At 34.6% G+C, this 102,368-nt stretch overlaps 2 protein-coding genes across 2 annotated transcripts; both read left to right on the top strand.

Moving 5' to 3' along the window:
• Positions 1-36,774: 36,774 nt before the first annotated feature.
• On the top strand, positions 36,775-76,633 carry LOC145322031 (uncharacterized). The gene is made up of 3 exons (XM_080163778.1): positions 36,775-36,894; positions 73,917-74,021; positions 76,232-76,633. The coding sequence occupies exons 1-3, from the start codon at positions 36,859-36,861 to the stop codon at positions 76,631-76,633; spliced, it is 543 nt and encodes a 180-aa protein (XP_080019904.1). The 5' UTR covers positions 36,775-36,858.
• A 6,844-nt stretch (positions 76,634-83,477) lies between these two features.
• LOC145322021 (uncharacterized) lies at positions 83,478-101,815 on the top strand. The gene is made up of 8 exons (XM_080163753.1): positions 83,478-83,600; positions 85,129-85,481; positions 85,952-86,332; positions 86,678-87,723; positions 89,315-89,404; positions 90,695-90,782; positions 95,403-95,454; positions 101,697-101,815. Exons 1-8 carry the CDS (start codon positions 83,478-83,480, stop codon positions 101,781-101,783), a joined length of 2,220 nt encoding a protein of 739 aa, XP_080019879.1. The 3' UTR covers positions 101,784-101,815.
• Positions 101,816-102,368: the final 553 nt, after the last annotated feature.

Raw genomic sequence — 102,368 nt, 5'->3', positions numbered from 1 at the left:
AAATATGTAATCTAACCAATAAATTTCTTTAAAAAGTCAATAGCCTTCTATCTTTCACACACAGTAAATGAGATGAAAAACCTCACAATCAAAGGATCCTTTTTCATCTGTGTGTTTAATTTTAAAATTACGCGAAAAATGCAAGATCACAAAATTTGGCTTTTTCTTAAAAGTTGTGATTGAGAGTTTGTCTTTGCTAGTGACCTTGGCAATGAGAAAAAAAATCAATAATGATCAAATCTTCTTGATTTTTTGGCGATGCAGCTCTACGTTTTATGCCAAACGATAAACACTAAAGATTTTGTGAAGTTTTGAGAAGATCGAGCTGATCTTCCATAACGTAGATAAATAACAAATATAAAGATTCCCTAAAAAAGAGAGCCTAATCTGTCAAGAAGTAATATTTTTAAAAGCGAAGATTTTCTATAATTAGGGTCGGTCCGTCCGTACGTCCGTCCGTACGTCCGTCCGTAGCTTTTTTCGCTAATTTAGGCATGTTAGAATTGTCCTATTGATTTCAAACTTTGCATGGTGATTCCTGTAGTAGTTAGGTACGATTTAGAAAGCGTAGCAACTCTATAATCATTACCAAAATGTCCGTACGTTCATTTTAAACATGTTGATTTTTTAAATTTTTTAACAACAAATTTTTATGTGATCAAATAATCCGATTGATCTGAATTTTGGTATACTGATTCCTGGGACAACAATATTATTAGCGAAGCAACTCTATAATCAAATCCTAAAAATGTAAGTATGTCCATAAACATTATTCTGTATCAAGCAGTTTTTTTAACAATTTTACTTCGACATTTATACATTTATATTCTGATTATTCAGTTCTGACACTATACAAGTGTTAGTGTCCGTTTGTCCTACAGTTCAGTGCTTCGCTTTTATGGATGTTATCATCCTTGTTATATACACACTTTTCATTTAAGTATTTTCTTTAGATCTTTATACTTGGCTCATAAACCTTAGTTTTCTCTGACCGCAAAATGCATATTTTAATTCCTTTAACAATTAGGTATAATAAGTAATAATTTTCTTATGTTCATTTGTAATTATTTTGATTGTTAATTCTTAAGCTTCGGCCAAGTATTTATGTTTTTGTATACACACTTTTCTGTGAAGTGTTTTACTGCGCTATTCTACTTTTGGTTTGTGGCTGTCCGCATAATTTAGGCATATTTAAATTCCTCTAACAATTAGGTATAATCTGGAAAACGCTATAACTTCCATACAGTAACTTTTAAACTTATTCATCGTTAAAATTCAAGCTTTGCTTTCATGAATATTAATCAAATGAAATTTAAGAAAATTTTCACTTTTCCATTCTTGTTTGAAGAAAAACAATATATTGCAGATTTTTTTTTATAAATCTGCATTAAAAAATGTTTAAAACATGCTTACATAATCAAATTACTACTTATTATGTAGTAAAACTGTAATTGAATGGGTATAGTTATTTCTCACATCGTATTTTAAACAGCTTTCCGCGGATATAAAATGTACAATTATAAGATTACACGGGCTTAAAAACTGGTTTTAATCCTATGATAGTACATTTTATATTCGTAGAAAACTGGATATAATACGATGCTAGCCATAGTTTTTTTTCGTATTTATGAGAACCGGTTCTAATCCACCGGTTTCGAATGAATACGAAAAATTTTTTTATTAACTAAAATTTATTAACTTAAAAGGTAGGGGAAGAAAGTCAGTCTCGCGACATAATAAAAATGAGGGAGATGAGAGGAGAAGTGGGAAAGAAAACCCCCAAAAAAGGGATGGATAATACCTCACTTTTGTGACGTCACATGGCTGAAGGGGTAGTTTTTTCCCTGTTCCTACCCACTGCATAGGGCCATAATCCTGCGGGCATATGCATTAGGTGCCCTAACTCTGGGGGGCTACTATGTGCACAATATAACCTACCCTAATAAAAACTACACTCGTACCTTATTTTCATTTTTTTAGAAATGGGTGGGGGTGGGGGGGGGGGGGGGGTTAGGGAAAATGCCTCAAAATCATTTTTGAAAATTTAAGACTTTCAAAAGTTTTCATCTGAAAGTTATTGCGTTAGATTATCTGAAATTTGATTATTATGAAAATTTAAGACTTCTCGTAAGTTTTCAACTGATGGTTACTGCGTTTGATTTACTGAAATTTAATTTAGATACGTGTCTTAATTTATTTTTCAATAAATGTATTTAATAAACACTCAATAGACCGATGAATAGACGAAATTAAAATGAATAAAAAGTATAAAAATAGATTTATAGAAATTGAATATGAAAGGTTTATTACATTTTTTTGTGTTATACAAAACACGCAAATATTGTTTTACTAGAGACGGCGTTTTAAAATTATCTTACAGATATTTTAGTAAAGAACACTGTACTGATTAGACCCATGGAGGGAGGGTGGGCTGTTTATTTAACTAGTCCCTAAAGTTTTATAATCGTTTTTCTCGTATTCATTCGAATCCGGTGGATAGGAACCGGTTCTCATCCAGACTTTTTATTGAATTTTGATTGGTTGGTTTAATAAGTTGAGTGTTCAAACGTTTCAACCACTAATTGCAATCTAAAGAATGTGTACATTTCATAATTGGGGATGTACATCAATTTATCGGGCATTGTCTTTTTTATTTACTTTATATTTTTGGATTAGAACTTTAACAGATTATACAAATTTGTATCTTGTAATGTTGGGTAGGGTAGAGTGCGAGTGTGCATGTGTGTATGTGTGCGTAATATGATAATAACTTTCACCCGCCCCCCCCCCCTTCCCTCCACCTTGCGTATCCTTCTTATTTCTCTTGACCTGACCTTCCAAGACGCAAAAATACCACTGACGCATTCCATAGACTAAAATCTACAGATCTAAAATTAGAAAAATAATATTTTAGTGTAAAAACGGCGGAATCTTTTTCCACAAAAATACTTTAAAAATCAACACCAGTATTACTTCTGTAAAAAGCCTAGTTTCAACAAAGGACATACATACAACTTTAAGACTTGATTATAGAGATTCTTCGCATAAAATAGTTTACCTTGTTGTCTTGGCAATCATTGTTTAAAAACTAAGATCAATTCTAACGTGCCTAGATTAACTAATATAGCTAGCTAAACGTAACAATTAGAAGGACGTGCGATCAGTCTCAAATTATAGAAAGCTTTGTTTAAAAAAATATACCATAAAAACAAGTAAATAACAAGAATGACAACATCCATAAAAGCAAAGCTGAAACTGAATATACAAAATAAAAATACATAACTTTTGTCAAAATTATGCGTAAATTTGTCGCAAAACTTCTCAAATATTGAATACTGTTCAAGGACATACTGATATTTTTAGGACTTTATTATAGAAATGCTTCGCTTATAACATTGTACCTTATTGTAATAGGAATCAGATCAGTACACCAAAAATCAAATCAATCCGATGATTATATCACATAAAAAAGTGTTGTTTAAACAGTTAATAAACTAACATGTTAAAATGGATCGATTATAGAGTTGCTAGAGTTATAGAGTTGCTACGCTTTTTAAATCGTACCTAACTACTACAAAGAATCATCATGCAAAGTTTTAAAACGATAAGACAATTCTAACATGCCTAAATTAACGAAAAAAGCTAACCGTTACGTAAGCATCGCTTTTTAAAACATTGTGAAGAAGATCCCCGATCTATGTTTTAATTAGTTAACTGGGTGGGTAAACTGTAAAATATAAACTGGTCAGAACTTCCATTTTCCAGGGAGGTAGGAGATTGGGCAGTTTATTACAATAGTCCCCAAAGTTTATATTAACGTTTTCTTATTCGTTGGCTTAACAATTTTGTTGAGTTTGATGAATTTTTATTGGTTAAATTAAGGTCCAAACGTTTCAACCACTAATTGTAATCTACAAAAGGGAAAATTTGTGTTTTATTATTGGGGATATATAATAAATTTATCAGCAAGTGTCTTATCCCTTTAAATCCCTGGCTAGTTTCCCTCAAGGATGGTATTTTTTAAGCATTTATCATGCATGTTAATTTAATGGATATAGAATATATGTGGATATTATGACAGGGGATAAATTGTCATCAATTAAGGTTGCTAACTTGCTAATATGGAACTCATTAATTAGTCTGTTTATCCAGTAGGAGGGTAGGGGAGTGGATATAGGCCGCGAATGGGGGAATTGTTATTCTAGCCCGCTGCGAGTTCACTTTATCAGAGACATGAATATCTGTTGTATCCTAATATAGGTTTTTCAATTTTCTAATTTTAGTGTCGTTTATCTATGAATGCAATTTGTAGGTTAATTTTTTAGTATTGTAACTCTTTTAAAACATCTATCAAGTAATATGATTCAAAATTTATAATTTGGCTTTAAAAATGCGGTTATAGCATTTTCTTCGCCCTTGCATAATGGCGGAAAATGTAGCCAATTTATCTAACCATTTTTAACTACGCATGGGGCATTGTTTAGCTCAAATTATCTCAGCCAAAATTTTAGTATAAGAGTAATTGTGGTATCCGCCGAGGATAAATGGCAGACACCGGAGTTCAATTAGATTACGGCAGTGTGACAGACGTGGACACCTTACTATAGAGAAGCTACGCTTCTCTAGCTTTCACTAGATAATGATCAACATCTATTTTCAGTTGTCACTTTATTGAAGGGTTAAGATATACTAAAGCTATATACAACAAACAATAATTACATGGATAGGAATAAATAATCATAACATGAAAGCATCAATAATACATATACAATGGTCAGTTTGGGCAATAATGATTCCCCCATCCCTGGAAAGGGTGGGGGAGAATTAAGAATACAGTTAACCATAATAAACATGACAGATTCAAATCATTAATTCTAAGCGTAGGGAGGGGGTCACTAGACCCCTTCCCCAGGACTCGGGGGAGGGCCATTGACCCTCCACCGAACCCCAGATCAGGGGTGCCATAGACATGGCTCACGGTTGCCGAATACCACAACTCTCCCCTCGGAAGGCTGGGAGGTGGTTTCCCTATCAGACTTCCGACAGTGGTTGAGGCCTTCGGCCCGCTCCTTAGGGCTAAAATATATACAAACGATAATGATTCAATGGAATCCTAGTGGTGAGTATCTTCTTAGGGTTGATGGGCTCCCAATGTGGGATAGAAGGCAGAGGCTGACTTGGGTTGGATACGTTGGTCAGCGCCGGCAGGTATCAGGTTTGCTGGTGGCACAGTTGTTGCTGGAACGGTCAGCAGTGGGGCCTGCGGGTTGTTGTTGGCAGCGGCTGGGGCACTGGCTGCCAGGTTGATTGTCTGAGCAGCGGCCTGTCCTCCTGAGGGGCCGCGGGGTCTGCCGGAGGGCGGTCCTGGCCTACCTGGGCGGTCATGCCCGCTGTCAGTTGATTTCATAGACACCATTTCCTCGGCTGCTTCCCTGCCGATGGGAATGGCATCCCAGTCCACTGAAAAGTCCCGGGACTTGGCATGGTTGAGCCTGGCTCTAGCCAACGCCTTCCTATACAAAGCTGGATGGTACAGGAACACTTGTGATATCGCATTCAGGGCTGCCCGGACTCCTCCTTGTGCTGCTGCCAGAGAAATGATGGTTAGGTCCCCCAGCAGTTTGAGGATCAGCAACAGCAAGCACAGTATGGCGGCGCCATCTCCCCACTCGTGGATGGCTTGTCTAAATCCTGCCCAGACATCCAGGGCTGCCTCTCCTTCCTCCGCCAGTCGGTCAATGTTGTAGGACACTATCCCATGGTCTCCTGTGGCCGAACAGCTGCCTTGCTGAACGCAGGAGCCATAGGATAGGCCGGTCAGCATGGCACTCTTGTATGCTGGGAACGCCAGCAGTTGTTGCCAGTCGTTCAACTCAGCCTGCGAATACAAACCACCTGAACTGAAGTCATCTAAGGGTTCTGTCAACAACTGCTTAGGCGTATCCAGCGGGGGTGGCCTCTTCTTGGGAGCAGGGGTTAACTCTATCCAGCCTTCCTCCGCGTGCACAGTCAGGGGGTAGGTGGAGGAACAGGGAATCTTGGTGGCGTGCTCACTGTATACCCGTGTCACAGCGTCTACAAAACCTCTGGGCTCCACTGGCACTTTGTCCCAACACTCCTTGTGTTCGCGGACAACATACTTGTGCCTTTGGCAGGTCAGCTGCAGCAGGATGTCTCCCCTCAGTACCGAGAACGTGCTCCCCTGGACACGCACCGGGTGGGCCGGATCTAGTTGCTGGAGCTTCCAGCAGTTGGCCGCTACTTCTTCTGCTGCAGTGCTTCTCATGCGCGTTTCCAGGGTAAACCCAATATAACCTGCATGGATCTGTGCTTGAAGGGGAACGTCAACATCCCTGGCCGACACTCTGGGCAGCGCAGCCGCGGCTGGGTCAGCTGCCACGAACAACGCTGGATGGTTGGTGGCATGGGCCTCGAAGTCGCAGTTCACAATTGAGGTGGGGTTGGTCATGTTGATGAAAAACTGGGCCTGATGGTCAACCAGGTATGCATCCCTCACCAGGCTGGGCTGGAGGCTGCGGATCAGCCTCAAGGGGCAATCTCTTCCCAGGTGGTCCCACACGTAGGTTGCTTCCCCAGTGATACAGGACAGCTCAGAATGGGGACACTCGAGGGTCAGGTGGTCAGACTGGGACTCCACCCGTCCATCCTCCACCACATAGGTCTCCTCCTTGACCAGCAGTCGCCGCTCCTGGAGCACTAATTCATTGCGGTAGAGCTGGCCCTCAAAGTGGACGTCCTCCCCCTCGCAACCCACCCCCTCGGGGCTGTTGACGAGGGCGCCCACCATGTCGATGGTGAAGAACAGGGGGTGGTTCAGCTGGAACGTCAGTGGCTGGGTCTTGCCTGGCAACGTGTATACTCGGTTCCTGGCCAGGTCTCGGCACGCTTCTGGGTCTATCTTGGTTGGCCTCATGAGGGTGGGGACCGAGGTCACCTTGAGGTGACCCCATACCCCACACCTGAATGTCCACTGGGACACGGTGAGCTGACAGCTGAACCCAGTGGTTTCCCTCACCTTGACTTGCTGCAGGACGTGTATGTCATGGCCCAGGGGCACCTCCTGGTGTAGGGGCTCCGTGTCACACATCTTCTCTTTATTGTAAGACGTGACATGGGTGGGGTTGGCACAGTCCCACCCCACCAGGACGTAGCTGGTTGTAGGCCACACGGCTGCCAGCAGGAGGCCCCACAGGACCATCCACCAATGGGAGAGGCTTCCAGGTAACCATCTTCCTCGTACACGCGGCTGGGGATCTCCGGCTCTGGTCACGGCTGCTTCTTGGGACTGGACACGGCTGGGCTGCTCCTGGCTAGATACAAATTTCCATTGAGCGTTATCTGTATGCGGCCGAGGCACCCCGATACCCTCCCCAATGACAGACTGGCAAGCGACTGGCACTTGCCTGGGTGTCGGCTCCCCTAGCCCTAAGTGCTCCCTTCCCTGGTCCAAGGCATGCCCAGTGGCATGGGGCTGAAGTGCATGTGGCACAGGCTCGCCCTTACTCAATGCCCTCCCCTGCCCTAGGAACTCAGGTGCATGTGGCACAGGCAAGTCCTTATTTTCCCAAATTTCAATCTCCCCAGCCTCAGGTGCGGGGGGCACAGACAAGGCTGGGTGTTTACAATGTTTTGGATACAACACATTTAACAAATTCAACTTATCCTGATGGTGAGCAGCTGGGTTCCCTTGGCTGGTGGAGGGCTCTGGATGGCATGTAGCTGGACTCTCCCTGCAGGCTGGTGGCGCTGGCTGGCATGTAGCTGGGCTCTCCCTGCAGGCTGGTGGCGCTGGCTGGCTGGGGGTGACGGGTGTCACCCCTTCCTCTGGGACCGCTGGCTCGTTCCAGGACTCAGGTCTCTCGGTGGCGGCGACGGTTGTCGCCCCAGACATCAGGTTGGAGGCTGGCTCGTTCCAGGATCCAGGTATCTCGGTGGCGGCGACGGTTGTCGCCCCAGGCACCAGGTGGGAGGCGCTGGATAGCACCCCCCCATCATCCCAGGTGGCGACGCCGGGTGGCGTCCCATACATCGATGCAGAGGTGCTGGCTAGCACCTCCTGCCTCTCTCGTTCAGCGGCTGCCAGGGCCTCCCCATACACCGTCTCAGGGACGCTGGGCAGCGCCCCTCCACTCTTGCTGGGTAGGCTCAGTCGGGCAGGTTCCATCATGTTGAGGCTGAAAGGCTGGGGCCTCAGCACCTCTGGCTCGGCTATGTTGTTGGGCTGTACCAGCTCTGGCCCCAGATGGTTAAGACTGAAGCCTAGGCCAACCCGGTTGGGTTCAGCCGCGCCGCCCAGTACGTTGATCCTAGCTGGGACAGTCCCGAACTGCGGCATCCCATCGGCTCGGTCCGCAGCTCTGGGGGCGGCTGCTTGCGGTGGTGGTGCTGGGGGCGCGCTCCCTTCCATATGGGCCACTCTGCTGGACTTCCCTGGAGGGGCACCCTTGTCGGCGGTGCGCCTGCGGCTGGCTACCTGGGCCCAGTCAGCTCTACAATCGGCCGCCGTGTGACCGTCATAGTGGCAACGCTCACACTTGGCAGAACGGTCACGGCGTGGCTGGGTGCGCCTCTCCTCTAGGCTAACTTCCACAGGCGTTGGACAGTCTCGAGCTCGGTGGCCTCTCCCCTGGCAGCGGTAGCAGCGGCCTGGAACCTTGTCATCTGGAGCGACCTTCCCCATCTGGTGGAGACCCGGAGCCAAGGAGCCAATCTCCATTGGCTCCGACTCGTCATATTGGGGCAACTGGATGCAGGCAGATCCAATTCACACTCGGTCTTGACCTGTTCGTAGGTCAAGGCTTGGCCTGCCTCGCCAAACAGATGGGACGCCATTTCCGCCGCTTGCCCTACCAATGACAGTAGTAGGGCGTTGCGGCGGTTGAGGGAATCATGAGGTGGCACGCGATAAGCCGCCCATGACATCTCCAGTCGGCGGATATGTGCCGACCAGGATTGCTTGGGCGGCCCTCTAAACTCCGGCAGATTGCTCAGCATCAGCTTGCGGTACTCGGCTGGGGCCGGCTGAGGGTCATCCTGGAGCCATCCTGGGGCTTGGTCACCTCCTGGGACTTGATGCTGGTCCATTGGGTCAACGGTGAAACGGCGGGCACAAAGTTATACAGTACTACAATGAAGGGGTTGTCACTTGAGGCTTCCTAGCCTAACAGCCAACACTGTTTGTATCACTAGGTTGGGAGTGTTAGTTGCAAAGATATAACTTGGCTGTACTTATCAATAGTTAGGTGTTGAGGTAGATAGATGTTGAGGGTCTGAACTGCTGTCAGGAACTGATTGGGTTTTCCCTTATCACACTAGAGCTAGGAGGAAAGAAACTTGCAATTCTTTATTTGCTAAAAATACCCCTGTTAAATGCTATGGAGTAGCTCCGCTCTGGTGTGAGAGTGGGTGTGTGTGTGTGTGTGTGTGCGTGGAATCTTCTGTCCTTGTAACGCGCGTTCGCGCCGTCAAATCCGCGCACACGGGGAAAACGCGCTCTCACCCCTCAGCTCGCTCTCTCATTGGTCCGTTTCGTCCGTTGGATTTATGATATTTTTCCGCACTCTGTTGCGCTACCCGTGAATGGCGCTCTGTGTATCCGATCGCTAGCTCCACACCACAGACGGACTCAGTCTAGTGTGGGTAGGAAGGGGGAAGCGCGTGAGGGGACGGGGGTAACTCCGTCCGTTCCCCCTGTGAGGGAGGGGGGTAACTGTGTGCTGGTGTAATAGGCCTTTTCTTCTTAATCTTAGGCTTATCTGTTATATCACCCTGATTGTATTTGCCTTCAATGGAGAAGGGGCCCCTCCCCTTCCCTTGGAATAAGGGGTGTATTGTTGTTGTGCTGTGGGCTTGAGATTGTTTTGATTATATTACATCTAGCTTTTATTTTTGTCCTTATCACAATTGCATAACAGATTTGTTGACCAACTCTGTTCTATTTTTAGCTGTTATCACAATACACAGTAATCCAAGCCTGTTCTATTCTTAGATTTATCACAACACAACAATTTGTTTGCCAAGCTTTGCTCATAAATCTATTGTTTGGCCATCACACTAGGGTGGTAATCCCTGCAAATGTGATATAATATCTGTTTTCTAGATGGGTGGCTGCGTTGTAGCTTCTCCGGATACTCGGGGTTGACGTAGTTTTTCTCTGTTCTGGTGCACTACACCCGTATGTTAGCTCGCAGCTTGCAGCTATGTGGCATGTTTCAGCCTATCGGCGGCAGGGAATGTCCCGTCCTGCTAGCGCCGCTGATCCAAATCCGGCTGATGGCGGCAGGGAATGTCCCGTCCTGCTAGCGCCGCTGGTTCGGATCCTGCTATTTCTTGCAGTAAAATTGGCCTATTTTCAGCCGTCTACACGTATTTGGCTTGTTTCAGCCGGTCCGCAGGCCTGTTTCAGCCCTTTTGGCGCTCAATTCTCCGTTAGATATCAGCGCTGCTCGCGGTTATTCGTCAGATTTCGCTGTTTCGCTTCCACAACTGCCGGATGCAGAGTTAAACTTTGCTGTCCAGGGTGGGTAATTCAGGTTGCTTGCGTCAGTTTTGCCAGATTCACTGCTGGGAGTACCTTAGCCTCAGATGCGCGTCTGCTCTACACTTGTGGTTCGCCGTAATCTCACACAGCTGTCACCAAAGTTGTGGTATCCGCCGAGGATAAATGGCAGACACCGGAGTTCAATTAGATTACGGCAGTGTGACAGACGTGGACACCTTACTATAGAGAAGCTACGCTTCTCTAGCTTTCACTAGATAATGATCAACATCTATTTTCAGTTGTCACTTTATTGAAGGGTTAAGATATACTAAAGCTATATACAACAAACAATAATTACATGGATAGGAATAAATAATCATAACATGAAAGCATCAATAATACATATACAATGGTCAGTTTGGGCAATAATGATTCCCCCATCCCTGGAAAGGGTGGGGGAGAATTAAGAATACAGTTAACCATAATAAACATGACAGATTCAAATCATTAATTCTAAGCGTAGGGAGGGGGTCACTAGACCCCTTCCCCAGGACTCGGGGGAGGGCCATTGACCCTCCACCGAACCCCAGATCAGGGGTGCCATAGACATGGCTCACGGTTGCCGAATACCACATAATCTTTTGTAATTGTAACAATTTATATCATATTTAAAAGCGAAGCTTTTCTATAATTAGGGTCGGTCCGTCCGTCCGTCCGTCCGTCCGTACGTCCGTCCGTCCGTCCGTAACGGATAGCTTTTTTCGTTAATTTAGGCATGTTAAAATTGTCCTATCGATTTCAAATTTTGCATGGTGATTCCTTTAGTAATTAGGTACGATTTAGAAAGCGTAGCAACTCTATAATCATTACCATAATGTCCGTACGTCCATTTTAAACATGTTGATTTTTTTACTTTTTTATCAACAAATTTTTATGTGATCTAATCATCCGATTGATCTGATTTTTGGTAAATTGATTTCTAGGACAACAAAGACTAATGTTAATTCCTGGAATAACAAAGTACAATATTATAAGCAAAGCAACTCTATAATCAAGTCCTAAAAATGTAATTATGTCCATAAACATAATCCTGTATAAAGCAGTTTTTCAACAAATTTACTAACAACTTTGCTTCGACTCTTATACATTTATATTCTGATTATTCAGTTTTGACACTAAATAAGTGTTAATGTCTGTTTGTCCTACTGTTTCAGTGCTTCGCTTTTATGGATGTTGTCATCCTTGTTTGTTAATCTTTTCATAAAGAATTTTTTAAAAACGATCAAATGTGATCATAGCAAAAAAAATCAGGGATCTAAATGGACAATGACCGAAAAATGGATGTACCAATGATGAAACACAAAATAACCCCTTCAATAGATGAAAATTAGGGATTAAAACGTGTGGACTTTAACCTACCTAGTGTCAAACCATTCAAAAATGTGCAAACGAATAAGAAAATGTTATTGTAAAACTTGTGGCCCATTGTCCCCTCTCAAAATGCAAAATATGCTGTATTAATTATTATCATCAAAGTAAATTTTACGATATTTTATTCTACTCCATTCAACTGCAACCGCAGTTACAACCCGTACAGCTGAGCAGCCAATTTAAAAGATTTTTTTGCAAAAAATATTTTTCGTTGTGTGCCCACATTTTTGTTTTTAAAAAGTAAGTGTTCTACATTTTATTTGCCAGCACTAAAACTGATTCTTTTTAGGCAAATTTAAAGCTTCAGGGATCTTCAACTGCTTCAATACCAACCGCAAGTAGTTGTTTAACCGCGTATATTATTGGACGGCTAATTTTTGCAATTATATTATTATTAAGAAGATTACAAATTCACCAAAGAAATCTGATAACCAAGACCAATATGAAGCTTTCCCTAAAGAAAACAACATTATTACATTTGGTATTATAGATAAATTTTCTTTAAATAAAAATAAACGGTTGTCGAATACTTACAAATGGTTTTTATAATATATTTGTTAAAACTTTACAAGCGTAAGAAAGTAATTAAAAATAAATGGTACTACGTCAAACCCTAGATACGTCAAACAGTAGATGCGACAAACGCTAGACAGACAAACAGTAGACAGACAAACCCTAGACACGACATACGCTAGATACGACAAACACTAGAATGCGACAAACGCTAGAATATGACAAACACTAGATTTTTTCTAAAGGCGACAAACAATAGATACGACAAACGCTAGAATTCATTCTATTATATAAAGTAATACCCTTTTTTTGTCTGTAGGAAAGGATCTCACTAACCGCTAAACGGATATGGTTCTTCTTTAAAGTGAAGTTTCATATGTATCCAGGGACAGTTTTTAACTAATTTTGAGGAGGGTATCTCCCCCCACCAAAAAAAAAAATTCTTGTTTTTCTTTTTTTGTCTGTAGCAAAGGATCTCACTAACCGCTAAACTGATATGGTTCTTCTTTAAAGTGAAGCTTTATGTAGGCCCAAAAGGTTTTTAACTAATTTTGTGGAATTATAAGGTGATAATTATTTAAAGTAGTTGAGGGGTGACAACACCTCCATTTAAATTTAAATTATCAAGGCCTGCTTTCCCCTTTTTTCACCCCAAAATGACCCCAGATGAATCGCTGCACTGATTCAAAGACAAGGACAATAATATATGTAAGTAGTGCAGCATTAATAAAGCAAGATTTTTTTCTCTTGTAATAAAAAAGTATTGAGGATGAATCTAAAAAGAAAAATTTCAATATCATTGAAATTATATTATATTATATTTATTTGATTTAACCCACAGCCTAGGTGAAATAGATTTCTGTAAAACATTTCAGTAAAGCAACGGATTGTCAGAATTATAGATATACATACATACACTTACTACTAAATAGCAGCGCTGTTGAAAAAGTGTTGTAAGGCGAAGTCATAAATGGTCAAACAATTAATGCTCATAAAATATTGCTCCTCCTAAGTCTATATTACTCCACCCATTTATATCTCCCTTTGATGTTTAAACAAAGCAACTTTGAAAAAAACTTTATACAAACATGTTATTTAAAAATAATTATATTTAAATTACTAAAATTCTTTGTCTCTTTAATCATATTAGACTTAATTTAACAATCCTTCTTGGATTTATCTTAAAAATTGTTAATGACTATAAATACAAAAATAACACATGCTGGTTTAGTTTTAACTGTATTGCAAAATCACCTTTTTATTGCTATATCACATTTTCTGCAGGGAAGGGACAATGATAGCAAAGGGAGAGGGGACAATGAGCTGTTTAGTACACTAGTCCCCAAAGTTTTACATTTTATAAGAATGTTTTCTTAATCGTTGGCTTGACAACTTTTGTTACTTTACTGAATTATGATTGGTTAGTTTAAACGTTTCAACCACTAATTTTTTGTTATAGGGACTGTATATAGATTTTTACGGCCATTATCTTATACCTTTAGATCTCTGCATTAATAGAAATATAAATTTAGTATTTATGAACGAAAAAATTTATGAATATTTTTTAAGTTTAGATTCTATCGTATGTCGCTTCTAGTGTTTGTCGCACTTTAAAAATTCTACTGTTTGTCGCGAAATTGTAAATTCTACTGTTTGTCGTGGTCTAGTGTTTGACGTATCTATTGTTTGTCTGTCTAGCGTTTGACGCATCTACTGTTTGTATGCTAGCGTTTGTCGCATCTACTGTTTGACGTATCTAGTGTTTGACGTAGTACCAAAATAAATATTTACTAACAATTAATGATAACGTTATATCCTATTATATAAAGTAATTAGGTTTAGTTTTGTCTGAAGGGTACTACGTCAAACCCTAGATACGTCAAACAGTAGATGCGACAAACGCTAGACAGACAAACAGTAGACAGACAAACCCTAGACATGACATACGCTAGATACGACAAACGCTAGAATGCGACAAACGCTAGAATATGACAAACACTAGATTTTTTCTAAAGGCGACAAACAATAGATACGACAAAGGCTAGAATTAATCCTATTATATCTATAATACAAAGTAGAATGATCTCTGTCTGAAGCTTAAGATCTCGGTAACCGCTGAAACTCTTCAGGGAATATACCTAATGGTCCTGTGATGGTTTTAAGCTATTTTATTGGGGGATGAGACCTTCCCCCCCCCCAATAAAAAATTTATCAATCTCTTGGGGCAAATCTGCATGGAAAGGACAATGATAGCAGAGTGAGAGGGGACAATGGGCTGTTTATTACACTAGTCCCCAAAGTTTTATAAGAACGTTTTTTATTATTTGTTGACTAAACAACTTTTGTTACGTAAATGAATTTTGATTGGTTGGTTCAATAAGTGTTCAAACGTTCCAACCACTAATTTTACGCTATGTACATAGATTTTTCGGCAATTATCTTATCCCTTTAGATCCCTGCATTGATAGATTTTTGAATTTAGTATTTATGAACGAAAATAGCAATGAATATTTTATAAGTTTAAATTCTATCGTATGTCGCTTCTAGTGTTTGGCGCACTTTAAAAATTCTATGGTTTGTCGCGAAATTAAAAATTCTACTGTTTGTCGCAGTCTAGTGTTTGACGCATCTATTGTTTGTCTGTCTAGCGTTTGACGCATCTACTGTTTGTCTGTCTAGTGTTTGTCGCATCTACTGTTTGACGTATCTAGTGTTTGACGTAAGCCGTCTGAAGATCTCAATTACTACTTAACTGATTGGGTTCTCTATTTTAGGTAAGTTTCACATGTGTCCTTGGTAGTTTTAAGCAATTTTATTTTCAGATTCAAGTCTTTGGATAGTGTAAAGCTATTTTTCTAGCCTTCTCGGTCCCCTCAATAAAGAGCCCCTAGATGCTAGGGGCGTTGCCACTTGTTTGTTAATAAGATCTCTCAAAATGTCTAAAAACTGTATAGATTATTATCCTATTATTATGAAGTAGTAAGAGTTTTGTCTGTCCCGAAGGATCTTGCTAACCGCTGAACCGATATTGTTCTCCTTTACAGTGAAGCTTCTTATAGGTCCTGAAAAGGTTTTAAACTATTTTTTGAGAGGGTGTCTTTACCCATAAAGCCCCAAAAAATATTTTTTCTCGTATTCATTCGAATCCGGTGGATAGGAACCAGTTCTCATCCATACGAAAAAACTATGTCTAGCATCTTCTTATATCAAGTTTTCTACGAATATAGAAATGTACAATCATAAGATTAAAACCAGTTTTTTTAGCCGGTGCCTTCGGCACCACGGGGTTAAAAAAACTAGTTTTAATCTTATAATTGTACATTCTATATCCGCGGAAAGCCGTTTACAATACGATACGAGAAATAACTATTACTGTTTTGAAACTCAAATTTAAAATGGGATGAGGTTAACTTTACCCCTCCTACCTCAAGTGCCCCTAGAGGCTTCTAGGGGGCGTAGCCGCAAGTTATAGATATACCAGGAAGTTTCTAACCATCCCAAAAGGCCAATACCTACAATTGATATATGATATACGTGGATATATTGGTAGGGGAAAGTTTGTCGTCAATTTAGATTGCTAATATGGATCTCATTTATTGGTCAGTTCGTTCAACCAGTAAGATGGGATGGGATTGGTTAAAGGGGGTGGATGGGGTGTAATGTCATTTCATTCAGCTAGAAGTATAACCTTATCAATACATGAAAATCTGGTGAAACATCCAAGTAATATAATATCGATTAGACCTAACCTAAGTAAAATAAATAGATATAAAACGTCTAGATGATTAATTCTATAAATAAACCAATAGTAACATGTAAGAATAATCCAACCACATTGTTGATTACAAAATGTAGAAATATTGCGAGAAAGGGCATTTTTTACATTTCAACATTTCTCAAGGTAATGCCGTTTTTGGGAACTAAAATTGCGTCATTTGTGACAATATAAAAAAAATTGTCTGCTAGAAATTCTTTTTTAAATTTGACGGATTATTGTGCATGGATAGGACAATGGCCAATTGATTGATGTACTGTACACCCCCAACGATGAAACACAAAATTACCCCTTCAGTAGAATACAATTTATGGTTGATGAACCAAGCAATAAAAAAGTACCCAAAGTTGTTAAGCCAACGAATAAGAAAACGTTATCATAAAACTTTTTGGACTAGTGTAATAAACAGCCAAAGGTCCCCTCCCTTCTGATTATTGTGTCAATTTGATCATCTAATGTAATACATCTATTGTAAAATATAAAAAAGTTTTCATTAAACCACAATTAAATAGTTGGCATGTAATCAACTGTGGACAGATTCAGGGATTAAAGGGATAAGACAATGGCGGATAAATTAATGTACATCCCCAATGATAATATACAAAATTACCCCTTCTGTAGATTAAAAATGGTGTTTGAAACGTTTGAACACTCAAATTAATAAACCAACAAATAAAAATGCAATAAAGTCCCTAAAGTTGTTAACCCAACGAATAAAAAATGTTATTTACTAAGTATATTTGCGATAACTTTTATTTAATGAAATCTTCCAATTTTTAACATGTACAAAACGGCCTGCTTAATTGCTTCAAGATCCATGTCAGATCTATATAGGAAATAAATGTCTATAAACGAGCTCAAGTTTTCCAAGGAATATTTGTTTAAAACTCATAGTGCTCCAATAATCCATAATAAACTCTCATTGCCCAGAACGATAAGACCCATTATTTTACTTTGTTAAAAATAAATTCCTTTTTTTAATTTCATGTTGCTATTTACCTTATATCAATGTATTTAATTTCTAATCATAAAAAAGAAAATTTAAATTTATAATATAATAAATTTAAGAAAACTCTGTTTTAAAAGAATTCGATTGTGGCGACACTTTGTGTGTTCAAATATTAAACTAAAATTGTAATCATCATCATTAACCCTTTGGTGATGGTAATGTAAAAAAAAATATAATTTAAAAAATCTTTTTAAAATCATTTAGATTATTAAATATTTACTTTCTTTTAGATAGTAATGCCGGGTGAGGAAAATAGATTTATTGAGAAATAGATATGCATATAGAAAACTAGCCAATAGGGAGATAATTATATCGAGCCAACTCTAGTTATAAAATATTGGGGACTTATGCATTAAACAGCCCAATGTACCCTCCCCCCTGGGACAGATTTTAACCTTTCAAAGTGATACATTATATCTTAATTATCCCTCTAACCACATATTTATTTTCTCATCAGTAGCGAAGCTGCTCTGTTAATATAAGTATATTCGGATGTCAACATTATTTGGGGGAAAATCATTTCTTACACTGAAGCAATTTATAGTGCCTATAAAAAATGACGTCATACAATACTAATGTCCAATAATAGACCTATACACAGACTAAATTACCAATGGAAGGCCAGTATACATACATTTTAGAACAATATGACGTTATTTTTATAGGCACTATAAAAAGCTTCAAGATTTTTTGACGATCTTACATCTACTGAATTCGTCTACATTTCCAATATTCTTTGTTATTTTTATGAAGACGAAGAAAGTCGCTCAATGTGACGTCATAAAAATGAGGGATTATCCATCACTTTTTTAGGGGTTTTCTTTCCAACTATTTCTCTCCTCATCCCTCATTTTTATGACGTCAGAATTTTTTTATTGACTTTCTTCGTCGTCATTTATATTTGTTGGATTATATACTTACGAATACTTTCATCCTTGTTTTTTTTTTTTATAAAAAGTCATTTTTTCCAAATCTTTTGATTCAAAAACTAATAATTGAATTTTCTGTAATGAAAGACAAGGGAATAACTAAGGACGTAGAAAATTTTCAACTATATTCTTCACCCATAAGCGAATCACTAAAATCAAACGGTATAACAAACGAATAGGAATCCTAGGAATCAAGTACAAAAATCAAATTAATAGGATAAATACTGATCATTTAGCAATGCTTATAGTTGCTTCATTGTAAAGCAATTATTATCCAAAGTTTGAAATAGATAGGACAATTCTAGCATATCTAATTATACGAAAAGATCTAATTGTTACTTACGGACAGACCGTTATTATAGAAAAAAGCTTTGCTTTTAAGAAGGCTGACAACATCGATCAAAGCTAAGCTTACTTTGGTTAGACAAACGAAAATCAAAAACTTTTTAAAACTCTTGCTCCTAAAGATTATGCTTAAACTTCCTAGGAATCAAGTACAAAAATAAAATTAGTAGTATATATACTGATTTTTAGCAATGCCTATAGTTTCTTCAATTCCAAAATTGTAAAGTAATCATCATGACAAGTTTTAACCTGATAGGATAATTCAATCACACCTAAATAAACGGACATCGAACTACAGATGTAGAAATTCTCCCCTTTTATCAATAATTTAAGTTTAACTTTCCAGAGAGAATGAGAGGGGTCAATATGCTGTCAATTACACTAGTCCCCAAAGTTTTATAATAACGTTTTCTTGTTCGTTGGCCTCAAAACTGTTGGGACTTCGAATGAATTTTGATTGGTTTATTTATCAGGTTGAGTGTCCAAATGTTGCAACCACTAATTGTAATCTACAGATGGAATAATTTTGTGTATCGTCATTTGGGCTGTCTATCAATTTATCGGCCATTGTCTTTTCCCTTTAGATCCCTGTTAACTGTTAAAAGTGCATAATTATTTAATTCATTGTGGTGTCAGGTTTTACCATTTCAATCAATCGATATATTATTACCTGGATGTTGCACTAGATATTCATGTATTCTAATAAAGTAAAACTCACAGCTGGCTAAAATAATGCTATGCCTCATTCACCCCCTTTACCCCATCCCCTCCAAATGGATGAACAAACTGACCAATAAATGAGGTATATTTTAGTAAAATAAATTGACAACAAATTTTCCACTTTCAATATATCCATGTATATCTTATATCCAGTTTTCAATCAGACTAGTAGTTATGTAATTTTAATAGACTGTAATAAAACAAGGATAACCAAATTCATAAGTAAAAAGCATAAAAGAACTATAATTACACAAGCGGACAAAGTTAGTTTTAGAGCAGCTGTCTGGTTGTCCGATAGCCTTCCGCAGATAAAAACATTAAAAATCAATTCCAGTTTTTAATCCAGCAATCAGTTTCGTAGCCCTAAGGAGAACGCTTTTAACCCATGCAGTTATTAATGAACATCTGAGAAAAGTATTTTTATGGCTTCCTGACCGATTTTATGACCGATTTTTTTTCGGCTTTTACTATAGATATATATCATAAATATCGTGGCTTCTATTACAGCTAGAGACCTAATTTTTTTTTTTTTTTTTGGGGGGGGGATGATCCTTGAGCAATAAGAAACTTCTGTGATTATGAAGGTCATGGCCGTTTGACCGCTCCTTGACTGATTTTCTATTTCATACCTGAAATTATATATATCATAAATATCGTGGACTCTATTGGCCGATAAAAAGCAGCTAGGAAACAGCCTGACAGCCATCACTAGAAAAAGTAATTTTCTCTAAAAATGCACATGAACCACCAGAAAAAAAACATTCTATGTCTGTATCTGTAACAGGAGCTGATATAGAGGGGGGGGGGGCATAATTCCCCCCCCCCCCACTTCCCCAATCTATTAAGGTGCTAATTGGGGCCCGACCTGTAAGGGTTAATTTTAGTTTATTGTAAAGAATACACATGCAAAAAAAGATAAACATCTTGAATTTCTGGCTAAGATTAGTTTTAAATAATTGGAACCATTTGTAACTTTCTACTTTAACTAGAATTATATGCATTGCACTGTACAGGGTTTCAGGGAAAGGACAGTGGCCAATTTTTTTTCATCATCTCAGATATTACATCTTGGCAGATTAATTTATTAGTTCATTGTACTCCCCCCCCCCTCTTCCCCCAAGTTTCTGTGATTTTATACTTCCATACCAGGAAATGGTTTCTTAAAAAAATAATAGTATAAAAATAAAAATATAAAGAATATAAAACTGGCTTTATATAGTGAAACATTAAATTAAAAGAATGGAGGTGGCACGAACTGTATGTAACTCTACCCACGAGATTAGGACCCTGTGCCGACTTTGAATTTGGTCTTTGAAATCAGCTAAAAGAGTGGGAGATGTAAACACAGCTGAGTCGTTACAAAATAATAGAAAGCCATTTTCTAGCAGACCTAAAAGGTCCTCGCAGCTTGGGGCTTAAAAAAATATAGTGCTTAAAAAAAATATAGTGCATACTCTAGTTTTCATTGTCAGGAAGACAAAGCGTTTAAATCTCAACGTCATAACTAAGATGCTAAAAGAATGTTTTTTGCTGCTTTTGCTGGTCAGTGACATAAACAGTTAGGGGAATGTCTTAAACTAAAAAAGGCATTATCATTAATATACAAGTTAGGACTTCTAAATAAAGATCTTGCAGACAAAGGTTTTGTCATTTGTAGGATGTTTCACTTAATTACCAATATATGGTTCGAACTTCAAAGTGTATCCTGTCCTTTTGAGGTTATCCAGTTTACTAATGCTTACAGATTCTAATATTATATTTTTAAGAATCCATCTGGGGTCTGAAAAAGTTTTTATTTATAGAACAAGGAAACACCAAAAGTACACAAGATTAATACCTTAAAGTACAACAAAACACAATATTTTAGAAAATTACATGTTTTAGCTAAAATCTGGTACAGACTACTTTTAAGCTTTTATATTACATGGGTTATATTTAGTCTAGCAATAGGCAAAAATGGATAGATGTGATTGCAAAAAAGCATGTTAAAATAATCCTATCATTTTCAAACTTGAAATCAGATACTATTAGAAAGCGTAGCAACTCTATGATCATTACCAGAAAGTCTTTAATATCTAGATTTCTTGACAATTTTGGCCGTTGCTCGGCAGCCGCGCAAAATTTATACCCGCTTGTTTACCAATAAATTCGAAAAGAAGAAACAGGTTTAGCCATCCAGATGATCTTCAAAGTTATCACATATCGATTTCACTGAAGCTTACACTCGGCTGACGTGACGAGCCCTGATTTTTCCACTTACTTGTTTTCATGCAATATTTTAACAGAAATAAATCATTTTTTTATACTTCTTAATAATAATAAGTTTCTACAAATGCTGTCATTCTATTATAGACGTTTATATTTATAATTTTGTCAGTTCTACCAGGGAAGGAGGGGACATTGGGCTGTTTATTACACTATTACCCAAAGTTTTTAAATAATGGTTTTATTTTTTTGCCTAATACTTTGTTGACTTTTATTGAATTTTGATTAGTTGTTTCAATAAGTTTAGTGTTCAAACGTTTGAACCACTAATTATGATAATGGAAGGGATAATTTCATTTATCATTAATGGGGATGTACATCAATTTTTCGGTTTTGTCTTATCCCTTTAGATTCCTAAGTACCATCATAGTTTTAAAAGTTTTTCCATTATTCATAAATTTGATTAAAAATGCTTATTTGCATAAAAAAATTATTATGAAAATAATTATTGAAAAAAAAGTCAAATATCGCATAAATATCGGATTTAATGATATCCAGAATTACCAGGGATCTTAAGGGATAAGACAATGGCCGATAAATTGATGTGAATCTTCAATGATGATACACAAAATTACCCTTTCTGGAGATTACAATTAGTGGTTGAAACGTTTGGACAATCAACAGACCAATCAAAATTCAAGAAAAGTCCTCAAAGTTTATAATCTAACAAATAAGAAAACGATAATATGAAACTTAGGGGACTAGTGTAATAAACAGCCCAATGTCCCCTCTCTGAGAATTACACAATACCCAATATCCAAAAAAGAAACCTAACCACTATTGAAAGATGAAAAGATATTTAATAATTGAAAAATTATATCCATTAGTAGCGCAGCAATAATAACATCAAATAATTTCAAATGTTAAGATTTGCCAATTTTTTATTGAGATATATTGTTAGGCCAAATAATCTGGCTCCGCCGCGCATAAGCCTCTAAATTAAAACCGCTATTGTGACAAAACATTATTTTCAAGAAGATGGATTGCCTGTTTAGGAAATATAGATACAGACATCTAGCTTAATTCTAAAATCGCACCTGAAGTTAACCGCCTATCAAAAGGAGGGAGAAAATAGTGAAAGAGAAAACAAGGATGACAACATCCATAAATGCGAAGCACTGAAACGGTAGGACAAACGGACACTAACACTTGTATAGTGTCAGAACTGAATAATCAGAATATAAATGTATAAATGTCGAAGCAAAATTTTAAGTAAAATTGTTAAAAAACTGCTTGATACAGAATAATGTTTATGGACTTACTTACATTTTTAGGACTTGATTATAGAGTTGCTTCGCTTATAATGTTGTACTTTGTTGTCCCAGGAATCAGTATACCAAAAATCAGATCAATCGGATTATTAGATCACATAAAAATTTGTTATTAAAAAAGTAAAAAAATCAACATGTTTAAAATGAACGTACGGACATTCTGGTAATGATTATAGAGTTGCTACGCTTTCTAAATCGTACCTAACTACTGCAGGAATCACCATGCAAAGTTTGAAATCAATAGGACAATTCAAACATGCCTAAATTAGCGAAAAAAGCTATCCGTTACGGACGGATAAAAAAGCCAAGTAAGAAAAAACGATAGAGTGGCATAGACACTATATTGTACAGTTGTTCGTAGTCACTAAAATGTAAAATAGTTATGATTTTGTTAAAATTGATTTAAATTTTAATAAATATTTCATGTTCAATGGATTAAATCAGAGCAAAACAAAAATGATTACATCCATAAAAGCTGAGCTCTGAAACGGTAGGAGAAAATTATATAATTATACACCTGAATAGGCAAAACATAAATATATAAGTATGAACAAAATTGTTTGTAAATTTGTTGTAAAACCGCTTTAAGGACATTATTACAGAGAGTTGTTACTTTTTCTAAGTCGTACCTCACTGTTACAGGAATCATTATGCAAAGTTTGAAATCGATAGGGTAATTATAACATGTCTAAAGTAACAAAAAGATCTAACCGTCACGTACGGACGGATCCTAATTATAGAGCAGCTTTGCTGTAAAAACTATGCAAAATTATTTGTAGGAAAAAATGCATAAAATATAATTTGTATTTTTATTATATGTAATTGTATGTGATTCTTATAATATTTATTTAATAGCGGCTACGCCCCTAGAGGCCTCTAGGGGCACTTGAGGAGATAGTCGATTTTAATAATTAAATTACTTATTTTAGATTTTAAAAGAAAAAGTAAAAAAAAAAAAATATTTAGGGGGGGATTTTTCATTTTTTTTTTTTTTGGGGGGGGGGGGGTTGGGGTGTCCCACCCCCCAAGAAAATAGGTATAAACCTTCCCGGGACTTATTAGAAGCTATCCTGTTAAGGAGAACCTGATCGGTTCAGCGGTTAGCGAGATCCTTCGGTACAAACATACACACAGACAAACACACAAACATCCTGTTACTTTATTATAAGGATTTAAAACAGAGATAGCATCCAAAGAATAGTATTTCTCGCATTGTATTATAAACAACTTTCCGCGGATATGAAATGTTCAATTATAAAATTAATATAAGCCCGGAGATGCCGAAAGCACGGGCAAAAAAACTGGTTTTAATCTTACGATTGTACAAATTTATATTCGTAGAAAACTAGATATAATACGATCATACGATGCAAAACATGATTTTTTTTCGTATGCATGAGAACCGGTTAAAATCCACCGGATATTAATTATTTTCGAATGAATACGAGAAAAGAATATTCTGTCCAGGAAGGGAGGGGAAATAGCGCTGATTATCACACTAGTTCCCCAAGTTTTGTAATAAGATTTTCTTGTTCTTTTGCTTGACAACTTTGGGGACTTTTATTGAATTTTGATTGCTTGGTTATTTAAGTTTAGTTTCAACCCATAATTGTAATAAACAGAAGGGGTAATTTTGTGCATCGTCATTGTGGAGGTACATTGATTAATTAATTTGGCATTGTCTACCTTAGATCCATGTTAATTATTAGAAAAGGGTAAGGATTAATAATTCCACAACATAAATACAGGATTATAACAATAAATATTTGCTCTTATTTAATTTTTTATGAAATCCTATGCATGCTTTGCAGGGTTCTTTAGGGATAGGACAATGCAGAGAGATTGATAAAAATCCAATGATGATAAATAAAATTACCCTCCAGCTAGATTAAAATTATCGAATAAAAACTTGAGCTTAGATTAAATAAGTATTCAAATAAGATTACGTTGGTATATAACTTTGGATACCATTGTAATTTACAGTCCAATATCCCCTCCAATTTTTTATGTGATATAACCATCCTATTCATCTGATTTTTGGAACACTGATTCCTATGACAATGAAGTACAATGTTAAATGAGAAGCTTCTCTATAATAAAGTCCTAAAATGTAAGTATGGCCTTAAACATTATCCTGTATTTATGCAGTTTTTCAACAAATTTACTTAATATTGATTTGACATTACTCTTGGTAACGCGCCTGGCTTAGCAGCAGTAAAAGCTTCCATTATTTAAACAAAGAATAATTTTCAATCAGAACATATTTAATAAATTGATTAACATTTTACAACATCATCACAATGATTCGGCATAAGAATTACCCATTAATTATTTTCTTGATTTAAAAGAGTCAAAATAAATTATACTGTATGTCATTATTGAATACAAGGTATTTTTATCTTAGTAGTAAAGCATTTAAACAAGCTAGAATATTTGCATTTGGTTGGTTGATTAGATTAGATTTTTGAATTGTATTGTATAACGTCATTTTTTATTAAGCAGTAGAAGCTGCTTCAGTTATTCATTTAAAATAAAATGATCTTCTATTTTGAATAATTTAATATAAATTACCCCAATATCCAAATTTTAAAGTTTAAACTAGAGGTTCAATAATTTGTGGTAAATTGATAATTTGATCACGAATTTGTTATAAAATTAGAAAATTATTAAAGTATCCTGGTTTTTAAAAGCGAAGCGCTTCTATAATTAAGTTCAGTCCGTACGCCTGTCCGTCCGTAACGTTAAATTTGACCTGTTCAAATTGTTTTATCGATTTCAAACTTTGTATGTTCATTAAGCTATAAAAATTGGAAAGAATTTTAATGAATATAATAGATTTGAAATCTGCATAAAATTTTAAGGATTTTTTTTATAAAATTCGTTTTTATAATTCATTATTTAAAAGCGCAAATCCAATTTAAGTTAATAAATTTTGACCAATAGGATAGGTGGATTGGAAACTACCTGCGCTCTAATTGGATAAATGATGTACGTCACTTAAGCTTCTCCAATCAGGGTGCAGCAGATAGTTTTCAATCCACCAATCACAGATGTCAAAATTATTTAACTTAATTTCCGCTTATATATAAAGAATTATACAAAAAAAGAATTTTATAAAAATTCCTTAAAATTTTATGCAGATTTCAAATCTATTATATTCAATAAAAATCTTTCCAATTTTTATAGCTTAATGTTCATTCCTATAGTAGTTAGGTGAGATTTAGAAATCATGGAAGTTCTATAATTGTTACCAGAAAGTCTGTAATAGTTATTTCTCACATCGTATTATAAACGGCTTTCCGCGGATATAGAATGTACAATAATAAGATTAAAACCAGTTTTTAGCCCCGAGGTGCCGAAGGCACAGGCTAAAATGTATTATATAACAAACAAGGATGACAACATCAATAAAAGCGAAGCACTGAAACGGTAGTACAAACGGACAAAAATACTTGTATAGTGTAAGAACTGAATAATCAGAATATACATAATTGTATAAGAGACGAAGCAAAATTGTAAGTAAATTTGTTGAAAAACTGCATGATACAGGATAATGTTTATGGACATACTTACATTTTTAGGACTTGATTATAGAGTTGCTTTGCTTATAACATTATACTTTGATGTCCCAGGAAACAATATACCAAAAATCAGGTGAATCGGATGATTAGATCACATAAAAATTTGTGACGGACGGACGGACGGACGTACGGACCGACCTTATTATAGAAAAGCTTCGCTTTAAAAATAATGACACAATGTAATTTTTCATCTTAACCATACCATGCAACAAAATATTTTGACATTTAGAAGTAAGAGCTGACATTATATTTATGCAACTCTTGTCTAAAAATATATTTGTAATTTCCAGAGATCAAAAGGTATAAGACAATGGCCGATAAATTGATGTACATCCCCAATTATGATATACAAAATCACCCCGTCTAATAGCTAATATAATATCTATAATTTAAAGTTATGTTATGTATCATTATTATATCTATGATTTATTATAAACCCCTTATTATTTTATACAAAGGTACATACGGACAAAGATATATTTGTATAGAGTAGCTATGCTACAAAAGAAAACAATTTTTGAAGTTGGTAATAGAAATTTTACACTTTAATTCTCACTGAAAGGAGTTGATATATTGTCAGATGCATCAGGGATCTAAAGGGATAAGACAAATGCCTTTAATTGATGTATATCTCAAATGAAGATACACACAAGTACCTCTTCTAAAGATTACAATTAGTAAAACGTTTGAACACTGAACTTAATGAATCTGCCAATCAAAATTTAATAAAAGTGACCCAGAGGTGAATTCTTAAAAAGATTTGCCCCACTAAAATCAGTGGGGCAAACTGATTTTTTAGAGGGGATAATTTTGCCCCACTAAAATTTTAGTGGGGCAAACTGATTTTAGTGGGGCAAAAGTTTTTTTCAGAATTCACCTCTTAGTTGTTAAGCCAACGAAAAACATAACGTTATAATGAAACTTTGGGGACTAGTGTAATAACAACCCACTGTCCTCTCCCTCTGGATCAACATTTCCCCCTCTTAGTCATTTTACAACAATACAGAAAATTGTAGAGTAGCCTCACGAGGGAGAAAAGTAAATCCGTATTTAACTTCTATATTATTCTTCAAAATATTTAAAGAAACATCTAGAAATATATAATCCAGATAAATCCAGTTATGTTTAAAATTATCAATAATCATAGGCTTATAACTTTTCTACAAGTAACACATGCCTAATATTTTACCTTCCCCTATATATTGAAATTGTATCTGATCAAAATGTTACCCCTTTCTTATGCAAATATCCAGAAAAATCTGGTTAAGTTTAAATTCAATAGGCTGAAGGCCCCAATAAGAAGTTTTCCACGAGTCAACATATGAAAAGTTATGCCCTCCCCTGTGTCTTGGGGAGTTGATCAACAATAATTTTACCCATTTATATGAACAAATTAACATAATACCCTTCCCTTTTTGTCTTTATGCATTTAGTCTTTGAATTAAAACTTAACTCTTTTTATGGTAATTATCACAAAACAACAAAAATTATCAATATAATAGTCAAATATTTAAAATGGTTTCTAGTTCATAGAATAACAATAATATAATTGTAGGATTCCTGGTTTCAAAAAATCTCAGTTTTAAGATCTTATAAAGTTAATGGTTCTTAAAAAACAGATAATGAGAACAAATATTGACTATATTTCTTAAGTAAAGGAATATTTGAAATCACTAATTCTATGTCTTCTCTTTACTGTGTAATTATAATATGTGATCACTTTATTATTTTTAATTTGTTGTTTAGTTACATTGGGATAACACCCGATCACTTTAGTTCAAATATCTCAAAGGAAGGGGAAGTAAAATCTTTTGGTAGCCTTCTGCCTAGATAGCAGAATCTGCCTGGCTAGCAGGATCTGCCTGGCTAGTAGGAAGTCAGGCCTATAAAAGGCAGCCCAATTGGGCTCAGCAGTCAGTAGTGATAATACACGAAACTATCACCGTCAAAAGTCTTAAGGGTTAGGTCGGGTTACAAATTTTTGACAGAATTTAACTTGGCTAAACTTTTCTTTGAGATCTTTGACCAAAACATACCTAAAACAAAATAGATTTTGTTAAATAATTAGAATTTTTCCATTTCCTTAAAAATAAAAATCTGAAATATTAAAAAAAAACTTTGTTTATGTATTAGGTATAGGGGGGAAATAATAGGGTCCGAGCCCTTATGGGCCAATATTTTTAAACAGTCATTAAATTAGTTCACAGGGAATAAAATTCGCTCAAACCAAAGATAACACAACAAGACTCATTCTAAGGGGTCGCATGATGGTCAGCGGGTGCCCACTCTAGTGGAGTATTCTTCGGAATATAGTCACAGCTTACTCTGAGGTTATGACGATTTTATCTATCTAGTAGTATAATTCCTAACCAGAAGATAACACAACAAGACTCATTCTAAGGGGTCGCATGATGGTTAGCGGGTGCCCACTCTAGTGGATTATTCTCCGGAATATAGTCACAGCTTATTCTGAGGTTACAAGGAATTTATTTCTCTATTATTTTATGCTAGACTTTAAGATAACACAACAAGACTCATTCTAAGGGGTCGCATGATGGTTAGCGGGTGCCCACTCTAGTGGAGTATTCTTCGGAATATAGTCACGGCTTACTCTGAGGTTATGACGATTTTATCTAACTAGTAGTATAATTCCTAACCAGAAGATAACACAACAAGACTCATTCTAAGGGGTCGCATGATGGTTAGCGGGTGCCCACTCTAGTGGATTATTCTTAGGAATATAGTCACAGCTTATTCTGAGGTTACAAGGAATTTATTTCTCTATTATTTTATGCTAGACTTTAAGATAACACAACAAGACTCATTCTAAGGGGTCGCATGATGGTTAGCGGGTGCCCACTATAGTGGATTATTCTTCGGAATATAGTCACAGCTTATTCTATAGATCTTAGCATAAAATATTAGGGAATTTCATTTATTTTACGCCAAGACTTTAAGATAACACAACAAGACTCATTCTAAGGGGTCGCATGATGGTTAGCGGGTGCCCACTCTAGTGGATTATTCTTAGGAATATAGTCACAGCTTACTCTATAGATCTTGGCATAAAATATTGATTGAGTTTTTATGTTTAATATTAACTTAATAATTTGGTTACTAATAAACGTATGATCGTTGATGTACAAGCCTAAAATTACCTATAGCACATTATTTTCGGAATAGGGTTTTAGGTAAGTTATATATCTACTGCTTAGTGATCTATTGTCTTGTGATTTGGTTTAAATATAGTTAGTCATTTCATTGGATAGTACGTCTAATCAGCTAGGTATTAGTGTTTCACTGAATCAGACTTGGACGGGAACAGTGGGTGAGAGCACCGTGCCTTAGTCATAGTTGTGTGATTAAAGAGTACGGCTGTTTCGAGAACCAGGTTGTGAAGCACCTCCCTGATTGTCAGTTGTATTTTGCCATACTCAGGGATAAGACAATAGATTTATGTAAAACCCATCTGAAACTTAATTATCCAATCTGTTTAAGTCCCCAAAGTTTTTAACCCTTTACAGTCGTGCCCCTTGCCGCACCTTAATCGGTCGGGTGGGGGGCGTTCAACGCCCCCCCCCCCCTATTATCTCATTCCCATTAGAGCTAGAGGGCTAAATTTTTGTGCAAGTCCCCTGTTTGATAATGAATTTCCGACCTTTTATAAGTCTAAGTCAATTTTCGATTCCTTCGCCCTTTTATTTAACAACCTTTGTTTTTAGGTCTTTTTTTACTTCAAAATTTCAAACGGCTGTAATTTTCATATTTTGAAGCTAGAAGAACAATTTTTTTTCAGAAAATGTTTATCTTTATGTAAATTTTACTTTAGAAATAAAAAAATATAAATTTCAGCGACCGCAGCTGTACTTGGCAGCTGCCAGCCGCCGCAGTCGGCGGTCGGCGGGAAAACAGCAGCGGATCTTTATAAAATTTTAAAACGTTATGTAGACATGTAAGAAAAGTATAAGTTTAAAATTTGAAGTCTGCCAGGTTTGCTGTCATCCAGTGCCCGCCAGGATGGAGATATTTAAAGAATTCCAACTCTCAGTTATGTGTCATACCCATACTTAAAAAATCACGCAGTTTAGGCTCTTTCACACACAGAAAATGAGATAGAAAAAATCAGAGGGGGGGGGGGGTGTTCGACGCCCCCCCCCCCCCCGACCGTTAAGGGTTAATATATTATATGAGATGTCCCCTTTATCCCTGGTCATACTAGATAATTTAATAGATAGACATATTAAAAGATAGATAGTGTATACAGAAATAGATAAATTCAATAGAATTATGAGTACCTTTATTATAAATTCTAATATAAAAGTAACTGGATGTCTGCCTTTTTGTACCGAAGATTCACACTAACCTATGAAACGATATGATTCCTCTTTACAATGTAGCTTCGCATAGGTCCATAGCAAGATTTACAACTGTTTTGGGTTAGGGTACCACCACCCTTCCAGATGAAATTGTTAAAATAAATGAATAATCAAAATATAGTTGTACCCTATATTTGCTAAAAATGAAATATTTTTTCAACTATCATTGCTAATTCTAATTGCCAAAGATCGCTTTTCAAAAATTAGTAAAGATGAATGTTGATCAAGATGGTCCATTTTAAACTGTTTCAATCATTGTTTGTTGTAAAATCTGCTTTAACAATTTTAAATAATATTGGTCTAAATTCCGATTTTCTAAATGACTTTCTTGAGTTTCTATTAAAACAAAAAAATAATATCTCATACTTCAAATGTACATGATTTGTATTCTTTAATGAAAACAGTAAAAGTGTCGAACTATGACGTTAGAAAAAATTAACAATTAACCAATGAGAGGCCGCTATATATTTTACCACAGCGAATACTGGCTTCTTATTGGTTAATTGTAATTTTTTTCTGACGTCATAGTTAGACACTTTTACTGTTTTCCCTTTAATTCGTAATTAATCTATTGTAAACATTTAAAAATACATAAATTCATAGTTTGTTTCATGTTTAACTCGAAATAAATTATATAAAAACAAAACAAAATAACTTAAATTGAAAATTACAAATGTATGGATGAGAGTTTTATTTCACTATCCAAGACTAACCCCCCCCCCCCCCCCCCCAACTCATTCACCTTCCTCCCCATGATAAATCTATGTGCACGCGTCTAGATGACAGAAATAAATAGATAGATAGATATGTGATAATAGATAGATTGACGAAAAACAGATAATAAACACAAAATTAAAGTCAATTAAAACCAAATGGAGACACAACTTGGGGGCCTATAGTTGGTGGGTATTCATTTCCACTAATTTTCATATCTGCATAGTGTTTATATATATTCGCTAAAAGAGAACATGGCAAAAAATGTAAAAATGTGATGTAAATTTAAAAGAAAATGTAGCGGCTACGCCTTTTAGATGCCTTTAATGGCACTTAAAGGAAGGGATGGGGGGGGGGGGATAGGAAGAATCTCAACTTTTAATTTTAAAAAGAAATGAAAAATTACGGGAGTTATTTATCTAGGGGCGATTTCTCTTGGATGGGTGGTGGTACCCTCCCACAAAATTGTTATAAACCTTCTTTGGATCTATGAGAAGCTTCAATGTTAAGGAGTACCATTTCAGTCAGTGGTTAAAGAAGGATCTTAAGAGATAAGACAATGGCCGATTAATTGATGTACATTCCAATGATGATACTCAAAATTAAACCTTTTTTAGATTACAAACAGTGGTTGAATAAATGAACCAACCAATCAAAATTCAATAAAAGTCTCCTAAGTTGTTAACTTAACAAATAAGAAAACGTTTTTATAAGACTTTGTGGACTGTTGTAATAAACAATCCAATGTTCCCTCCCTCCCTGGATACATGTGCGGAGGTGGATACACACCCCTAAAGTTATTATGGCTCAGGGTTATATTAGTATTTCAAAATTTTCTATCCGATTGAAGGTTATTTTTTTAGAGTGAAGTCACTCCTAAATTAGTTTGTTTTTTAAGATAACAAACACTTTTTGGTCATTATTAGAGGATCAAATAGCCTACTAGTTCATGTATGTTTTATTCCAAAAGATGAATAAATCATTTAAACACAAAAAAGTAGAAAGTAGATTTTAATGTAAAAAAAATAACATGTAAGCATGCCATTTTCATAGAGTATCTGCTCTACTATACATCAAAATTCTTTTTATTTTCAAACTCAATTTCCATGGAATTTGTTATCCTTGTTAAACAATTTTCTGATGCCCCTAGTAAAATTTATTTATCTGATAATTTCTTAAATTCAATTTTAGTTTTCCTTATGTAACGAGTAGAATAGTTTTAATAGTTTAATGAATATATTATGCTTTACAAGGAAGCAGGAATTGTGTTTGTTTAAATGAGGATATTTCAATTTAAAATTGTGAACAAAATAGTTCAAGAACTAATAGCATACTTAATTCAGTCAATAATTGTTTATCTAAAATGTAAGATTATACTATTTAAAAGGTTTCTTATTTGTTGAAAAAGTTCAAGAAATAGTTAAAAGCGTTGCTTTTCAATATTAGGTTGCATCCAGAAACTGGTCTGTATGCAAATTTTGCAACGTTTGAATCGTTCTATCGAGCCATTTCACAATTAGATTAAATTTTTATATACTCATAAGACGTACTATAATCATAACTAGAAAGTCTATGCATTAAATTTAAAATGTCCCAATCTTCTCGACCTAAAGAAAGCTCTACGTAGGTGCTGGGATGATTTTAGGCTGTTTTTCTGCTTCACCTCTCCTAATTCGAATAAAGAGGCCCTATAAGATAGTGGCGAAATAGCTTATATTTGTAAAAGCAACCTGAATTTAAATCAATTTAAACATCACATTTCTGTTATGTTGTTTTATTCCAGCAACTACCCCCCATTGTTAACCCCTTTATTTATCTATTGTTAGTTACAAAATGTAAAAAGTAAAAAAAATGGTAGGGTTTTTTTTCTTACAGGGCCAATTTCATTAGTGAAAGTGGTACTAGCTTTTAAGGGTAATGTTATCCTTGTTTTGCTAACATTGTATAAGGTAACTTAATGTGTGTTAATAAAATATTAATATGATATGTCTACAAATTGTTTTTTCTTTCTATAAGGAAACAATTTTTCAAAATATTTTTCATTTTAAATTTTGAAAACAAATATTAACTATTTATGTTATTTTTTAATAAGAATTCAAGGATGAACACATGTATTAAATAGAAGCTCAATCAGATGGTCAGATGGTCAGACATACGAACATTTAATACTCAAAATTATTAAGATGCTTCGTTAAATACATTATACTTAATCCTCCTATGAATCAATATGAATTCAGTGAATTGGAAAATAATAATATCATATTAAAAAAATTCTCAAGAAGCTAAAAAATCTCAATTATCAAAATTGCCACTTTCTGGGTAAGATTATAAAGTTGCTACGTTTTTCAAATTGTTCTTGACTTACAGGCATCAAAATTTAAAGTTTAAAGTCGATAAGCCAATTCAATATACCTAAAAAATCTATAAAATCCACCAGTTATGGATGGGCAGACCGACTAAAGATGAAGAAAAGCTTCGGTTTTAAAAAAAGTTTCTCCCAAAAATGTTTTAAATTTTAAACAAAAACTGAGCACGACATTTGTTCATTTTTAAAAGCGAAGCTTTTCAATAATTAAGGTCGGTCCGTCCGTACGTACGTCCGTACGTCCGTCTGAGATAGTTAGCTTTTATTCGTTAATTTAAGCATGTTAGAATTGTCCTATCGATTTCAAACTTTGCATGGTGATTTCTGTAGTAGTTAGGTACGATTTAGAAAGCGTAGGAACTCTATAATCATTACCTAAATGTCCGTACGTCCATTTTAAACATGTTGATTTTTCTACTTTTTTAACAACAAATTTTTATATGATCTAATTATCTGTTTGATCTGATATTTGGTATATTGATTCCTGGGACAACAAAGAACAATATTTTAAGCGAAGCAACTCTATAATCAAGCCCTAAAGATGTAAGTATGTCCATAAACATTATCCTGTATCAAGCAGTTTTTCAACAAATTTACTTACAATTTTGCTTCGAATCTTATACTTTTATATTTTGATTATTCAGTTCTGACACTTTATAAGTGTTCATGTCCGTTTGTCCTACCGTTTCAGTGCTTCGCTTTATGGATGTTGTCATCCTTGTTAGTTTTAGTAATAGAGGTCAGTTGTGTCTAAACAATAAAACGATTGCTTTTACTTGTTGCGAAGCAATATATATAAGTTTTGAAATTGCCATTGCTATAAGGTACACTACACATGATACAAATATAAAAAATCAAAAACCTTTAAAATTAACTTGTTGTGTAATTTTAATTGACTTTCTAGTAACGCTTATATAGTTACTGCGTTTACTAAAGCCTACCTTATTGCTATATTTTGCAAATTTTAAAATCGATAGGGGAATTCTAACATGATTATATGTCTATGAACTATAAAAAGCTAACCGTTCCTGACGGAATTTAAGGTTTTTCCATTACATGTCAGATGTACAAGAAAGACAATCAAAGTATATAGAATAGTATAAAAAGCTACGCTTTTAAGATCAGTTGTTGATGAAAGACACTGACGCTAAAATAGTATTTGATGAAACCAATCTTCTAGTTAATTTTAGATAAATCAAAGGACCGAAGCATTTGCGTCCAAGTCTCCTTTATACATTAAAGATTTATATCAATCGCAAAATTATTATAGCCAATTTTCCGCAGAAAGTAAAACAGGGGCGTCCAATCTTTTTTATTTTTTTTTTTTTGGGGGGGGGGGTAAAATTTTGAAAATAAAAATTTTGGGGACCCCCAAGCTCCTTTTGGGGGGGGGGGGGTAATCTTTATTTCATAGAGGCATTTTTTTTTATAAAGGAAATATAGGATTAAATCATGTTATGTCGGCCCAAATACATCTAATTCCAGTACTTACGATCCAGCTTAAATTAATCGGATTCTATGCCTTACAGAAATACTTAATTATCGCATCGTAATATAGACAGTTTTCCGAGGGAAGTAAATGAAAAATTGTAAAGTTGTAAAATTAATTCTAATTTAGTTAGCCATGATATATTTGAAAATATAGAATGACTATGTAGCGAGTGGTTAACTTATTGGAATTCAGGAAAAGCCGCATATATATTGCAATCAGAACTGAATAATCAGAATATAAAAGTGTAAGAGTCGAAGCAAAATTGTAAGTAAATTTGTTGAAAAACTGTTTGATACAGGATAATGTTTATGGACGTACTTACATTTTTATGACTTGATTATAGAGTTGCCTCGCTTATAATATTGTACTTTGTTGTTCCAGGAATCAATATACCATAAATCAAACCAATCGGATATTTGTTGTTAAAAAAAATAAAAAATTCAACATGTTTAAATTTTAAAATGGATGTACGGACATTCTGGTAATGATTACAGAGTTGCTACGCTTTCTAAATTGTACCTAATTATTACAGAAATCAATATGGAAAGTTTGAAATCGATAGGTCAATTCTAACATGCTTTAATTAACAAAAAGGTATCCGTTCCGGATTCTAGAAAAGCTTCGCTTTTAAAAAGACTACTAGACTAATATAATTTATAGCTTAAAACAGTATTTCAAACAGTTTCACCATTTTAAGACAACATTTATTTTAAATACATAACTAAATCTTATTTTTACTTAAAAGGCATGTAATTGTATAAGGATATAAATGTTAGTTGGAGCGGAGGAATAGTGTATGTGGAGTGGGAGGGGGGGGGGGGGGGTAGTATGGTAGCGCGACGACGCCGCAACACAACGAAGTTGGGGAAAACGGACGGTGTTAAGATCACGTATTTATATTGCTTTCGGTGTGCAATACCTGTCGCAAAAAGACTTATTGTTTTCGTATTCTGAAACAAGCATTTGAAGAATACGCACACGATTTCATCCCAATGTAAAAAGTCACCCTCAAATCTTTTTTTTAGCAATATATAATAAACAAAATGGTCTCTTTTTTTCTATAAAGAAATAACTTTGAACCTTTTAGTTACTTTGACCAAACGTCCTTCAGATAACTAGACTATTTTATTTCACAACCTTTGCCTAAAAGTAATATTAATCATTAAGTTTATTCGCCTAACATAGCAGCAGTATATACAATTTTAACACATTTATTTTAGTCGTAAATAGGGTCATAATTTGATTCCATCGCCCATTTATTACAACTAACATCCAAATTTAAACTTTGAACAGGTAATACTGTGACACTTGCAAAATCATCAAAGTGCAATTGTGAACTTTACGCGGAAGCCATTGCTTTAAATACATTTACGCGGCAAAAGAAAATACATTTACGCGCGGGAAGACATAAAAGGGTAGGGGGAGCACCAATTCCGATGGTGCATTTTTCAACATCATAAAATATCTTTAAAAAGGGTGAAAGGTTGGACGGGGGGAAAGGGGGGTTTGAGGAATGTATGCAGTGGCGTGCACAGTGATTATGGCTCTTATAACACTCAGTTACATACAGGATGTGGGGAGGCAAAGTCCTCATTACCCTTTATTTGGTGAGAATGATAATAATGTTAATGTTTGCCCCTAGAGGCCGATCTGGAGAATTGAAATTAATTGACCAGAAACGTATAAAATGTGTTTGTTCAGTGCTTCTATTTATTATTATTTGTTTGTTTTATTATAAATTATAGTGACAAAAGGTCAAAAATCGTTCGATTAAAACGATTTTAATTACATATTTTTATAACTATATTTTTACAATTGAATGTTGTTGAAAAAAATATTTCTTTATAAGATCATGTTAAAAAAGGTACTTATATTGGTTTTATTGAAATTTTGTATTTAAAAGTGGGAAATGGGGAGTATATTTCCTTCTGCAAAAAACCCTAAAACATGTCCGATATAAAGATATTTGAAAAGATAGGTCTGGACGAGGTGTTTTAAATGACCTAAAATGTATTCTAATAATCAAAAGATTGAAAGTGTTATCGAAACTCTTAGTGTAGATTACTTGTAATAAAAGTTATTGGTGGATTCGAACTTTGTTGGCCGGATACCGGTTATACGGCTGATTTATAATACCCGAATATCCGGCAGTATATTGAATTAGCAAAATAAATTCTTCATAAAAATCGGTTGCTTTTTAGCCAACGACTGCTGGCTGTAGCGGTTAGCAGCTACCAAGTACAGCGGCCAAAAATAATGTTTTGAGATTTATAATATAAAATTTTCAACAAAAAAATCATTTGCTGAAAAAAAATTTCTTCTACCTTCAAAAAAAAATTACAGCCATTTAAAATTTTTAAAGTAGGGATTTTTGTAGTATAATATAAAAGATTATATTGCCGGATATCCGGCCAAACCCCAAACCAAATACAATATTCTCCTTTATTGTAGATTTTTATTTTTGTCCGTCTTTCCATTCGTCTCTAACGCTATGGGGAAATTGCAATTTTCTCTGCTGCTATTTGAGATGGAATTGTGGCTAATGATTCATTGTACCAATGTGAAACCATTATATAATTTACTTGACCCTTCATTTATGAAAGTCTTGTAATTTAGTTTAATAAATTATTTAAATAAAAAATTGTTCCAATTGACAGGGATCTAAAAGGATAAGACTATGGTGATTAATTGATGTACATCTCCATTAATGATACACAAAATTATACCTTCTGTAGATTACAATTAATGGTTGAAACGTTTGTACAGTCAACTAATAATGAACCTACTGATCAAAATTCAATAAATGTCCCAAAAAATGTTAAGCTAATGAATAAGACTCTGGGGACTAGTGTAATAAAAAGCCCAATGTACCCTCCCTCCCTGAAAAAAAATACATATTATTCAATCAGATGTCAAACCATTTCTTTTTTGATTGCGTGTGACAGATTCAATTTTTTAAATTTCATTAACATGAGAAAATTGATTTGAATAATAAGGTTGCTTGTCTTCTGGGATAAAGGGAGTCAGATTTTAAATATTATTAATGATTTTATTGAAAATGTTAATTTAAAAAATATTTTACCTTTTATCTTATATTATCTTTAGATTATAACCAAAACTATTCTTTTTTTGCAATTGAATAATATTCATTATATTAAGACTGAAACTAATATATTATTATTATTATTAATTATAATTTCCTTATAGGTTTCAGGCTATTTTGCCGACTCCCCTAGAAACTAGGGGCGAAACACCTAATATAATTATACAGCAGATACTAAACTCTAACAAATAATAATACTTTTTACTCCCAAATGAACTATTAATGATGCATTAATTTATAGCTTTAAGCACTTCAAATATATTATGTTGCTATTCACTTTATATACATGTATACTGTATAGAGTACTTGATTTTGATAATTAAAAAGTTAAGTATTATTTTCAAATTTTTAGAAGCATATATGTACAATGTACATTTTTAAGGGTTTTTTTTAATGAAGAGTAAAAAACTGCTAGAATGTCTGTCTGTGTGAACCAATAGATCTCGCTAATCGCTGAGCCAATATGGTACTTTTTTCAATGAAACTTTTTATTGGCCTTTCGATGGTTTGATTTATATGGACATACTCACAATTTCTTACTTTATTATAGAAATGCTTTGCTTATAACATTATACCTAATGGTCTTATGAATCTACATTCCAAAAATTAAATTACAGGATGATTGTAGTATAACATAAAATGTTGTTTTAAAAAACCAAAAATAATCATATTTAAAATTGTTATATACACTTTCTGCACTAAATATACATACCTATGTAGAGTTGCTAAGTTGTAATCGATAGGATAATTCTAACACACCTATATCCATAATATTCTGTTAAGTACAGACGAACGGACGGGTAAAGCCTAAAGTGGAAAAGCATGGCTTTTAATCAAACCAAAATAAAAGCAATGTGTTATTTATCATGTTATAAAGATTTCTACAGTTCCTACTTTAATTCTAAAGATATAAAAGAAGTTAAGCTTCCTAACAACAATTATTTTCAACCTTTTTTTCATAATTTTTTAGGAGAGCGTTATAATAGTCCAAACATTTTTAAAATTAATTCCTAGTGCTGCAATGACATATAAGCACATGATATTATTAGAATGGAAAGAAGGGATATTCAAAATTTATTGTTTAATCAAAGGGTTTGTTGTCTGATGGGTGTAAGTTTCAGTTATTTCCTTAATATTTGAAAAAATTAAATTTTAAGTAATAACAGTTTTAATTGAACATAATATAAATACTCAATAAGTTTCTATGTGCCAGCAGGGAGGGAGGGGACATTAGTATGTTTATTTCACTTGTCCCAAAAGTTTTTTAATGACGTTTTCTGAATCGTTGGCTTAACAACTTTGGGAACTTCTATTGGAATTTGACCGGTTGGTCAATTAAGCCGGGTGTCCAGAAATTTCAACCTACATTCAACCGGAAATTGTAATTTACAGAAGTGGTAATTTTGTGTGTCATCATTGGGGATGGACATCAACTTATCGACCATTACCTTATCCCTTTATATCCCTGATAAACACTCAATAATAGTTGAGTTTCTATGAGCTAGCCAGTGTGGGTAAGGATTAAATAGCCTTAAGACAGACAGGCGAACTCACCTACAGAAGGGACAGACGCACATACGGACATACAACCCTGCATATCAAACTAGCAGGGGCTAAAGAATTATTAGATCATAAAAGAAAATGGTGAAACTTATCTTATAGTTTTAAGGGGCAAATTAGTCGTCAATTTATTAAAATACTGGCGAATGTACCCCAAGCATACAGAAAACAGCCTAAACCTATCACAAAACTTAATAAAAATGGCCTAAAACCATCCCATGGCCTATTTAGAAGTTCCTTAAAAGGAAAATTCAGTTGGTTCAGTGGTTTTGAAGATTTTAACGGACAAACAAAGCATTCTAATGCAAGTGAAAGCGCACCTAGTATTTATGGGCTCTGTCTTAGAAAGGGTAAAAAGGGCGTAGAAAATAGCCTAAAATTGTCTATAGGCTTAAATCTGAAAAAAATATAGAACAGTCTAAAACCATCATAGGACCTTTGTCAAGCTTCCCTCAAAATTCTTAATTAGTTTAGAAGTTATTGAAATTTTAAGCTATTTATAAAAAAGCTTACTACTTTATAAAATAGAAATTCTGCATAGGGTAAATATCATCTTTGTTATATGTACTTCACATGGTTTTTTGAGTTGTCATTCAACGTAATAATAAAAATGTATTTTTGACAAAACTATAAATTCCTGAAGTCCTGAATTTCATTGGGCTACTGGCTAGAAATCAACCTTATTAGACAAATACTCAAAGCCCAAAAATAATGGACTTAAAAGTGTATTAAACTGTATATAAGACATTTGCGGATATATTGATACCATTAATTTGCCTATTAGATAAAAAAAAGTATGTTTTTTTAATATTTTTCTCTTGCTACAAATCAAATTTCAAATTTGAGTCACCAAAAATGCTTAACTAATTTTTGCTCTAGAAGAATCATTTTTTGGAGTTAGAAAGTGCTTAATACCTCATTTTAATCGCCTGGCATTGCTTTATAATATACAGGTAATGACTTGGTTGTTTATAGAACAGCTGACTAAAAAACCGAGGTTTTGTGATAATCCCACTTTTGTTGTTGCTCCATAAATGATATTTTTTTTCTTAATTTTTTTGGCTGTAAAGAAGCTTTATATATTCATATAACATCCACCTAAATTTGACTTTTGATATATTATTTATAACATCACCAGAAGGAATTGAATTTTGGAAAAAAATATCAATTTATATTTTACACTGTTATGCATTGTTCTTGTTCTTGTTTCTAAAAAATATTTATATTATTAAAAAGAGAATTATTTAACGCTTCTATAGGAATGTTTATCATTTTTCTAGGCTTAATATAACTATAATTACACCATTTTAAAGTTAAACATCATAACATATAAACTCACTTATTGAATCGGTCTGTATTATTAAGCTGCCAATCCTTAAAACAGCTGCATTTCATTATTCTATTATATAAAGTAGTAAGCTTTTTTGTCTGTAGCTTAAGATTTTGATAACTAATGTACCTATTGACTTCTCTGTTTTATGGAAGCTTCTTATAGGTCCCGGATAGTTTTAGAATATTGAAAAAAAATATCAATTTATATTTTACACTGCTATGCATTGTTCTTGTTCTTGTTTCTAAAAGATATTTTTAAAATTAAAAAGAGAATTATTTAACGCTTCTATAGGTATGTTTATCATTTTTCTAGTCTAAATATAACTATAATTTCAGCATTTTTTAAACATCATCATATTCAAGTTATTGTAATTTTTAAAAAAATATCAATATCAAGAACTATTTTTACATTTTTACCATGCAAAACAAGGTGTTAGAAAGTGTAGGATCCCTCACAATATCTATATGTCTGTCTATAATGCATTACACATGTAATGCTAATACAGATCATAGACATACAAGCTTTTTTTTGGGGGGGGGGGGTAAAATTTTTGCAAGGGGGGGGTAATTCGGTTTTCGGGGGGGGGGGTAAAATGGCGCGCGAAGCATGTTGCAAATTTCCCCCCCCCCCCCAAATATTTACCCTTGGGGTAAAATTTGCTTTTGGGGGGTAATTCCCCCTCCAGAAATCTGTTGGCAGGAGAAATTTTGTTTACCTCACCCAAAATTTTTGAGGGGGAGAAATTTAAATTTAATTAAATAATTAGTAAATGCGCGAAGCGCGCAAAATTTTTTTTATTTTGGTGGAGGTATTTAACCCCCCTAAATTGTTTGGGGGGGGGGGGGGGGTAAATACACCCTCTTAAATGGTTGGGGGTAAATATTAAATGAGGGGGGGGGGGGGGTAAATGAAAAATTCGTTTGGGGGTAATCGCCACTTTACCCTCCCCCCTTGGACGTCTATGATAGAGTGGATGCTATAAGAGTGCTCTTATAATGTGAACTTCTTATAACTGAATAGGCTTCAAGAGACCATGAAGTTGGCCTAGTCACTACAAGGGAGAGTGCAGAGATATCCAGGGGGGGGGGGGGGGGGGTTCCTGTAAAAGTGTAATTTTTTGGGGGGATAGGGGTAATCACCCCCATTAATATATTATGGGTGGTATAAACCCAGCCTCTTTAAATTTTTTGAATAGGAGTAAAGAAAATCAGGAAAACTTAACAATCTAGGAATCAAACTAGCACCCCAACCAATAATCGGTTCCATGCCAAATGTAGGAGTCCCAAACGTAGGAGTGAAAAAACATTGGAGTGGACAAACGCATGAGTCCCCAACTTCAGAGTGGAACAAATGTAGGAATGGGACAAACGTTGGAGTGGACAAACGCAGGATTTTTGGGACAAATGTTGGAGTGGATATCTCTGCACTCTCCCTTGTAGTGACTAGGCCAACTTCATGGTCTCTGGAAGCCCATTCAGTTATAAGAAGTTCACATTATAAGAGCACTCTTATAGCATCCACTCTATCATAGACGTCCAAGGGGGGAGGGTAAAGTGGTGATTACCCCCAAACGAATTTTTCATTTACCCCCCCCACTCATTTAATATTTACCCGTACCCCCAACCATTTAAGAGGGGGTATTTACCCCCCCCCCCCCAAACAATTTAGGGGGGTTAAATATCTCCCCCAAAATAAAAAATTTTTAGCCCGCTTCGCGCATTTACTAATTATCTAATTAAGTTTAAATTTCTCCCCCTCAAAAATTTTACCCCAAGAGTAAATTTTGGGTGGGGTAAACAAAATTTCTCCTGCCAACAGATTTCTGGAGGGGGAATTACCCCCCAAAAGCAAATTTTATCCCCAGGGTAAAAATTTTTTTTGGGGGGGGGAAATTTGCAACATGCTTCGCGCGCCGTTTTACCCCCCCCCCCCCCCCAAACCGAATTACCCCCCCCTTGCAAAAATTTTACCCCCCCCCCCAAAAAAAAAGCTTGTATGTCTATGATCTCTATTAGCATTACATGTGTAATGCATTATAGACAGACATATAGATATTGTGAGGGATCCTACACTTTCTAACACCTTGTTTTGCATGGTAAAAATGTAAAAATAGTTCTTGATATTGATATTTTTTTTAAAAATTACAATAACTTGAATATGATGATGTTTAAAAAATGCTGAAATTATAGTTATATTTAGACTAGAAAAATGATAAACATACCTATAGAAGCGTTAAATAATTCTCTTTTTAATTATATAAATATCTTTTAGAAACAAGAACAAGAACAATGCATAGCAGTGTAAAATATAAATTGATATTTTTTTTCAATATTCTAAAACTATCCGGGACCTATAAGAAGCTTCCATAAAACAGAGAAGTCAATAGGTACATTAGTTATCAAAATCTTAAGCTACAGACAAAAAAGCTTACTACTTTATATAATAGAATAATGAAATGCAGCTGTTTTAAGGATTGGCAGCTTAATAATACAGACCGATTCAATAAGTGAGTTTATATGTTATGATGTTTAACTTTAAAATGGTGTAATTATAGTTATATTAAGCCTAGAAAAATGATAAACATTCCTATAGAAGCGTTAAATAATTCTCTTTTTAATAATATAAATATTTTTTAGAAACAAGAACAAGAACAATGCATAACAGTGTAAAATATAAATTGATATTTTTTTCCAAAATTCAATTCCTTCTGGTGATGTTATAAATAATATATCAAAAGTCAAATTTAGGTGGATGTTATATGAATATATAAAGCTTCTTTACAGCCAAAAAAATTTAGAAAAAAAATATCATTTATGGAGCAACAACAAAAGTGGGATTATCACAAAACCTCGGTTTTTTAGTCAGCTGTTCTATAAACAACCAAGTCATTACCTGTATATTATAAAGCAATGCCAGGCGATTAAAATGAGGTATTAAGCACTTTCTAACTCCAAAAAATGATTCTTCTAGAGCAAAAATTAGTTAAGCATTTTTGGTGACTCAAATTTGAAATTTGATTTGTAGCAAGAGAAAAATATTAAAAAAACATACTTTTTTTTATCTAATAGGCAAATTAATGGTATCAATATATCCGCAAATGTCTTATATACAGTTTAATACACTTTTAAGTCCATTATTTTTGGGCTTTGAGTAATTGTCTAATAAGGTTGATTTCTAGCCTACTACTCAGTAGTGTATGATTCTAGTTTACAGTCCGGTTCAATAAATGAATCACATGATTAATTTACAGTAATGTCAAAGCTATAATAGTGTAGGAATAGTAATGTGATATATCAGAAAAGTACTGTTCTAGAACCCAGTTTTATAGTAATCTAAATCCAAGGTCAAACATCAGGACTTTAAATTATCTTTATATAGAGTCAGGAGAAACCAATTTCATCCAGGGATCTAAGGATAGGACTTAAGACTAAAACTTTGGGTACCTTTTATCAAACCTTGATTACTTGGTTGTAAACTAGAAGTGTCCAAACTATTTAAGCAATAATTTTACTATACATGAGAGGTAAGTTTGTTGTAGATCTATAGCAAATTATCAGCCATTGTCTTTTCCCCGGGTAATTTTCTTTAATTTTGGTATATTTTGGAGGGAAAGAAGGGTTGATAATTAATTTATCCTGCATTGTCCCTTCTCTCCCGGTAGCATACCAATTTCATCCAGGTATTTAAAGGGATAATACATTGGCCTACCACTTCTGTACATTACAATTAGTGGTTGAAACGTTGGGACACGCAACTTAAAAAAAACAACCATTCAAAATTGATTAATAGTCTCCAAGGTTCTTAAACCAACGACTAAGAAAATGCTATTATAAGACTTTATGGACTAGTGTAATAAACAGACAAATGTCTCTTTCCCCCCTGTGTCAAATGGGAAGCATGTCTATAATTAGTCTATGTACGCACGCTCTTCATAATTGCTCTATCCGTTAAAATTTTGACCATATGATTTATAATCCATATAATAAAGTAAAAGGATATCGTTTGTTTGTGTGTCTGTTTGTACCGAAGGATCTCGCTAACCGCTGAACCGATCGGGTTCTCCTTAACAGGGTAGCTTCTCATAGATCCCGGGAAGTTTTATAATTATTTTCTTTGGAGGGTGGGACACCCCAACCCCCTCAAAAATGAAAAATACCCCCCCCCCCACAAAAAAAATTTGGTTATCAAATTCGACTCCCCCCTCCTCAAGTGCCCCTAGAGGCCTCTGGGGGGCGTAGCCGCTAGTATATTTATAATCAACTAAGCAACATTATAGATAAAAAAAAGTTCCAACAAGCTTCCCTCCACTTAAGCAGTCATCCTTGTTAAAATAAGAACAAATTGCATTATAATTTGATTTCTTGCTATGTTTTGTCTATAAAGGAGTGAAACAATTTCAAATTAACAATGCTTGAAGTAAATAAAAGAACATAATTTTCAATGATTAATATCCGCTGGATTAGAATCGGTTCTAAGCCATACTAAAATGTTATGTATGGCATCGTATTAATACAATTTTCCACGAATATTGAAAAATCATAAAACTACTACCAGCTTTGTTTGTCCGGGACTTTGGCCCCTCGGAATTAACAAAACATAATAACTTCTGAACCGATTTGGTTCTCTCTTTTAGGCAAGCGTTTCATAGGTCCAGTGATGGTTTTAAGGTAATTTATTTTCAGATTTAAGTCTTTGGATGGCTTTAAGCTATTTTTTTCCCTAGATCCTACGAGCATAGCCGATAGTAACTAATAATTTGGTTAAAAGTGCTTCCAAATATTTGACGGCACAGAATTAAGTAAACAAGGATGACAACATCCATAAAAGCGAAGCTCTAATTATAGAAAAGCTTCGCTTTTAAAAACAGAACTTCAGTATTTACCACGAGACCTCTTAAACTACAACATTGATTAGAAATTTAAAAACAATTTTTTAATTAAAGTAGGAAAGCTACTATAAAATATCAAATGTCTGTCCGCATGTTTAAAACGTGATTATATTGGTTGGTATTAAAGATAGACGTCTGTAATGTTTTAAACAAGATTTCTTCGACAAATGAGCATTTACATAGTTGGCCTGTTGGCTTGTATGTAATATTATGGAAATGGATATTATTAATGTGTGGATATTGGGATAGATTCTCGCATACCCTAATAAATGTTTCTCCCAGTTGGCCAATATAATGTTAATCCTCCCCGTCTCCTGATCATGGAGGAACGTATTGACCAATATCTGAGGACTATATTAGCAACCTAAAGGGACGACAAAATTCCCCTGTCACAATATCCACGTGTTCTTTATCCATTGTCATGAGAGACATTAAAGTACAAAGGCGATGACCAATGTGCATCTGCTCCTATTCATTTGAATCCAGTGGATAGGAACCGGTTCTCATCCATACGAAAAAACTATGTCTAGGATCGTATTATATCCAGCTTTCTACAAATATAAGAATATACAATTATAAGATTAAAACCAGTTTTTTTAGCCCGTGTATTCGGCACCTCGTGGCTCGTAGAAAGCTGTTTATAATACGATGCGAGAAATACCTATTATTTTTCTTTTTTTTAATGGATGTAGTCTTTCTTGTTGTTTTTAAGGGTATTATCAAAATATTTTGATCAAATAAAAAGAATAGTTTTTTATTTTAAGTGTTTATAAACCAATTATAATTCTAAGAGGGTATTTTTCTTTAATATGAACATCCGACTCATTAAAAACTTTTCCAGTATGACTTCGAAACCGATTAATATCCGCAGGATTAGAAGTTCACAGCCATACTGGAAATCCATGTATAGCATTGTATTACAGACAATTTTCCATGAATATAAAAATAAAAATCATAAGTTTAAAACCAGTTTTGTTATACCCGATTTTTTATTCTAATATCCGCAAAAGCTGTCCATACGATATAATAAATAAATAATAAGATTTTTGTTTAAATTGCTAATAGTACTTTTAAAATTTTGAAAATTTTATAAATTGTATAGGCTAGGGTAGACTTAATACAGTTGTTTTATATGGTAGATATAGTATATTAGTAGTAATTTTTTTAAGTTTTGGAATAAAGGTTGAAAAATATATCAGATGAAATAGTTTTATTTTTTAAATAAATCTTCCATATGTACTTGAAATAATGCATTGACATTGAAACCTGAAAGTTATTTAACCTATCGTATTATAGACAGCTTTCCGCGGATATTAGAATAAAAAATACTAGATTACAACTAGTTTTGTTAACCCCGAGAGGCTGAAAACGGGCTAACAAAACTCGTGTTAATCTTATGATTTTAATCTTCGTGGAAAGTTGTCTGTAATACTATGCTTTGAATGATTTTTCAGTATGACTGAGGACTAGTGCTAATCCGGTTTCGAAGCCTTACTGGAAAAAAATATCTAGAACTTTTTGCATCCCATTGCCTTACCTAACATAATTAAAAATATATCAAGAACAACATGATAGTACATCTTCTTATTGGAATTGAATAATTATAATTTTTTTAGTTATGATTTCAATTAAAATCTTCATTTTATCTTAAAGGGAGTGTGAACGTAAAAATTTCTCATCTGATTATCAAATCTTAACATTTACTAAGCACATTTCACTACACTGATCAACCAAAAATGTCCTATTCACAAAAATATCCAGAAATAATGCCTTGATTTTATGGTATTTTGAGAGGGAAAAAGGAAAAAACAGGGAAAATCTGAACGTTTTTGTTTCTTATAATGTTTGTAGGGATATTTAACTTGTCATATATAGTTGAAACAATTTACTTACTGTTAAGGATTTATTTTATGCTATAAAATTGCCAATTCGTTTTTTTATAACGTAGTAATTAGGTAATAAAGACATATTTTAAATTCGTATTATTGACAAAAAAATACCTTACTGTCTACAAAGGGTTGAATCTCATAGGTTATATAAAATAATAATATCCTTTTTTATTGTGTTGAACAATAAATAACCCACTTTGGAGAATTAGTTTACACTTTTATCAGACTGTTTATAAAGAAATATTGCGTCTTTATTATTTACAAATTTGTAATTAAAGGTGGGCGAGAGATGGGCCATTTAAAGTTAATTGGATACTAATAAAAAACCTGTTTCTGGCTTTGTTATTGTATTTGGTTTTCAATAAAAAAATATTGCTTATTTTATCAATTTCTAAGTAAATACATTGGATTAAAGCAAGGATTATGTTAAAAGTCAGCTTAACTGTTAGGAAAAATCTAGAACTATGTGAAAAAGTTTAATTTTAGCTATAATGGGAGAAAAAAGCAATTTAATGCACATTTTATTTAATACGGAAAATTTCTTCCTTTCCCCGTACCTTATAAAAATCGTCGGAAAAAGCCGTTTTTTAAGCAAACAAAAGCGCGTTTTGCTCTATCTGTGAGATATTATGAATGAGATGATTTTAATATTTGATATTAAGATGAGAAAAATTTACGTTCACAGTCCCTTTAAAGATTAAGTCTATAGAAATAGATTTTTTTTATTTGAAATGAAAATATCTGTTTGTAAAAATATATTGGTAGAGAATATTAAAAATTTAATTTGAAAACATTTATAAAAAGTTTCCACTTATTAATTGAACAAGGATGACAACATCCATAAGTAGCGAAGCATAAAAATATGTATAAGAATTTAAAGATTAGTTGTCAAAAGCATGTATTGTATATTAGGAAATAAATCACGAAACCTTTTCAAAATTTGTTTTAATTTCATAATATTTATATTTCAGTAATACGACTAACAGACTGACGGCCAAAGTAAATTACATACTGGATGCTCAAAACAACAGGAAATTTAATTTTGATATTTTTAACTACAAAAATTTTAAAAATCGGACCCTAAACACCAAAGATATGAGGAAAAATGTGAAAAATATAAAAATAGCCAAAAACCTGCAAAAAGGCAGTCTGACTACCATTGATGTTTTCTTGAAACGACAGGAAATTTAATTTTGATATCTATAACTGAAAAAATTTTGGAAATCGGACCATAAACACCGAAGATATGGAGAAAAATGTGAAAAGTACAAAAATAGCCTAAAACCTGCTAAAAAGCGGTCCTATCGCTATTGATGTTTTATAGTTAATTGTGCTCCTTAATAATGGGAATGTTGTCAAAAAATTTCAGCCTTTTATCTTTTATAGGAGCCGAGAAAATCACGTTTCCCCCAAACTAAGACATACGGACATACGGACATACAGACAGACGGACAGACGGACATTTCAAATTATAGAGTAGCTTCGCTACTAAAAATATATTGAAATGGATTTCGTTTATCTCGAAGTGGATGTTTTAAAAGCGGTGATATTCTTAAATTATGCATGATTGTGGACATTTATGTCTAAAAATGGATTTGTTATTATTTGGATTTTACACCAGATTATCATGAGCTCTAATAAAAGGAAACTTGAAGCAGTCTAAAATAACGACCTCCTCCATCCCCACCCTGTACCTAATACCCTACTTTTTTACTAGATGAACGAACTAACCAATAAATGACAGGGAAAAAAGCATCCCAAATTGACGTCAATTTTCCCCCCTGTCATAATATCTAGGTACATTCTACATCTATTCAACATAATTTTAAAATAATGATATTGTCTGCTTGCAATGGAAACGATTATTTGTATTTCAAAGATTAGTGGCTTTGCCCTTAAAATCTATGCAGTTTATTAATTTTAATAAAGCGGGACGGGGCAGAAAAAATAAGCCTAAATACCGTAACCCGTAATATAAAAATGAAATAGCCTCAATAACCTGGAACCTAAGTATTGTTTTCTTAAGTTAGATATCTCAAACTAATTATTGGTTAGCGAGATTTTAACGGATAAAGAAAAAAACATACTACGTTAATGTCTTTAATATGAATTTTTTTATATATGGTAAAGATGTTGTCTTTCTTGTTTTTAAAATTGATTTATGTTGAAGAAAATTTAAATATTTTGAAATAATAAATCATTTATATTCATAAATTAAGAAATCAAATCAATATGTTGTTGTTGTAGCCATGATTCTCTGAAGTTAGGACTCAGAGGTACACGGAGACTGGAAGTGAGAATCCTTTGGTCAATCTTAGATTGATAAGCTTCGCGCACAGCTGATTGTATTCTATGTTACATTACAAGCTGACCCGCAATTCTCGTGGAAGCTACTCAATTATTACATCACCCTGGCCTAGAGTTTTGGCAGGTGTTCCATATTGAGCCACCCTAATTAATGGCACTCTCATACGAGGAGCATGGATGAGGGAAAGCATGGTTAGAGCTGCTTGATTTGTAGAATCCTAACTTCCTACAAATCTCCCCCCTTACAACCATAGGGTATCTTAGGGAAGGTTGCGTGATCATAATCTGACAAATTGCGACAGCATTTGTCAACCAAGTGCAAAGTCTATGTGGGGACTTGAACTCGGTTTTTCCCAACCACAGCGTAGTGCGCTAACCACTACACTATATATCAATATAGATTTGTATAATAACTAAAGAGTAAACATGAATAAATCTAACAAGATTAATAATGTCCAAAATAATGTTCACATGCATTATTACTATGTTACATTGGGACACATTTGTTACTGGTTTTAAAGCGAAGTTGTTCTATAATTAGAGCCTGTCCGTACGTAAGGTACGATTTAGAAAGCGTGGCAACTCAATAATCATTACCAGAAAGTCCGAATGTCCATTTAAACATGTGTACTGTACAAGTGTTTATGTTAAAACCGTCTTATTTTAGAGTTTCGCTTTTTATGGATGTAGTCATCCTTGTCATTTGATGAATTCAATGTCAAATTTATATTTGTAGATGCTGAACTAAACAACACAAGCCCTAGTTTAATTTTCTATTCATTATAAGGATAACATACATTCAAGCGAAGCTCCTCCACACGGATATCAAACGTTAATTGATATCTTCTAATACAAAGTAGTAAATTTTTGTCTGAAGCTAAAGATCTAGAAAAATGCCGGTCTGGTTGAGCTTTTCAGGTTAGCTTTATAAATGCCTTGGAGTGGTTTTAGGCTATTTTTAACAAAATTAACAAAATTCTTAATTAGAAAAGCTAAAACAACTCAATTTTAATGAAGACACTTTCTAAATTTGATTTCCTGTTTGGGTTATAACCTTCATTGAAACAGAAATTTCCATGCATAATCAAAATTAAAGTGAAGAATTTTTAAAATACATTTTACAATAATTGCTACACGTTACAGACGTACAACCAAGCATAGCCTAATTATAGAGTAGCTTGTCAACTAATAATTATAATAATAGAAATTGTCCAACAATAGAACAGAGAGAGGAACAATGTAATTATAAGCCATTTCACATATATTCCATACAAGTTTTACATGTTTTTAAATAGTGTAGATTTTTTTTTAAAAAGTGGCTTGATACCATTTTGAGGTAAAATTCACATTAATTTATATAGATTTTTCCTTTATAAAAAAACTAAGATTTAAAAGTATCTTGTTATTTTGATTTTTTTAAAAGCAAAACTGTTCATTTTTTAGATTCAGTCAGTCAGAGATGCTAGGGTAAAATGTCTTTTATTTGGTTACTATTTGAGAAAGACTTCTGAAATATCATATATTTCTAAAATCAATCAGTATAAATTCTTAATTTGTCTATATTTCCATTTATTTAGGCAGTTTTTTTTAGGAAAATGCAATTTCTCTGGCAACTTTGTACGTTCGTTTGTGTAGCTGTGCTTGAATGTAATTTACTTAAGATTATTTCTTTGACATTTATGAATATTATCATCCTTGTCTTAACTCTTCTTTAAATTTAATCCTTCTTAAAAATTTAATACTTAATTTACCATAGACAACGAAAAACAAATTCATCTGATCATTAAAGAATTACTATAGAGGTAGCTTTCTATAGTGCCCTAGCAAAATGGGGATAGATATCACCGCTTTTGGCTTACATGATCTATTGACGTCATAATCAGAGGGAAATAGATAGGGAAGGAGGCAGGAAACCCCCCTAGAAAAGAGATGGAGTAAAGGGTATTTTATGACGTCAATAGAATTGGCACGTCAAACGTGGTGACATCTATCCCTTTTTAGGTAAGTCACTATAAACAGGTATCTATAGAGATTTTTAGTACCGAAGCTACTATATAATTTAATTCGTCCCTCTTATGAAAAATCTTTGGTAATTATTTTGTCAGTCCGTTTATTTTCTTGATATTTTGCTAAATAGTCTTATATGTGTGTGCTATTTATTGATAGTGTTGTCCTCGATTATTAAAAATTTAATTTTAGATGAATGAACAAAACGTACGATTTACTATTAATAACCTATCTTTTATTAAGATAAACCTACCTCGTATAGAGCTAACCATTAAAGAATCGCCCAGGCAAACTAATGTAGCTTTATTATCAGTAATTATACGTCGATCGATGCCTGTAAAATTGACGACTTTTAAATCTGCGCCCCCAAATATCATTTTAGATTTGTTTCGCTTGTTAATTATACCTTATTCCTATTGCTTAGTGTTTTATATAATTTCAAATTTTAGTTCGACGTACAGACCCATATGTATGACAACTTTGCATTTTGAAAAAAAGAAATTACTTAGTAAAGAAAACAAATGTCATTGTATGCTAAAGGAAGAAACTTATCATATAAGATGCATGTAAAATGCCATATTAACGCTTTATGGTTTTTAATTGGTACTTAAAATTACTTACAGGAAATTTATTATTTTAAGGTACTTATTTATAAGAAACGTATTTACTATGTTAGACAAAGATTTAAGTTGAGAAACAGCGTATAGTATAATAAAAATGACGTCATTCAATGCAAATGACCAATGATAGGCCAGTAAACATTGTAATTGACCAATTGTAAATTGTATACTGGCCTATCATTAGTCATTTGTATGGTTTATTTGACCCTAAACGCTGTTTCTTAGGTTGAAACATTATTTGGTAGACGTGATGCTATTGTAATATGTCAGCCATTACTACTTTTATTTAAGGACATAAAGTCGTAGGAAGCAATAAGTTTTATTAGGGCAAAGCTTTATAGCCAGGGAGGGAGGGAATATTGGGCTGTTTATTACACTAGTTCCCAAAGTTTTATAATAACGTTTTTTATTCGTTGGCTTAACCACTTTGGGGAATTTTATTGAATTCTGATCCAGATTAGTTCTTTAAGTTGAGAGTCCAAACGTTTCAACCACTAATTGTAAACTACAGAAGTTTTGTGTGTCATCATTGGGGATGTCCATCAATTTATCGTCCATTGTTTTATCCATTTAAATCCCTGCTTTATAGCTAACCTTACTACAAAACCTTGAACGTAGAAACATTCATAATCTTTTTCCAAAAAAAATATTTCCTTCTGAAATTCTAGATAAACATTCTTTGAGGGTAAACATTTCTTCCCAGATTTTAGCAATTCTTCCTCGAACATTTATGTCTTAATGGATATAAAAGGCTTGGATATTGCGACAGGGTAATTTGTGTCGTCAATTTAGGTTGCTAATATAGCCCTTAAATATTAATCAATACGCTCCTTCATGGTGAGGAGAGGATATGGGTAAAAGTCATGGGTAAAAGGTGGGGGAGATGGAAGTATATATTTATGTCTTATAATTTAACTAAATTATATCAAGAGGGTTAAACACGGAAATATAGCTTAGTTGTATTAACTTATTTTTAAAAATATAAATAAAAACTTTATGCATTAAGCATAAATAATCAAAAAAGCCCAATCTGTACCACTTTTAACGTCATGTTCTCCATCTCTTTTTTAGGGGTTCTCTTTCCCACTACTCCTCTCATCTCCCTCATTTTATGACGTCACAGGAATCAAAAGTGGTCAATATTGGGCTTTGTCTTTTTAATGTAATTTTGAAAATAATTAAGATCTTGAAAACTACATACTAATGCATATAGATTTTAAAAAAATAATAGTTAGAACTACATATATCTTTTATATAATTGATTTCTCTTTATTTTTTTAGACTAGGTTTGCTTTATCTATTTTCAATTTTTTGCTGGGTAAATCAAAACCAATTTGATGAAAAATAATTGGCTTGCGATGCTTAAAGCGTAGCGTTAATTTGATTGCTTGCAATTGGTCATTAAATATTAATAGCTGAAGCATGCCGAAGAGATTTTAATAAAAGCCTCAATTTATCAACATAGAGTCTAGAATTTTTGGGATCTAAAGGGATAAAACAATGACTGGCAAATTGATGTAAATTCTCAATGATAACACATACAATTACCCCTTCTCTAGATTACAATCAGTGGTTGAAACGTTTGGACACTCAACTTGGTAAACCAACCAATCAAATTCAATGAAAGTCTCCAAAGTTGTGAGGCCAACGAGTCAGTAAACTTTATAATAAAACTTTTGGGACTAGTGTAATAGACAGCCAAATGTTTCCCCTCTCTCTGAGAATTTTAGCTGTTGTCGCCATCAGAGATTTCTGGCCAAGCTTTTTCGGTCTTTGATTACAGGACCATTGTCTGAAAGTCCTAACTTTGCATAGTAAAAAATTCTCAAGTTATTTTCTCTACTCTTACTACTGATGTCATACGTTTGACATTACAGCAGTTGAAATCAACCTCTCTTTAAATGCATTATACTTAAAGAAAACATTTGTGTACAGCTAATGTAGAAAAAAAACATATATGACAAAAAAAATATGGTTTAAAAGCCTATTATAGATCTATCTTTCTATATGGTACAATGTGCATCATTCTGCGGTGACAAAATAAGATAGATTTCACCTTGACAATGGTAAACCACGGGGTGTAACATCAATGCCGCATAAAAACTAGTAAAGTTACTAAAATCGGAATTTAGACATTTTTGTATCTAGCTTTTTGGATATAGAACTATATTACATTTTTTGTGAATTCTAATATTCAGATAAATTGATTTGAATAATGTTTTAATTACGATAAAATATGACTATCGGGTGCGCTCCTAGCATCTAGAAGCTATCCATTTGAAGGTACTTGAAATAGCATAAAACCATCCAGGGACCTATATAAAAGCTTCCAAAAATGAAAAACTCAGTCGGTTCAGTAATTAATGAAATATTAAGACAAAAAAAACCTTACTACCTTATATTATAGAATATACTTTTTTTCATTTTTGCGGTAAAATCTATTTTTGAAGTTGAAATTGATGTGGAAACTATAGCACACCCTGAAACCACCATCAAACACAATTTTCACTTTAACCCGGGAGAAAGACAAATAGAATATAATTGTTACATCCCATGATAATGCAAACACACAGCTGGATAACGTGAGAATTTTTTATAGAAATTGTTAGAAAATTATCGTTGATGTTGGTTATTGCTTTAAAAATTTACTAATTTGTACCAACTTGTATCTTTTTAAAGACACATTTGCTATGAAATGCTATGTTAACCCTTAACAGTCGGGCCCCTTGCCGCACCTTAATCAGCAAATTCTTGCAAAACATAGCAAATTCTTGGAAAACTTAGCATTTCTGTCCTTAACATAGCATTTTGGTCCTTCACATAGCAAAGTCTCACAAAACATAGGTTTTTTTGACCTTTTTCTAACAGGAGATCAGAACACACATAACAAGAGTTTTTACATAATACATTAAGATTATCAATTATGCATTTAACTCTGCATAAATTATGATAATTAATTATTATTACCCCCCCCCCCCCATTTAAAATTTACCCCTGCCAACAGGGGGTAATTGCCCCCCCCCCCCCCAATCAAATTTAACTCTGCATAAATTATGATAATTTATGCTGAGTTAAGTGAACTGTTTGAACTTCTATCTAACAGGATATGAGAACTTAATCAGAACACACATAACAAGAGTGTTTACATAGTACATTCAAATTAATAATTATTCAATTGGCCCCTTTTCAGTCCATCATATGACATGGGAAGGAGGTTGATGAGCATTTTATGCAGCCTAAATTCCACTATGCTATGCGACTTTTCCTAAAAGGCGTCATAGCTGGCCTCTTTTGTGTCCATCATATGACATGGGAGGTAGTGCCATGTAGGAAAAGTGGCATTGCATTCTTGGGAATTTAGACTGCATAAAATGCTCCTCAACCTCCTTCCCATGTCATATGATGGACTGAAAAGGGGCCAGCTATGACGCCTTTTAGGCCCAAGAATGCAATGCCACTTTTCCTACATGGCACCATAGTTGGCCTCTTTTGTGTGTTCTGATTAAGTTCTCATATCCTGTTAGATAGAAGTTCAAACAGTACATTTAACTCAGCATAAATTATCATAATTCATGCAGGGGTAAATTTTAAATGGGGGGGGGGTTAATAATAATAAATTATCATAATTTATGCAGAGTTAAATGCATAATTGATAATCTTAATGTATTATGTAAAAACTCTTGTTATGTGTGTTCTGATTTAGTTCTGATCTCCTGTTAGAAAAAGGTCAGAAAAACCTATGTTTTGTGAGATTTTGCTATGTGAAGGACCAAAATGCTATGTTAAGGACAGAAATGCTAAGTTTTCTAAGAATTTGCTATGTTTTGCAAGAATTTGCTATGTGAAGGACATAAATGCTATGTTTTGCAAGAATTTGCTATGTGAAGGACATAAATGCTATGTTTTGCAAGAATTTGCTATGTTTTGCAAGAATTTGCTATGTGAAGGACATAAATGCTATGTTTTGCAAGAATTTGCTATGTGAAGGACAGATAAACTATTTTATGCAAGATTTTGCTATGTGAAGGACCAAAAAGCTAAATTTTGTGTGGTGAAGGGAGGCTACTTATGTCCTCCATCTTGCAAAATCTTTGTTAAGGGAGGCAAGTTATGCCCTTCATCTAAAAAATTCTCACATAAGGGAAGCTACTTATGTCCTTCCTAGGAAGGTGACTTCTGTCCTAATTAAGGAATGACTTTGTTTTCTTTCCATGATCCAAATATTCTTTAACCATCGAATAAGAAATTGGTATCATAAAACTTTGGAGACTAGTGTAACCAACAGCCCGATGTCCCCTGCTCCTGCTTGTGGGTCGAATATATTATTTCAAATTTTCCTTGTCCTAATGAATTGTACAATACAGTAAAGCCTGCATGTTGTATCCATGATATTTGTTGGTAATTATGGTGTCCCTGGAATAAATATCTTATCATGTACATATCCTAATAATATAATTTCAAGAAAATAAACTCTCTAGACGGAAGTAATCAATATCAAATTACACTTCTTTTTAAAGATCAGGTTTTCTTTGTTTTTAACCAATTTTAAATTAAAATAGTCTTTTAACTAAAAAGTACATCACAGATAGTTTTTAATACAAACCTTAAGCTTAGGATTCTATAACTGCTAAACCAATCAGTTCTCTATTTTAGGGAAGGTTCATAAAGGCTCAAGGGTGGTTACAGCATTTTTTATTTTCAAATTTTAGTGCAGTGATGGTTTCATGCTACTTTTTTAATATTAAGTTTAGGATGGTTTTAGGCTATTTTTATCTTAAAAACTGAGTCCCTAGATGCCCCCTAGCATCTGCTTGTTTAAATGAAACAGTATATGCGCCAAAAAATCTGCAAGTCCTAAACAATCAATCATACATATAATAGAACCATAATAAATAAAACTAGAATGACCATATTGTGCTTCAATTCTTTTTAATGTAATTATATGTAATTTTATATTTCAACAAGGATAATTTATGCTTTCATAGCACAGCTCTAATAAAACATAGTTTTAGATATTTTTTTTAATGGATATGGAATACGTGGAATGTGGATATTGAGAAAGATTCTTGTATACACTAATAAAATGTTTCTCCTAGCTGGCTAATAAAACAATACCCACCCCTCCCCTGACCCTGACCATATTGTCCAATATCTAAGGACTATATTATCAACCTAAATAAATGACTAAAAACCTGCCATGTCACAATATCCCCGTATTCTTAATCCATTTTTTCAGGGATAATAAAAGATAAGTCAATAGCCGATAAATTGATGTACATCCCCATTGACTATTTTTAAACATGTAAACTAATAATATAACTTGTATGAAATAGATGTGAAATGGCTTATAATTACATTGTTCCTCTCTCTGTTCTATTGTTGAACAATTTCTATTGCTATAATTATTAGTTGATAAGCTACTCTATAATATTAAGGCTATGTTTGGTTGTACGTCTGTAACGTGTAGCTATGATTGTAAATTTATGCATGTTAAAATCTTCCCTTAAATTTAAACCATGAAAGATAATCACTGTATCAATAGATGTTATAATAGAGAAACTTAAAAACATTGAGAAAAAAAATCCTCCAATTAAAACATCCAATAGTGTTTATGGTGTTCCGTGTGAAAATGAGATTTTCTGACTTTTTTTCTAATTTAACTAATAGAATATTTTAATAGTTTTTTAAGATGTCTGATTTATTGAGCTTCGCTTGTAAGTATTTTGCCATCCTTGTTATCCTTTTAATGAATTAAACTATGGTTCACTGTTTAGTTCAGCATCTATAAATATAAATTTGACATTGATTTCATCAAATAACGAGGATGACTACATCCATAAAAGCGAAGACAGTAGGAAGATAAACACTTGTAGTGTCAGAACTTAATAAACAGAATTTTAATAAATAATTTGAAAAATCAACATGTTCAACATCAACATAAATGGACATACGGACTTTCTGGTAACAATTATAGATTTGCTACGCTTTGTAAATCATACCTAACTGTCACAGAAATCATAATGCAAGGGTTTGAAAACGAAAGGACAATTATGAAGACGAACATATTAACGAACGGAAAAACGGACCGGTCTAAATTTATCAATGGTTTGTCTGTTAAGAGTATTGGGAGCGTTAAGTTAGTAAACTGAACAGTTATCAATAGAGCAACAACTTGACTCTAAATGTAGAAAAATTTTACTTTTAGAAATCAAGTAGATATAGAATACTTGGATATTGCGACAGGGGAATTTTTGGCGTCAATTTAAGTCGTTAAATTAGTCCTCAGATATTGGACAATACGTTCCTCCATGGTCATGAGAAAAGATGAGGAGCTGAGAGGAACATTTCATCAGGGTATGCTAGAACCTCTCACAATATCCACGTATTTTACATCCATTTTTGTTGTGTATGTCAACCAATTAACCAATTATATTGAAAAATTCGCCATGAGTATTTGCTTTTGCCAAGAAGGAGTCATTTGTTGCGGTTTTTCTGCCAAAATTATATGTTGTCGTTGCGTTGCTCCCGTGTCAGTGTGTTATATGGAGTGTACTCTGAGGTGGATTCTTAAAAACTAAGGATAAAATGGTAGAACAAACGATCATGAACACTTGTAGAATGTCAAAACTGAATGAGCAGAAATAAATTTATAAGTCAAAACAAAATTGTAAGCAATAGGTATATACTCTGAAGAGTAGAATCCGATCCGTTCAGTGGTTACCGAGATCTTAAGGGACAGACGGACGGACAGACAGACATCGTTCTACTTTGTATTATAGATTAGTGCAAATGAAATCTGGTGATCTAACCACCATAGCCAACTCAGCGACATTTGTTTCTTTAAGAACCCAACTCTGAATTTTTTTGCAATATTGTTTTAAAAATGGTAAAATAATTAGTTGAACATAAGTACACCACTTTTAACGGAAAGTGTAACACATCTGCACATTGTCAATTGTGGTATCCGCCGAGGATAATGGCAGACACCAGAGTTCAATTAGATTACGGCAGTGTGAACAGACGTGGACACCTTACTATAGAGAAGCTACGCTTCTCTAACAATCACTAAATAATAAACAACATCTATTTCAGTTGTCCCTTTATTGAAGGTCTAAGGATTACTAAAGCTATATACAACAAACAATAATTACACAGATAGGAATAAATAATCATAAATAAAAGCAATATAATACATATACAATAGTCAGTTTGGGCAATAATGATCCCCCATCCCTGAGAAGGGTGGGGGGAATTAACAATGCAGCTTAACCATAATAAGGCTGTCAGATTCAATCATTAATTTTAGGTATAGGGAGGGGGTCGGCAGACCCCTTCCCCAGGACTCGGGGGAGGGCCCTTGGCCCTTCCCCAAACCCCGGTCAGGGGTGCCATAGGCATGGCTCACGGTTGCCGAATACCACAACTCTCCCCTCGGAAGGCTGGGAGGGAGCCTCCCTACCAGACTTCCGACAGTGGTTGAGGCCTTCGGTCCGCTCCTTAGGGCTAAGATATATACAAATGATAATGATTCATTGGAATCCTAGTGGTGATTTTCAGGGCTGATGGGCTCCCAACGTGGGGTAGAAGGTAGAGGCTGGTTTTGGTTGGACACGTAGCTCAGCGCCGGCAGGTGTCAGGTTGGCGTGTGGCACAGCTGCTGCTGGGCCAGTCAGCAGCGGGGCATTCTGGTTGTTGTTGGCAGCGGCTGGGGCACTGGCTGCCAAGTTGACCGTCTGAGCGGCAGCCTGACCTCCCGAGGGGCCGCGGGGTCTTCCAGAGGGCGGTCCAGGCCTGCCTGGGCGGTCATGCCCGCTATCGGCTGATTGCATGGACACCATTTCCTCGGCTGCTTCCCGGCCGATGGGAATGGCATCCCAGTCTACTGAAAAGTCCCAGGACTTGGCATGGGTGAGCCGGGCTCTGGCCAAGGCCTTCCTGTACAAAGTTGGACGGTACAGGAACACTTGTGACATCGCATTCATGGCGGCCCGTACACCTCCTTGTGCGGCTGCCAGGGAAATGATGGTCAGGTCCCCCAGCAGTTTGAGGATTAACAACAGCAAACACAGTATGGCTGCGCCATCTCCCCACTCGTGGATAGCTTGTCTGAACCCAGCCCAGACATCCAGGGCGGCCTCTCCTTCCTCCGCCAGTCGGTCGATATTGTAGGACACTATCCCATGGTCCCCGGTGGCCGAACAGCTACCTTGCTGAACGCATGAGCCATAGGACAGGCCGGTCAGCATGGCGCTTTTATACGCTGGGAACGCCAGCAGTTGCTGCCAGTCGTTCAACTCAGCCTGCGAATACAAGCCCCCTGAACTAAAGTCATCCAAGGGTTCTGTCAGCAGCTGCTTGGGCGTATCCAGCGGGGGTGGCCTCTTCTTAGGTGCGGGGGTCAACTCTATCCAGCCTTCCTCCGCGTGCACAGTCAGGGGGTAGGTGGAGGAGCAGGGAATCTTGGTGGCGTGGCCGCTATACACTCGTGTCACGGCGTCTACAAATCCTGTGGGTTCCACTGGTACTTTGTCCCAACATTCCTTGCTTTCACGGACAACGTATTTGTTGCGTTGGCAGGTAAGCTGGAGCAGGACATCTCCCCTCAGCACCGAGAACGTGCTCCCCTGGACACGCACCGGGTGGGCCGGGTCTAGTTGCTGGAGCTTCCAGTACAGCGGTACAGCTGGCCCTCGAAGTGGACGTCCTCCCCTTCACACCCCACCCCCTCTGGGCTGTTGACCAAGGCGCCCACCATATCGAGGGTGAAGAACAGGGGGTGGTTCAGCTGAAACGTCAGTGGCTGGGTCTTGCCTGGCAGCGTGTAGACTCGGTTCCTGGCCAGGTCTCGGCACGTTTCTGGATCAATCTTGGTTGGCCTCATGAGGGTGGGGACCGAGGTCACCTTGAGGTGACCCCACACCCCACACCTGAATGTCCACTGGGACACGGTGAGCTGGCAACTGTATCCTGTTGTTTCTCTAACCTTGACTTGTTGCAGGACATGTACTTCATGGCCCAGGGGCACCTCCTGGTGTAGCGGTTCCGTGCTACACATCTTTTCCTTATTGTAGGCTGTGACGTGGGTGGGGTTGGCGCAGTCCCACCCTACCAGGACGTAGCTAGTTGTAGGCCACACGGCTGCCAGCAGTAGTCCCCACAGGACCATCCACCAGTGTGAAAAACTACCAGACAGCCATCTACCTCTCGCACGCGGCTGGGGATCTTCGGCTCGGGTCACGGCTGCTGCTTGGGGCTGGACACGGCTGGGCTGCTCCTGGCTAGATACAAATTTCCATTGAGCGTTATCTTTGTGTGTGCGGGGCACCCCGATACCCTCCCCAATGACAGACTGGCAGGCAACTGGCGCCTGCCTGGGTGTCGGCTCCCCTAGCCCCAAGTGGTCCCTTCCCTCGTCCATGGCATGCCCAGTGGCATGGGGCTGAAGTGCGGGTGGCACAGGCTCGCCCTGTCTCACATCCCTCCCCTGCCCTAGGAACTCAGGTGCATGTGGCACAGGCAAGTCCTTATATCCCCAAATTTCAATCTCCCCAGCCTCTGGTGCATGAGGCACAGGCAAGGTTGGGGTTTTACAATAGTTTGGATACAATACATTTGTTAAATTTAACTTATCCTGGCTCGACTGGAGGTGCTGGGCATCTGGGTTCCCTCGGCTGGCAGGGGGTGCTGGATGGTGTATGGCTGGGCTCTCCCTACAGGCTGGTGGCGCTGGCTGGCTGGGGGTGACGGGTGTCACCCCTTCCTCTGGGACTGCTGGCTCGTTCCAGGATCCAGGTATCTCGGTGGCGGCGATGGTTGTCGCCCCAGGCACCAGGTGGGAGGCGCTGGATTGCTTGGGCGGCCCTCTATACTCCGGCAGATTACTCAGCATCAGCTTGCGATACTCGGCTGGAGCCGGCTGAGGGTCATCCTGGAGCCATCCTTGGGCTTGGTCGCCTCCTGGCACTTGCGGCTGCTCCATCGGGTCAACGGTTCAGCGGCGGAGCACAAAGTTATAAGGCAATAATATAAATGTCTATCACTTGCGGCTTTCTAGCCTAGCAGCCAACACTGTTTATCACTAGGTTGGTAGTTTAGTTACAAAGATATATCTTAGGTGTGCTTGTCACTAGTTTTATTCTGAGTTTTATAGAGTAGGCTGGTAGGGGTAGGTAGCTGTTGAGGGTCTGAACTGCTGTCAGGAACTGATTTTCCTTTATCACACTATAGATAGGAGGGAGAAGCTTGTAATTCTTTATTTTCTAAAAATACCTCTGTTGGATGCTATGGAGTAGCTCCGCTCCTGTGTGTGTGTGTGTGTGCGTGAAATCTCCTGTCCTTGCAGCGCGCTTACGCACCATCAAATCCGCGCACACAGGTAAAACGCGCACTTATCCCTCAACTCGCTCTCTCATTGGTCCGCTTTGTCCGTTGAATTTTATGATATTTCCCGAACTCCGTTGCGCGACCCGTAAATGGCGCTCTGTGTTCCCGGTCGCTAGCTCCACACCGTGGGCGGACTTAGTCAAGTGTGGGTAGGAGGGGGGAAGCGCGTGAGGGGACGGGGTAAATCCGTCCGTTCCCCCTGTGAGGAAGGGGGAGTGCTGTGGGTTTGAGGTAACTGTGTGATGAGGTAATGGTGCCCTTTCTCCTTAATCCTAGGCTTATTTGTTATGTCACCTTGATTGTATTTTCTTCAATGGAGAGTGGGCCCCTCCCTTTCCTCTGGAATAAGGGGTGTATTTTTGTTGTGCTGTAGGCTTGGGTGGTTAGATTGTTTATCAAGGCTTTGTTATATTACATCTAGATTCTATTTTTGGCCTTATCACAATACATAACAGATTTGCTTACCAAGCCTGTTCTATTTTTAGTTTTATCACAATACACAACAAATTGTTTGCCAATCCTTGCTCATAAATCTATTGTTTAGCCATCACACTAGGGTGGTAATCCCTACAATGTGATATAATATCTGCTTTTCTAGATGGGTGGCTGCGCTGTAGCCTCTCAGGATACTTGGAGTTGACGTAGTTTTCTCTGCTTTGGTACACTACACTCGTATGTTGGCTCGCAGCTCGCAGCTATTTGGCGTGTTTCAGCCTGTCGGCGGCAGGGAATGTCCCGTCCTACAGCGCCGTATATCCGAATCCGACTGTTGGCGGCAGGGAATGTCCCGTCCTGCGGCGCCACTGGTTCGAATCCTTGGCTTGTTTCAGTCTATCGGCGGCAGGGAATGTCCCGTCCTGCAGCGCCGTGTATCCGAATCCGGCTGATGGCGGCAGGGAATGTCCCGTCCTGCTAGCGCCGCTGGTTCGGATCCTGCTATCTTTTGCAGTAAATGTTGGCCTATTTTCAGCCGTTTGCACTTATTTGGCCTGTTTCAGCCAGTCCGCAGGCCTGTTTCAGCCCTTTGAGCGATCAATTCTCCGTTAGATGTCGGCGCTTCTCGCGGTTCTCCGTCAAGTTTCGCTGTTTCACTTCCACAGCTGCCGGATGCAGAGTTAGACCTTGCTGTCCAGGGTGGGTAATTCAGGTTGCTTGTGTCAGTTTTGCCAGTTTCACTGCTGGGAGTACCTTAGCCTCAGCTGCGCGTCTGCTCTACACTTGTGGTTTGCCGTAATCTCACACAGCTGTCACCAAAAGTTGTGGTATCCACCGAGGATAATGGCAGACACCAGAGTTCAATTATATTACGGCAGTGTGAACAGACGTGGACACCTTACTATAGAGAAGCTACGCTTCTCTAACAATCACTAAATAATAAACAACATCTATTTCAGTTGTCCCTTTATTGAAGGTCTAAGGATTACTAAAGCTATATACAACAAACAATAATTACACAGATAGGAATAAATAATCATAAATAAAAGCAATATAATACATATACAATAGTCAGTTTGGGCAATAATGATCCCCCATCCCTGAGAAGGGTGGGGGGAATTAACAATGCAGCTTAACCATAATAAGGCTGTCAGATTCAATCATTAATTTTAGGTATAGGGAGGGGGTCGGCAGACCCCTTCCCCAGGACTCGGGGGAGGGCCGTTGGCCCTTCCCCGAACCCCGGTCAGGGGTGCCATAGGCATGGCTCACGGTTGCCGAATACCACACAATGTCTATGGAAGACGAAGAAAGTCGCAATAATAAATTCTGACGCCATAAAAATTAGAGATGAAGAGAGGAGGAAAGGGAAAGAAAACACCCAAAAAAGAGATGGATAATCCCTCATTTTTATGACGTCACATGCTGATTTTTTGAGCGACTTTTTTCGTCTTCATGTCCATGGATAGATATCGTCATATTAGAGATATTCAAAATTTACTTTCTGCTTATATTTCTATAACTAGTGGCTTCTCCCCTAGATATGGTGGGTTGAACTAACCTAAATTTTCGCAGGTATGGCGGGGCGGGGATGGCAACCCATCACCCAATATATATTAAAACCTGCTTTGGTCGAATTTAAAACTTCACCGCAAATTGTAGAATGATGGATCCAGTCATTTAGTGACTTCTCCCCTAGACATGATGGGTTGAACTAACCTAAATTTTCTCAGGAATGAAGGCGGGGATGGCAACCCATCACCCAATATATATTAAAACCTGCTTTGGTCGAATGTAAAACTTCACCGAAAATTGTAGAATGATGGATTTAGTTATTTACGGACATGTATACATAGAGACAAACATCCTGTTGCTTTGGCATAAAGAATAAGTAGGGAATTTAGGAGAAATGTATGTGGTAATGTTGCTTTTAAAATATTGCTTAGATATATTGTTTTTAAAGCTTAAATTAGAGTTTTATTTTTTCTGTGTAAAATCTAAGATCTTCATAAAAATGGTCTATGTAAAATAAAATAAATGCCTAATTTCTGAGGAATTTTTATTTTTGCATCAGTAAAAAGGATTAAATTGCAATGTTATGATGGCTGAAAAATTAAGTTTTATACTTACAAGTATAGTAGCAACTCTATAAAAAAAATGTATATTTCAAACTATTTCATAAATTTTGTTTTTTGGTTTCATTTTGTATTGAGTTAAAGCCATACTAAAAAGTTTTGTTTGCTCTCAATGTCCACTCAACCAAATTAATTACCTAAATTAAAGAAGCTTTAAAAAAGTCTCAAGATGGTTTAAGGCTATTTTTCTATCTTTTCTTTATTTCTTCTATCGCTAATATGTCAATTTTTTATGGTTCATGTGTAATTATTTTCTGAACAGGGACGTCCAAGCTTTTTTTAGGGAAGTAAAATATGGAGTTTCAAAGCTTTCAGGGGGGTGATCACTCTAATACATTGACATCTATTCCATTGAATATATTTGTTCTTGTTTTGTTTGTATGGATGTCTATCTATAAGTTAAAGTCATCGTGAAATGACTTTATATTATTTTCAATGTGTCGTTTATTTGTGTCCATAAAAAATTCAAATAAAAATCTTGAATTTTTTTGTTCAGATATCTCTAATACTAAGTAGAATACTGTCTGTCTGAAGCCAAAGATCTCGGTAACTGGTGAACCGCTCTTATCTTGAGGGAATATACCTACCAGTCCTGTAGTAGTTTTAAGCTATTTCCATTGTTCAATTAATTAGATAGACTAATTTTAAACATTAAAATTGTTTCAAATCTGTAGTTATGTAAATTTTAAACATTAAAATTGTTTCAAATCTGTAGTTATGTAAAAACGCTTGAGCTGAAGTTTTTGCAAAGTACTGAGTTACAACCCAGGGGTCAAAATTAAAGATATAATTTTTTAAAAAATATTAAAATCAATTTAAAGATTTGAAGAATTTAAGTTTCATGGCTATAACAATCGAAATATTATTACTTGGATGTTGCAATAGATTTTCATGTACTTTGGTAATGTAATATTCGCAGCTGGCTAAAATAACGATACCTCCCATCCACCCACTTTACCTCATACCCAACCCTAGTAGATGAACGACTTAACAATAAATGAGGTCCATGTCAGCAACTAAATTGACGACAAATTTTATAGAAGTATATTACGTTTCAGTGAATTATTTATTAAAATTCCATTAAATCTTTCCTACTTCGCGAAACATATATGTTCTTAAGTTTTAAATAGAGAAGGTGTTCGCACAAACAACCCTAACGACAGACAGACGGATAGACAGACAGACAGACAGACACAAATATTTATAGAGTAGTTTTGGAAAAAAAAGCCGTGAGTAAATATTTACCAAAGCAAACGCTTGAAAAACAAATTTCTCACTTAAAATTTTAAAAATATTTGTTTTCTTTTAAAACCAACAAAAAAATATAAATTAAAATCTTTATCTTTGATGATACTAGTTTTATAACCACGCTATCTTATTTGTTGGCTTAAAAACTTTGGGTACTTCTAATAAATTGTTAATAACTAATAGTAATTAGTGAAGCTTCACTTAAATGGAGTACACCATCGGTTAAATACTAATTGTTATCTAAATCTTAAGCTATAGACAATAAAACAATACTTTTTTATATAATAGGATAAAAAGTAGTAGGATGTCTGTCTGTGTATCCTTTCATATATCACATAGTGGTGAAATGAATGGTCTAATAATCTTAAGAGATTAATTATTTACTTTGTTCTGCTTTTGGCAGCTGGTAAATTTTTTGGGGAAAGATGGCTTGTAAATGAAGTCATTATTGTCTTTAACTCCACTGGTGAAAACCCAGAGATCTAAAGGGATAAAACAATGGCCGATAAATTTACTTCCCCAATGATGATACACGAAATCACTTCTTCTAAAGATTGCAATTAGTGGTATAAACGTTTGGACACACAACTTAATGATCCAGTCAATCAAAATCCATTGAAAGTCCCCAAAGTTGTTATGCCAACAAATAAGAAAACGTTATTGTAAAAATTTGGGTATTAGCGTCATAAATAGACTGTTGTCCCCTCTCTATATGTAAAAACCACCAGTTATCATTGAATCAATCAAGCTTTGATTTGCCCTTTTCATTTTAACTTTTAAAGAAATCGATTTATGTAGCTATAAAAAGATTTTTTTCATATTATGTGTTTTATAACATCAAAAAATTATGTATCCGGTTCTTGCAACTTTTTATAAAGAAATAGGATTTAAGTAATTTTAAAAGTTAATTTTGTGTTTAGCATTAATTGAAAATTAAGTGTTTCCTACAGATAATTATTTTAATATAAGACAAGAATATGACATATCCTATGAAACTGAGTATCAAAAACATTAGCAAGCTTTGATATTCATTAAAAATTACTTATTATTATAGAAATTTATGATTAATAATGGCCAAAGTAGAACTGTTTACAAAAAAAAGTCAATTAAAAAACAAGGATCAAGAAAAAATATGTTTCATTATGCCATTTAAAAAGCAGTTAAAAATTTTAAAAACTTTGTGACAACTGTAAATTGCAAAGACACACAGAAAATTTTACAGTTTGTTTCTTTTCATTGTGATGTAGCTACTCTATAGGTCCGTATGTCCGTCTGTCCGACGAATTTTTAGACGAAAATGTAATATTATTGTAAGCAATTTGAAAGATTAATCCAAAAATCATATAGATTATTTTAAAACTTTTAATATTTTTAAAGCCAATTATCTGCCAAATACACGGGCCGACAAAACTAGTATTGGTTTCATGATTTCCATTTTTTTTTTTGTGAGAGATATTAATTGGTTTTAAAGTAATGTTGGAATAAGATTTAAAGCTTAAAAAACCCTAATTTTGATGTTAGAGATTTTTTAAACGACTTTATATTTAAATATATTTTGATATATTGTAGGAATTTGAATGTTATCATCAGGGATCTAAAGGGATAAACAGTGTCCGATAAATTGATGTACATCTCCAATGATGATACACTGAATTATTCCTTCTGTAGATTAAACTTAGTCGTTGAAACGTTTGAACACTCATTGTCCCCTCTCTCTCTCTGTTTATCATCCTTGTTTTGTTAAGTCTTATTTTTAAAAGCGAAGCTTTTCTATAATTAGTGTCGGTACGTTAAAAGCGAAGCTTTTCTATAATTAGGGTCGGTACGTTAAAAGCGAAGCTTTTCTATAATTAGGGTCGGTCCCTTAAAAGCGAAGCTTTTCTATAATTAAGGTCCGTACGTCCGTAACGGATAGCTTTTTTCGTTAATTTAGGCATGTTAGAATTGTCCTATCGATTTCAAACTTTGTATGGTGATTCCTGCAGTAATTAGGTACGATTTAGAAAGCGTAGCAACTCTATAATCATTACAAAAATGTCCGTACGTCCATTTCAAACATGTTGATTTTTTAACTTTTTTAACATCAAATTTTTATATGATCTAATTATCCGATTGATCTGATTTTTTGTATGCTGATTCCTGGGACAACAAAGTACATTATTATAAGCGAAGCAACTCTAAAATTAAGTCCTAAAAATGTAAGTATTTCCATAAACAGTATTCTATATCAAGCAGTTTTTCAACAAATTTACTTACAATTTTGCTTCGACTCTCATACAAATTTATATGCTGATTATTCAGCTCTGACACTATACAAGTATTAATGTCCGTTTGTCCTACCGTTCCAGTACTTCGCTTTTATGGATGTTGTCATCCTTGTTATTTAATGAGTTACTACACAGATCAACAAAAGAATTATAGTATAGCAACATTAATAATGTCATTCAAAGTTCAACAAGTAAAATGGCGTCCAAAATAGTTATTATAGACAGCTTTCAGCGATTATTAAAATAAATAAAATATAAGATTAAAACCAGTTTTGTCAGCCCCAATGTGCCGAAGGTCCGGCATAACAATCTAAAGTCTAAAAACCATGCAATTAAAGGAATATTAATTAGAGCCATAGAATTTAACACAAAACCTATTTTTTGTATATCATTCCCTTAACTATATGGTAAAATTAAAAAAAAATTCAATATGAGTAAATTACTTTTATAATTTTTTCTTTAATTGATCAGTTAATTTCGTCTTCTAATGTCTTGGTAATAAATAAAAAATATACGTGAATACTATGAAAGGGAAAAAATTGTCGTCAATTAAAGTTGCTAACATGGATATCATTTATTGGCCAATTATTTCAACCATGGAGGGAATGGGGTAAAGTGGGTAAATCGCTATTTTTGCCAGCTACAAGTTTCACTATTAGAGTACATGATAATCTGGTGTAAGCTCCAAGAAATAATAAATCCATTGTCTTGGTAATTACTTTATATAAATTGCAATTGTTAATTATAAATTGGATGCCTTAACTGTACACACAGACAAATCTAAAAAAATGCCATACAAAAATAATTGCACCTTAGATAAATGGATAATTAAATGTGTGTAAAATTTGTATTATAAAAAAGTTGTAAGCACCCCTAGAGGCCAATAGCATCATCTGTGGTGGGTGTTGGGGAGTCCAACGCCTCATATTCATATTTTACAAATATACATTTTTTTTTAAATCTTGGGTGGGGAGAGGTTTGAAGGTCATTTTTTCAGGAGCTATTTTTATGTAAAGCTACACTGCAAAGGAGAACCAGATCGTTTTGATCATTCGGTACAAACAGATAGATTCACAGTTAATTTGTTTATGTCTGACTGTCTCTGTCCATCTGTAACTGTCACAGCGGCTTTTTTCCATCATGGCTTCGTAACCAATTTATATCCGCTGGATTAGGACCGGTTCTCAGCCATGCTGAAAAATATTGTATAGCATCATATTACAAACAATTTGCCATGAATATTGAAATAAATATCATAAAAATTAATACCCGATTTGTTAGCCCAGACCTTATGTCTCTCGGGGCTAACAAAACTGGTTTTATATAATAATTTAAATAATCTTTTTATTTTAATATCCGTGGAAAGGCATCTATTATACAATGCAATAAATAACTATTCCTTAATCCACAAACACCTACATACACACACACACAATCTTAATTGTTTCTCACAGATTTAATGTAGTTAATAATAGTAGTTTTTATTGCTTTTATATTGCAAACTTTTTGGAGCGGGTCTAATATAGTGTTCTGGTCGTTAAAATGCACCATTTTAATGGATATATAATATACGTGGATATTATGACAGGGAAAAAATTGTCGTCTACTCTTTTTATAGGTCAGTTCGTTCATCCTGTAGGAGGGGAGGGGATTGGATGAAGTTTGTTGTTATTTTATACTGCTGCGAGTTTCACTTTATTAGAGAGGATTAAAACCTGGTGTAAGATCCAAGTAATAATACATCCATAACCATTTTATGTTTTGTATTAATACCAGCTGCGTAGCTAGTCTATAACTAATGTTTTACATCAATGAATATTTTACTACTAGGATGTTAAACCAGATTTTATGTTCTCTAATTAGTAAAAACCCACAGCAGGCTAAAATGATGATACCCCCTATCAACCACATTTACCCAATACTCTACCCTCCTAATGGAAGAACGAACTGACCAATAAATGAGTTCCATGTTATCAACCTAAAATTGACGACAATTTTACCCTGTTACAAAATCTTCGTATATTAAATATACATTTTTACATCCTTTCCATCACTATAAGAAAAGATTTATTATTCTATGAATCAAAACAAGTAACATAAATTGACTGGTTATTATAAACTTTTAACCGATATGGTTCTCCTTCATGGTTATGCTTCTAATGTGTCCACTGAACTTATTGAGTTCTCCATTTTAGGGAAGCTTCTTATGAGTCATGGGATGGTTAAAGGGGCTGTCCTATTTCTGGATTATAGTCTTAAAATGGTTATAGGCAATATTACTGCCCACTTCCTTCAACAAGATCCTATATGTTAGGGGCACAGCCTCTAGTTTGAAATAATGCATACAATTATACTAATTGATTCAAGATCCATTAGCATCAGAGATTGTACAGATATTGCCCAAAAATCATACGGAAATAATTAGAAAATTGCGTTGCTAAAAAGCTAAAAGCGGAAGATTGTTACAAAGTGAAGCAACAAAAAAAGATTTTCTATCTTATTTTTTTGTATTGTCATCAACTTAAATTGAAGGATAATCGTATCCATAAGTAGTGCTGAAATATAGGAAGGACAGGGGAATGGGCTGTTCATTTCAATAGTTCCCAAAGTTTTATAATTATGTTTTCATATTCGTTGGCTTAACCACTTTTGGGGCTTTCAGTGAGTTTTTATTGGTTGGATTATTAAGTTGAGTGTCCAAACGTTTCAACAGCTAACTGTAATCTACAGAAGGGTTAATTTTTATTTGGAATGTACATCAATTTATGGCCATTGTCTTATCCCTGGCAGCAATTAAAAGCTTACAAAAATTTTACAGAAATACATATATATAGGAAAGAAGAAATTAGCACAATAGCCAAATTAAATTGATTATAATAGTATCAATTGTCAATAAATCGCTGAATATGACATTTCCGTGATAACCCATCTAATATTTTTCAATTTATGTTATAATGTTTATCAAATAAATACGCTATACAACGGATAGACTGACGTACAGACCAATACTAGATGTAGATTAGCCACGCTACGAACAAATATCACTTAAAAAGATGTGTTTAATGTAAGTACAATGGTTAAGGTCGAAAGTAGGAGGAGGGATGATTTGGGGTTTCTTTTTAGGAAATATTTTCTTATTTTTGGGATCTTATTTTGACAACAAATTACAAAACAAGGAAGACATTCATAGTATTTATAAAAAGCGAAGCTCAACAAATGAGACAACAGTAATGTATGATCATAGAAAATGATCCGGTGGATAGGAACCGGTTCTCATCCATACGAAAAAACTATGTCTAGCATCGTATTATATCCAGCTTTCTACGAATATAAAAATGCCCAATCATAAGATTAAAACCAGTTTTTTAGCCCGTGCCTTCGGCACCTCGGGCCTAAAAAAACTGGTTTTAATCTTATAATTGTACATTCTATTTCCGCGGAAAGCCGTTTATAATACGATGCGAGAAATACCTATTAATACAATTCTTAAGACGTATAAGATACACGTTTTGTTTGTGCATAATCCACCTAGGAATCAGCATTTCAAAAATTTATAAAGATATAATAGCTAATATAGATGATACAGATGATACACTTTAAAATATTATACCTTATTTTCCGGGAAATCATTGTTCACTTTAATTTAATTAAATCATGTTTAAATTTACAATAATAGCTAATAGTTAGGATATCTGTACTCTATTATAGAGAAACTTTGCTTCCAAACAAATATCTATATTTTGTATAAACAAGACTGTACAAAATATCATCAGTTCAAATCTTTTAATCAAAAACAAATTATAAGCCTTTGCTGGGAGAATCAGACCTCCGGGCATTAAATTTGTTTTTCACTGTATAGTTTTTTTTTAACATTATAATACAGAAAAGGTACAAACATTATAAAACATTATGTTCTTGCAACTTATAAGAAAAGACTTATGGAAGGTTTACTTAAGAAATAACAAAGTCAATATTCAATTTTATTTTTTTATTATAGCTATTTTGTCTAAATCATTTTATTCATATTGTACACAAATTGAAACTAAACTTGAAATTCAGTAAAACTAAAGAGCACTGATCAACAAACACATTTTACGGAAATCTAGCTATGTTTTCCTAGTTACATTTATTATTGAACGAGGAAATGGATGCTGTACATATTGGTGCAAAAAATGGGGACAATTTTTAAATTGATTTGACGGGGCTGTTTATTTACGTCACAAGTGAGGGGAAAGAAAAGGGAAGGAGGAAAGAAACCACCTAGAAAAGAGATGGGGGTATGACGTCACACGCCAAAACAATTTGAAATTTGTCCCCATTTTTTGCACCAATACGTACAGCATCGAGGAAATGGTTGTAGGACAAGTTGTATACTTTTACTATAGCTAATTTCAAACACGTTTATTCTATTACCAAGCATTTTTTTAACAAATGAAATAATTGATTTTATTTAGGTGTCCTTGTCCCTTGGAACACCTCTGGATGATGATCCCCTAGCCACCCTGGCCAAGCTGGTCAAACAAAAGAACTTGGAAATGACCACTCTGGCTCCTAAACAGGTAAATATGGTCACTTTGACCCCTAAACAGTTGAAAATGATTAAAAGAACTTGGAAATTAAAATTCTTGACAATTAAACAGGTAGTATGACTCCTGGCCACCCTGGCCAAATTGGTCAAACAAAAGAATTTGGAAATGACAACTCTGGCTCCTAAACAGGTAAAGATGACCTTTAAACAGGATGATTAGAATTACCTGGAAATGACCACGCTGGCCCCTAAGCAGGTAAAGATGACCACTTTGACTGCTAAAAGGTAAAAATGGCCACTCTGACATCTAAATAGGTAAAGATGGTCCCTTTAATTATCTTAAAATAACCTCTAGCCCCCTAGATATAAAAGTTGACCTGGGTCAAAGCTGGTCAAACACAAAAACCATGAAATGACCATTCTAGTCCCTTACGGGTAAATATGATTACTCTGACCCATAAAACCTCAGGGCACGCAGTCTAAACTCAAAATAATAAACTGACCAAGCTATAATTGCTTGATTCACTTCACTAACGAGATGCGATTGATAATGAAGATTTTTTTCTTTGAAATATATTTCGTTATGAAGCAGCAGTAGTTACTAATTTATAAATGCTATGGTTGAGATAGATTTATAACTGTTAAAAGTGTCAAAATAAAAAAAAACTCTGAATGTGGTTAAACGGAGATTTTAACAAACACCTATCTTAGAAATAAAATTAGTGAAGCCTACCTTCCCTTTTTTATGACGAGTTTGTCTTTTATCCCCCCCCCCCACTCACCCCCGCCCCCCTTTTTTTCTGTGCACGCGACTATATCTGTACTTTTGCAATCTATAATACAAAGTAGAACGATGTCTGTCTGTTTGTTTGTTTGTTTGTCTGTCTGTCTGTTTGTTTGTTTGTAGCGAAGGATCTCGCTAACCACTGAACCGATCGGGTTCTCCTTAACAGGGTAGATTCTCATATGTCCCTGGAAGGTTTATAACTATTTTGGGGGAGGGTACCACCACCCTCCCTAGAGAAATTAAATTTTTTTAAAATTTCTCAATTTTAGAAAGAGAGTTCAACGAAAAACAAACATCAAACGTAATTTTTTTTTACTTTTTCTTTTAAAATCTAAAATAAGAAATTGAATTACTAAATTCGACTCTCTCCTCCTCAAGTGCCCCTAGAGGCCTCTAGGGGCGTAGCCGCTAGTCCTTGTAATAAAGTAACAGGATGTTTGTGTGTCTGTGTGTTTGTTTTTACCGAAGGATCTCGCTAACCGCTGAACCGATCGGGTTCTCCTTAACAGGGAAGATCCCGGGAAGGTTTATAACTATTTTGGGGGAGGGTACCACCGCCCTCCCAAGAGAAATGACAAAAAAATGAAGTTTTTTTTTAATATTCGGGAGACTTCAACGTAACATAAAGAGGTATCCGTAACATAAAGAATTATCGTAGAGACTTTAACAAACAAAAACATTTAAAGTGCCACTAGAGGCCTCTAGGGGCGTATCAGCTAGTATTATATATAGCAAGTTACAAATTATCAGTAGGATTTAAAAGCTTTTAAAATTGATGAGGTTTGCAAACCCCTGGGCAAATTCCTTTGCATGCAACATCATTTTTCATACATACTCAAATTTATCTTAATTCTAACCAAAGAATTATTCATTCTTACACGGAGTAATAGTAGGTAAGGTAAGCCTAAGAATTAGTTAATTTTTCATTTATTTTTTGTAGCGGGACAAAGTGTCTCAAAATTCAGCCATGTGACGTCATAAAAATGATTGAGGTGAGAGGAGAAGTGGGAAAGAAAATCCCTAAAAAAAAAGATGGATATTCTCACATTTTTATGACGTCACATGGCTGATTTTTGTTATAATATTGCATTTGTTTCAAAATCTCGGTAATGATTATTATTTTGTCTACAGATGTAAATTACTCAAATCATGTAAAAAGCCTTAATAATGTCGAACAATAACAATTTTCAAACAAAGATAGTAAAGGGGGTTTTAGGTGTCAAGAGGGCAAAAAATAAAAATTGATACTTTTTAGATTGGTGATTTCCATCATATCGCACCTGGACCAATAAGAAACATTTTATGATTAAAGTTAGGTTAGAGACAGAGTCATTTTTAGGTATAGGGATTAGAATTATTTTTCCTTAAAATATTTTTGAAAGTTGACTGGAAGTCGGTGTTCTATTTAAAGGTATGTAAGAAAAAACCCTAATTATAATCATTTTATTTTTCAGGTAGACACCAAGAGATCAGGAAAAGGGGATGGATACATTGAAAAGGATGATGTACCTCCACTGGGCTACATCCCAAAAACCCCAAACCGACTATCCTCATACCGGGCGTTGCGCTCTAAGAACCCACCAGACAATCAACTGCAATGGCTGGAAAAATTAAGAAATGAAACATCAAGCATTAGGCCAGCTTTTCAGAATAGCGTTAGTAGTGATAAATCCCCAACAAGGATAAGATTACAAAGGGTAAGGGGGAAACAAGATAATGAAAGAGTACAAACTACAACCACTGAAAGGTCTTCATACACCAGAGGCATAACCACTGAACCGACCACAAGTCCCATAAAAATCCAGTCTGTTAGGGTAACTGAACAATCAACGTATACGCCCCAAAGGAACACTTGATTCTATTTATTGATTTAGATGCTAACAAATTATGGTTTAGGTTTCGTGATTTTTTATTTGTTCCTCAAAATTTCTCTCCCTCTCTTTTTAAAGACTACTGAAACATCTGATCTGTAACTTCACTTGTCTGTCTGTCTGTCAAGAAATTTTATTACTTTTTCACTTTTAACCCTTAAAAGTCTGACCTCTTTTTACACCTTAATCTCCACCTCTTTACTTACCGGCTTCTATTATAGCTAGAGATGTGCATGTGTTTAATAAAGAATTTCCTACTATAAGTCAGTCAAAATTATATTTTGCTTCCTCTTCCTTTTATTTAACAGCCAGTGTTTTTAACATTAACCCCCCGACCGTTAAGGGTTAATGGATGTTGTCATCCTTGTAATCTAAAAGCTATTACTTCCCTTAATAATGAGAAAAAATAGTCAAGTGTATAAAAAAATTCAGATATATCACCCAACCAACAAAGCAGTCTTGGTATGATACAACACCACAGCCACCGCAACAACAAACAACAACACAACCAGCTATTTCTGAAGTATTTAGGATTCCAACAAAGCCCACATCAAAAGACAGCTCGAAATTTAAGATAAAAACAGTTAGATTGTCTGGGAAATTAAAGAAACCAAAGAAAGAATTTGTTAAAGAGATAGTCACTACTACTAAAAGTTCTATTGAGGTATATTATTATGTGTAGAATTTCTATAAGCGTTTTTGTGAACCTAGTAAAAGTGTCTGACTCTGATCATGACGTAAAAAAATTAACCAATGAGAGGCCACTATAAATTTTACAATTGGTCAATTACAGTGTATTGTATACTGGCCTCTCATTTGCTAATTTTTTTACGTCATAATCAGAGTCAGACACTTTTACTAGGATCGTTTTTGTTGGCTACCTACTAGGGCCGATTCATTCCTTTTACTAGCCCCTATGCCCATAGAGGCCTAATGAAGCACGTGAGGCAATGGGGGGTAGTTACCACATATTTTCCATTTTAGTTTTTTTTTAAAAAGGGGGAAAAATGGGAGGTGGGGTCTAACTTACTAGGGGCGATTTCTCTTTGGAGAGGTGTAGTGTCCAAATAGTTATGAACATTTTCAGAACCCATGAAAAAGTAACTACACCGTAAAGAAGAACCATATCGGTTTAGCGGATGTTGATCCGTCTCAAACTTTGAACCCATCATATTACCCCGTAATTTTTTGAAATTATGTTAGATTAACCCCCCACAAACCTTTGAGACCCCTCATTTTAGCCCCGTCAATATAAAGCTTGGGCGTCCTTGGTATAAAGTTTCGTTTATATTTAATAAATGTAATGCTAAGGAGATAATGTTTCAGTTTATATGTACAAGAGTTTCATAAATTATTATTTGCAATAATTTGGTTGACATTTTGGAAACACTCTAGTTCACGAAAATCTACAGAAATTCAAAAAAAGATTAATTAATTTTCTTTACACAGTAAATTAATTTATACGAATAATTAATTTAATTTGCAAACTTTTCATAAATTTCTAAAGAATATAAAATTTTAATACTGAAAAAGAATGACATTTTTCTTATTTATTACACAATGTTGCAAATTAACATTATTAGATGCTAAGCTTAGAACACAATTACTAATCATTCTAGGAATCGCCAATGATAATTTGACAAACCTTATTTTAATAAGTATAAAAAGAAACAAAATTGGAATCTTCGTGCAAGGTTTTGGATTGATAAATCGACTTTAAAGACTGACGAACTGTAAATGTAAAAAACTTAGTTACCCCCCCCCCCCCCCCCTAGATATACCACACTTTTCTGGGATCTTGCTGTGTCAAGTATCAACTGTTGGGAATATCAAAGGATGACTCCATGAAAAATTTGAGCCGGATCCGGCCAAAACCGGCCGTGAATTTTATGAAAAACCGTTTTTTTCCGGTTTTTAGGGGGTATCTGTAAATCGATTCAGCTGGAGCAAAACCGGTTAGAGGTACAAAAAAATTTACTTCACATGAAATTTAGCCAATGCAATTGCCTACAAAAATATACTTCATCATCAACTTGATTGGACAACTCTTTCCCCTCCTAAATGTCCATTAAAACCTCAGAAACGGCAAAAATCGCCAAAAATCACGCCTTCGGCGGCAAATAACGACTAAACGGTCAGCCGGAGGCGAATGAAACATAAATAAAGAAATGTTTGCCTCAAAAAGTTGTTCAACGTCAAAGAGATGCTTGAAGTCTCTAAAACGACTCCTTCCCCTCCTTTAAGGGGAAAAACTGAAAAAACGTGATTTTCAAAAGTATGCCCACTTCGTGGGTGTGGGGGGCACTGAACCCGTCACCCCAGGGTCACCAAATATAAAGTCTAGGCGGCCCACAATGCTGAATTTTCACCAAGTGAAAGTCTTGTGTCATTATCTCTTATGAGAAAAAAGTTATTAATTAATTAAAATTTCAAATTGTGATTTTTTGATGGATTTCTTTGATGAAATGACAGGCTGGTCAATTTTTAGGCCATTTTTTGCTGTTTTCGGCCAGCCACGCCCAAACGGTTTGAGATAATCTCACGGGACCTTTTGCCCGACCTAAGCCTGGTTATTAGTAAGGTCTAAGAAAAAAAAATCCCGGATTGGATGAAGCACGACGTCGCTGCGCGCCGTCAAAAATCGCTAGTCGGCTCATTTTGCCCCCTCAAACCCTCACTTCGTGCCATTTTTCTGTGTAAAGATTATAATTATAATCTTTTGCGTAAGTCTGTTTTTTTTTCCTAGACCTCACAAATAACCAGACTTAGGTTGGGCAAAAGGTCCCGTGAGATTATCTCAAACCGTTTGGGCGTGACGGCCCAAAAACCGCAAAAAATGGCCTAAAAATTTTCACCAAGTGAAAGTCTTGTGTCATTATCTCTTATGAGAAAAAAGTTATTAAATAATTAAAATTTCAAATTGTGATTTTTTGATGGATTTCTTTGATGAAATGACAGGCCGGTCAATTTTTAGGCCATTTTTTGCGGTTTTTGGGCCGTCATGCCCAAACGGTTTGAGATAATCTCACGGGACACTTTGAGAGAAAGCAGCAATTAATACCATTTTTATTAAGGAATCAGAGAGACGCACAGGAATGAAATTTCGTAGACGAGACAGACGTATTTCACATCGTAATAAATCAGGTAAAAATTAAAAGAGTCCTAGGACAAACGCAGGACAAACTTTATGTGTTTAGGCACTCCTGCGTTTGTCCTCTCAGACGTTGGCCACTCCTGCGTTTGTCCTGGAACCATTTAGAAATCTAATTGTATGCCTTGTAATGCTTTTTGCATGTTCTGCTTAACTTGACGAAATATTGCATTTTCTATTTTGATTTCTTTAAAAAAAAGTATGCTATGCTTACTTGTTATTTATTTTCTTTATCCATAAAAGGTTCTAATTTGTTTTAACCATGAAAATAATGTAAAAAATGTTTATTGCTGTATTAAAGAACAAAAAGCAAAAGAGTAGCTAAGCTCATATATCTTAATTTCTAACACTTTGTTTTCCTTAAGCCGGCTTAAAAAGCCAGGTGGCTGAAAAAAACATTATACAATTTACACAATTTCTAAGACACGACAATTTCAAAATATGTGAATTTAAAAATCAAAACAGTTTTGATTTTTAAATAGTACTTCACCATTAACTAAAAATATTTCAGATGCGAAGAAGAAACATGATGACAATCACAAAATAATTGACAAAGCAAATCAGGAAAGATTTACCAATTTTTTCCGTATTAATTTTCAATAAAAAAAATATTACAAAGACGGTAAAAATGTATTTTTTTCTTCATATTATGACAAAAAAAATCAAATATCATTAGTTTTAATAAAAGGAAAAGAATAAGATAAAAAGAAAATAATTCACATTTTTTTACTTTATTACTTTTTGCTAGTCTATCCTTATAATAAAGTAACAGGATTTCTGTTTGTCTGTACCGCTGAACCGATCTGGTTCTCCTTGGTAGGGTAGCTTCTCATAGGCACCAGGAAGGTATATAACTATTTGGGGGAGGGTACACCACCCTCCCTAGAGAAATCACAAAAAAACATATAAAAAAATTTACGTAGATACTTGAACGCAACATAGAATTTTGTTCTCGTATTCATTCGAAACGGATTCTAATACGAAAAAAAACTATGTCTTGCATCGTATTATATCCAGTTTTCTAGGAATCTAATTTTATATCCGCGGAAAGCTCTTATAATACGATGCGAGAAATAAATATTCTTAAATTAGCTATTTGATATAATAAAAAAAAACATTTAAAGTGCCACTAGGGGCGTAGCCACTAGTAATACATAAGACAACCAAAATAAATTCGTTTTTTGAATTCTGTTCATATTGAACATATTAATGTCTAGTATTTAAGTTGTTGTCTGCTTTAAGAATGTCTTTTAATTGACTTTCGCTGTAGAAATATTAAGAATAGTTTTATTATTAATTGGATCTTTTACTAAATTATCATGTAACTTTCAGCTGCCTAAAATTACGACCTCACCCCCATTCACTCCCTTTTCACCATTCTCTCCTCGCCTACGGGATAACCTAACTGACCAATAAATGTTGTCCATGTTAGCAACCTAAATTGTCGAAAATTTTTCCCCTTTTTATAATTTCCGCATATTCTATTTCCATTAAATTAGAAATAAAAAATGCATCATGTCTAGTGCCCAAAGTCTAAGACAGCCAAAAAAAATGAAAAGAAAAGATATCCAATTATATAAAGCAGTAAGCTTCTTACAGGTCCTGGGTATGATTTAAACTATTTTTGGGGAGGGTGTTTTCACCCTTCCCCTCAAAAAAAAAATATATTTTTACCCTTTTGAAACTCAAATGAAAATGGGATGAGGTCGACTTTTCCCCCTCCTACCTTAAGTGCCCCTAGAGGCTTCTAGGGGGCGTAGCTGCTAGTCTATAATACAAAGTAGCTTCATATTTGTCCGTCTGTCCTTTAAGATCTCGGTAACAACTGAACCGATTATATTCTACTTTTAGGGAATATACCTACTGGTCCTATAGTGATTTTAGTCTATTTTATTGGGGGTGGAACACCCCCAACCCCTCAAAAAGAAAACAGTAAAAGTGTCTGACTATGACGTCAGAAAAAAATTAACAATTAACCAATGAGAGGCCGCTATATATTTTACCATTGTGAATACTGGCTTCTCATTGGTTAATTGTTAATTTTTTCTGACGTCATAGTCAGACACTTTTACTGTTTTTCTCAAAAAAAAACCTCAATTTAAAAAAAATATATTTGAAATTAGTGGTGGCAGCACCAGAGGTACTTAATTTCTTTTCTTTTTTTTAAATTAACTCTTAGGGCAAAGCTCCTAGAGGCTAGGGGAGAAGCCGCTAGTTACTATATAGGGAGGTTGGGAAATTTACAGAGTAGACAAAGTTTGTTGACCTACCTTACAGACCAACAGTTTTAACTTGTAGAGTAGATTTTTAATGCATATCTGAGAAAATAAAGAGAAAAAAATTAAACAAATCTTGCTATAGGTGCCATCTGTGGACAGAAATCAGAACAACAAATTTGATTTTAACTCCATAAAGATAGAGAAGTCGTACACCCGTGTGCCCAGGCCAGAGTTCTCAACTGAAAATCATCAGAATGTGTATCAGGCATGGTTGCCAAACGGAAATTTATTTTCCCGCATGTCTTGTTCTATGTATATGAAATTAATCATTTTTGATGGAAATCTCATAGTGAATAGGATACTAACATCCATGAAATAGAATTTCAATATATCAGAACAAACTAGTATCGTTATAGGAATCACCCTTTTCAAATATCAAAATAATGTCATGACTGTAAGTTTTTTTCACCAAACATACCTTATTGTACCATGAATCTCAAGGATATGTTTAACACTAATATTACAATTTTACCTTAACTACGTTAATTATAAGAGTAACTCTTAATGCTTATGGACATAGAGATAACTACAATGTAAAAAAGTTTTCGCTTTCATAATTTCGATTTTTGACAACCAATTTAGGATATTCTGAAGCATTTCAGTGACTTTGAGAGAAATACTGAACCTGAAAACGACCTAACTCAAAGCTCTAATGATAAAACCTCTCATTCAAGTGAAAATACAAGAAGATACGATTTAAAAACGCGAAGAGTTGGTGTGGAAAGTAGCAATGAGAATGAAGAAAAGTTGGTAACCCTGGATTCTAAAACTAGAATATTTTTGCCAACCCTTAGACCTCTCCACAATCAAAAGGGACATTCTAACTACGTTTATAGAGCAGATTGTTCTTATTAATGGAAATTTGTAAAGTCTAGCCTTATAATAAAGTAACAGGATGTTTATATGTGTGTGTCTGTCAGTACTGAAGGATTTTGCTAACGGCTGAACGTATGAGGTTCTTAACAGGGTAGCTTTTATACTTCCTTGGAAGGTTTAAAACTATTTTTGGGGAGGGTATAACAACCCTCCCAAGAGAAATTTTAAAAAAATACAAAAGAAAAATAAAAAATGAATCCAGTGTCTGAAAAACGTGAATAAACATGAATAAGAAACAATTTATTTCTAAAATTATATATTAAAAAAAACATTATTTGCCACTAAGACCCCCCTTTGCTAACACATTTTTTTCATATAATAGTTGATAGACATACAGACCAAGTACAATTTAGAGTAGTTGCTTCTTTTAAATAAGAGATAATTCAAAGACAATGTTGAGAACATATATTGCTAGACATAAAATGGAAAACAGGATGGACGGACAGACAGGCAAACAGACGGACGTGGGAATCGATGAGTAGTAGCATAGCTTTGCCGCAAATGATAGAAAAAATGATAAATTATGAATGTCTATTTTCTAAAGGATGAACAAAAAATTGAAGATGTAGTACAAACTGCAGACAATGAGACATCTGAGGATTCAGATGCTTCGAACCTGCACCCCGTTGTTGTCAAACCTTCCCAGGTATGTCCAGTTTGTGAATATGTAGTGCAGAAAAAAAAACATTTAACCATCAGATTAGAAAGGTAAATACAGAATGGTTAGGTATATATCGCATGGTATTGAAGACACCTTTCCGTGAATATTAAAATAGAAAATCATAAGATTAAAACCAGTTTTGTAAGCCCCGAGCTATCAAAACTATCAAAACTAGCATTAATTTATGTATTTTTTTATTTATTTTAATATTCATTGAAAATTGTCTGTAATACTATGCTATATGCTATACATAATTTTTTAGAATCACTGAGAACCGGTTCTTATCCAACGGATATTAATCGGTTTCGAAGCTATACTGAAAAAAAAAAAAAAACATTTAACCAACAGATTACAACGGTAAATACAGAAATACAATGAAAGTCTATTTTGTATTTAAATCCATAGTTTCAAACAGTTAGAATAGATGAATATGAGTAGAAAATATAAAGGTGCAGTCATTTTCTGGGGGTTATTTGCAATCCCGTGAGGGCTAAGTTCCGAAAAAAAAATTAAATGATAGGATGATAAGTATATCTGTCCACTAAAAACTCATAAACGGTTATTCCAAAATTTTCAGGGAATTTTCCAGCGTTTGTTTGTAATGAAAACAGTAAAAGTGTCGAACTATGACGTCAGAAAAAATTAACAATTAACCAATGAGAGGCCGCTATATATTTTACCACAGTGAATACTGGCTTCTTATTGGTTAATTGTTCATTTTTTCTGACGTCATAGTTCGACACTTTTACTGTTTTCGTTTGTAATGGCTACTCTCAATTAAAATGATTTTGAGAATTAATTAAGATGTTGCCATGCAAAAAAACTGTTTATTAGAATTGAAAATTCAACGGATTCAATAATTATTATTACAATTTAAATCTTTCAAAACATTTCTGAAAATTTAACCAATTAATTTTTTCTTATTAAAAGAAAAACTTTTCTATATTTAATGACGGTCAGTCTGTCCGTCCGTATTATTTATCAATAAATTAATGTCGACAATTTAGAATGTTCCAAAATATTTCAAACATTGAAGATTGGCATTTAGTTTTTATTTATTTTTTATTTTAGTTATTTTGATCCCATTTTTTACTTGTGTAAATTTTTTGAGACATCGTAAAGAGCCACTAAAAAATGACCAATGAGAGGCCAGTATAAATTTTACCATTAGTCAATTACAATGTATACTGGCCTAACATTGGTCATTTTATTGCATTATGTCATTTTTTTGGGCATTTTACGCTGTTTCAATTTTTTTATTAACTCTAATTTTGAATTTGCGATGCCTATTACAATTAGACACAATTTAAGCAATGCATCACTATAATCAAGCTTAAAAACATAAGCTCGTTCATGTTTAGCAATTTCTTAAGGATTTACTTCTAATATTGTTTATACATAGAAATAACATTTAGTTTGGTGACCATCAAAATTTCTCACTCTACTTGTTTGTTTGTACGACAATCTGATATGTTAAGTATTATTGATGTTAACATCCTTGTTATTTATTCAGGATTTTCTGAAGCTTAATTACCCCAACAGACAAACAATAATAGTGGAAGAAAAGGTTAAGGATGAGACAACTGTAGAAAAAGAATCATGGGACCAGAAATTCTGGGATTCGAACCCGTGGCCGGAGGAGGAATACAAAGTACCCAAAGTATCAGTTGATTCAAAGGAAGAGAATAAGATTTGGTATCAAAATAGACCCAGCAGACAACCAGTTAAAAATCAAACGTCTTATCGAAATTCTAGGGACAGATATACAACTGAAAATCCTCCAAATGATGATAAATCTGTTGGTGATGATTCTGCCTGGCTTGGAACTGTTCTGGCACCTGTAGAGTCACAAGAATATGGAAGAAGGTAAAAATATTATAATGGAGCTATTATTTAGAGATAGATTTTAGCAAACTGCAAGTTTCACTTTATTAGAGAATATGAAAATCTGGTATAAGATCCAAGTAATAACATAAAAACAAAGCAGTTTTCAAATACATTATCTTATTCGTTAAATTTACATACTATTTTGGTCACGTTAATGTACAACATAATACATGGATATTTTGACAGGGAAAATTTTTCCGTCAATTTAGTTTGCTAATTTAGGCCTCATTTATTATCATTTCTTTCCTACAGTTTGAGGGGAATGGATGGTGTAAAAGGGGTGGATTGGTGATAACGTTTTTTTTGTTAGCTGGAAGGACCATTTATTAGAGTAGGAGAATATATGGTGTAACATTCAATTAATTATATATCGATTGTTACTGTAATTTCAAGAAATTTAAGAAACTAAGTAATAATTACCAATTTGCTAACAAAGCAATATTTTCTAGGAATGAAGAGCCCCCAGCTGAATTCACTTATGGCGACGACGAAAAACAAACTTCAAGTCAAGACTCCCAACAAACGACAACCAAGCACAAACAGCAACGCCAATACTATGACAGGGCGCTGGAAACCCAGGCTACTTCCACATCGCTGTCATCAACCAGAACTCGACAAAACCGCCGACAAGATTTGGGAGACAGTGGATTTTTTGGGTCTAGTCAAAATTTTAACTTTAACGACTTCCGTTTTGACTCTAATGGTTTTGGTGGCAAAAATGGCGCATTTTCTGATGCTGGGAGGTTTGGTGATTTTGTTGGTGTTGAATCTACTACTAAGCATATACCCGCGGCCATTTTGAAAGACCACACATACACAGATAAATACAGGTATAGCCATTTATCACACGTGACCAGGATTCTTGTAAACAATGCTTTTGAGGTGATTCTTATCAATCAATCAATCTAATACTTTTAAAACAATACTAGCTTTTTATTGTTTTACTTTACTTTGATTTATCATAAGGAAAAGATATATTTAATTTAACTTTTATGCTAGTCTATGTAATCATTATTAAGCCAAAATGTACTTTTTTTCTTATAAATAACAAAATAGATGATTATTCTTCAAAAAGAAATTTTTTCAGAATCAATATTCATGACAACTTTTTAAACAACTATAAATATGTTTATATTTACTAAAAATTTAGATTAAATATAAAAATTTGTTTGCAGGCCACCTAAAGATCCCTCCGTGCTGTACGTGAAGGACCCATGGAAGCACAAAGACAACGAGGCCATAGAGTACACCCCAAAGCCCTACACACCCACCACCACCCCACCATCCTTCCCTGACCCACCATATCCCATCCATGATAATATAATCCCACACCAGGATCCTGTTTACAATGTGCCTGGCACACAACCCATATACCCCCACATTGAGAAGCCGTCGTATTACGGAAGACCGGCGGAGCCCAATTATGGCAAACCAGAACCTGTGTACAAACCAGAGCCACATTATGAACCTCCTAAGCCACATTATGAAGAACCCAAGCCTTACTATGAACCTGAACCATACCATGAACCAGAACCTTACTATGAACCGCCCAAGAAACCTTTATATGAAAAGCCAAAACATTATGCAAAACCATTTATCTACAAACGGCCAAATTTCAGACCACCAATCCAAAGTAAACCTGGATATGGAAATGCAGACCATCCAATTAAACTTGTCCATCCTAAACCAGTACATCACCAATCACATGAACCTGTTCATCATAATCCAGCGCCGTATAAGCATACGTACCAAGAACCAAAGCCGTATGAACCAGAGCCTTATAAACCTAGCCACTATGAGCCAGAGCCGTATGAAGAACCTCACTACGAACCAGAGCCCTATAATCCAGAACCGTATGAACCTTATTATGACGAACCAAATCCCTATCAGGAGCCAGAGCCGTATATACCTTTCCTTCATGAACCTGAGCCGTATAAACCTACTTACCATGAACCCGAGCCGTATAAACCACTTCACCATAAACCCGAGCCATATAAACCATCTTACCATGAACCCGAGCCATATAAACCAGCTTACCATGAACCCGAGCCGTATAAACCTTCCTATCATGAACCCGAACCATATAAACCAGCTTACCATGAACCCGAGCCGTATAAACCGACCCACCACTTTGAAGTAGAACCCTTTAAACATGGTCAAGGTAGCTACAACAGTCAGGGCTCTCTAACACCATTCCATGAAAATGACCACGGGTTTTCAGGTAATATTTGTTGAAAAACTTTTCATAATTTTTTTCATATTTTTGCCGTAGTTATTGTTTCCCCGGCCCATACCCCTTCTAATTTTAATTGTATCTTTTAATTTAATTCTCAATTTTCTTTTCTTTTGTTCATTCTTATTGGCAAGAATATTAGAAAATGCATATTTTTGTATTTTTATCATCGAATAAAAATTGAAGCAAAAAGACCTTAAATCGTAGGTTAAAAGTATTTATTTATGAGTTAAAAGGCTTCTTTGGAATCTTATTTCTAAAATATCTGAGATACAAATGTTGTTTTTATAAACAGTATAAATTGTAGAATAGGTATTATTTACGTTTGATTCTTTTGAAAAAGTTTTTTTTTCAGTTATGCCCTAAATGTGAAATATTATGTAAAGCTAAACATATTCATAAGCTTTAATTACCATCTATGTCATATTTTAAGCTGCAATTCTGATTTTATATCAATGCATTGAATTTGAACATTCAACTTAAATCACATAATTTTAAAATTTATTAGTGGCTTCACAAAATGCACGAAGCCATATTTTGATAAAACTCTAAAAAAACCTAAAAATAAGATTTTGATATTTTATTTTTCACGTATCTACTACGTAAAATTGAACATAATGTTACCCTATTAATATAAATGAACTAGAGTTGGCTCGATATAATTATCTCCCTATTGGCTAGTTTTCTATATGCATATCTATTTCTCAATAAATCTATTTTCCTCAACCGGCATTACTATCTAAAAGAAAGTAAATATTTAATAATTTAAATGATTTTTAAAAGATTTTTTTAAATTATATTTTTTTCTTTACATTACCATCACCAAAGGGTTAATGATGATGATTACAATTTTAGTTTAATATTTGAACACACAAAATGTCGCCACAATCGAATTCTTTTAAAACATAGTTTTCTTAAATTTATCATATTATAAATTTAAATTTTCTTTTTTATGATTAGAAATTAAATACATCAATATAAGGTAAATAGCAACATGAAATGAAAAAAATGAATTTATTTTTGATAAAGTAAAATAATGGGTCTTATCGTTCTGGGTATGAGAGTTTATTATGGATTATTGGAGCACTATGAGTTTTAATCATATATTCCTTGGAAAACTTGAGCTCGTTTATAGACATTTATTTCCTATATAGATCTGACATGGATCTTGAAGCAATTAAGCAGGCCGTTTTGTACATGTTAAAAATTGGAAGATTTCATTAAATAAAAGTAATCGCAAATATACTTAGTAAATAATTTTAATTTATTTTTAAAATCAGATAAGGTTAAAGATTTGTTAAAAGTTCATTTGCTTATATGTTTGTCTGTTTATGATTTAGATTTTTAAAACTCTGGCCTTAAATTTCTTAAAAAAATGCTCAATACCCATCTTAGAACTTACATTTAGAAATTTCATAGTTTAAAGCCATCCTGGGACCCAGATAAAGCTTCTCTAAAATAAATAAAAAAATTAACTAATTCATTGGTTAGTGGGATATTAATAGACAAACAAACAAAAAACTTACATCATGATACAATAGAATAATACAATAGAATAAAGTTTCAATTATCAATTTAGGTGGATATTCATCTAAGCCAGCTAGCCACAAACCTGTCCATCATGATTCATCCTCACTATTCCATTCTGGATTCTCAGAAGGCTTTCCAGGTTAGATTTTGAATTTTGAAAGTGACATGCAGGGAGGGGGGGGGGAGTTAATAGGGGTGAACCTGACCTAAATTATCCTGATTTCAACACGCAAATGTGTTCTTAACATCCATGATTTCATCCATCATTTTTTGCATATCATTTATTAATTACTGTGATACAAAATTAAACATTATTAGTTTGCTTTTTTTACATCTTTGTTTTTTAAATCGACATATAATTACTTGGATATTGCACCAGATTTTCCTCTACTCTAATAAACTGATGTTTCCAGCTGGCGAATTAAACAATACATAATACCCTTTACTCCATCCAATCCCCCTCTTCTTTAGGAACCTTTTGACCAATAAATAAACACTATTTTAGCAACATAAAATTTACCCTGACATATAAAAACCACGTTTTATACATATATCCTTTGTATTTTATTACCCCATAAGGTCATGTCATTATTTCTTTTTCCTTACTTAATTGTTTGTTACTTTTACAGCAATTGTGCATTAGCCAGATTTCTTTATTCAAATAAAAAGAAAATAATCTCGGCGATTTCTCCTAAAATGTATAGTGTAGCACAGACCCCCAACTATCTTATAAAAAAAATGAAAATGGGAGAGGGTTACTTTTTTCTAGTGCTTGTTTTTTTTAAATTTTGGTCAGACGGAGATTAAAGTACCGGATTTATAGGCACTGAAGGGTTAAGGCATAAGAAAAAGACTTTCCCTTCCCATTATATTCAATAAATTCCGTGATAGATGGTAGGTGTGGGGGTTGTGCTCGCTTGGCACTTTGAGGGACAGTACCAAAATCTCTTATATATTAACGTTAAGAGTGCAAAATGGATAAGGTTAAAAAGAATAAAACCAGCGTATTTTATCATTAATTAATTATAAACATAATATGACTTTGGAATCCTAGTAATTCGTGAATTCTTTAAAAATGTTTTTTGGGAGTGCTTCTTCTATAGTAAGATTTCCTCAAATAAATGCTCTTTATTTTAATATAGAGGGGTTTGGAGATTGATTTAACCACTTAAGTTTCAAAACCCTACTTGCAAAAATTAATATTGCATAGTTAGATGCTTTTTATAGTGCCTATAAAAATTATGTCATACAATACAAATGACCAATGATAGGCAAATACACAAAATAAATTACCAATGGCAGGCTAGTATACATTTTATTTGACCAATGGCAGGCCACTATGACGTCATTTTTATAGGCACTATAAATCTTCGCGTAGTAACTAAATAGTCAAGGCAAGTTCGATCTATTTAATATGTAATTATCTCAGGTTTTGACAGCTTTGCTCTAGGCTCTGAGGTGGAACCAACCGTAGTCTTCAAGGAGAGACAGAGCAGAAGGATTGATGGAGATGCAAGGTATGGCCCTTTGTCATTTTACCCGCGGTTTTTTGTTTGGTAGGTAATGGATTCGATCTCTGAAACGGCAATGTTATATGCAAAGACGTTAAAATTCTACCAACGAATATTTTTTAAAGGATGTAAAGGATTATTTACCACGACTCAAAACAGGTCAAATTCATTACAAATTTTTAGTCCCCCCCCCCCCTTTTTCTAGAAATTAGCTTAAAACTACCACAGGACCAGTAGATATATGTTTCCTGAGAAGCAGAACCTTGTCGTTCCAGCAGTTAAATTTAAGATTTAGATAGATAGATGAACTGATAGATATTGTTGTACAGTATTTTAGATAAAAGAACGTCCAATGGAGGGGGGGAAGGTAAAGGTTTAAATTTTTACCCTTCCCCCCCTCAAAAAAAAAAAAAAATGAAAAAGATTGGACGATCTTGCTTTTCTTAATATACCTAGCAATATTTTAGTCAATAAAATACTGACTCTCTAAATTGTACACTCCGCCTCATAAATATTTTTATTAGAATAATTGTCTGTGACCCCGGTCTATGAGATAAGTACAATGCCTGATGCCTAATTTTATAGATAAAACAAGGACGATAACATGATAACATCCATTAGTAGGGCAGCATCAGCAATATGTAAAAGAACAGTTATTCATTGTGCGCATATCATTACCATCAAAGATTTTCTGTAGTCTTGATGAGTTGTGTTTTTTTGCAGGAAGGGACTATTCCACAAAGTTTTACAGAAACTTTTTCTTATTCGTTGGCTTAATAGCTTAGGGGACCTTAGTTAATTTTAATTTGTTTCTTTTTAAGTTGAGTGTTTAAACGTTTCAACAACTAATCATAATATACAGAAGGGGTAATTTTGTGTATCACCCTTTAGATCCCTGATATAAAGCAATATTAATCTGGGGCAAACTGACTGACATATTATTAAAGAAAAGCATCGCTTTTAAAATTATGTGATGGGATGTGTTCGTCATTCAGTCACGACAATTTCCAAAGTCATACAACAGATGGATGGAAACTATTTCGTTTGGTCAGAGGTCACTTAATGCAGTGGAAATTTAGTAGTAATTGTTATGCCTTTGAAAATCATCATTGGTATTCAAAAGTATGACCCTAATGACCTCTTAAACAATGGTTCCAGATAATTATGTGTGTGCGTTTTGAAAAGTTTTAACATAGTTTAATTTTATTACTTTTGGACTTAAATTTAGTTTGTTTAATTAAATTTGCTATTCTGCTTTGATTTCATTTTTATATGAACACTACATATGGGCAAGGGGAGCAAGAACATAGTTTCATAGATTAGACTAAGGATCTAAAGGGATAAGACAATGGCCGATGAATTGATATAAATTCCCAATTATGATAAACACAATTACCCTTTTGTAGATTAAAATTTAGTACTTTTAACATTTGGACACCTAATTTAATGACCAACCTATCAAATTTCAAAGTTCCAAAGTTGATAAGCCAATGAATAAAAAGCGCTATAATAAAACTGTGGGGACTAGTGTAATAAACAGCTCAATGTCCCACCCCCTCCCCCCTTCCCTTGGTTGGTATAAAGAAGAAGTTAAGGGGAGCAAGGACATGGTCATATAGATTTGTTTAAATTTCGTTTAATAATATGGTTTGTCTGACGTTAATGTTATATAGATTTTATGTCAGACAAGCACACTTTTATTAATGGTTTATAGTCGATATAGACAATTGAAGACTTGTCTTTAGAAAAAATGCATGTCGAAATAATTTCACCCATAAGCACTTTTTAATAAAGCCATATGATCGACAGATATGTCACAAGAAAGAACTGTCATTCTATAGGTCTATAATTTGTATTGTTCGTCTGATTATTCTTTTATTTTTAGCTTTGCTTTTTAGATGTTGTCATCCTTTTGAGTAGCGCAGCTTCTCTATAATTAATCTACGCGTCCTTTTGTCTGTATATCCCAACTTTAAAGTATTTTAGCTGGAATTTTTTAGTGATTTTTATATTAAGATTCTTTACACTATCTTTTATTTTTTCTTCCCTTTGCCAACTTTATGCATCCTTTTACTTTTCTAGCTATTGTTAACTTTCAACTGCTGCGCTACTTATGAACATACTTGATCTTATTAATTACTCTATTACCCTGATATACCCATGTGGGTTGAATGTGCTGTTTATGTTTACTTGTATTTCTTTTAACATAACAAATTAATTACCAAAACAGTTCTTAGAAGTTGGAAGTAGAAGCGAAGTTACTCTGCAATTAGGTACTGTCCGAACGTTGGACAGACAATAATCTTCCATGGGTAAAGAATTGTTTAAACACTTTTTGGTAGATTCATATTCTAAGAGTAGCTTTATAGACCACTTGACCTTTTATTACATGACCTTTGTCTGGAAGATCTTAATATGCATGTTATAGGCCAAGGCATTCCGTGATTTCTAAAACATTCACATAACCTAATTAATAAGGAATTTCTCCAACCTCAAGAGATGGCGCTTTATTCAATTTTAACTCTTCAATATGAAACAAACTTTAAATCAACATCCAATTGACAAAATGTTACACTTTATGATTTAATCCCTGTGATAAATATTTATTTTTGTTTTCTTTTTGTAAATGGATATATATTACACCCAGGGATCAAAGGGATATATAACTCAATATACATTCCCAATGATAATAAACAAAATTAACTATTTTGTAGAGTAAAATTAATAGTTGAAAAGTATTGGAAACGCTAGTTTTAGCCAACAAGTAAAAGTTTTTAAGCCTTGTGATAAGAGAACTTTTCCCTAAATATAAAGATCATTTGGCAAGATTAATGTGTAGGTGGTTTCACTCAAATTTCCTAGTTGAGCTCAGAAACACCCTCCCTTTATTTCAAAGAAATAAAAATGAAGTGGGATAGTTTTTCATTTAATAGTGCTTTACTTTTTATTGGGGCAAGATAGTGCTGCAGAGTTTGGGCAACGCAGGTATAGGGCCCTCAGGGGTTAAGCATAAAAAGGAATCATTTTACAATTCAAATTTAAAGGTTACAAAAACCAATTTAAAAAGGGAAGGTTTATTGTCCATTGTCCTATACCTATCTCCGTGGTTATTAATTAGTTTATCAAGGGTCAGTTATTAATTCATTTACTCGGTGTTTTTATCATTATATAATTAAGAAGTAATTATGTTTTAGAGGGGAATTTAAAGGATTTATTTTAATAAGCTACTCATGTGTCATGTTTTTTTCTTTTTATGTCTATAAATGTTCTAAAATCATAGATTTAATGATTTGGCTTTACCTTTTAGTAGTACATTGGACTATAAAAGTACTCAAAGTTTTATAAACTTGGGGGTACTTTTGTTAGATATAGATTGGTTGGTAAAAATCAACAGTTCTTAAATTTTTCCACTAATAATCAATAAAAGATTTAAATGAAAAGTTGTTTATTATGATTGGAGGTGTACACAAATCTATTATTCATTGCCTTAAGATCAAATTCTAAGAATCCTTCTCAAATTATGTTCTTAATCATAATAACATTTATTTTCTAGTTTGGCCTCGAAACCGATTAATATACACTGGATTAGAACCGGTTCTCAGCCATACTGAAAACTATCGTATATCATCGCATTACAGACAATTTTCCACGAATATCAAATATCAATGATAAAATTAATACCAGTTTTGTTAGCACGGGACTTCGGCCCCACGTGGATAACAAAACTGGTTTAAGTTTTCATTTTTATATCTGCGGAAATCTGTCTATAATACCGATGCGATAAATAGGATATAAATAACTATTCTTAATAACTTAATATCGTCACTAGTAATTATGTGGTAGATTTATTCAGAAAGCTATTAAGAAAAGATTAGATTAAACATTTTATTATCGAGGATACTCTAAAGTTTACTTCTACGGATAGTGTGTACCCTATTTGGAAATAAGAATTTACTCGGATGTTATTCAAGAAAATTTGGATATTTTTGATTTTCCACAAATTAATTTTATTTTATTATTAATTTTGTTTCAAATAGGGGAGGGGGGTTGATAGATCCTAAATAATGACTAATTATTTTAATAATTTGCTTTTCCTGATATATTTCATATGTTAGTGTATATTCCTACGTATGGATGGTGTTATCCTTGTTAAAATCTTACTCAACAAATCTATTTTAACATTATTTCTTTCTATTTTTCATAATAAAACTTATCTAGGTTTCGTGCGCAATGTTACGTTTATATAGACGTTATTTCTAAGAAAAATGTAAATATATCTTTTTGAAAAAAATATTTACCCACTCTCCAATTTTTAGTCTAAGTTTTGACCTTAATTCCCAGTAGAGGCCTTTAAAGGATTCTAAAATCCTTGTATAAAAGTAACAGGATGTGTGTGTCTGTTTTTCCGTACAGAAGGATCTCACTAACCGCTGTAACGCTTTACACTGTTGCTTCTCATAGGTCCTTGGACGGTTTGTAACTAGTTTTTGTAGAAGGTACCACCACCGTCTCTAAAAAATCCCCCACCACTCTCCCAAACCCAAGTGCCCTTACAGGCCTTTGGATGCATCGAAAATAGATGATAAAACAAGGACTAATAAAGGGATATAAATTTGTTAATTTTAGATTCCTGGAACTACCTGGAGGCGACACCATTTCTGGATACAGCGAAGATCAGGTACTGTTCAGTTCATCCAGGGAAAAGGGAATGATATTCTGACAAACAATTCTAAAGGAAAATTTCCCAATAACCCCATTCCCCTTTTTCTCCCCTTCTTACCCACCCCTCTTCAATGACATAAAGAGCAAAATATACTTCCACTATATTTTAAAAGATTTCGTGATTTTTTTGTAGAATTGGTTGTTAGAATAGCTACCCCTGAGTTTATCAATTAAAATTATATCCCATACAGTATAATATTGATAAAAGCAGTGGCGTGCGATAGGGGGGGTTAGAGGGTTGTCAACACCCCATTTGAAATTGAAATAGAGAAAACCTACCTTACCTTTCTTTCAATCCCTTCAATTTTATAACACCCCTCTAGTAAATCGGTGTGCAGTGTGCACGTCACTGGATAAAATTAACAGTTAAGTTAAGTTAGTACTATCGTTTACGCCCCTAGAGGCCTCTAGGGACACGTAAAATTGTTTCTTTACAATCTATTTCAAAATCAGCTATTTACAAAAAATATTGAATTTCGCCGATAGATGGTGTTATGTTTTTAGAAAATTGCAAAAATGTCCGCAGGGCGGCGTTTTTTATTTTTTATTTTTGTCGATTTCTTTAGGGAGGGTGGTCGAACCCTCCCCATAAATAGTTATCAACCTTTCCGTGAACTTGAAAGGCTACCTTGTTAAGGAGAACCTGGTCGGTTCAGCGGTTAGCGAGATCCTTCGGTACAGACACATAGACAGACAAACAGACAAATATCCTGTTACTTCAATATAAGGATTAAATTACAGTTTAAATTTAAGCTCAATATTGATAGGTTTTGTGATTTTTTGTTGCTAATTGTTGCTAAGTTGAAACTAAGGTATGGTTCTAGTCTCTTGTCCTATTCCACTTTGTAAAACTATAATTAACACAAGAGACCAAGAGAAAGCTTCCACGGTTGTTGTTTAACCAATTTAGTTGTCTCTCATTAAATTAACAAAATGGTATAAAGTAGAACATAAATATATTTGGATATTATTAAATTTTACAACAATGACTAATAAATGTAATGCTATTTTTATTTCTTTTATATTTCTAACAAACTCTATAATATTTTTTTTAACTATTAAATTAATACGTTTTTATAAAATCAAACAATTAACAAATTCAAATATCATAAATCAAGCTTATGTAATGTCGAAAACCTTATTATAGTCCCTCTAAAAATGACGTCATTCTGGCCTACCATTGATCAATTAAAATGTAAAAGTGGCCTGCTATTGGTAAATTAGTCTTTGTGTTGGCCTATCATTGGGCATTTGTATTGTATGACGTAATTTTTACATACACTATTAAAAGCTTTTTAAAAATGTTATATCTGTGATAGAATGAATTTGGTGCAGAGACTGGCTCCAATGGTTCCTACAGATGGTTTACAGACTCTCCTAATCATATATATCTATTATAGAATGAGTATGGTGCAGAGACTTGAAATAATGGTTCCTACAGATGGTTTACAGACTCTCCGAATCATATATATTTATTATAGAATGAGTATGGTGCAGAGACTGGCTCCAATGGTTCCTACAGATGGTTTACAGACTCTCCGAATCATATATATGAGCACTTCTTACTTCCTTATACAAAAAAATCACGCATGAACGGAAAAAGCCTAAAAACTATCCTTAATTATGAAAAATACATTAAGAAATGATGGTGTGTTGAAAAAAAATATTTTTTCCAACAATTGAAAGAGATTTTTATATTTTTCTTATCGTCTATGGTGAAGCCATGGCTGCCAACACAAAAATGTTAAAACCGTATTTTTGTTCTCATTTCAACAATTTCCAGAGTTGACATGAGATTCATACCTTAAACTTTTCCTTTAAACTTGCTTGGCAATCGAAAACCTTTAAATCAACACATTTATTAATGTGTAGGAGTACAGCTCTTCACAAGTCATTTTTACCTGGAGGTCGATTGTGGAAAAACCCCTGCCTAATATAAAATTTTTTTTTCATAAATGGAATAGTCTATACTTGGGTAAAATATGGTATCAATTCTAGATTGGAGACGTTATTCTAACTAGTTCTATAACTGAATAATCTTTTTCTAAAAATCTAGCTTCCTTTCTTTGCACTTTTTTGTACTTTTTTTTCTTGTCAAAATGATAAAATGATTTAACAAATAGCTGTTTAGGCCTTCCTAAACGAAGATCCAATGATTGTGATGAATATAAGCATCCATGATATGCTTCACAGCTCAATATGTATAAGGTATAGTAAATATTACAAATCTAAAACGGCAACCATGATTTTACATCAATTTCTTTTTGATCTTAAGAGCTTTGCTTTAATGAATATTGTCATCCTTTTAACTTTTAACAGTCGTGCGCCTTGCCGTACCTTAATTGGTTGGGGGGGGGGGGGCGTTCAAGGCTCCCCCCCCCCCTATTATCTCAGTTCCTATTAGAGTTAGAGGGGTAATTTTTGTTGTGCAAGTCCCCTGTTTGATAATGAATTTTCGACCTTTTATAAGTCAAAGCCAATTTTAGCTTCCTTCACCCTTTTATTTAACAACCTTTGTTTTTAGGTCCTTTTTTACTTAAAAATTTCAAACGGCTGTAATTTTCTTATTTTTGAAGCTAGAATAACATTTTTTTCTAGGAAATTTTTTCTTTATGTAAAATTTTATATTAGAAATATTAAAACATAAATTTCAGCGGTCGCAGCTGTATTTTGCAGCTGCCAGCCGCCGCAGTCGGTGGTCGGCGGAAACGGCGGCGGATCTTTATAAAATTTTAATACGTTAGACATGTAAGAAAAGCCTATTTTTAAAATTTGACGTCTCTAAGTCAAAAATTGCGGCCACAGGAGTTTTTTAAAGATTTATGGAGACCTGGAGGATCAGGACCTGCAGGATCATACCGTTCAACGCCCCCCCCCCCCCCCAACCGTTAAGGGTTAAATAAAAATTAACAATGTATTATTTTTTTAGTAGCAATGTCTGTCCGTCTTTTAGAGACAAAAAGGGGGAAACATCATTTTCTCAGCTCCTATAAAAGATAGAAGGCTGAAACTTCTCGTAAACATTCAATCAATATGGAGCATAATTAAGTATAAAACATCCATAGCAGTCGGACTGCTGTTAAGCCGCTTATATTTTTCACAACTAATTTTCACAATGTATTATTTCTTTTAGTAGCAAAGCTGCTCTAAAATTTGAAATGTCCATCTGTTAGTCCGCCTGTTAGAGACAAAACGGGGATGGGGGGGGGGTGGAATCGTGATTTTTCAGCTCCTGTAAAAGATAGAAGGCTGAAAATTCTTGTAGCTATTCACATAAATATGGAGCATAATTAAGTAGAACACATCTGTAGCGGTCAGACTGCTCTTTCTTTTCTTTCTTGTGATAACAGATAATCAGCTCTATAACTCACTTTGTCCGTTTGTCTATTTCAGAATAGATTTTGTACTTTAAAAATAAGGGGAAGGGGGTTGTACACTTTCACAGTAACAGTGCGCTCTGAGGCCCATATTCAAGATAGAGCTCTGAATTATAATACAATGGGTCAGTCTATAAATATTCTGCAAAACTTTTAATTTGGCGGTTTGGCGGCTGACCACTGGTGCAATTATTCAGCTAAACTTGTAAAATTGAACATGCAATCTTGTTTTTTTTGGGGGGTTGTTTTGGTTAATTATGAGAAAATATATCAACAGTAACAAAAAACTGTTGAGCTGCAAACTACCAGCCGCTGGCTGTGGCTATTAATAAATATTACAACAATTTTGCAGCTCAGCAGTTTTTCGTTACTGTTGATATATTTTCTCATAATTAACTAAAACACACCCTATGGTTTAAACAAAATTAATTTTCAAGTAGCTTCGCTACTGTAAAGTTGTTTTCATGCATAATGTATTTTTTTGTGTCCCATTTATGTAGGTTTAACAGGAAGGGATAGTTCATCTGCCAAGAGGTAATAAGGGAAGATATAGCCAAACTCCCTGGATATCCTTTTCTATCTATATTACCTCATATATTTAAGACTATTTGTTAAAACATTTTATCATTTTGAAAAGAAAAAAAAGTACAAAGAAGTGTAAAGAAAGAAAGCTAAATTTTTGGAAACAGATTAATCAGTTATAGAACTAGTTAGAATAACGTCTCCAATCTAGAATTGATACCAAATTTTACCCAAGTATAGACTATTCCATTTATGAAAAAAAAAATTTATATTAGGCAGGAGTTTTTCCACAATCGACCTCCAGGTAAAAATGACTTGTGAAGAGCTGTACTCCTACACATTAATAAATGTGTTGATTTAAAGGTTTTCGATTTTCAAGCAAGTTTAAAGGAAGAGATTAAGGTATTACTCATGTTTTAACTCTGAAAATTGTGCGTTTTAGAACAAAATTAGTATCTCCTCTTCAATGTGTTAAAATTGATGGCGTTGCTAAAGTCAAAACGAAAAAAAATTAATTTTGTATTATTTAATGACTAAATGAATTTTTTTTTGAAAGACTATCAATTGTTTATGTATGTTTAATTATTTAGGATGGTTTTTAGGCATTAAAAAAAATTTCGTGAGTTCTATAATATTCCAGTCAATTTTGTCTCATATTTATTATAGAATGAGTATGGTGCAGAGACTGGCTCCAATGGTTCTTACAGATGGTTTACAGACACTCCTATTCATATATATCTATTACTAGCGGCTTCGCCCCTAGCCTCTAGGGGCTTTGCCCCAAGAGGTGATAAAAAAAAATTATTGCGAAAATCGTAAAGGACCATGGAAATCTCCTTCAAAAAAAAAAAAAAAAAAAAAAAAAAATGGGGGGGATTTTTTGGTTTTTGGGGGGGTTGGGGGTGTCCCACCCCCCGAGAAAATAGCTTAAAACCACCACAGGACCAATAGGTAGATACCCTGAAGAGGAGAATCCGATCGGTTCAGTGGTTACCGAGATCTTAAGGGACAGACAGACAGACGGACAGACGGTCAGACGGACAGACGGACAGACAGACATCGTTCTACTTTGTATTATAGATAGAATGAGTATGGTGCAGAGACTGGCTCCAATGGTTCCTACAGATGGTTTACAGACTCTCCTAACCATATATATCTATTATAGAATGAGTATGGTGCAGAGACTGGCTCCAATAGTTCCTACAGATGGTTTACAGACTCTCCTAATCATATATATTTATTATAGAATGAGTATGGTGCAGAGACTGGCTCCAATAGTTCCTACAGATGGTTTACAGACTCTCCTAATCATATATATCTATTATAGAATGAGTATGGTGCAGAGACTGGCTCCAATAGTTCCTACAGATGGTTTACAGACACTCCTATTCATATATATCTATTATAGAATGAGTATGGTGCAGAGACTGGCTCCAATAGTTCCTACAGATGGTTTACACACTCTCCTAATCATATATATCTATTATAGAATGAGTATGGTGCAGAGACTGGCTCCAATAGTTCCTACAGATGGTTTACAGACTCTCCTAATCATATATATCTATTATAGAATGAGTATGGTGCAGAGACTGGCTCCAATAGTTCCTACAGATGGTTTACAGACACTCCTATTCATATATATCTATTATAGAATGAGTATGGTGCAGAGACTGGCTCCAATGGTTCCTACAGATGGTTTACAGACTCACCTAATCATATATATCTATTATAGAATGAGTATGGTGCAGAGACTGGCTCCAATAGTTCCTACAGATGGTTTACATACTCTCCTAATCATATATATCTATTATAGAATGAGTATGGTGCAGAGACTGGGCACAATGGTTCCTACAGATGGTTTACAGACTCACCTAATCATATATATCTATTATAGAATGAGTATGGTGCAGAGACTAGGCACAATGGTTCCTACAGATGGTTTACAGACTCTCCTAATCTTATATATCTATTATAGAATGAGTATGGTGCAGAGACTGGCTCCAATGGTTCCTACAGATGGTTTACAGACTCACCTAATCATATATATCTATTATAGAATGAGTATGGTGCAGAGACTGGCTCCAATGGTTCCTACAGATGGTTTACAGACTCTCCTAATCATATATATCTATTATAGAATGAGTATGGTGCAGAGACTGGCTCCAATGGTTCCTACAGATGGTTTACAGACTCTCCTAATCATATATATCTATTATAGAATGAGTATGGTGCAGAGACTGGCTCCAATGGTTCCTACAGATGGTTTACAGACTCACCTAATCATATATATCTATTATAGAATGAGTATGGTGCAGAGACTGGCTCCAATGGTTCCTACAGATGGTTTACAGACTCTCCTAGTCATAGATCAGGAATTCAAGATTAACTGATTTTTTTTCAACCGTTTTATTAACATAAAGATTAAACAAAATTTGAGGTAAAATAGACAATTTTCAGTAACTATCATTTTTCAAGCATAAATTGTTATCTCCATAGGTAGTGTAGCAATCAAAGAAAAGAGGGCTTTCAAGCTTTTATTTTTTTTGGAGGGAGGGGGAGGAGTAAAAACCTAAATATGGAGAGTCAAAAACGGGTCCTACGACAAACGCAGGAGTCTCAAACGTCGGAGTGGATACTTAACCTAACCTAACCTATTTTAGACCATCTTATAGGTTTTTTAAATGCCTAACCCCTGCAGGGGGGGGGGGGGGCTTATTTGTTCTTTCATATCTTAACCTAACCTAATCTCTATAGAAATACTTAATAAAATTAATATTTTAACACTCCTGCGTTTTTCCACTCCGACGTTTGGGACTCCTGCGCTCCTGAAACCCGTCCTGGAACCCGAAAACGGTCAAAAAAAATTTTACTACCCACCTACAAGAATTACATGGGTTGGGTAGGTAACTACTCCTCCTAAAAATTCATAATTTTGTTATGAAATGACAAAAATTCTTAAACAATTAAACAT

This window comes from Acartia tonsa, chromosome 6, assembly GCF_053477335.1.
Source record: "Acartia tonsa isolate MP-2025a chromosome 6, ASM5347733v1, whole genome shotgun sequence".
Classification (NCBI taxonomy): Eukaryota; Metazoa; Arthropoda; class Copepoda; order Calanoida; family Acartiidae; genus Acartia; species Acartia tonsa.
This window is presented reverse-complemented; position numbering and strand designations above follow the sequence as displayed.

Coding starts and splice junctions, on each gene's coding strand:
- LOC145322031 (XM_080163778.1), top strand. CDS start 36,859: ATGTGGGGAGGCAAAGTCCTCATTACCCTTTATTTG. Junction 36,895..73,916: donor TCCTCATTACCCTTTATTTG/GTGAGAATGATA, acceptor GATTTTATTTAG/GTGTCCTTGTCCCTTGGAAC. Junction 74,022..76,231: donor CCACTCTGGCTCCTAAACAG/GTAAATATGGTC, acceptor TTTATTTTTCAG/GTAGACACCAAGAGATCAGG.
- LOC145322021 (XM_080163753.1), top strand. CDS start 83,478: ATGAATGTCTATTTTCTAAAGGATGAACAAAAAATTGAAGATGTAGTA. Junction 85,482..85,951: donor TCACAAGAATATGGAAGAAG/GTAAAAATATTA, acceptor AATATTTTCTAG/GAATGAAGAGCCCCCAGCTG. Junction 95,455..101,696: donor CTGGATACAGCGAAGATCAG/GTACTGTTCAGT, acceptor TATCTATTATAG/AATGAGTATGGTGCAGAGAC.